Source organism: Leptopilina boulardi, unplaced genomic scaffold (assembly GCF_019393585.1).
Source record: "Leptopilina boulardi isolate dan_hultmark-lab unplaced genomic scaffold, ZJU_Lbou_2.1 LbouV2_386, whole genome shotgun sequence".
NCBI lineage: Eukaryota > Metazoa > Arthropoda > Insecta > Hymenoptera > Figitidae > Leptopilina > Leptopilina boulardi.
The window spans coordinates 401256-545434 of record NW_026137958.1 but is presented as its reverse complement, the minus strand read 5'-3'; the positions used below and the strand labels follow the sequence as shown (position 1 = coordinate 545434).

At 26.8% G+C, this 144179-nt stretch overlaps 9 protein-coding genes and 3 long non-coding RNA genes across 31 annotated transcripts; 6 read left to right on the top strand and 6 right to left on the bottom strand.

Annotated features, from left to right (window-relative positions):
• Positions 1 to 755: 755 nt before the first annotated feature.
• LOC127288474 (uncharacterized) lies at positions 756 to 52820 on the bottom strand. Its single transcript, XR_007844049.1, has 6 exons — positions 52728 to 52820; positions 52439 to 52515; positions 51664 to 51880; positions 51236 to 51404; positions 27065 to 27148; positions 756 to 806 (listed from the first exon to the last, which is right to left on the bottom strand). It is a non-coding gene; the product is annotated as an uncharacterized LOC127288474 (long non-coding RNA).
• A 302-nt stretch (positions 52821 to 53122) lies between these two features.
• Positions 53123 to 55351, top strand: LOC127288399 (uncharacterized). The gene is made up of 3 exons (XR_007844036.1): positions 53123 to 53341; positions 53503 to 53820; positions 54012 to 55351. It is a non-coding gene; the product is annotated as an uncharacterized LOC127288399 (long non-coding RNA).
• Positions 55352 to 56461: 1110 nt separating this feature from the next.
• LOC127288475 (biogenesis of lysosome-related organelles complex 1 subunit 1) lies at positions 56462 to 57529 on the bottom strand. The gene is made up of 4 exons (XM_051315951.1): positions 57390 to 57529; positions 57210 to 57282; positions 56810 to 57027; positions 56462 to 56634 (listed from the first exon to the last, which is right to left on the bottom strand). The coding sequence occupies exons 1-4, from the start codon at positions 57448 to 57450 to the stop codon at positions 56603 to 56605; spliced, it is 384 nt and encodes a 127-aa protein (XP_051171908.1). The 5' UTR covers positions 57451 to 57529; the 3' UTR covers positions 56462 to 56602.
• A 480-nt stretch (positions 57530 to 58009) lies between these two features.
• On the bottom strand, positions 58010 to 63561 carry LOC127288451 (transformer-2 protein homolog beta-like). 3 transcript variants are annotated; one of them, XM_051315915.1, is made up of 6 exons: positions 63407 to 63561; positions 61987 to 62291; positions 61749 to 61914; positions 61142 to 61356; positions 59972 to 60066; positions 58010 to 58708 (listed from the first exon to the last, which is right to left on the bottom strand). In XM_051315915.1, exons 1-6 carry the CDS (start codon positions 63419 to 63421, stop codon positions 58683 to 58685), a joined length of 822 nt encoding a protein of 273 aa, XP_051171872.1. In that variant the 5' UTR covers positions 63422 to 63561; the 3' UTR covers positions 58010 to 58682. The 3 variants fall into 3 exon arrangements, with proteins under 3 accessions (XP_051171872.1, XP_051171870.1, XP_051171871.1); XM_051315913.1 differs by having other exon boundaries at positions 61749 to 62291; XM_051315914.1 differs by lacking the exon at positions 58010 to 58708 and adding an exon at positions 58745 to 59415 and having other exon boundaries at positions 61749 to 62291.
• Positions 63562 to 63886: 325 nt separating this feature from the next.
• Positions 63887 to 74101, top strand: LOC127288449 (interferon-inducible double-stranded RNA-dependent protein kinase activator A homolog). 8 transcript variants are annotated; one of them, XM_051315904.1, is made up of 9 exons: positions 63888 to 64077; positions 64803 to 64849; positions 65075 to 65393; positions 65629 to 65767; positions 65841 to 66141; positions 66546 to 66695; positions 66856 to 66967; positions 68479 to 68655; positions 70283 to 74101. In XM_051315904.1, the coding sequence occupies exons 2-8, from the start codon at positions 64844 to 64846 to the stop codon at positions 68613 to 68615; spliced, it is 1164 nt and encodes a 387-aa protein (XP_051171861.1). In that variant the 5' UTR covers positions 63888 to 64077; positions 64803 to 64843; the 3' UTR covers positions 68616 to 68655; positions 70283 to 74101. The 8 variants fall into 8 exon arrangements, with proteins under 8 accessions (XP_051171867.1, XP_051171868.1, XP_051171866.1 ...); XM_051315908.1 differs by having other exon boundaries at positions 65647 to 65767; positions 68479 to 74101; XM_051315907.1 differs by having other exon boundaries at positions 65632 to 65767; positions 68479 to 74101.
• On the bottom strand, positions 66962 to 68234 carry LOC127288450 (5-formyltetrahydrofolate cyclo-ligase). The gene is made up of 3 exons (XM_051315912.1): positions 68042 to 68234; positions 67525 to 67780; positions 66962 to 67359 (listed from the first exon to the last, which is right to left on the bottom strand). Exons 1-3 carry the CDS (start codon positions 68147 to 68149, stop codon positions 67139 to 67141), a joined length of 585 nt encoding a protein of 194 aa, XP_051171869.1. The 5' UTR covers positions 68150 to 68234; the 3' UTR covers positions 66962 to 67138.
• A 4817-nt stretch (positions 74102 to 78918) lies between the features above and the next one.
• Positions 78919 to 92499, top strand: LOC127288448 (sortilin-related receptor). 3 transcript variants are annotated; one of them, XM_051315901.1, is made up of 9 exons: positions 78919 to 79100; positions 79415 to 79550; positions 88465 to 88627; positions 89093 to 89224; positions 89738 to 90007; positions 90284 to 90502; positions 90734 to 91150; positions 91237 to 91491; positions 91986 to 92499. In XM_051315901.1, the coding sequence occupies exons 2-9, from the start codon at positions 79491 to 79493 to the stop codon at positions 92003 to 92005; spliced, it is 1536 nt and encodes a 511-aa protein (XP_051171858.1). In that variant the 5' UTR covers positions 78919 to 79100; positions 79415 to 79490; the 3' UTR covers positions 92006 to 92499. The 3 variants fall into 3 exon arrangements, with proteins under 3 accessions (XP_051171858.1, XP_051171857.1, XP_051171859.1); XM_051315900.1 differs by having other exon boundaries at positions 78919 to 79550; XM_051315902.1 differs by lacking the exons at positions 78919 to 79100; positions 79415 to 79550 and adding an exon at positions 88064 to 88204 and having other exon boundaries at positions 91986 to 92424.
• Positions 92500 to 94300: 1801 nt separating this feature from the next.
• On the top strand, positions 94301 to 99041 carry LOC127288465 (uncharacterized). Of its 2 annotated transcripts, none has more exons than XM_051315938.1 (5): positions 94301 to 94466; positions 95110 to 95532; positions 95603 to 95885; positions 96123 to 96684; positions 97040 to 99041. In XM_051315938.1, the coding sequence occupies exons 2-5, from the start codon at positions 95370 to 95372 to the stop codon at positions 98048 to 98050; spliced, it is 2019 nt and encodes a 672-aa protein (XP_051171895.1). In that variant the 5' UTR covers positions 94301 to 94466; positions 95110 to 95369; the 3' UTR covers positions 98051 to 99041. The 2 variants fall into 2 exon arrangements, with proteins under 2 accessions (XP_051171895.1, XP_051171896.1); XM_051315939.1 differs by having other exon boundaries at positions 94324 to 94466; positions 95130 to 95532.
• Positions 99042 to 99321: 280 nt separating this feature from the next.
• Positions 99322 to 106323, top strand: LOC127288466 (uncharacterized). 4 transcript variants are annotated; one of them, XM_051315942.1, is made up of 4 exons: positions 99322 to 99941; positions 104115 to 104397; positions 104535 to 105075; positions 105212 to 106323. In XM_051315942.1, exons 1-4 carry the CDS (start codon positions 99803 to 99805, stop codon positions 106220 to 106222), a joined length of 1974 nt encoding a protein of 657 aa, XP_051171899.1. In that variant the 5' UTR covers positions 99322 to 99802; the 3' UTR covers positions 106223 to 106323. The 4 variants fall into 4 exon arrangements, with proteins under 4 accessions (XP_051171899.1, XP_051171900.1, XP_051171897.1 ...); XM_051315943.1 differs by having other exon boundaries at positions 99326 to 100001; positions 104090 to 104397; XM_051315940.1 differs by lacking the exons at positions 104115 to 104397; positions 104535 to 105075; positions 105212 to 106323 and adding exons at positions 100037 to 100319; positions 100457 to 100997; positions 101365 to 102646 and having other exon boundaries at positions 99408 to 99941.
• LOC127288463 (uncharacterized) lies at positions 106310 to 111867 on the bottom strand. 2 transcript variants are annotated; one of them, XM_051315935.1, is made up of 11 exons: positions 111735 to 111867; positions 111327 to 111648; positions 111038 to 111207; positions 110723 to 110940; positions 110302 to 110656; positions 110001 to 110207; positions 109798 to 109917; positions 109486 to 109719; positions 109256 to 109442; positions 109004 to 109191; positions 106310 to 108944 (listed from the first exon to the last, which is right to left on the bottom strand). In XM_051315935.1, the coding sequence occupies exons 1-11, from the start codon at positions 111751 to 111753 to the stop codon at positions 106738 to 106740; spliced, it is 4227 nt and encodes a 1408-aa protein (XP_051171892.1). In that variant the 5' UTR covers positions 111754 to 111867; the 3' UTR covers positions 106310 to 106737. The 2 variants fall into 2 exon arrangements, with proteins under 2 accessions (XP_051171892.1, XP_051171893.1); XM_051315936.1 differs by having other exon boundaries at positions 109256 to 109427.
• Positions 111868 to 112145: 278 nt separating this feature from the next.
• On the bottom strand, positions 112146 to 128542 carry LOC127288435 (solute carrier family 41 member 1-like). 4 transcript variants are annotated; one of them, XM_051315878.1, is made up of 9 exons: positions 128384 to 128542; positions 120852 to 120971; positions 120288 to 120554; positions 115714 to 115994; positions 115303 to 115627; positions 114423 to 114717; positions 114076 to 114281; positions 113823 to 113971; positions 112146 to 113552 (listed from the first exon to the last, which is right to left on the bottom strand). In XM_051315878.1, exons 3-9 carry the CDS (start codon positions 120409 to 120411, stop codon positions 113376 to 113378), a joined length of 1557 nt encoding a protein of 518 aa, XP_051171835.1. In that variant the 5' UTR covers positions 120412 to 120554; positions 120852 to 120971; positions 128384 to 128542; the 3' UTR covers positions 112146 to 113375. The 4 variants fall into 4 exon arrangements, with proteins under 4 accessions (XP_051171835.1, XP_051171836.1, XP_051171833.1 ...); XM_051315879.1 differs by having other exon boundaries at positions 120852 to 120962; positions 128384 to 128533; XM_051315876.1 differs by lacking the exon at positions 128384 to 128542 and adding an exon at positions 125807 to 126233.
• LOC127288438 (uncharacterized) lies at positions 116722 to 119070 on the top strand. The gene is made up of 3 exons (XR_007844042.1): positions 116722 to 117554; positions 117888 to 118104; positions 118362 to 119070. It is a non-coding gene; the product is annotated as an uncharacterized LOC127288438 (long non-coding RNA).
• Positions 128543 to 144179: the final 15637 nt, after the last annotated feature.

Here is a 144179-nt window from a genome sequence, read left to right as displayed (position 1 = left end):
TAATTGCCAGGGATGGGCCAATTACAAAGCTCTGTGCGACGAAAATTCAATTGGATTGCTTATTGCACAATGAAAGAAGAGATTCCTTACTGTTCTTATATATTCCAATATCCATAGAATAATTAACAAAAAAAGAAGAAGAAAAAAATTACCTTTTAAACAATTACCTAATTAATCTTTCCTTACGAATTAAATTGTTTAAGAAAGTGAAAATTTGTTAAGGCGAGAAAATTATTCTCTTGAGATAACAAAAGAAATACAACCAATATGGGAAACGAAAAAAATAAAAAAAAACTGAAATATAAATCCAACGAGAAAAATTAATATAGTAATAGTTTACTATTGTTACTATAACTCCTTCGAGTTATTAACATTGATAGAATTGAAAATATAATTACGTTGTACCTTTAGATCAACATGAGCCTAAGAGGCTGTTGTATGGTTGTTAGCATTTATACTTTATTGTGGGTGGTAACATATATATACAGTTGACGTCACAAGAGGTTTCCAGGATATTTCTGTTAATGTCGGCTTGCTTGAAACGTATTTTAATGAAACTATATCGCAATAGTACCCTCAGAAGTATAGTTCAAGTTATTGCCTCGAAGCTATCACCACAATCGAACTGATTTGCATATACCATTTCAGTTTTTTTTTTTGATACGCAATTAGAAAAATTCGATGTCACATTTTCCCAATAGTGAAAAATTTCTTATTTAGTTTTTAAAAAAATGAATATTTTACAAAATTCTTACCTTTTGATTCCTTTGACCTTTGTTGCTTCCTACTATTATAGCAAGAACATGCTGCAACAAAAAATTAGATATACGTTAATAAAACTATAACATTTATTTCAAATTATATTATTGATAACAAAAATAATTATTTTATTTACTATAAACACAATATTTGTAATGTAAAAAAATTTTATTCTGAAATGTTACACAAAAGGGACCTTAATGAAAAAAAATTTAGGTTATGTTTAGCAATAGTTTTAGGATTAAAATTTTAATTTCATTTTTAATAATGTAAAATCAAAATCAGTTTCTTATTGAATAATATTATTTACTCTGAGAATCATATAATATTTGCGAAGGTAAAAAAGAATAAAACTATATATATAAAAGAAGCTAGGACTTAATAAAAAGAAAAAGTTCGAAATGTAAATAATTTATAGAGTGACGTTATAGATGAAGGGATATCGTGTTTGAGATTGCAATAAGAAAAGCCAATGTTCGCATATATATGCGCAATATCGGGTGCGTTTCGCATGTGTCATAAATAGGCGGCGTGCACAACGCTCGCATACTGCGCTGAAACAATAACCATTGTGGTGGCTGGTTCTGTTTATAAATAAGCTTTTATAAGAGCAAGGTAAGGGGAATTTTCTCTCTCTCTCTCTTTCTCTCTGCCTCTCTATAAGACTTATATGCGCAGACCGCAAAAGATTTTTATCTAAAAGGTAAATCTGTGCTCGCAGGTGGTTTTATCAGGCCAAGGGTAAAACACCTCTTCTTCTCGGTGCGGATTTGCACTTTTAGATGCGAAACCCTTAAGATCAGGGATATTAGGCGCCATTCGCGTGCCTCAAATTAATTCTTTATCCAAGAAATCTTCAAGTGCAATTAAATTATAAACAATATATCTTCCGTTATCATAGTCTATCCCAGGTGAAACGATTCTACGAAAACTACTCCACGGAAATTCCGTACGGAATTCCGTAAAAATTATATACGGAATTCCGCAAAAATTTCCGCAAAATTTTTGAAAGAAGTTCTTTTTTAATTTTGCGAATTTTTTATAAGAATTACACACATAATCTCTATACAGAATTGCACAAAATTTTTTTTAGAATTTCACAACTGTACACTGAAAAAAATTTAGCCGAAATCCTCAAATACCTTTAGTTAACTAACTTGAAAGTAGTAAAAGTAACTACTTTTTTGGTTATTTTAACTATGTGCGTGTAGTCAATTTAACTATTTTTTATGGAGTTAAGAATTAGTAGTTAATTATACTTAACAAAAGTAGTTAAATCAACTTCAAAAATTAGAACAATTACAAAATCTCCTTGACCCAACTAAATTCTTAGTTCTTTTAACTACTTTTTAATAGTCCATACAACTTTTTAAATTCAGTTAAGGACCTATTGAACTATGCAGGGTAGTTAAAAAGTAGTCAAATCTACTAGTTTTTTTATTTAGTGTATTTTTTACTGATTTTTTTGTAATTTTAAAATAACTGCTGGTGGATACACTGAAAAAAATTAGTCGAGAAATTCAACTACCGTTAGTTAGTTGACTGAAAAATAGTAAATTTCTTTTGGAAAACGTTTTATTCACCTCTCAAATAAGTTCGACTATAGATATTACACTGTAAAAAATTTCTTGGGTAATTTTACCAAAAATCTTCTGGAAGCAAAAAAACCCATGAATTTTTAGGTAAGGTTTTAGGTTAGGTTTTTTTTTTTATAGGAAATACCCAATCATCTTGGTATTTTTACAAAACATATTTGGAAAAAAACCCAAGAATTTTTAGGTAAAAATACACAATCTTTTTGGTATTTTTACAAAATGTATTTGGAAAATATACCCAAGAATTTTTATGTATAAAAATACACAAACTGTTTAGTGTTTCTACCAAAATTATTTGGAAAATATGCATTAATTAATTGAAAAATTAACAATTAAAAAACTTTAGCAATAAAAAAATACAAGAGAACATTACTTAAACTAATAATAAAATTTTTTAAAAATATATATTTCATAAATGTTTATAAAAAAATATACGCATTCTTCGAAAAATTTCCTAAAGGTTTTGGGTAACAAATTTAAAAAAAAAAGTTTTCCAAATAGGGTAGTAATGCACAAGTTTGGAACAATTACAAAAATTTATGTGAAAATTGCATTACCTATAAGAATTTAAAAATTTCCTGAAAGATTACCAAAAAAATGTTTGAAATTATTAGAGTAATAACACATAAGTTTCGTAGAATTACCAAAATTTTGGAAAAAATTCTTTACCCAGTAAAATTGAAAAATTTCCTAAGAAATAACCAAAAAAAAATTTTGGAAATAATTTTAGGGTAATAATACACAATTTTTGTAGAATTTCCAAAACTTTTGGGAAAACTTTTTTACCAACAAAAATTGAAAAATTTCCTAAGTAATTACCTAAAGTTTTGGGAAATTTTCCAAATCATTGGGGTAAAAATGAACAAATTTGGTAAAGTTACAAAAATACTTGGGGAAAATTATATTTTACCTACAAAAATTGGTAATTCTACACAAGGAATAATAGGAAAATCTACCAAAATTTTTACAGTGTAATTAATCTATCATAAATTCTATATTATATCCACCAGGAACATCATCGTCGACTAGTTTTTGTTATAGTAGTAGCTGTTATTTTAAAATCACAAAAAAATCAGCAAAAAATAAAGTTGTGGAATTTTATTGAAAATTTTATGCAATTCTGTATCACAGAAAATTAAAAGGCATTAAAATAAGCTGCAACGCTTCTTATTTTAATCCAATTTTGCTTATTTTAATACCAAAATGGATTAAAATAAGCAAAATTGTATTAAAATAAGAAGCGTTGCAGCTTAGTTTAATGCTTTTTAATTTCCTGTGATGGAATTCTTCCAAAAAAAAAATTTGCAAAATTACAAAAGGAATACTTTCAAAATTTTGCGGAATTTCGTATGGAATTTCCGTGGAGTGATTTCCGTATAGAATCGTTTCACCTGGGTATGGGGAAAAATTAATCAATATTTCTTGAAAATCTTTTTATAAAATCGGAATGTGCTATGAAAGAGTGACGCGGATAATTGTGAATTATTGGAAGGGAATAAAAAAAGCATATACACCTTTGAGGAGCTCGTATGGCGATTAGGGCCAATGTCGTTTGCTTGGGGGAGAGAGAAAAAAAGATTCAAGTATTTCAGAGCTGAAGAAAAGTGAGTAACTACTGAGTTACACTTCGCAAGCCTTTTGTAAACCGACTCGGAGAAACCGGTAGTGTCAGTGTAATTTGAAACTGGTGCGATTTTCGCTCCTGACACCAAGTCACCGTGTCAGACACCTTGATATGCGCCGCTGGCAGAGCCTTGCTTCCTAATTTGGTGTGTAGACACCTCCAATAATTTTCTGTGTGCATCTTTTTCTCTCCACACATATACCTGTGATAACTCAGAAGGTGACAACTTGATGTTTTCAACTATACTTATAGCGTCTCAAAAATAAAAGTTGTTTTTAGAGAACACACACTTTTTGACATTTTTGCTTAAAATTATTTTTATTTTTAAACTTTCCAATTCTCTTTATTTATTTTTAATTTCTCTTTATATATTTAAATAAATATTTTCTCATAGGTTTTGTTGAATCTTTTTTTCTTGATATAGTTTAGGAAAAAGAAGATGTACTTGATGGCTCTCAAAGCAATGGACATAATTCTAAGAGTAATAAAGAACCTGATTTCGATTCCTGTCTACATAAATATTTCTTTTGTCAAAAAAGATGTATCGTATATCCCGTTGTCAAGTACTTACTGAGAATTTTTTTTTCTTTTAAAAAAAGAGGAAAAAAAAGTAGTACGTACTCAGTAGCCCACGCAGAATGCCATCCCACGTGAAAAACCCCCGAGAAGTGCAAAACGGAACTTGGAACTTGTATCCTCGAATACATTCGACTCAAGGCACAATGAAGGGCAAATAAATGGTCTACTTGCTTCATATTTCAGCGAAGATAGCCAATTCCGATAAAACTTACATCGCAAACTATTATGTTGGACTTTTTAATGATTTTCGGCTGGGAACTAAACAGATTTTCTCTTATTGGAAGGAATAAAAAAATCAATTCATTCTTTGAAATATTTGAAGAAAATAAATTTGATTACTTGTAATTATAATGTATTTCTATAAGGAAAAAATAATTGTTGGAATAAATGCGTGCGAGACGATATGAGAGACAAGTTTTTCGGGGAAAAAGACACGTGGGTTTTCAAGTAAGATCTCGGCACTTAATGGATCGTATTTATATTCTGATAGTTGTGGCACAGCCCTCGCATCCTGGTCCTTGGAATTACTCTCATCCTCGATTGTCCACGACGATGTCGAGTGTATTTCATATATATGTCGTGGGAGTTATATGCTATCCTTTCGCGGATATAATAAAGGACACATTTCATGAGTATATATTTATTTACTCTTTTCGACCTTGTTCGACAGTCTAAATGTTTCTATGATGCGTAGGATGTTATTGTTAATAATTTGAAAAACATAAAAATACCCACAATTGAAAATCTTCTCAGCTCCTTGTAAAATTTACTTATCATCTTCTATAATAGTTGATGATTCCCATGTTTTTAATTTTCAATTCTCTATGGTTTTCTATTGTTCTATCATTCTCAAAAAAAAGAAGAAAAGACGTGTTTCTTTTTTCACGAAAAATAGCACAGGAAATCGTATGAGCCTTTATAAAATTCCAATCGAGATTCTTGTCCTTGAAAATCAGCAAGGCTCAAAAACATATATATGCCATTGTCCAGAATCGAGTCGTGTGAACCGAATCTCAGAAAGCGTGGGAGAGAATGTGTCGTAAATGCATCTACTATGTCCGTAAGCATAATTCGAGTTCCAAGTACAAGGAATAAAAGTCGTCGTGACTGACGCACTTTACTGACTGTGAATTCGAGGTGAATGGCTGTCTACTGTATAGTCACTCGGTTTTTCTGACTCATTTTACGTCAATGAAAGTGACCACAAATATATATATACATATTGGCTGCAGAATTTATTACACATATTATTTAATATCCGGGAAAAAAAAAATCTAAGGGAAAAGTATTGATATTTTTTTTTAAAACAAAGAAAAAAATTTTTTTTTTTGAATACGATAAATGCAGCATGAAACACTGACAAATAAGTGTAAAGTAACATAAATAAATAACAAGAAAGGTGTATATGTATAATTACGAATGATGATGATAATGACTGAATATTACGAATCATCGTTATATGAGTCCAATTTGCAATTTCTTTTTTCCGTCACGGTTAATTAGCTAAGTACCTCGTGAAACATACCCCGAGGCAGAGAAAGTCATTCGGCAGTTGTTTCTGGCAATTTTGACCGAGATTGTGCACGCACCTTTCGTCAAGAAATCTGCAGCATCCATTGATACTGAGATGCATATAAATATTTTTAAATTTTCATAGATATTTTTATTTATGAAAAGTGTAATTGGCAAAAATTATTCCTATTAAAATAATTATATTTCTTGGAAGGATTTTCAGTTTATAAACCTTGTGTATAAAATAATTATACCGGTTTTTTTTTGTGAAAAAATAAAATAAACATTTGTAAATGTTCCACATCGCGTTCTATTATGACTTCCGTAATTTTGAAATAACAAATTAACCCTTTTTTGAAATGAGAAACACTTTTCAGATCATATTATCTCACTTCATGATTGTAACAAGGGGTGAGAAAGGGAGAAGGAAACACATTAGAGGTAATATATGGTACAAAACAGGAGAAGATATACCAAAGAGAAGGAGAAGAAGAAAAGGAAGAGATTTTTCAGAAAATAACAGGTCTGATTGCTATGGAAAATTAGTGGCTAGCTACAAACCTCTGGAAAGTTACTCCCCTTAACTTCGTTACTTCACATATAAAACTCGTTTCCTATATGCGACTGTGAGAAAAATTTCAGTTCAGTGCACCCACAACTTTTCATGAAATTTAATTCTTAATTTTATAAATCAGACCCACTCTAGAAAAAAAATAATTAACACCAATATATTAATACTTTAGGTGTTAATTAGATTACAGAGGCAATATATACACGGATCTAATAGAATTAATAAACCTTTCAGAATTTTCTCAGAAATATACATTAACTAATAGAGGAATGTGTTAATATAAATGAGAAATAGATATATAATTATAAATGAAAATAAAGAATTCAAGTGTGTGAAAATAAGCAATCAGAGATTGTGTCAAAGTAAAAGAAAATAGCGGATAAGAGAGCTAATCGTGAGGAACGTGACTCAGCCTTCTGTGACTTGGCATCATGTCATCATCCTATAGACCTAGAGAGAGGCTGGTCAGCAAAGGCACGCATTGACTCATGTGCGTGGGCACGTATAGAATGCGACGTACGAGTATGTAATGTTTTCTCGCGTGAACCACAATAATTATTATTCCACGTGTACTTGAGGATTTATGCAGCACGATTCCGATAACAATGTTGCAATCATTATCGATTGAAATAAAAAGAAAAAAAAGGGGGGTCAATTCGATTCATCAAAACTAAATAAAACATAAAGCATACCAAATAGAAATTAATATTTATCAACATTTAAATATATGGTAAATAAATATAGTCTAAAATTCTAATAGAATTCATTTTGAATTCATTTTTTTTCAATTCGAAACCAAAAAGGTTTTATAAAAAAAATTTTTAAATTTTCTAAAGCCAGCGAGAGTAATGCGTCTTGTTGTAAATTGACTCAATTTATCAGACACAGCAAAGAAAACGTTTCTCAGCTTATTATTCGCAATATATTAATAGCTGGATTTCAGGAGTATATATACAGATATTTATTACTGTTAGCGTGACAAATTGTATGTCGGGGTTAATATCGCACGAGAGGTACCGTTGTCGTGAACCCTAGAATCTAGATATATATACAATAAGCCTCGAGCGTCAGAAGAGTCATTTGATTGCAAAGCAGCTTACTACCGTATGTGGCAATACTGAATATATATACATATATATACCTGCTTCGAAAATAGAATCTGGAGTAATGAGACACGTCAGAGGCCAATCACTCGAAGGGTATTGAAAATTAATGATTAAAGCCACTTATTTCTGATTACTTTTCACACTTAGCCATATTACATTCAAGTTGAGAGGATTATTTATTATTTCACTCCTTTTTTTCCCCTTCTTTCGAATAATTTACTAACTTTCAATTTCTTAAAATAATTCTTATCCTAATCTGCATTAGGCTTTCGATTATAGATTAACAATGAATTAGGTTAAATAAAAATTAGACCAAATAAAAATAGGTCAAATAATTTCTAATGACAAATCAAATTTCGAAACTATCGCCTTTTTCCAGTAATTCAAATATTTGTTAAATTTTTTTTTTTGCAAAATTATGTAACATTAAGCGACATCTGACTCTGATATACAGAAGCGTATTCTACTCATCTCCGTGAAAGAAATACCTTCGGCTGAAGCGCAAGTAAAAGGCAAGTTGGTGTGCCTATTGTAAGGCGCTTCAAAGAATATATTCTCATATAATGCTTTCTATAAAATAATTTTTTTTAAATAATTGACATAATTCCTCTTCAATTTAAAGTTAGAAAATATTTTCTCTAAATTAATTTTATTTTCTCAAATTGTAAATAATAAAATATAAAAAATGGATAATAATAAAAATACAGTAATAAAATAAATATAATAAATTATAAACGCTGAGAATGACGTGGACTAGGAAAAAAAATAATAAAATCTAGCAGTTCGTTTATATGTGAATAGGTGAAGCTCGTGTACTTAAAACTGAAATCTTAACAACATCAAAAGTAGCATCAACTATGAGTATATATCCATTGGTCGTCGTTTATAGTTGTTACACAACTATGAAGGTAGCATCTTCCTCGAGTCTAACAAGCGGATCGTCGTTTAAGATCTTTTAGGATCATAAAGCCAACAAGTTGGATTTCCAACAATTTCTCGGTACTTTCTTGACCGGCACACCTGAACAGTATTTGCGGTTTATCCACTTTTACACACGTGTCATGAGGTCAAATTCGCTTTTTAATTATAAGTCGGCGCGCGAGACTGGAATTTCCACGTTGGGCGGTTATAAAACGAGTAATTTCATTTTTTTTTTTAAATATTTTAATGATCAATATTAATATATCCGTTATATTTCCAATTCTCATTGCGAGAAAAACAAATTTTTTTGTACAGAAAAAAAAAATTATTAAAAAAAAAATATTTAGTATAGAACCATATATTTATCATCGTATATCAAATAGGAATTTAAAGGGTATATTAGAGGTTAGCATACCTTCGTTTAAAATATATATATATTTTTTTTGGATGGCATTTTTACGATCTTAATTATTAAATCACTTTTTTTAATCAGGGTTAAAATAAATTTCTGAGAGCGCGCGGTTATAATCGAATGAAGTATATGAGGTACATTTTATGTCTTCCTAGTGATGTACGTGATGCCTCAGGGAAACATGAACCCCAGGGGACATTTTGCACATATCCAGATAATTTCGTGGAATTCAGAACACTACAATAAATCAGAATGATGTAGATGCGTGGATCCATGGGAACGTATACGGAGCAGACGCTATGATTTGTCATAGGTATATGTCTGCCACGATTAATTATCCGTTCAAGACCGCAGTAATTATCTTATGTTTAAGCCTAATTCGAAATGATTGAGATGATGATCATCATTATTTCATTTTGATCACCATAAAATGAATTTCAATTTTTCCTGACAATTATTTTATATATATACCCTGCAGGTAAACTTTATTCGAAAATTATGGATTTTTCTCATTTAGATTTTTTAAATTTAACGATAAAATATCAATGATTTATTAAAGAAAAAAAATTCCATTTCTAATGGACTATTCGTATAATTTAATTATGATTTGCAACGAATCACGGAAAATAAGTTGAATTATACATACTCATTACACAGATCAGTATCACAAATTCCCTGGTCTCTGAGTAGATAATAATCTAAAGTATTCGTATCACATCACCAATGTCACAATTATCTCTTTATGTAAATAGCAATTTTTGAAGATAAAATCCGTTTCCCCCCCATATGGAAACACATGTATTTTGATTGAACAAAAAAAATTCATAGTTAATTAGGAAAAGAGTTGGTTAATCCAACAGCGACTCATAACATGCCATTAATAAATTACAGGTGGTACTAATTTATTGATTATTACAGAATCTGTATCTCGATCATTATCGCATTGATTATTATCAGTTTCCTGTTTATAACCACGCGGTCTTGATTCAATTATAACACACATATGCCGCTCATTTTGATCTCTACTTTATTGTCATTCAATTTGCAATATTTTTTTTACTAGTATTTAAAAAATTCAATTTCAAAAAATGAAATTCTACAAACTATTTTTTATATTTTCCATCTTGGTTATATACGAAATACAAAGTATTTCTGGGATATTTTCGATGCTAGATTTTTTTGCCAATAGTTACAAGGACAGTCTCTCTCTCTCTAGAATAAGATCGTGAAGATTGTGAAAAGAAACTGTACGGTTAAACTTCAAAGCTATTTCGTTGAGATTCCAAGCAAGTCCAAAGAAAGGACTGCTCTATTTTACGAGCGGATAAATTATATATGATCCGGACAAATTGGCCTTCTTTGCAGCAATGGCAAAAAGAGCATTATGAAAAGATTAAATGGATATAAAGATTTCTACAATATAAAATTGTTATTTTTTTTTAAAAGAGTTGAATGTTTTTGTTGATGGTTTAGAGATTTAAACGAATATATATATATATATATGTATGCTGCTGTTTGATGTAACAGAATATTCACTCAAGTGAAAACATGTCAGCTGGCGTTCGCCAAGTATCAGGAGACAACGATGTGTATTGGATTGCTCGGGGTGTACAGAATTAACTTAGGACCCCCAGGTACCCACAATATCGGCTTTCACGCTACTGGTATACACTACTGCTACTTGATCTCTCAAAGTTTCACGAATACCGCCACCTGTCACCAGCACACGTTCTAATCGCTACACCTTCACTCGAGCAGCCAAGATTAACTTTGAACAAGTAGTTCGCAAGTAAACCAAAACCAAACTTGTAACACGTGTGTCCTGAAAAATCTCAGTTTTATCAAATTTCATTCTTCCTGTTTCCTCATATATATAAAATCAAAACTGACCGAAAAAATTTTTAATAATACAAATCCTTTTCAAGAGTTGCAGAGAGATTCATCTGAAGAATAATAATAATATAAGAAAAGGTGCTGAAGAAAGAAGAGGATTCCTTGACTACCGGTGATACTGCTACCGATACTAGTATAAAATGGGATCCAATTAAGAAGTCCCAGAGGGCCTATACAATCTATTTGCAAGAACTAACCACGCGCGTCCTGGTCATCATTATATGGCAGTGCAGCTCCAAAAATGTCACCTTGGAGAATTTCCTTTGCTTTAAAGGATGCTGCGGATCGTTAAAATGCCAAAGTCAAACACTGTCAAATTTACTCAGAACTTGCCGCCTTAAAATATCCTGAATTACTGTAAAACACAACCAAATACAAAACTCGAAAATCCTGTTTTTCAAATCAAGATGCATAATACTCAAAAAAAAAAAGATCTCTCTCGCGTCTAGTTTCCTTTTATCTCAATACGATCGAAACTTCTGTTTTCACCCATCATATCACAAAATCTTTCACTTTGTATATATTTGAAAATAATAATTTACAATAAAATATAATATTACAAAATATAACAAATAAAATATAATATATAAAAAATAATAAAATACATTATTTACCGGAGAATTTAAAATTTCTTCTGGAATAGAATTTTAAAAAGGTAAGATACATATTTTTGGGGGAAGAGTAAGAAAGAGAGAGCTATTAGGGGGATAATGAGTTTTCTGAGCTTAAACAATTCTAGCGCCACAGTAGTGGCCAACTCTTATCTAAAGTAGAAATCCTGTGGCCACTCCTATCTAAGATATCCTCGAGGCGTTGCTTGGTATCCCTATACAAGGACTCCTACCATGATCGTCCTACACGTCGTCTCAACAAATTAAGGGACCACTTTGGTGTTTGGCCTTCGGCGACGTAAGACACGACTGAATTCAATTTACATAAACCCTCGGAATAAGATAGGCAGATGCTTCCTTGCTACAAAACAGGGTGACAGCATCTTGAAAGTCTTCTAAGCTTCTTAAAGAGATTATCTTTCTTTTTTTCTTCAAATACTAAAAACACCATTAAAAAAAAAAAAAGCAAAACAAAACTACTTTGTGCTTTAAATTTTTATTTCAAGCTAAAAAATAACTGATTACACAGGCCAACACTGATTTTGGTGCGGCAAATGTCAGACCTGTTTTTGATATATGTAAACGAATTTAAAATGTTCAAAAATCGCGTTTTTGGCTAACTTTGAGTAACCTCTAGTACTGAAATAAAAGGTCGTAGAACCTTCCACTTGGGCTGAAATTGAGGCTTAATGTTTCAACTATTATCCCCAAAAATGACCTTTGTTGCACCATAATCTTAAAGTCATTTGTTATTATTTTTGATTCGCAAATATTAATTTTGTAAAAGTTTGAGCGCGTACCTCTAGCAAAGAAAAAAGGATCATAGAACCATTTATTTGAACTTAAGGGGACTTTCTGGTTTAGAATTTCAAAAAAATCGATTTTTTTTTTTTGCTTAAAAATGTTCCATAGTATCATAGAATTACTGTCCCAAAACGTTTTTTAAAAAATATGTACAAAAACAAAAGTTATAACAATATTTATGACGGTATGTATTTCAACAACAATCTACAGTTATCTTATTTACATATTTGGTGTTCCTCTTTTATTGATATTAGCTTAAAACTTGCTACTCGAGGGTTTTTGGGGTCGCTGATTACGAATTTGATGTCAGTTTTTGAAAATACAACATGGCGGATCCAATATGGCGGACGAAAAAATAAAAATTCAAGCGGATTTGCTTAAAACTTGTTACTCGGGGGTTTTTGGGGTAGCTGATTACGAATTTGATGTCAGTTTTTGAAAATACAAAATGGCGGATCTAATATGGCGGACAAAGATTAAGAAATTAATTAAATTTAGTTGAAAATGGTTACTTGTGGCCTTTTGAGATTGCTAGTTATGAATATAGGCACAAAACATTAACGTTCTAGGAACGTTTTAATTAATTAAAAAAGTTAATTTTTTATTTTGTAGTCCGCCATATTGGATCCGCCATTTTGAATTTTCAAAAACTGACATCAAATTCATTATCAGCGACCCCAAAAACCCCCGAGTAACAAGTTTTAAGAAATTCGGTTCAATTTTTATTTTTTCGTCCGCCATATTGGATCCGCCATTTTGAATTTTCAAAAACGGACATCAAATTCGTAATCAGCGACCCCAAAAACCCCCGAGTATCAAGTTTTAAGCAAATCCGGTTGAATTTTTATTTTTTTCGTCCGCCATATTGGATCCGCCATTTTGAATTTTCCAAAACGGACATCAAATTCGTAATCAGCGACCCTAAAAACAGCGGGATACGAAGTTCTGTTGTAATAAAAAGTTGTTTGATATTCATGACTCAATGAATTATGTTATGAAAACTTTGAACGCGTTTTTCTCGAAAACTCATTTTTCAAACTGGTACAGAGCTTTTCTCGAAATCTACCGAACCGATTTTGAAATCTCAAAAATTTTTCGATTCTTTATTTAAAAAACTGGGGCCTAAACCTCTAAAAACTCATATTTCTACCCCCTGTGTTTTTATATGGAGGTAAATTGACCCAAAAACACGGCGTTTTTGCGAGTTTTTGAGAAAAATGTACATAAAAAATAAAAAAACCTTTAAAAAAAATCGTTTTTGAGGTTTAGGCCCCAGAATAAATCCTTATGAAGAGATTCCCGTTTGGAACTTGAATTTATGTATTACAGGTTGCCCGGAAACTAACGTACCAAAAAAAAGGTATCTTTTGGAAGACGCCACCTACAGCTATGAAATTGAACTAAATACACTCAAACATATTTTTTAAATTTTCTCTACGCAATGTGCTACAATGTCCAAAAATAGTTTTTACAATTTCTTTAATACTGTTCTTACAATAAAAGTTTTAAAACCTTCCTTTTTTGTCAATTCTAAACCAGAAAGTCCCCTTAAAATAAAGTTTGAACTTTAGACTACAAGCCCTAAAAATTATATTATTCACTAATAACCTCAAAAATTGTTGGTAACCAGTATTTAACTACAGAACTTATTTGGTAATACTAATATTTGAATAACTCTATAGTCAATAAAACCACAGGTGAGTCAACCTTCTTGTTGAGCTTCAAACTTTTACAAAATTAATATTTTGGGAATCAAAAATGGATAACAAATGACTTTGAGGTTATGGTGCAAGATAGGTCATTTTTGGGGATAATATAGTTAAAACATTAAGCTTCAAAATAAGCCCAAGTGGAAGGTTCTACGACCTTTTGTTTCAGTGTTAGAGGTACTCAAAGTTAGTCAAAAACGCGATTTTTGAACATTTTAAATCCGTTTTTCTCAAAAACTAGAGCTGATAGGAAATTTTCCTTTAAGGATTCGTGTTCGGGATGAAAAAACCTATCAGAAACAGGTCTGACATTTGCCGCACCAAAAAAGTTTGCTAATTTTGTTGGCCTATGTTATTTATTAAATACGTTGTAGTTTTTTTTTTGGATTCTTCGGAAAAGTAAAAATTATTTTCATAAAAATTTTAAAACGCGCTTGTAAATATTCTTTTTATGTTTTTATTATTTAAACAAAAAGAAAGATATTTTTCTCTAATAAATTAAAATAATCACGAATAGAGAAATGAACTAATCAACAGACATATTCTCGTATCCGTGATTAGTTTTCTAATTAAAATAAATTACTTAGCTCTTATCATCCATTAAACACAATTTAAACCATATATATAACCTCCATAACATATTAATCTTCTCATAGGCTGACACCCCCTGATAAATATACACACATATCTCCACCTCTCTTATTTCCCATACACACAGAAATGTTTCAACCGATACACATTTATACGAATACTCCCGCACCAGGAGAGATTTCTAAAGAGCTTCGATATACTGAAATAACTTGGTTGAAACATGCAATTACAAGATATATATATATATACGGCCAAGTAGCGTTCCATGCAAACTACCGTCAAACAGAAGCGTGAGAACGTGGCAGTAGCAACACAAGTTTAACATGCAAAATGTGTTATACATGTATGTAACGAGAAGAGATTTGCAAGTCAGAAGTTGATGGTTCTTAAGGGGGTTGGAAATTGGAGGAGGGAGAGATGGAATTCACCTCTCTCTCTCTCTCTCTCTCTTTCTCTCGCATTCGAGAGAACCCGGTTCCTTGTTCTACCATGGAATTAGGGTTTTATCCGAGGACGGGACCAATGTAGGAATAAATTTTCTGCTATACGTTTCGCTCGACCAATTATCGGCTGTTTCACCAACAACGAATATAAAGAGAGCTGGAGCAAATCCCGCAGCTTCGGGGCACAGTGCAAAGTAAGCCATTCTCGCATTCATTGAGAGAGAGAGAGGGAGAGAAAGAGAGCATTTAAAAGAAGAACTTTCGAAAAACTCACAAGTGGTAACAGATACGACTTTTTCCACACCTCCACCCGCTCTCATTAACACCACAACCTTCATTATGTACCATATAGAAGCTACCTAATTGACGACAATGGCTCGATAACGCTCCTCGAAATCTCATTTATTTTTTTTATCCTCGTCTTCTTCTTTTTTTTTTTTTTTGCCTCAAACTTTTTTTCAGAGTCTGGACTCTCTGTTATAGATCAGAGGAGCCTGCACGTGTGTGCAAGATACTAATAATCACCTGGTCAAACGACTCGGGTCGCAAGCACACGGGTTCTAAAACCAGATCAGCATTTCTCGTTTGCGTTCTAAACTATCATCAATAACACTCGGAAACTGGTTCCATGGAATTTTAGTGAAATTTCGGATTTGTGTCGCTATACCAAAAAAAAAAACTATTTCCAAAGAGGAGAAATTTAGAATTATTATTAATAAAAAAAAATAAAAGTACTGCGAATACAATAGAAATAAAATTGATCCCCAAATAAAGAAATACAGAATCGATAATTTGAGTTATAATACGCGAATCACGATATGAAGATGTCTTGTTGAATTAAAGATTCGTCTGCAGGTGACGATCACCTTCTAATTTCCACTTTAAATTCACTTCACCACTCCTTGAAGGAAATCAAATTTTCGAAAGGAATTGAAGAAAGCTTTTACGTTTTGTAGCGAATCGAAATTTTTTTTAACATCTTAAACTAAAGAACAACTTTAAGAGATATAAACATAAATTCTAATTAAAATTAATTTTTTTCAATAATATTTTTTTGTAACTTAGAAAAATTAAATTTTCTAAACTTTCGAAACTAAAGAAAAATATGTAAATAATAATTTTACTCATCATCATTCATATATTTTCGTTTCGTGTAATTTTTTTTTTTTTAATTTATAACTTCAAATGTAAATTGACAGCCTTGGGAGATCTTTTGGTTTTTATCGCTTAAAAAAACCTTTTATTCAGTATCCGTTAATCTTCACAATTTTCGTAAATCACATTGATTTTTTTTTTAAAAAAACCGTTTCTGAGATAAACTCAATTAATTTAATTAAAAGATGTCTCTTGCTTATCATTATTTCAAAGGTATATATACCGACATGTTTAAAAAAAAATTTTGTCAGAAACAAATTGAATGACAATTTTTTAAATGAACAAATGTTACATATGCTTTTTAAAATGTTAGTGTTACGAAATTTTTATAAAACTCAAATAAATTGGAAAACAATTTTTTTCACAACACTACTGTAAATTTGAATTAAAAATAATTAATTTTTAGTAAAATCTGGGCTAATCTTTTGCTTTTGCAATTAGTAAAAGAAAATACCTAATTATTAGTAAAAAGTTACTAAGTTTTAGTGGAAAATAAAGACAAATTTGTCTGAATAAATTAGTTATCTATAAATAATTCTAATTTTAACAAATTAATGAATTAGTTACCGTTAATTGTTATAATATACCCTAAAAGTGACTTTAACTAACAATTAGTTATTTTTAAGTAATTCTAACTAATTAATGAATTAGTTAGCATTAGTTATTTTATCATAGCTCTCTAAATTTGAATTAGTAAAAATTTTAACGAATTTCTAACTTGAATTTGTAACTCACTTTTTGCTTTTGATTCAGTTACACTGAGAAAAAAAATTCAGTGTTTGTAACAAAATTGTTTGGTTAGGCAATTTTGGTTCTTGTAACCAAATTTTGGTTGGCTGAAACAAAGTCGTAGAGTTATCTCAACCAAACATTTGGTTAGGCCAACAAAATTATTTGGTTGAACATTTTTAAATTCCAATCATTTGGTTACGACAACAAAATAATTTGGTTAACACAACAAAATAGTTTGCTCTACTCTCTAAATCTGAATTAGTAAAAATATTTACTAATTTAAATTAGTGACTCACTTATTGCTTTAGAATTAATTAAATTTTACTAATTGTTAGTAAAAGTTACTAATAATTAGTAAAATTTCACTAATTTAGAAGCAAAAAGTGAGTCACTAATTCAAATTAGTAAACATTTTTACTAATTGACATTTAGAGAGTAAAATACCAAATGATCATTTGTTGTCCTAACCAAAATTGGGTTGCGACAACCAATTAATTTGATTCGCTCTCAGCTCATAGCTTAAGAGAACAGTTAGTTTAAATCTCTCACAAGGATGGGTAGTTCAGTGGTTAGAGCTCCCGACCTTCAGTTTTAAAACAGAGGTTCGATCCCAGGCGGAGATGAGATTTTTCAAAGTCCACAAATATTTCAATTGGATAAATATAAATTCAGTGTTAAATTGATAATAAATAAATAATGAAATAAATAAAAGAGATGAAAAGAAATAAGGTAGAATAATATTTTTAATTTTACAAAAAAAAACTGTTTGTTTGATCAACCAAACATTTTTGTTGACCTAACAAAAAAAATTTGGTTAAGCTAACCAAACATTTTTGTTATGCCAACAAAAAACACCCAACCAAATTTTTTAGTTGACTCAAACAAATAGTTTGGTTGCTTAAATACCAACAAAATTTTTTTGTTGGCCCAACCAAATTTTGGTTGCTCTGACTAAACATTTTTCTCAGTGTAAATTTTACAAATTCGATAGTGAATAATTTTTCTTTTACTATTATTTAGTTAAATTTTACTAATTCAAAAGCAAATAGTGAGTATCACTAATACAAATAAATTAAAATTTTTACTAATTCAGATTTAGAGAGTAAAAATGCATTTACCTATAATAATTAATTATTTTTAACTAATTCTAGAGAGTAAAAAAACATCTTCAAATTAAATAAAACTTGTGAATTTATTTTCGAAATACAAATATTTCTTTTACCAAAACTCAAAAAAAATATCATGAAAATCATCTCTTGAGATGAAAGGACAATGACCAGATATGAAAAAATTGCATCTTTAGAGAAATCTGATATCGCGAATAAAATCTTTTCAGTTTGCAAATCAAGATGAAATATTTAAAATCATAAAAATGTGTTAACCTATTCCAGTTCACCTTGAATCGAAATTTAATACATTGTAATTTCAAGGTTCTATTCAAAGAAATCAATTCTTTACCTGATCAACTCAAGACGATGAGAGAGACACCCCACTTGAAAAAGGCAATCTTTGTCTGTAGCTATCATTGGCAAATTTGCAAATCTAACCCAAATGGTGCGAAAATTATATAGCCATAAAAAACGTCTCAGTCTGCTCTAGAGAAAATTGCCTGGTGCTAAAACATTTCTATACGCGCATATAGATCTTAAGATGTGTTAAGTTGCGTGAAGCGCGCGTCGATTTGACCGATTAGCCCCCATTAGCGCCAGTACCTTCTTACCACTTAGACTGATTGTTCTCTCTCTCTCTCTCTCTCTCTTTTTTTTTTTTCCTCTCTGGACCCGGTGTGCGCGCGGCAAGTAGGTGTTTATAAAGAAACCTTGATTATATCGCGTGTGTAAGGAGACTGCCATTCACCAGGGCCCACTCTCTGGTACCGTAAATCAGGCACACAGTGCAACTCGAGCGCGCATTAATTGCCTGGTTTGCAAATCCGTGTTTGGGAAGAGGCGAACTTGTTTCACTGTTAAGTATGGCCATAGTGTGTGCGCAAAAATCGCCCTCTAATAATGAACCAGAGTCTCGATCTGTTGTAACGGGAGCGGAGGCGATAAATTACTGTCACGTTTCTGATTTAAGGCGCCCAATGCTGTTATATTTCATTATTAAGAACAATTAGGCCGACCACGACAAGTGGATATACACGGATTTATAAAGCGATGCTTCTCCTGTTAATGATGCCTGTTTTCGTACACTTTCCTTCTCTTATCTTATTATATCCACATTCATTCGAGACCGCAAGAACAAAAAAGTTAGCGCGAAAAAAAAAATTTATTTCAAACAATTTTACTTATTTATTTTAACAGATTCTTCATACAATAATCATAACATTTGAGATAAAAATTGGATCATCATCATGATTTCAAAAAACAGAAAAATGATCACAAATTAAATTAGATATATCATTAAAGAGACCACCCTAACGACACAAAAATAACCGCCCAATTTCAAAAGACATTAATCTCTCGTTAAAACGAAATCTGCTAACTGATTTTGGCAAGAGCTTGTTAATGACAAAAAAAAAGGGAGTAACATTTACACGTTCTTTTTACTATATGCTTCATTTTGTAAATCCTAATATCCTTGTGAAAAAGAAATCACTTTGCAGGAACATTCAAACCGTGGCATTATGTCCTTGAAAATGGTAGCATATGGTTATAATCTCATTAAGAGGACCACAATTTTGAAAATAAAATTAAAAATCCATTTAGCGTTCGACAAAAAAATTTGAAAAATGCTTTTTGGCATATATTATATATGTATTTGGAACAAAATATTGCAAAATTTCGTCATTATACAAATATTCTCGAAATGAAATCAAATGTTTTGGAAGAATCTTCACCATATAAGAGTCTGGAGTAATTCCCCTCTTATTTTCTTCTACAAAAATATATATATCAGGATATATCGGCTCTCGATCGCCTCGTATCCCATGGACCCAGCTTCAACTAACGATCCCATTCATTCTGGAAGGACACACACTCGCGAGGAAGCAAGTCCTATCAAAGCTTCGTATTTTCTGTTCGTTTCTGCAGGTACTAGGATCGTTTTTACAAAATCTATGGGCTACTACTATTCGATCTTCTCTCACTCTCTCTTTCGCCTAAATTTCTCAAATAGGCTAAAGTCTATATCTATCTCTCTCGTCTCTTCCATTGTTGGATCGCAAGACAATGTCCCAAAGACTAGAGGCGAACCGCTTTTCGTCGGATACAAAAATTTACATAGTTTTTGGCTTTGAAATTATGGTCACGTCGGGTGGGCCTTGCGAGAAAAAAAGAGAGAAAGAGAATGAAACTTTTCTCTGAACTGATTTTTAAGTCTAATGTATTCATAATTTGAATTTAATATTGTAAAAGGGTTATTCGACTTTAAAATTTCTATTAGGTTGCGGCCTTTCTTCGAGCGGTTTATATATTTTTTTTTTTTGAAAAAACTTAAAATATCGAAACTTTATTATTTTTGATAATCAAGTTTACTTATTGTAATTATAAAAAAAGAGCGGCAATTAAGATGAAAAAATAAGGACTTAAAGCGGTATTTTTGAAGTAATCATCAATATAATGATCGACCGTTATGCATTACTAATGCTTGGCCACTAAGTGCTCATATGTGTCCAAGTAAATGAAGTCTTCTCTCTCTCCAATTGAGAGAAGAGCATGATCTCGGCGGATGTTCAAAAGCAATTTATCGGGAGCTCGTTAAGAGAGGGGAGGTTAGAAAAAAAAAAAAAAAAATGACGAAAGGATGATTAATCTTGTTGTAATCGTTTCGCTGATTAGTGACTTGAGTGTTCTCGTGTGACTTTGCCCGAGGTAAACATTAACAAATTAACGCGCGTGTCAAGCGCGACATTTATTAATATATACAAATTTTTGCACACTTTTTTAATTACAATTTTCTAAAACAACATCTATAAACGAAATACCACGACCATGTATATCGATAAATAATACCTCCATAAAAATTTCGAAATCCTTTTTTTCTGAATGAAAAATAAAATTTTAAATTCCATATTAGATTCAAAAAAGAGGCTTCATTGAAAGAATGCCCTTTTGCACAAAAGGTATTTCTCATTCTGCAATTTTATATTCTTTTGAAAAATAAATCTTGCACCTGCGAATAAGATACAATAATGTACCTTCTTCATTTTATAAAACTGGTTTAAATAACCGGAGATGATAAACTTTAAGATATAGGAATTTGTGTCTTAATTAAGAAATTTTTCTTAATTTCATTTATAAATAATACGATTGTTCCACTATATATATATATATATGATGTTTACAATAATGAAGCTGCAAATGTGCGAGATATGTAATTTAATTTTAATCGGTTTAATCGAAGATAATATTGAACTTGTAAAAAGTTGCCTCGTTAGGTGCGAGATAGGAATTAAATATGAAAACTTGTTCAATGAAATAAAGTTATAAAATTCGAGTCGAGTAATTTAACCTTTGTATTACTTTTAAATTATACTTTAATACCAATTTCCGTTATTACAATTATTATTTTGTGATAATTCTTAATATTTCTGTTTGAATTTCAATTTTTTCTATACAAAACTAACCTATAAATATTTCGAAAAAGTGCAAAGAGATCAGAACTCAAAAAATTCTAATTTAGAAGCAAAAAATTATAAAAATCTACTTCTAAACTAAAATTTTGAAAATTACTCCAATTTTGGAAAAAAAAATTTAACCAAGTGTTACCAGAGAATATTATATAAAATTTTAATAAATTCAATGAAAGGGATATGTTAAAAAAATAAATTAAGGGGCTATTTACGCATGCGAACAAGCGTTATCGATAGCATTGCGAACTTGGTATACACGTTATAAAGCTGCGCGTAATAAGTCGATAATAACAGCTATGTCATCGATAAGTGGTCCACTAAACATCACTAAACGAGGTATACATAATTGTAAACTTCGCACTTCACTGCAAAGAAGACAACCTTTAAAGAGATATGAAAACCCTGTAATAAGTGTGAATTACAGTAACGAATTCTCTTTACTTTAAAACACGTACCGCTTTCAAAAAATATCTTACACACACATCTCTCATTAATTTCAACGATTTTCGCTAAATCGCTACTAAATTAACTCCACCCCATTCTATATCCCTTTAAACTCAGACGCACTCTTTTTTTCAACTTCTCGTTATTCATGTTCTCAAATACTGATTATGTCAGTAGTCCCTATATTTTGTGCTCAAGGAAAAAAATAAGCTTGTTAATATCTCATCTTAACATGAAAAGAATTCACCAGAATATATTTTAGTATTTGTGAAATTCAATTTTAACCAAATTTATTCTCATAAAAGTATAAATATTTTTTCAAAAAGAAAGTCACTTTATTTTTTAACAATTTGGATATAGCTAATTTTTAGCTAAAAAAAAATTTTATAAATTATTAATGATAAATTTTCTTTTTCAATTCTAGAAGAAAATAAATTAGTGTTAATGCGTAAGTATTTCTTTAATATCTTTTTAAAAAAAAACACAGACTACTGAATAAAAGAATAAGATATAAAAAAGAAGATGAGAAACAGGTTTCTAAACGCGATATTTTTTCGCGACTTTATTGACGGTTAAGTATACCAGTATTCTTTTATCTCTTTTTAATTATGAAATCATAAATAACCGTAAAATTATCAGAGTGTCTGCAATTCACCCCTCGTAAAAAAATGTTGTTGAGCTTGCAGAGAATGTCTTTAAGAGAAATTATTCGAAGCCTTTAGGGCTTGGTACTCATGTAATGTTCATCAGAGGCGCCGGCACAAGTTTAATCGTTGCCTTTTTAAAGATATATCTTCGGCACCTGCTCGTTTTAAACTCTCAGAACATTGTCATGTAATGAAACACGCATGTTATACTTCTTGTGCGCGCATCGATGATATCTAAGCAGATCGTGTATCACTTAACGGGGAGGAATTTACGACAAGTCTCTCTCTCTCTCTTCCTTTTTTTTTTTTAAATTTATTTCCTGTCATTTAAAGCTCTACCTTTCGAATACGCCCGTCCTTATTAGCAAAGATTACCAGGTATTACTTGCATATTTGGAGCTAAACGGCGCATCAAAGGGCTTTTCGTGTCCTGCATACGGAAACTCAGGTCCCCTTTAGGCGCGAATTTACGACCGATTGACGCTCGCTTGTCGGAATATTAAAAATGTGATATCAATGTATTTGCTTGGATCGGCAAATTAATTATAACTAAAATCCCTCAATTATTTATAACCACATTTGTTCTTATTAGGAATTTGGTTTTTTATTGAAGAAACTAGATTTTAAAGTGGAAATGTAACCATGGGTAAAATCATAAAAACCTTGGCAAAAATCTTAAAAATCATTGCTCATGTCCGTTTCCCATGGTACAATTTTCAATGGGAAATTTTTTTTTTTTAATTTTACGGATTTTTAACCATTGCTGAAATCTTGGAAACCTTGGAAAATTTTTTTTAATTTTACTGATTTTGTACCATTGCTAAAAACTTGCCAACCATGGGAAAATTAATTTTTTAAATTTACAGTTTTTGGACCATTGCTAAAATCTTGCCAACCGATGGGAAATAAAAAAAAAATTTTTTGATTTTGAACCATTGATAAAATCTTGCGAACCATGGAAAAATTATTTTTTTTTTAAATTTACTAATTTTGGACCATTGCTAAAATCTTGCGAACCATGGGAAAATTATTTTTCTTAATTTACGGATTTTTGACCATTGCTAAAATCTATTGAACCATGGGAAAATTTTTTTTTTAAATTTACGGTTTTTAAACCATTGCTAAAATCTTGAAAGCCATGGGAAAAAGTTTTTTAATTTTTTTGATTTTAAACCATTGCTAAAATCTTGCGAACCATGGAAAAATTATTTTTTTTTTAAATTTACTAATTTTGGACCATTGCTAAAATCTTGCGAACCATGGGAAAATTATTTTTCTTAATTTACGGATTTTTGACCATTGCTAAAATCTTTTGAACCATGGGAAAATTTTTTTTTTAAATTTACGGTTTTTAAACCATTGCTAAAATCTTGAAAACCATGGGAAAAAGTTTTTTAATTTTTTTGATTTTAAACCATTGCTAAAATCTTGCGAACCATTGGGAATTTTTTAAAATTAATTTTCCTTATTTCGCATGATCTTGCGAACCATGGGAAATTTTTTTTTCTATTTTACGGATTTTGGAGCATGATTAAAAACTTGGGAACCATTGGGAATTTTTAAAAATTAATTTTCCATATTTCGCATGATTTTTGCAATGGTCAAAAATCCGTAAATTAAACAAAATAATTTTCCCATGGTTCGCAAGTTTTTAGCCATGGTCCAAAATCCGTAAAATAAAAAAGAAATTTCCCATGGTTTCCAAGATTTTAGCAATGGCCCAAAATTAGTAAAATTAAAAAATTAATTTTCCCATGATTTCCAAAATTTAAGCTATGGTTAAAAATCCGTAAAATTAAAAAAAAATTTGCTATGGGAAATTGTACCATGGGAAACGGACATAAGCAATGATTTTTGAAATTTTTGCCAAGGTTTAAACCATGGATCTAATTGTTTTTTTCTTGGCAATCGATTTTGCCCATGGTTTTTATGATTTTACTCATAGTTTCATTTCCACGCCTGTCTCTAAATTTATGTCTCTAAAAATGAAAAACCTTTTTTGACTTAAAGATGGATCACATATATGATATCTGTCATCGATAATATCACCCATATTTTAGAAACATTTTTCGATAAAAATCTAGAAAAAAATTTTAGTAGGCGGGGGCCACTTAAAAAATTCCTAAATTTTACTACCCCCGTAATTAAGGCAGTATATTTACAAAAAAAAAAAAAAAACGGTGACAACGAACCCTAAAAATAAATTAAATTGTGCAATTAAATGTCAAAATATAAAAACGAAATTTAAACCAAAGGAAAAATCAGGTTTTACAACTTAAAAAAAATCAGTTATTCTGATCATATTCGACTGGACACGGATAATTTTTTTTTTTAATAATTTAAAAATACGAGCCACCTGTCATCGTGTGAATTTCTTAAAAATGAAGAACCTGTCTCGAGAGACAATGAATCTTTAACCTAAAGTAAAGCAGTATGAAAAGAGTCGCATTTTCAAGGTGTCGTCGTCGTCGTTTTGCTTTTATTTCCTAGCCGACATTCTTTTGTATGCTTCAGAAGGACAATGAGAGACCCTTGACTAAGAGCATTAGAAGGTGTGATGTAAGGTGCTATTATAAGTATTCTCTATATTCTATAGTTCGTACAGTCATGGAACAATGAACCACCTCTATTCGTGTGCCAAGAAGAAATACACCTTAAGGAAGGAAAAAAAAAACTTATCATTGAATTACTAAATCTTTCCACAATATAACCTTAAAAAAAAACTTTTAAACTCGTGTTCACTTTTAAATTTATTGCTTAATTAGTGTCCGTTTATTGAAATTTATCACGCATATACATTTAAAAAATATAATAACAACTTTCCTTCCTAACAAAGACAATATAACCGCATTTAATAATAAAGACCTTGTATTGACAACTTGAAAAATAAAGTAAATAAAATTTAAGAAAAAAAAAAAAAAATGGGTGACTGATAGATCTTGCAGCTGGCGGATGCTGTAGGGTTTACCAGAGAGAAGGTCACAATCGATGCAGTCACGCTATGATCGTAAAATATCGTACTTGCCTTTAACCGTGGTTTACGCTACATAGCAAACTCTTATAAAAAGATGTAATAACTACTTATTCAGAATCAAAAAAACAATAACAAATCTCCGTTCCTTCAATTACCAACATAATTCAAAAATGTCTAATTCTGAAAAAATTAATCATTCCAAAAATTAAGAATTTGTATTTATAGATATACAAAACTATAAAGGGCGCGGATGAATTAAAAATCTTTTTTTTTTCTAAAGAGAGTGTTGAATTAATTGCTAGTAGAAGTTATGAGCGGCAAACAGTATAATGACCATTGAAGTAATAGTATTGAGATGATTACGTTAAATCGCTGTAATTTAAAAAGACCGCATCGGCCTCGTTCATATAATTTCCTCGCCTTACAACAAGAATTAATGTTTTCGGCAAGATGAAAGGAAACTGCCAGGAGCGATGTCAAAGGACCAGTGTATGCTCTGCGATGAATACGATATCCGTAATTAAGCCTGTCTCTAATGACGCATTGGTTTCACCTGTACTATACCTAGCTGCACAAATAGGAAGATGAATTAACCCCAATGACTCGATGGATATATATTAGGTCCTATCAATAGCAATCGTGCAATTAATGACTAATTATATTATACGAGAATGAATCTTATTCGTCTTCTCTCATCGCATATCAAAATCTGAAATGGATATTCCTATACCAAAAAAGGATGATATTCATCACTAATATATACTATGTGTATTTATCTTCTTTTCCGATCTTAATTTCTTTAGTACAGTACATTAAAATCTTTTATATTTGATGAGAAAAAAAATTAGTTAACCATTCTCTCTGAGTCTGAATTAGTTAAAAATAACTAAAATCTTGGCTGATTTTTTGCTTCTGCAGTTAATAAAAAATAGCTAATTATATAAGTATAAAACGTCACTAATTATCAGTGGAAAAATAATTAATTTGACTAATTGAATTAGTTACCATTATTTTAACATATAACCTAAAATTTCGGGTTTTAAAATGTACTGCTGATTGGAACTACACTGAGAAAAAAAATTTAGTGTTTGCAACAAAATTGTTTGGTTAGGCAATTTTGGTTCTTGTAGCCAAATTTTGGTTGGCTGAAACAAAGTCATAGAGTTATCTCAACCAAACATTTGGTTAGGCCAACAAAATTATTTGGTTGAACATTTTTAAATTCCAACCAAAATTTGGTTTCGACAACAAAAAAATTTGATTAGGCTAACCAAACATTTTTGTTATGCCAACAAAAAACACTCAACCAAATTTTTTGGTTGACTTAAACAAATAGTTTGGTTGCTTAAATTAAATTAAATTAAATTAAATTTCGTTCTCGCAATTAAAAAAAGTTTTTCACTAACCGTAGGACAAAATGATAATTGATTCCAAGGATCTCTCTCACTCTCTCCAGGATTCATATTCCAGTGACCAGTACTTTGTATTTGCTGTAACAAAAAAAAAAATTTGTATTAAACCTAATGTACAAATAGAATTAAATATTGTAAACAATACACTAGCAAAAATAGAATTTAATCAAAAAAACATTTATCTGTATTTGATTTAATATTTTCTTGATCCAAAAAAAATTACAAGTTTGAAGTAAATTTTCTTTAATTAAGAAAATTAGTGAATCAATTATACAGAGAAGTACAGTTTTCTTAAATCAATTCTAGTTTTTTTACAATGTAAATATAAATAAATATACATAACACATTACTACAATAAACAAATAATAAATAACAATTACTTAATTTATAATTTATAATTATAATAATTTCTAATAATTTATAATTATAATTTATTAATATAATGTATTAAAATAATAATTTATGAATAATAATTATTGCATTGAATAGAAATTCAATTTCGATTCTTCAATAGCATTATCGTTAAATCGATCCTGTAAATCCAAATCTGTCGAATTCGCTTTTCTTCAAATTTTCCGTAAAAAAATATTTGTCTTCATTCTTTTGCGTGACTCACGATTGATAAGATATTCAATATATAAATAAATATATATACAAAGCAAAACAAGATGGTTTATTCAAAAAGTGATCGTAAGTCGCACGGATAGTATCGTTTTTATCGTCTTCGATCGTCTCTCCGTTTGAACATAGATGTCAACATTCGTGGGAGTATTTCGAGCACGAATTTGCAGGTTTATTGTACACTTCAAGTCCCTCCAGCTGCTTGTAATCCCTCGTTGAAAAAAAAAAAAAAAAATCTTTACCCTCTCTCTCTCTTATTCGCTCGTTTCAAATGGATTTTATCGCAGGACCATCTCCAAGATCTGGCATGCGATATTTTTAACAGGACCCAAGGGTCCTAGTATATGGACCTCATAGATTTTACCAGATAAGGTCTGTGGTGTTCGCGAGACCCACCAGGGGGCCCACGAGAAGCCATTGTGTCTATGTCCCCGCGTGTACAAGAAGATTTCTTCGTCCCTTTGATTCCCTTCAGCTCACTCTTTGTTTCCTTTTTTTTCTTCGATTCTCTTTTTATTTTCTGTCTTGGCCACCCCCCGAGCTTGAGAGAATAATCTTCTTCTTAATTTAGGCAAATAAGCACGTGTAGTCGCGTGTACAACTTCCTGCTATACACGCTGCGTGGCTACTTGACATGGGTGTCAGATCCTATGACCATAGGGTGTCTCTTGAGCCTGCTACTTTTTTTTTTTATTCTCCTTTATCATTCTCGCACATCTTTCGTACATAAATATCAAATGATGAAGCCCTCTTCTTCATGTACAGAAACAATTTTAATAATCAAAAAAAGAAAAAAACCTTTTCTGTATTTTATCTCGACCACAGAGGGCTGAAAATATTATGCCAACTTTGAAAATGTCTATGTTACGCCTCTGCCTCTCAGAAAACCACACAAGTTTTAACAGCACCGGCATAAATTTTTTTTACGGCGCCAAAATCATTCTCTCTTTCGAACGTCCATCGCGCGGGCTGATCTCATATTTGGAGGAGGTGGGCGTGCAACGCCACTTCCGGCCACAATATTTTACGGGGCAATAAAAGGACCCCTTCGGTATATATATCCAAAGTGTGCAAGATTTAGATTTCCCGGATGGTGATTTTATTTAACTCATAAAACCCCTATATATACATATACGAGACTTGAATGTCATGTGATGGAATAGATTTTTATGACCACATGTCGAACGTGCCCGCAAAGACAACATTCAGTTTTAATTAGTTATCTCAAGGATATATGACGGGAAAGTCGCAAATCGTTTATATAGACCCTCATCTCTTCGTTCCGAATTCCAAAAGGTTCTCATCGTTATATAGAGGTACATTTTGTGTGTTCCTGTTTCTGGAAGTTTTCTTTTACGACATATAGCATTTTACGACTGATGTCATACACACGCAGTTGACCGCACTTCTCGTTCCTGCCATTAATTAGGAGATTCCACCAAAGGAACGATAATCGTGCGATACGCGCTTCAGAGGAAAGGTTTTGTTATATAGTAGGTATGGTCAATTGATTGCCGCAAAGTGCGCCTCGAACACGTGCAAGATTTTAACAGGCTCTTTTAACTCATTATTTATCCTTAATTATCGACATTATTTATTCTTTTTAATTACCATCTAAAGGCAAAAAAACATTATAATTATGAAAAAAACATAATAAAGGCTGAGATTCAACCGCCACGAAGGGAGAATTTTCAAAGTACACGGATCATTATACATAAATCTTTGCCTTGCGTATAATCATTATAGAGAAAAACATTGTTGTTAATTTTTTCTTTAAGCAATGAAATTAGGCAATCCATTTTAAATCACCTTTTCGATACACTGAAAAAATATTCTGTTTCGGCTATAAATATTATATTCTACAAAAAAGGGGCATTGATTCAAGAAAATTATATTTATACTAGTCCGTATTTGATCAACTAATTTTGATAATTCAATAAAAAAATTTACTTCAAATTAGTAAAAAAAATTTGGATCAAATATGGATTATTTCGATACTTTTTTTCAGTTTAGTTAAGCTAACCCTGCAGGGAAAAAAAAAACCCGGGATGAAAAATGTAGGTATTCCAAAAGTAAACTTGAGTCACATAGTATTCGAATAAGTATTCCTCCGTGCCAAAAGGTAGACTGTGGAATACTTTGAGAAAAGTTACTAAAGTAAACTGATGGTATACTAAGATCTACCACATAGAGAGGAGGGTATACCGTTCGTATACATTGGGATATTATATGAATTTTTCCAAATTATCTTGTAATGAACTTTAACTATAGAGTTCTAATGGTGTCTAATAGATGTCGCATTGTCATATAGACGAAAATTCTTCTTAATAAAAAATGTGAATAAAAATAAATAATATTAAATGATAATTAATTTATTCATTGAATATTTTTTGATACATAAACACCAAATATACACAAAATTTTTTTCTTAAATAACATAATTATACATAATATGTAATAACTTTGGTATACTTAGGAAACTAAAATGATCCATTTGAAGATTCAGCTTAGTTTACTAAGTGTATACAGTGGAACCTCGATTATCCGAACATCTATTATCCGAACCGAAAAACATTTTATCCGAACTTCTATTATCCGAACTATTTTTTGGTCTCCCGAATTTTAAATTTTATTTTCTCTATTTATTTTATCATTCATATTTTCGCGGGACATTTTGGCAAATTTATGCCAAAAAAATCTTAAAAATTTCCGAATTTTCTGAGTTTTTAATATACATATTATTAATTAATATATATTTACATATATTTATATACACGGAAAAAAAGAAAAAGTAATTTTTACTACTTTCATAGTAAAATTGGACCTGTCCGAAGTTTCTGCGCATCTCTGGCAACTTTTACTCAAAAAATAGTAAAATTTACTATTTTTGTAATAATTTTTACTATTTCTGGAGTAAATTTTACTATTTCTGGAGCAAATTTTACTATTTTTGGAGTAAAAGTTGCCATAGATGCGCAGAAACTTCGGACAGATCCCATTTTACTATGAAAGTAGTAAAAATTACTTTTTCTTTTTTTCCGTGTACTTATGTATATTTAAAAATATATGTATTAAGTTAAATAAATAGTTCAACTGTACATTTTTTTACTTTAATTATAAAAAGAAATTAAAATCTCTATTATCCGAATTTTCGATTATCCGAACCCAGCCTTGCCTAGATTAGTTCGGATAATCGAGGTTCCACTGTACTGTCATATCCATTTCGAATATTACGAAAGCCGTTCAGGTATACATTGGAGATTATGTATACAAGTTAGAATACTATTTGGTATACTCTATATATACTTTCAATACCGTTTGGAATACTATTTCGAATATTCCGATTACTGCGTATACTTATTCGAATACTATTCATTTTATCCCGGGAAGAAAAAGTAATTTTTACTACTTTCAGAGTAAAACGGAAACTGTCCAAAGTTTTTGCGCATCTCTGGCAACTTTTACTCCAAAAATAGTAAAATTGACTATTTCTAAGTAGTAAATTTTACTGTTTTCATAGTAATTTTTACTATTTCTAGAGTAAATTTTACTATTTTTGGAGTAAAAGTTGTCAGAGATGCGCATAAACTTCGGACAGTTGCCGTTTTAATCCGAAAGTAGTAAAAATTACGTTTTGATTATTCCTTTCAGGGAATCATTATTTTGTTTTGCTTTTTTTGGAGTTTATAAAATCTTAACGGAATTTTATTCAAACATTTTCAAAAATAGTATCAGCAAATTAATATTATTACGCAAAGACTATAATTTTTCATATATATAACAAAATTCAAGGCATGTAATTTTAAAGACAACAAAGAAAATCTAGGTATATATATATGTATATATATATATATAAGTATAAGTCGCGTGTCGAAGAAACGTTGAGCTTAATTCAGCGAGGCGGGTAAAATGCTTTTTTTCATTCCTGCAATGGTCTTGCTATATAGGAACGGAGAAGCAAACCGTAATTTCTGAACAGATTGAGCCGTCAACGATAGCGCAATATTTTACCGAGATGGCGACCGATAGCTACCCATCGGCGATGGAATACTAAACAGCTTAAGGCTGTATATATATATATATATACAGTCCCCTCTGTCGAAAAGTTTGCTCCGCGTGTAATATCGACGATCTTTGGGACCAATTTTTTGGATACCTCTTGACTTTTCGTTCTTCCGTATATACTTGGGTAATTCACCTCAAGATTTCCGATCTAAATGTGCGATGAGACAAAAAAAAAAAACACGATTCTCAAAATAATAAAAAAAATCTTCTTACATGGAAAAAACTGTGTTGACAAAATGTTCTCAAGAATATAAATTGTTCATTAAAATTATTTCTTTTGGGAAGAACGACAATAAAGTAGCCAGATATTACCTTCTTTTCTTATATAAAACTTTTGAGTCTCAAGATGAAATCAAATTTATTTACAGGACAGTTTGAATTGCTTGTAACACGTGGTTCTAAACATTTTTGATTTCACAATTTTTAGCCCACTGGAAAATATTTTCAACAATTTGAAAAAAATAATATACATACACAGAGAGAAAAATCAAGCGTTTGTAGTATGGGAGCCCTCTATGTTAATTTTTGTATGAACGTTCTTGCTTAAGATGCGTGCGGCTTTATACTACAGTTGCATAAAACTATACCGAAAAAGCATAACTTCTTACAATCGTAGTATGCTGATGTCCCATTCATTTAAAGGTAGAACTTTCATGCTACAAACGCTTTATTTTTTTCTCCATGTAAAATACTTGTAAAAATTTTTACTATGCTTCGATATGTTTAAGAAGGTTTTTAAAAATATTTTTCGAACACAAAACGCACTAATAGGGGAAAAAAATCTCGGTATTTTTTAAAAAGTGTTTCAACTAACGAGGGTAAAAGCACTTTTTTGTTGATAAAAGGAACACCTATGGTGTATGTCCGGGTGCAGAAAAGGCGGTAAACATAAAGATTCTAGCTTATCTAAAAGCTGCGATCTATATACATATCCCTATGGAAGAATTCAGATCATCATATGGATAGCATAAAACCCCATGTTTCATGTGCCAACCAGCGCTGAAAGTTGTCCATTGTGGTGCACATTGTCGATGATGGGGGAGAGTAAAATATTTGTAACCTGTTTTGACATTCTCTTTTTGGTCATTCTTTCCATCCTATATACCTCAATATTTGTCTCGATTTGTGAAGATTTGTAATCTGAACCTGTCAAATATATTTCAAACTCAAAAAAATGCAAATTTAAAATTTTCAACCACCTTTCGAAATTTTACATATAATATATATATAGTAGAAAAAAGAATTTCTTTAAAAAATTCATAAAATTCGAAAGAGAAAATTTATACCATATGAATACTAATCAATAAATGATGAAATGATATATTTCTAATCGAAAGTCGCCTTCGGTGAGAAAATAATAGGAAAGTTGGATCGTGTAATCGATAATGGAAGTATCATCGAACTGATTTTCTGATTCATTCGAGTGTGTCGAGATGTAATTTGATGTTGTTGACGATAAAGGTACAATAGCTTTCGTTCCCTTGCCTCGCAATAGAAAGATATATACTGAGATCAGATATATATCTCGATTTCTGCGGATAATGAGAGAATTGTCTGAAGACTAATTGCTAACTCGAATCCAGAAGTTGAATTCCAAAATTAAATTCCAGGAAATTGTTACTTCACATTAAATTTCTTTCCTTCAATTATACGTCTAATAATTCTCAAAGTGAAAGGATCTTGAAAAAAAAAAAAATATTAATATTACGTCAAGAAGAAGCAATTTTCATTCTCTAAAATGAAATCATCTCTGATTTTCCAAATCTCTAAATATATTGAAGAAATCTTTCGATCATTAAAAATCTAATTCCCTCTATATTTGAAGAACCATCTTTCTTCATAAAATAATAAATCTTATTATATAATATACGAAAAACATGTTCTAGATTTTACGAGAAAACAAAATATATTTTAAACGACTTTTAGTATCTTTTAAAAAAGAATACAATGGCTCATACAAAATAAAATTTATTATCCTCTACAGTTATATTTACACGCTCTCGGTAAAATAATTTTTACAATATACTCTCTCGAAAAGTATTTTCATTTGAATTATCGTAAAAACTATTTTATTCTGTCTCTATCGGAAATAAATTTCTTTTTTTTTTAAACAAAAATCTGGTAATAAAAAATTTTATTATATAAAAAAAATATTTTTTTAATATCTTTTCGGCTTGATTGTTACTCTTCGATATATGAAAAAAAAAACTGTTATTTACGGGTATAGCAATGCCTCAGCTTCCAGCACCTTGCGTTTTTTCCATCACCATCATAAATTTTGCGGCAAACGAGAGCTGAAATTTTAAATTCGAAGAGCTTCATTGACTGGTCGATACTGATCGAACTTTACGCCGTGCCAATTTTAACACTTTAGCCGTGAATATATGACATTAAGCTGAGGATTATAGTAGCGAATAAGAGGGCTTCAGAACAACTCGCGCTCTTTTGTTTGTAATTTATGCTAATCATCACTTGGACCCTTCATCGAGATGGCGACCCGCGAATTTTGAATTACTGGCCCTCTTGTGATGATTGTTAGATCTGATTTCACTTCAGCCATAAATAATGATACGTCGTTCCGTTTTGCCTTGAAACGCGGTAATTTTTTTTTTTTTACCCCATACCCTCTCCCACGTATTCCTACTTTATTATCATAACGTCTTTTAAAAAGTCTGTAAATATATACACACATGGATAATTCAATATTATTTTATTAATAACAATTTTTTTTCACAAATTCCTATATTTTTCCCTTCATTAATAAATTTTTATTTTTTTATTATTTAGAAAATTATACACAAGAATTAATAAAAATGAAGTGAAAAATTTATCTCTGTCATCAAATTTAGAAATCAGGCTAGCATATCGAATCGTGCAGTCATTGTCTCAATTGACTCAATGATGATTTTTGAATATATATTTTTGAAGGATCATGCGAGGGAAGATGGGGATGACGATCATCATTTGACTTTGATATAGAAAGTGAGTCTCATCCAGAGCAGGGTTCTCGTTAATGATCGAAGGCCGTGTGGACCGCAAAAAATAATGTATGAAATTCATAATGGCGAGCGGCTTCTTTCAAGCAGAACCATCGGATTGCCTTTTAGAATTGGTTTGAATATGAAATGAAATCTATTAGAAGCACCTTGAAAATCAACGGTATAGTGATTAAGCTTGCAAATTTTTAAAAATGCAAATATCAACATTCTTTTTCACATATTGCTCCTATAAATTCTTCCCCCATTCAATCTTTATTTTTAGCTCACGATTTTAAACCTTTTTTTTCATCCTTTTGGGATATATGATACTTTTTTTTGTAAACCTAGAGAAATCACACATGGGACTTTGAAATTCCCTACACAGAAAATCCACAAGGGATTGCGTATGAATAAGTCTCGCGCGTATACAAAACGAGAGAACCCTTTCACGGTGCCATCAATCAATAATGTTCTGATGTGTATTCTTTCTTTTACTTCTTTTTATTATTTTTTTTTTTTTTTATAGTACCAGCTTCTGTGTTATCGGATCTTCCCAGGGTGACTTTGCGCTAATAAACCGAGAAGGATATAACACGTGAAAAGAAATGGCGCGAAAATTTTAATGGCGACGCCTCGCTCGTTTATAGATACAATAAACGTCAACAAGAGTTGGTTGTGCCTACCATTACACCGGTTTTTTTTTTTTCCGACGAGTCATTTTCATTCGAATGGTTAATGCCCGTGCCGTTAATTTTGCATCTTTGTGACATCGTCATCTGTGTGTATATGCGTGCATTGAAATTTTCTTACTCGGTCCACCCTTTTTTTTTTAACCGAGATATATATATATATTAAAATGCGCGTTTCCTATCACAGAGTGAACTTTTTGATGCAGTATAGTGATATTCAGATTTTATTCAACTCGTGCCATCCGTCGCCAAATTGTAGAAAAAGGGTCGCCTTTGTGTAATATTAAAATTCATCAAGGCACAGGATAAAATTAAAATGCATGAGGCTGTATAAAAATTTACTCCCGTCATGCTGATTTTGTATTTTATGTAATTTTCAACACATTTTGATATCATTTATTGTGGTTTAATAAATATAATATTAAATATATAATAAATTTAAAATTAGAATTTTTTTTAGTTAAAATTAATGTAAAATCAAATTGGTCAAATTGTATTTGGATTCATTATCAAAATTTAATCTTCCAACAATAATCATGCGAGAATAAAAACATCGGAGTTTCATTAATCGGATAGAATAGATATAAATATGTAATTAACATGAGACTTCACGCTGAGAAGGTAATGACAATTCGAATACAAAAGAAGTAGTATTAAAAATTCAGTAATGATTCAGCCATATATTGTAAATTAAAAAAAAAGTAGATAAATTAGTGGAATACGAAATATTTTTTTTAGAACATATTAACAACCTTGAAATATATATATTTAATTCTTCTAAACTCTGATCATCAGATATATCAGAATATATCTCATTATTTATTTAAAATTTTAATAAAATATCATTTCATTTTGTCTAATGTCAATAAAATTTAATATATTTTACTTGAAGAAATATAAAGTAATCCTATTATGAGCCATTTTAAGGTTATATTTTGATGTAAACAAAATTTGTATGAATGAAAAAAAAATTTCTCAGAGGATTTTAATTGACAATGGATTATATAATGGTATATACATATTTTATTTGAAACGATAGGTGCAATGAATCGTTAAATCTTTCTAATGTTGTGACTTGACGGTGTGATTACTTATTTACATAAGAAAGCGAAATGATCCCTAAAAGGCAACCCGTCTAATATTATCCAAAGCGCGTACATTGTCATTTAAATCGTTAAGAGAAATTTTTCAAAGCTGATCAAGATTAGTGATCTCATAAATACTCTTTTCTATACCACAAATTTCAATTGTATATAATCACCATAGCAATACATAAAAATGAACCCGCATTGTTTTTATCGTAACAATAAATAAAATCAAATTTTAATCACTTAATAAACATTAGTCTAAATAAAAATTAGGTCTTAATAGGTCAAATTTTGTCAGTCAAGTAATATTTTGCATATACTATGTTTATGTGAAAACAAATGAAATTATTTTCAATTGCAGTTGTTTAACTGTTTATTTGTTAATTTTAATATTTTCCACTGAGCATTTTGAAATACGACGACCATTAAGGAAGAAATAAGCAAGACTATAAACCACAACACTAAAATGCAGAGTCTTAAATGTGCGCAATTCTACATAACAGCGAATAGGGGTATATTATTCTCTAAACCACTATAAAACCGCGATGGGGATGAAAACTTTACGGGATCAGAATCCAATCTGAATACTTAACCCGACGAGTAAAACGACCCCATAGGGGTATGTAAATTGAATGTCTTTTTACAAAACCCAGGTATAAGAGACGAGAGAGAGATATGCGACTTTAGAAGAAAAATCCAGGGAAGGTTTACAAAGGGTGTAAACTCTCGTTTATTTATTTTTTTTTATTCGCGATTCATTAGCCCACCTGCATCGTTTTTTTTAAAAAAAACTTTTTTCTCTACACCAGAGAAATACGCTAAATGCGTCGTAAAGTGTTTCCAACCCCTTTTTTTTCATTAACACCCACCGTAAGCTTCATCAAGCAAAAAAAAATTTAAAGACCGTAAGGAGAAAAAAATTGCAGGATCTTGTCGACGTAAAAAAAAAAGGCGAGACGTTATAAATGACTTTCCCTCTAATTCAATAGAAATTTTTTTACGAGCTTTACAAAAAAAAAAAAAAAAAAAAAAAAATAACAATGTAAAGCTAATTGCGTGTTCTAGGCAAAATGGAAATTAAGTCAAATTAGAGAAAATTAAACGATAGTAAAAAAAAGGAACGTAAAATTGTATATTTTATATATCTCTCCATTTATGTAAATGACAAAATATTAAAAGGTTGGGACAAAAGGCCAATTTGGAAATTTAGGTCCTTAAAAAGAAACTTTAACTATCAAAATTTTAAATCACTGGGTTTTACAAATCGCGACTAGCGCCTGACTAATTTTAGGTTCCTGGAACAAAATGATCTCTTGAAAGGACCTTTTTATTAATGCCGACTAATGACGATCAGTTCTCATTTTCATAATGCTAGGTACAACATTTTATTAAACGAATTTCGTAGAATTTTATACAAAGTCGAGTCATTTAATAACCACACTTTTTGTATATATATATTACTTTATTCATACTTTAGTTATGGAAATTGCATAAAGTTTACATCAAATAGATGCAAGCATATATCGCCTTAAAATCATGTAATTTTTCTAATAACTTGTTCAACATTCAATTTTCAAAAATATATGAATATTTTACCATTTTTTTTTATACATTACATAAATTCTAATCAAATCGATTAAAATTATAAAGAAACAAAATTTATTTCTCAGGAGATTTTGCACAAAAATTTAATTTAAAAAATCGATTTTTTAAATTCTTATAAATATTGCCAAAACCGAATTGTTATTTAAGCAAATTTAATATTTAGCAAAAAATGTAAAAAATTACCCAAAATTTAAGTTAAAAAAAAAAATTGGAATTCTGAGAGAGAGAGATCGAGAGAACATAAAAATAGAACTATATATACCAAAAGGATTTTTTGCCGAATAGAGGGGAAGAAAAGTTAAACTTGATACGAAAGATATTAATCTTACACGCGACCGAAGACTCGAAGAAAAAATGACCTCCCGTAGGCGTTTTAGGGATCCTACGAAACAGAAGTGCTTTGTTCTTTGCCATTTCGAATACAATTCTACGAGTGGTCGTAATAAACCGGACAAAGGAACCCTCTAACCGATATATTTTTTGCTAATTACCCGCAGAGGTTGAAAAACTTTTTTTTTTTTTTTTTTTTTAATACACAGAAATACAGATGGAGACACAATTGTACATATGTGTGTGTATATGTATGTGTGTTTTGTGAAATCAAAAATCAAAGCGGAAGAGAAACTTTTAAAGTCAGTAATAATTGGCTGACTTGTCAAACTTGACTTCTGTAAAGCCGCATGTCTACTATATATACCACACGATTCACGATAGTTCTAGACCTCCCGATTTTGTAAATTAGTTCCAATTTAGACTTGATTTGTACGAAACATGTCAATAAATTTATGAATTTCGGTTAGTTTGAAAGAGAATGAAAAAGTATCCTCGCATCTTCTCGATTGGAATTGAAGGGAAAATATTATCAATTCAATAAGGGCATTTATATAAAGGGACGCATGATTATGATCTAAAAATCATTAGTTAGAATTTTCATTTTATGGAATTTCATTTGTAATAATTATTTTTGTGCCAAATTTTTATTTGCTCGAATTTTCATTTAACTTAATAGACATATTTTAAAGAATTTTTATTGGGTAGAATTTCATTGCATAGAATTTTCTTTCAGATGAATTTTTATTTAACCGAAAAATCATTTAACAGAATTTCTAATTGATAGAACTTTCATTTGTCCAAAATTGCAAATGGCCGAATAAACAATCGATAGAAAGATTTCGGCGCGATTTTTAAAATCAACCAATCACAATTTTATGGATAATTTTTGATTAACAATCGAGCGTCGATTGTTTGTTCGGTCATTTGCAATTTCGGACAAATGAAAATTCTATTAATTAGAAATTCTGTTAAATTGATTTTTCGGTTAAGTAAAAATTCTGTAGTATGAAAAATCGGTTATATTGGAAATTATATCAAATAATAATTCGAACAAATGAAAATTCATCTAAAAGAAAATTCTATGCAATGAAATTCTACCCAATAAGAATTCTTTAAAATGCCTATTATGTTAAATGAAAATTTGAGCAAATAAAAATTCTGATAAATAAAAATTCGAACAAACAAAAATTCTGTGGAGTGAATTTTCGGTTATATTAAAGTTATGTAATATAGAAAATCGTTTTGATGAAAATTCAGCAAAATACTAATTAGAACACAAAAATTCGGCTCAAAAATAATTATGACAAATGAAATTCCATAAAATGAAAATTTTAACTAATGATTTTTAGAACACAATCATGCGTTCCTTAAAAAAAATGTTTTAAACAACCAAAAGTTTTCGATGCGTCAACAAAATTATGGTTATCTTAATTAGGGATAACTTTAGTTGACACAACCAAAACATATGTGTTTGACTCAATAAAATAGAAAAAAATGAAGGAATTTTATTGTTTTAACCAAAGTTTGAGACAAAATTTTTTTAACGCAACAAAACAATTTCAATTTGACCTCAAATTTTCTGTCCAATAGAAATTCTACAAGGGAATTTTTGTGTAAAAAAAACGTTCTAATGTAAATAATTTAAAAAACAATAATTTCCAAAAAAAAAAATTACAAAACATCTGCAATTTTCAAAAAAATTGCTAAATAAATTAAAGTCCCTTTCTGACGAGTTGTTCTTAAATCTCGGTATATGCCGCGTTTACCGGTTGTAAATCCGAAAGAAAGATCTTTTAAAAGACATAAGCGAAAAGGAAGGCGAATGCATTGGATGAAGAGTGGTTTAAAAGTGGTGGGATAGGAAAACCAGAAAGGAGAGGGTAAAAAAGCAAAAGGGCCCGTAAAAGGACCTGCCGAAGGGGGGAGGGGGTGGAAGAGAGCCTCCGGGTGCGGGTGTCATTGTTGATATATACAACGCGGTAAGTATACGATAAGTAGACCCCATAAATTCGACCAATCAGATGAGCCGCCTCAGAGAACGCGGTTCTATCCTTTGAAAAGGATTTACTTGCGTGTTAGTAATATACAGATCGGTTCATATTACCGCAGTCATATAAGACGTTTTGAAAATCTCGTTAAAGTTATGTTCCTCACGACCAATTTTCAAGTGATTTTTTTGTATTCTTTATATACAATTTGTATGAAATTTTTCATTCATGTCAACCTCGATGCCAACACATTGCAGCTAAATTATGGGAAATTTTCTTAAATACATACATGTATGAACGCCAAGGGGAAACAAATTTGCCAAATTTTTCTCCAACAAAACTTTTAATTTAACCAAATTTTGATTAAACGGAATTTATAATTCAAAAACAATACTTATAATTGAAAAATGAATTGGGATTTATAAACTAAATGTAGGCTTAAACATTGTTACTTTTTTTTTTCATCGCAGACAGTATATATTTTATTATATTAGGATATACAATTCTTAAGCTTAAGTTACTGGAATTCTTTGCCTTTTAAGGTGCTTCCCTCAGGCTTTTGTGGGCACCATGAGGGGCAAGAGCTTCCACACAGAGAACCATAGTGGTTGACGTGCGTAATTTCTGCACGTGCGAAAATGACGTCACACGACACGCAGCTGCCATATGCAGGCGGTTTTCTCTCTCTTTCTCTCTTAGAAGAAACCAAAGAAACAGAAAAAAAAGAATTTTTTTTTTTAAATGTATAGACTTTGGCACACAAGAGAGGCAGGCTGTCTCATATGTTACAGAGTGCGCTATGCACTTTAGGACATTTGATACCATAAGTGTGTATCGCGTGTGCTCAAGTTTATACAGTAACGATAAATATTGTTTTCACATTTTCTCACTACTTTTTTTAAAAGAAGAAAAAAATCTTTCATATCTACAATAAACTCTTTAATAATAAATAATTTCGGAAAATAACGTTTAAGCCGAGACAAATATTTATAATAATAAAATTAAAGATATGCCGCGATTGAGAATTTAATTACCTTCGCATCAATACTTGAATAATTCAGGTTATAAAAGATAAAATATCACCAACATTAATTTTTTTTAATAAGACAATTATGGATATAAATTAATTTAATAGTTGTGTACCAATTACATTAATTTCAACATTAAAATTGATTGTATAAAAATTATATATGCGAAATGAAAAAAAAAAAATATCCCAAATTTCAATAAGTTTCACTTAACTTTTTTTTAAACATTGCCATAAAATATATATATATAATTCTCATAAATATATAGTTGAGTTAATCGTTCAGGTGAGTTCTGTTTTAATGAGAGCCGTCGAACCATAAGATATCGCGAAAAAAATATGCAAAATAAGCGTGAATTGTTAATCTTGAAACGAAACATCCTAGTGATACTATATACACTCAGGCGTCAAGCTGATAATAATTCAGCATCGTTAAATTCTGCCGGCACATTAGTAATCCATAGAACTTTTAAAAGACCCTACGGCACCATAGTATCTCTTCTCATTAATTGCAATTAAGTAAATCCCCTTGGCCCCCAATGATCCATTATATCGCATTTATGCACTTTTCGCATGCCGATGAGAACCTAAACTTTTTTGCGTAATGTATTTTACGCATATGGTCAGCTACACGCGAACCGATACCGAGCCCACGCACCTCAATAATATTCCGTTCCTCAAGTCCTAACTGATAAGTTTTTATACTCTCATTTTAATTTTTTTTTTTTAATTTAAACATAAATTAGCTTCTTTATTCAATTTTTTTTAAAAAGACTAGTTTCCTGTATACCTATAGTAAATTATTTGTCATTTACTTTTTTCCGAAAAAAATAATAAAAAGAAAAATTTACGTTTTATAAAAAATTATATAATCGGGATTTTAATTTTATAATGAGAATAAATAAACACTAAAATTAATTTGATTGAATTTTCTAGAATTTCGTTACCTAAAATTTACTTTCAGTCGAATTTTTATTTCTTCGAATTATTAATTTAGAAATTTAACCGAATTTCTGCCAGAATTTTTAGTTAATCGAATTTTCATTTTACAGACTTTTTATTTCATCGAATTTGAATTTGACAGAATTATTATATTCACACTTGAATTTTCATTAGGCATTGTTATTAAAAAGAATTTTTATTTTACAGAAAATTTTACAAATAAAAATTCTGACAAACAAAAATTCGGCGTTTTAAAAATTCTGGAAAATTAAAATTCAAACAAATAAAAATTCGGTTAGAAAAAAATTTTCTCTAATATTTTTTCTGTACACTGAAAAAAAAATTTTATTTGATTAAAATACTAGATTACTTGAGTATTATGAAATAAATATTTATTTGAACCAAATATAATTTTTATTTGAACCAATAATTTCTGTATTTAAAACAAATACCATATTTAATTGATACAAATAATAATTATTTGATGCAAATAAATATTTATTTTATAATTCTCTCTAAATCTGAATTAGTAAAAATGTTCACTAATTTCAATAAGTAACTCACTTTTTGCTTCTCAATTAGTAAAATTTTACTAATTATTAGTAACTTTTAACTAATTCTAAAGCAAAAAGTAAGTCACTAATTTAAATTAGTAAACATTTTTAATAATTCAGATTTAGAGAGTAGTCAAGTAATCGACTATTTGAATAAAATTTTTTTCAGTGTAAAATAAAAATTCTAAGTAACAATTCTGTAATTGAAATTCGGTTAAATGGAATTTATGAAATTTAAATAATAATTGGAATAAAAATTCACCTGAAAGTAAATTCTATAATGAAATTCTGCCAATGGAAAATTTTATCTAATTAATTTTAGGGCTAATTCATGCGTCTCGTTTAAAAAAAAAATTCTTACTCGATAAATAACGATTAAAATTAAAAAAAAAAAATTTCTCCCAGCTGAGGCGAATATAGAATTCAAAGACAAGTAAAATATTTATTTTAAATTGAATGAGGTTAAAGTAATATTAATTGTAAATTGTGTTCTCGTTTCAGTTTTTGATGGTTTGAAGGTGCAGCTTCTCCTTCAAAGATATATTAACGTATTTAAGATGGTACACCCTTGGGCACGTTCACCGTTACACCTGCGTTGGGGCGCTGAGCGCTGACAATTACCTGACGATCGATGGATCGCCCCAGGTACGATTTGCGAATCGCGATATATACAACCACGCAAAATCCCGAACGCACTCTAATGTGTATATGTATATATTTATATATGTTGAACCCCCCATTGTCAAGTTGAGAAGAGAAAAGAGCCACGCCACGTATTATAAGGTAAATTGCTGGTAATCACCCACCATTTATTTGCAGGAGCACTCACGATTCACGTCAGTTGCCTGTTTTTATAGGGCAAAAATTTACAGGGTCCATGTGTGGCTTCAGGCTCAAAAAGCGCATGCTTTCAACATTGTCTTACAATTTTTGACAAGAAAAACGTCTCACGTGATTCATGCAAAATTTTACTTGGCACGCACAAATCGTGCCGCCATGTACCAACCGAATATATAATGAAATTCAATTTACGAACTACTTTTTCTATTAATCTTTCATATTTTTTTTTTTTATATTTTTTGAAAAAAAAATTCAATGGCTTCCCTCTTTATTATTTAATTTAAATCAGTAAAATAGCCACAAGTATACGCGATACTGAATCATTTAGTACACTGAAAAAAAAAATTCATTCATTCAAATACTCGTATCAAATAATTTTTATTTGAAGTAAATAAATTGTATTTGAACCAATAATTTCTGTAAATACTACACTGAAAAAAAATTTATTTGATTCAAATACTCGATTACTTGCAATTATTATTTAAGTCAATTAAATGGTATTTGTTTCAAATACAAAAATTATTGGTTCAAATACAATTTATTTAATTTAATTAAAAATTATTTGGTTCAAGTAAATATTTATTTGATAATACTCAAGTAATCGAGTATTTGAATCAAATAAATTTTTTTTTCAGTGTATTTAATTGATTCGAATAAAAATTATTTGGTTCAAGTATAAATATTTATTTAATAATAGCCAAGTAATCCAGTATTTGAATCAAATAAATTTTTTTAATATTTCCCTCAGTTTCATAGTTAAAATTTCACTAAACGAATCAATGAATTTTTATTATTTATAGTTTTAGACCAAAAATTTTTAGATTTTAAATATAGATCGAATAATTAAATATAAAATACGTTAATATATCTTTGGGAAAAAGAGGCTCAAATTTCAAAACCTATAAAAGAACACAATTAGAATATATGAATAGAATCCTTTAGTATCTGTTTTTCAATTTGTTTCAAAGATCATTATCGTTTAAATTTATCTCCGAACATAAAATTTTCAAATTCAAAAAAAAGTTTTCAAAAAGTAAATACTTCAACATAAAAACTAAGTTTATATGAATGATAATTAATTTTTCTTAGTTTAAAAAAAAAGTATATTATCACTTGAAATATAAATTAAAGTTAATAAATTATAATTCACTGTATTATAAACGTTTCTAAATATAAATAAAGGTATATATAAGAAATGAAAAATCGAAGTAACAAATTTATATGAATTATAGCCGGTTCAACTCGACCTTTTAAACATAAATATCATTAAATAAGTAGACATTGATAGATACATATTGTGAAAAGTGTTTGATTCTATTATTCAAAAAAACTTTATCCCTTATCAGTGTAAAAATAATAAATTTTTCCATGAATTTAATCCGCCTCATTCAGATTACGCGCGCATTTCATAGTGTGAAGTAATTGTGCCATAAATTGTAATAAAATTGCTTACAATTATGGACCAATCTCTAACTATCTCTCTCTTTCGCATAAGAACTTAAAATTATGAGTCAAGTTCTCTCGCAAAATATTAACTATATACGATTTAAGTATTTGCAATTAATTTTCTTTGACAATGCATTCATTAATTGAAATCAGATATAAAGTTTATTACTTTTCCCTCTCACGTTTAATAACATCACAAATTATTATATAACTATTTTTATAATGAAATATTAAAAAATTAAATATTAAAATAAAATAAATGGATGAAAATATAATTTTAAAAAAAATTCTATCAATCTAAAAAATGCTGTAACATTTTTTTTTTGCTTGTTTTTTATTTACTGAAGAATATAAAAGAATGTCTGGATGACTGTCTACCGTATAGAAATAACCCTTTTGAGGTGACACAAAAGGCGTGTTTCATACAAAGAAAGCGATATCGTGTATTTTGCTATGAAGACCGACTGCAAATTTGGTTGGGTTGAAACGATGGTGCCCACGCATCGATCAGGGACCTAACAGTGTCGAGTATTAACGATTATATATAAAAAAAAAGAGAGAGAAAAAAATAAAAAAAAAAACGTTACAAGGAAAAGGGGGAAAGAAAAAAGGGCCTAATAAAAAAGAAAGTTATTCTTAAAAGTAACATAAAAACAGCAAAGTGCCACACAAGCACCCACGTGGGTTCAAAAAATGTAAAAAGCAATTTTATCGTTTCTCATCTTAAATATAAAACACAAACAAATTTTTTATTACTGCACTCAAGGCAGAAATTTCTAGGAAAGAAAGAAATTTTTCAAGAGACAAATAAATTTCAATAAATTTAGAGAATTTGCTATAAAAAATTGGTTAAATAAAAATTCTGCTGAATAAAAATTGTAATTTGTAAATTCGGCTCAATATTTTAAAAAAAAAATTCTAATTCTAAATATATTTTACAACTACTTTAAATAAAATTAATTTAAATAAAATTAATTTATAAAATAACAAATTTTGTAAACTTTTAAGTTTCTTTTTACCCCGTACAGAAACTTTTTCAAGAATGGAAAAATTCGAAGCTAACATAAAAAAAGAATTCTCACCTTTTTTCATTATGTATATATTTGAATAAAGAAATTGGTAGAATGTATTTTCGAGGAGGAATGCTTCAAGTGCGACTCTTTTGGAATCACACTTGACCAAGAGGATTTTGAAGCGAGTCAAATCTTTAAGAAATAGTGAATGAATTGACACAACACAAAGTCTCACCAAGGTGCTCTCTTCACACAAGGTATAAAACTCATTGAAACTACGTTTCTTTACTTAGAATCGATGGATCTGGTCAAAATGCTTGAATGAAATTTTCTAGTGGATACTACAAGAGCTAGAATTTTTTTTTTTTTTTTTTTACTCTAGTGAATGAAAATCACACTTTTGCAGAATGAAAGAAATGCAAAGACGATTTTGTGGTGAGAAAAAAAAAATTAGACAAGGCCAGATGTTGCCAAATTTTTAACTACTATTTTGTTCAAATTTTCCCGGAAAATATGCTTCCAGTAACGTTTTCACGCTTTTTGAAGTATATATTTTTATTTTATGATGAATTATATATTAACAAATAATATTCTCAAATGATTAATGTATCGCGTTAATAGATGTCAAATAGTTTCAAATAGTTTATTTAAAAAGTAGCAAAATTAAACGCGAGCCAAATTGAGTATTTAATTGTTTGTTATAAAGAAATTAAAGATTAATATTATCAATAATAATTTAATTTATTAGAATATTATTACATATTAAATGATAATAATGAAAATTATATATGTTTACAGGCCTCGGATTATACGACTTTTTCCGACTTTTTTTCAAAAATACGACTTTTATCGACTTATTTTAATTAAATGCGACATTTTTTTTACATTTGAAAAAAAATGTAAATAAAATACATTTTTTTAGTATAAAATGTAGATCTTCTTCAGATCTTCTTCAATTCAATTATTTAACAAATTTTGAACTAAAATGATTCTTCACTAAATTAATTATTTTTAATAATTTTAATGAAATACATCACAAATTCAATTATATCAAAATTATTTTTCAATTAAAATTTTTATGAAATTTAACAATTGTTTATAATTTAAAAAAATATATATCACAATAAAATTGCATTATTTTTTAAAAATTTCAATTCAAAATAAACTAAAATTCAATTATTACCCGAAATTTTAATTCAAAATCAATTAAAATTCAATAAATATTAAAAATTTTCAATTTAAAATTTAATTATTTACCAAGTTTTCAATTTAAAATGAAATAAAATTCAATTATTTTCTAAAATTTCAATTGAAATTCAATTCAATTATTTTCTAAAATTTCAATCCAAAATCAAGTAAAATTCAATTACTTTCCAAAGTTGCAATTTAATATTAATAGAAATTCAATTATTTTCCAAAATTTCAATTCAAAATCAATTAAAATTCAATTATTTTGAAAAATTTTAATTGAAATTCAATTATTTTCCAAAATTTCAATCCACAATCAAGTAAAATTCAATTACTTTCCAAAGTTGCAATTTAATATTAATTGAAATTCAATTATTTTCCAAAATTTCAATTCAAAATCAATTAAAATTCAATTATTTTGAAAAATTTTAATTAAAATTCAATTATTTTCTAAAATTTCTATTCAAAATTAATTATCCAAATTTTCAATCAAAAATGAACTTCAATTAAATTATTATCCAAAATTTCAATTAAAATTCAATTATTTCCCAAAAATTTTCAATTTAAAATCAAATAAAATTTCATTATTCTCAAAAATTTGAATTCAAAATTAATTGAATTTTCAATAATTTGAACTTAAGAGCATCTAAAATTTAATTATTTCTAAAATTTTTCATCGAAAATTTTTTTTTTTGAAATTTAATAATTTCAATTATAACTCTAAGGAAATTCAATTATTTTTGACTATTTTAATAATATTCTTTGAAATTTCAACTATCTGAAACCATTTTTCAATTAAAAATGATTTTCAAATTATTGTATTTTGTCCGCATTTTCTAATAAATTTTTAGTGAAATCATCTAAAATTTTAATTACAAAACACTTAAAGTTTCAATTAATTTCAAAAATCTCAATTTTAAATCTTTGAAAATTCAATTAAATTCAAAAAATGTTTTACAAAAATTATTTGATAAATTATTTTTAGTTCTGTAAAATTTAATAATTGTTTGAAAATTAACAATATCTTTTGAAATTTAATTATTTCTATAAATTTCAACTTTAACCCTTCGAAAAGGATTATTAAAAAAAAAAATTTTTATTTAAAAATATGTAAAATATTTTTGTTAAAATAAAAAACAAATCCACTTTTTTTTTGAATATAAATCGACTAAAACGACTTTTTTTGTGTCTTTAAGTTGATTCGAGGCCTGTGTTTTTATAATTAATATTTAATAGGTATTCGTTGGCCCCTGGTACCATAAAAATTAATTTTTAAAAATTAATTTTTTTCAAATTACTATCTTCTACGAAATTTCCTGGCGCATCCTTTTTCTCATCATAAATTTTTTGTATTTGTATACAATTTTTGAATCAATATACAACTTTAAAAAAAAATTCGTTGGTAAACGTTGTGTACCTCAGCTTCGTGAATTGAATTTTCGAATTTGGAATTTTAAAGAAACTTATTTCGAAATTTGGAAACACAATTATACAACTTTGGCACAAATGAGAAAAAGAAGTGTCAAAATTTGTCACGTCATAAGATTACTATTCAAAAAAACACGTGAAATCAGAAAAGGCCAAGTTAGGACAGAAGGACAGACCAAGCATTTTATTATTATATAATAATTATTTACGTGAAAATTTGGAAAAAAAATAATTAACTTTTGAGAAATAACAGTAAGAGTTGATTTGTCCATTGTAAAACAAAAAAAGTAGAACAAACATAATTGTTTTTCTTTTTATAAAAAAAAAAGAGGAAAACCACTTAAAGCCTGCACTTGAAAATGGGGGCAATTTTTGTACAATATTTCTGCTTGTAAAAAACTGAAGATATAAACGAGGCTTGAGATATTCTTGAAAAAGTACCTTGCATCCGGTGCTCTCGACATTGAAAAGATGAATTCAATATATATATATATAGGCAATAAAAACACATCCAATGACTTTTATACTCATATAATATATATATAGTATTGGACCCAAAAAAAGGTATATAGCCGCAAAATAGTTGAGGCCAATTTCTAAATATCGAAGGGGACAATTACTTAGCCAATAATAATGGCCATCACAGTCAATTCTCACTGAACTACACGCATTGTATTTTTCAACTACCACTGTGCCTAAGGTGTTAGCCGAATCCCAACAAAATTGTACAACAAAGTGGATACGCTGGCAGATGTTCCATCTGTCAAAAATGAACTTTAAGCATCAATGGACCCGAAAAACGGAGGCTCATCCTTTCCAAAAATGATTTTCATTCATTTCTTTTTTTTTCACCTTAATCAGTGGTTCTCTTGACTTTTCAGCATCTTCAAGAACAAAATTATACTTGTAAAAAAAATTGTAAGAAAATATTTTTACGTGAAAGATAAATTGTTACAGGATTTGGAAAATTCCAAACAAAAATCATGGAAATTTTTTTTTATTTTATGTCCTTGTAAGAATCTTCTAAAACAAATTTTTTTTAAATACTAGTGTACTAAAAAAATTTTAAATTTTAAATAAAAATTGAAAAATAGACAAAATTTTGGTGACTATTGATATTGCAAAATTTAAAAAATTAAAATTAATTATTAAAAATTAAATATAAAAAAAAATTTGGAAATAGAATTTGAGAACCTCTATAGAAAATGCCAAAACCTTGTGGAAAAAAAATGAAAGCAATATAATGTGTCGTCCCAAGTCAAATGAATATAATAGAGTCAAAGTGAAAAAAAGGAAACGCCTTCCAACTCTCTCGAAATTCGAGTGCACTCAAGTTTAAATTTTCAGACAATTGTCAGGTAATATGTTCACTCTAAAATTGTCATTTATCGAAAATTTCTGATAATATAAGAATTAAACGATTTTCCAATTTTGTATGCAGTCACCGCCTCCACAAAACTAAAATAATAATAATCTATTTTCAAATATTTTAAAAATAATTATCGCACATTAAAAAGTCTGAAAAAATTATCATTATTAATAAATAATAATAAATTAATTTTTTTATAAATATAATTATTTATATATTAATAAATATCTCAAAAAATAATAATTCGACTTTTTGTATATTTTTAATAAAATAAAATTTCCTAAATGTTATACCTAAACGACATTCTTTAGAACAGAGAACTTTTTTACGGAAGTGCTTTAATATGTCGAATGAAGAAAGAAGTGATTCACCTCGAAAATTCGCGGGACTCAAGACAAAAGAAACTTTTCTCAAAAAGGGAATAGAAAAAAAAAGAAAGAAAGAAAGAAGGAGTTAAAACATGCAAACCTTTTCTGCGGTCGGGCAAAGATGTTTGGCATATTTGTCACATTCGAATAATTCTAAAGAGGTGCACCTGCCTGAGGTTTTGGCAAACACGAAATTTGTGGGGACCCCAAGAATGGATGTATCGGTAGCGAAAAGTGCGATAACTTTTATTCGTTTATTTGGGTTGCCTATATCTGTATCCCTAATCGACCCAATACAAAATGAAAAGGCGAACGAAATTCTCTGGAATTTTGCAAAGCAAAATTGTATCGCGATACGACTCTCGAAATTCAATAATATATTTTTTGTTGTATACACCCACACATAAATGATCGATTTAAATGTCGTTAACAAATATAATATCTTTATTTGATGACCTAATAAAATATTCATAATCTATTTTAATTAAAAACAGATTAAACTTTTGGTGAAAAAAAAGTTTAACTAAAATTTGTAATTATCACACAAAAAAAAATTACTTAAAACAAAAATGTTTTCCTTTAATGGAAAAAAAATTGTTAAATTTTGAATAATTAAAATTTACCTTAATTAAAAATTACCATTGGTTGATTTTTTTGAATATTCTGGAACACACTGACTCTAAATTTAAAAGTACAAACCCGCACTGACTCTAAACTTCAAAAAAAAAAAAATCTTGCTTTTTATTTCCCTATAAAAGTGGTGGTTTCTGCTCCTCGTTTTCTAAAATAGCACTGAAAAAAAACGAAACATGTATTAAATCAAAAGCTGTAAAAAATAATACAAATTTTTTGTAAAACTATTATAATTATAACAATTGATTATATAAATATCATGAATTATTATAATTATTATTTTACCATCATGTATTTATTATAATTATGTTTTATAATTAATATTAACAATAAACAATCATGAATTAAAAAATGACTAATTAATAATTATTAAAAATAGTAATTTATAAATTAATTATAATATTTTAATTATATTTACCAGAATAGCAGATTCGCTGCGTTCATTATGCGATCCTTTTTAAGCCATTTAGCCCCCGGAGATCCCTACTCTTAAATTACATTTCCATTGTGAAAAATGGAAATGTAATTTTGCGAATAGACCGGGTTTTAAGTAGCCTACAACTTTTTTTTTTTAACGTTGCAAAAGGATCACACTGTGCCATTTCTTTGTTCGGTGCAGCCATCAATGAAGAAAGCTGAAAAATAAAAAAAAAATTGTAAAAAAAAACAATGTTTTCTGTAAATATTTAAAAAATTGTTATATTTTTTTATAAATAAAATTTAATAATTTACACTATTAGCTATGATTATTTAAAAATATTAAATAATAATTTAACTTTGAAAAAATTAAAAATAAATTATTTATAAGACATATTCGAAAAAAAAAATTTCCCGTTAATGCTAAACTTTTCCTGTGAAGTTAGTATATATATTAATACAATGATTTTGTAGAAAATGCTCGATATTTAATAGAAACATCAACAAAATATTAGGGATGCATTATCTAAGTGGAAACTTTCATATTTTTAATTTATTTTACAACATAACCTTAAATTCCATGGCATTAATGTTGTAAATTTTATCATCCCTTTATATATTCTATCAAACGATGCATAAAATTGCTTAAAAAAGGCAAAGATCGATTTTTTTTTCAACAATTTGTAACCGTTATAAAAAATTTATAAATATACATACGAGATAAAAAAAAATTTGATTTAAATAAGATTTCTCGTATTATATTAATTATAACTTACCATTGCTGCCAATTATCTCCTGCCATGAGGATATATATATTCATCTATCCAGTATGACTACAAAACAGTAAACGAAGCTGAAAAAATAAAAATTTATTTATTTTGCAACAATAATGGAAACAAAATGGACGCCAATGTTGGCAAAAAGACAATTTTTGCGACCATTGACCTTTATACATATTTATCAGATATTAACCAATTTTTGTCAAAATTTTCATTAAAATCGAGTTACCCAACTCATATAACAATAAAAATACACAAAATTCTTAAATATAATAAAGAAATTTACCTTTTTTCGATGAAGAAATGAGGAAGACACTGGCAAACCGCCACTTTCAGGTACAGGCGCTGCAAGAATAATCGCAGCAGGGGAGCTATGCTCTGATTGGCTGAAAAATGAATCCAACGAATTTGATTGGAGGACATGTTTCTATCCGAATATTCCGTTAACAAAAATGTTAAACAGTTATTAAATAATAATTACATTATTAAAAGACAATTTTTACTTTTATATCGTATTATATTTTATTAAGGAAGACTTGAAGCACTTTATATTATAATTCAATCTATTAAATTTTATTCATTTCGATTATTTATTAAACTATTAATTGTTCATTTGACTAGTTGTGTCACATTACTTTTTACTTCCGGTTGCGCAAAAAGTAACGAATTTGTTTTGCGCAGACAGTTTATTTACCTTTGTAAAAGATTTAAGAATATTTTTGTCAACTGCTCATAGTAATTTACGTGATACTTTTTACATTTGTTTAAAATATATTGTTGGCAATTATTTGTTAAGGGTAAAAATACCAGAAGCCCTAATTTTTGTTTATATATCTATTACTGAAGGTTATAAAAATCAACAAACTAAGATAACCTCAAAATTCGTGTTTTTCTATTTTCGTGAGTTAATTAATTAAAAATTCAATTTAAGAAAATTTTAGAATGTTCTATACATTTTTTATTAAAACCAATTATAGTATTAGAGGAAATTAACCTTTTGGATATTGATTATGAATCTAAAAAAAGACTTGTTTTGCTTATAAGGTTGATTTTGTTTTCAGAAATTCACGGTGGACCCAAACGATGAAATAATAAACCATTCATCTTCCCTCTGATCCGGTATCACAAATAGGCAATTCGTATACAAATGTAATACTCAAGTGGCAACACTTCATAACAAAGCGATACGAAAACTGGCTCAAAAATCGAGCACCCCTATAAAGTTCCTTTCCCCAAAGAGTATACCCCATGACAATCATGGGACAAGGTGGCTCTTTGTAAGTTTCGATAACAAGTGTAACGGATTCAAGAATCATCGAGGGGTGAAAAATAACCACAATTTTTTTTTTTTTTTAAGAATGACAACGTCTTCTCCGTCTGTGAGTATGAATATGAACTCCAAAAAGATATATATATACTTTATAAAAAACAGTTTGTATAAATTTATATTTTATTTTATTAAATAATATAAATTAATTTTAATTCGTTTACTATTTTTATTTTTAAAATTAATTTCCTATTAATTAATGCTTTATTTAGTTCTCTATGGTAATAATTTTTTATTTCACAGAGGAATAAGCATTTTATTTATTTCAATGAAAAACAAAGGATTTTGATTGAAAAAGTTTATCAAAATTTTATATTTAAAACAAGTTTTAAGAAGAAAACGTTTTATCATCTTTTCAAAGGAATAAAAATGAAGATCATAAGTGGTCTTTAAAACTTGATGAATTTGGCAATTCAAATTTGACATTTGACACTTAATAATCATGAATCATTTTTGGGGAGACACCCATTTTTTGAGATTATGATCTAAGTAACTCTCAATGTTAAGAGGTCAGAAAAAGGATGATACCCCACTCGAAGAACTAGTTTCGTAACTGCGGTGATAATTTTACGAATGATGGACGAAATAAATATTCAAATTTAATATTAACCCCAGCTCAGTTGCAAAGGGGGTTCAACTGACTTTTTATGACAAGTGTAACGTACACATTTCAGTTTCATCATATATATATATATACACTGTCTCCTGGAGGTAATGAATTATTCCAAAAAAAGGAAGAATACTGGTTATGTATTTTTTTGAGTCTATCTCTTTTTTTTGTCACTTGATTCATTCTATACGGATTCGTTCAACTGCATAATTTGTATCTTTCACGAGTTAATTCTAATGTAAATAAAATTCACAAAAGATATGTCAGTCAGTCTATGTTCACATCTGTGACAAAATTGCAAAATTAATATGAATTTTTTGACACATCGTTGAGAAGAAAAAAATGAAAAGACTTTTTTTAGAAGTAAAACAATTACGAAGCAAATTCAAATTGGTTAATGGACTTCTTTGGAGAAAAAAAAATGAAATAATTCTGGAAATTTGTTTTTACAAAATTTGGAATTTAATGAAATTCGAGCTGAAGTTAATATTTAAATTAAATGCAATCTATTTTGAAAAATAATTTCAATTGTTTAAAAGCAATGAAAAATTGAGATAAAATTTCTTGGGAAAATATAGAAAATTATTACACAAATAAAACAGACTGTGCGGTAATTATTTTAAAAATTATTATTAGAATTTCTTGTCTTTTACGCAAAAATAATAGTGACATACCTTTTCGTGACACCTCATCTGTCATTATGAGCCAGCAAGCTCGTCTGAGTGTCATTAAGCTTCATTTACAATCCACACCTTATTATGCATAACTTATGAAAAAAAGCCGCTAACGATGCTGAGCCAGGGAATCGAAAAAAAACTACTTAACATCACATCCCCCTTGCAATCGCTCATGATTTCTCTCGTTTTTGCTCATCAATTTAAATCCGTTTTTTTCTCCCATGCTCTTCAACAATGCACATAAGATATTCTCTCAAGAGTTGCGAGAAGAAAAAAAACAAATATATTCTCCAACCCCTCCGCAAACAAAATTTTTATTATCATTGAAATTTTCTTGTCTGGAAAAAAAAATTTCTTACAAAAATTTCTGATTTAAACATAAATTCTTAGAATTAAAAAAAATATCATATTAACATAAGTTTTCAAAAAAGAAACAAATCAAATGAATTATATATTATAAAAATAAATAAATTTTATAAAAATCATAACTATAAAAAAATTCCTTCACTTTAAAAGCATAACATTTAATTAATAAATATTTTATTATTATATATAATATAAAATTTATCTTCCCTTACAAAGTTTGCCTGTAAAGGTAAAATCAAAGTCGATTAAATCTCGATTCTTATATATGAATTGTGCTCAAGAGCGATAATTCTAAAGTGTAACCATATCACTTTGTAAAATTTAAATTCGGTACACTTCCAAAAGATAGATTTGAATAGAGCAGAACTCATAAAAAAATCATAATACTCTTATAAATCAAATACAGGTCAAGATATCCTCGATGAAGGCTTCATACGAGTCATAAACCATCCCGTATGCGCGACGAATTTGTAATATTTTATGTGTGAGCGGTTAAACTAACAATCGCAAATCTTAAAGAATTAAGGGCTCATATATATGAAAGAAGAAAAAAAAGGGAGAAAATATTACTACATACTTTGTAGTGAAATATATATATATTTTTTTTTTAATGGCCAACTTTGTTCTCAAAAGGAACTGTTCGACAGTTATCCCTTCCTGTTTCATTTATGAAAGGAGATCTCTCATGAAAATATAAAAGATGGGACAAATTTTATGATACACATTTTGTTACCAAGTTATATAAGACTTTGTATCAAAGTCATTTAAAAAAAAGAGACGAGAACAGATGACATTCAAAATAAAAGACTTGACGATCGTTTCTAAAATGATTGCAGACAATTGTTAATAGGCACGTGTGTCGTTTGGATATTTTTTAAATTTCTATTTGATATTTATATAGTGGGACGTTTTTCAAATTTGCGTCTTAAACTTCGAATAGTTTTGAAATTTTTTAATATTTGAAAAATTCTAATAAAATATTTATATTCTACTTGTAAATTAATATAGTACATTTTGTAGGATAAAATAATTACAATAAATAAATTTTACATTAAATATAATTTATAGAAAGTTTACATATATTTTTCTTCTTAATTTTCAATATCGAAATAAATTATCACAGAATAACTTAATTAATTAAAATGCCTTTAGATATGACGAAAACAATTTCCTCTTGTATTTTAGACATTGCTCGCAGGAGTTTCTTGAGTAGCTGAAAAAAATTAATTTTAATATTATTAATCCTAAATAAAGAAAAATTATTTATTGATTTGATAACAAATTATTCCTTTTTTATTTAATAAAAAAATATAAAAGCATTTTTTGAAATACAATTATTAAATTTAGTTCTTAATGAGCTCTGAAATTACCGTAAAAAAAATGAATACCTTTATATGAATATTCTAATGCAGTTGCAATTGTTCGCATATCGCCTTCAATACTGCGAGCCCAATTTTCAACGTCTCCAATTTCTTTCAAAGCACTGGAAAAAGATTCCACAAGATTCAACCATGATTGAGTTTGTTTAGCAAAATTTGTAGCGCTAGTTTGTAGCTGCTTTGCCTCTGCATCTAGTTTTTTCTGATTTAAATATGCTTGTGCAACTCTAAAAATTATTTAATTTATAAATTAATAATTATTAGTATTTTATTCATTTCTCATAAATTAATTAAATTATTAATTATAACTATAATTCCTTTTTTATTATAATTAGTAATTTTTAAATAAATTAAGTATATAAGATAAAAAGAAACAAAAATCAATTAAATGGGAAAAAAATAAACTAACCCAACATTTAAATGATCGACCAATGCCTGAGTTAAATTGTTTGCAGCTTGGACAGCTTCTTTTCGTTTTTGTTCTATAAATAAAAATATAAAAGATAAATATTATCCATATTTTCTTATTTGTATCGTTTATAAATAATTATTTAAAAAATTAATCATTATTTCATGACATATTACTTACCCTGTCTTTCTTTTCTTGCTGCTTGCTTACTTTGATGCTCTTTCACTATTGACGATAACATTATATTTTATTTATATTAAAACTATTTGTTAATTAATTAAATATTTATACTTTAATTAACAATCTCCAATGTTGTTTTTTGACAGCTGATACCTAACCTAACTTCCAAATGTCATAGTGAATTAATCCAGTAGATGGCACTGGACTATATTCTGGCGGCAAATTTAAATATTTTTTACGAAAAAAAATAAACCTATTTGATTTTTATTCTATTATAATAATTAATATTAAATTTTTGAAACAAAAAATATTTTATTTAATATGCAATAAAAACTAAATAAACTTTTTTTATATTCTTTTTATTATTTATGTAATATGTTTTATAAAAATTACAAAGAAACTTCTCTTCAAATTGCTATAATTCTTTTTTATTCTTTTAAAAACTATTTTTTCTTTTCATAAATTATAATAAAATAAAGATAATAGTTATAAAAAAAAATTATATACTTACCATATTTTATTTTTAGCGACGAAACAAAGTCAGCAAATAAGAAATGATAATTTTCCACTTAAGACTAAAAGGTAATAGTGAATTTATAAAATTAAAATAAAAAATGCCATTATTTGCTATAACCAAATAAGAATTTATTGAAGATTTAGTAAAAACAGAGATAAATTCGATTGCAATTAAGAAGTTTCAATTACGCCATTATATCGAGATATGGAGGTAGGATGGTGGAGGGATGAGGTGAGGATAAGAAATTTATGGAACATTTTTATTTTCTTATTTTGCAGAAAGCTATTCAAATGCACCATTTTTGGCATATATATATATAAAAATTATATCGGAGAAAGAATATGATCATTATAAAATTTGCGAGCACCATTAAAAACTCACCCCTGTGTTTTTTTTTATTGAGAAAAAATTGAATTTAAAAAAAATTCGTTTCCGACGTATCTTGAAAATTTTTCATAAATGTTCGGTTCTGTTTCACCCCCAAAACCACTGACTTTTTTTTTTTTGTCCGTGTCAGGGGCTCGATGCCCAATAATTTTCTTACGATTTTTCTTGAGGTTTGTATAATTATTGCACTCGTAGTTCTTCAAGGCTTGAGACATTTTTTTTCAGCCGCAAAATGAATGGGATTGGGATCATATTCTTTGTCACAAGCGCGAAAAACCTTCGTTTCTTGAAATTCGAGCAAGAGAAACACATCTTGAGAAATCTTGTCTTCGATTTTTTCTTTGCAAAATTTTCATAATTTTCAGAGTGAAACTTCAAACTTCCCTCTATCATCCAATACCTCTTGATTCAAAACCTTATAAACAAACAAACATGTTAGAGAACGTACATCTTATTTCTGCAAGTTTCATTTGTTTATTTATCGCTTTAAATAATTTAATTTTTATTTATACTTATAATAATTTTTTGTTTTTGTTTTAATAATTCAATAATAATTGAGGTACCCCTGGGTTGTTGAAACAATCATTTACAAAAAAGAATTTGGTACCTTATTAAATTTAAATTGATTGGAATACAAATTGAAGCAAACTATCGTAGGAAGCAAGAGAAGACAAAAAGAAGCAATCATTTGTATTCCAACCTTTACATCGTGGTTTTCTTTACGATTACAATATCACAAGCCTTATTTTCATACTCGCAAGTTGTCAAATTTTATGAATGAACATAAGGCTTAAAACATCCATTCTAACCTTCCTATTTTTTTTAGTGCTAGGAAAAAATTCTTTTTTGTTCCCAATTTTTTTTTTTTTTTCTTTTCGTCAATTAATTCAAAAAATTACTTTTAATGAAAAAAGTAGTAAATATGATAAGTAAACACAAATACACTATATATGCACCATTATTAGGTAAGGTGAGAATAGCGACAATTTTAAATGTAGTTATTTTGAATGTTTTCGACCCTTAATACAGTTAGAGAAGAAAAAGGGTCATAGGGTCAAGTCACACAAATGGCTCCCACAACATCTGGCTTCTCGTACCACACTCGTGTCACTTAATACCGACCTGAAATTCATTAAGCAACAAAAACTATGATTGTTTGATCCAGGTTATGGGGTACACTTAGTAACTACCGCATATCTTGATGCTCCTGTCTCTCCCATTCTTGTTTATTCTCACATATATACTAGACGGTTATATTTTTTTTTCTTTTCTCAACGGCCCATTTTTTTCATGCTGACAGTTTACAAAAATACAATACAGTTTTTTCCGCAAAATTCACGTTAAATTAGATTATTAGCAATTTTTGAAAATAAAATACAATATTCAAAATATTTAATTTTCACAATCGATAGATAACTCAAGAGTTAATTTATAAATTCTAAATTTACCAATAATTGTGTTTTTTTAAAACTTTAGAGAATTTCTATAAAAAAATAGGAAAACAAATGTAGTTTGTTAAAAAATATATAATTATTTAATTATTATACTAAATTATGATTCAGTGTATAAAAAATGTTTGTATCTTATCTTGAATTTGTAAAAGATATTTTCGTTTCATATTTTTGCTTACTGTCTGCACGCTAGTATAAATTTTTAAATTCAAAACGTTCGGACTTACGTGGTGAATAAGAAGGAGTCCTTGACCTATCGTAACGAGAGCGTTTTCTATAATAAGGACTCGGAGAACGACGATAACTTCCCCTGTAACTATTTCTGCAACAATTAAAAAAAACAAACTATTTTTAGAAAAAATGCTTAGAAAATAATATAAAAGAACATGAACAAAAAGTAAAATGTGGTTCGGCCGAGACACTACACTAGTCTATTTTCATGTATTTTTTCACGCTGAATCCGAATCCGAAGTCAGAATTATCAGATTGGCTTTTATTTTTGAAATAAACTCAAAAAACTTCTCAGAAAGAAAAATAAAATCAAAAAGTTAAAAAAATTTTGAATGTCACTGCGATAGTGTAATTCCATGTATTTTTTGTCGCTGAATCCGAATCCAAAGTCAGAATTGTTAGATTCGCTCAAATTTTTAAGATAATTGCAAAAAAACTCAAGTAACAAAAAACTCAAAATACTCAAAATCAGTTTTTTGGAATTATCTTCAAAATTTGAGCCAATCTGCCAATTCTGACTTCGAATTCGGATTCAGCGTGAAAAAATACATGAAAATGCACTATCGTAGTATTTTGGCAAAAAAAAATTATCTGTGCCCCTAATTAAGAATTTTTATCAGTTTTTGGCGATTTTAGCTCAAAGAAATTTTTTTTTGACGAAACACTACGATAGTGCATTTTCATGTATTTTTTTACGCTGAATCCGAATTCGAAGTCAGAATTGCCAGATTGGCTCAAATTTTGAAGATAATTCCAAAAAACTGATTTTGAGTATTTTGAGTTTTTTTTGCAATTATCTTAAAAATTTGAGCGAATCTAACAATTCTGACTTTGGATTCGGATTCAGTGACAAAAAATACATGGAATTACACTATCGCAGTGACATTCAAAATTTTTTTAACTTTTTGATTTTATTTTTCTTTCTGAGCAGTTTTTTGAGTTTATATAAAAAATAAAAGCCAATCTGATAATTCTGACTTCGGATTCGGATTCAGCGTGAAAAAAAACATGGAAATAGACTAGTGTAGTGTCTCGGCCAAACAGCTTTTTATTTTTTGTGTGCCTGTGTAATAGAAAGCGAAATGTATAATAATTAAAATAATTACCAAAATAAATATAAATTTTTTTCTTTTTACAAAAAAAAGAAATATGAAATCACAACTTACTCTCTGCGTCGAGAACCAGAAAATTCGCGCTCATTAAGATGAGTAGGTTTTCCCATGTAGATTCCAGGTGTTGGTGTATGCGCCCTTTGAGTGATGGAAAAATCAACCCTTATACGTCGACCATCGATCTCCATTCCCGTACATTGTTCCTTGGCAACTTTAGCATCTTCAGGTGATTCGAAATACACGAAACTAAATCCTCTTGATCTTCGTGTCTACAATGGGGAAAAAAAGAAAACATTTTCATTAATTATCTTATAAGCTGTTAAATTTATTCGAAAAAAAAATAAAAGTTCAGCCTCACCAAAAGAAAACTTACAAATTTCTTCTTTTCTTAAAACAGCTAAAAATATTAATCACCTGGATAAATAATAATAATAATAAGAACAATTTTGTACAAATATTGCCAAAGGCCTTTAACATTATGCGTTATCTTCATATGCGGAACGTTCTAAATCTCTGGCTTTTAATATACCCCTTAGATTAAATTTAAATCCAAATGAAAAGGAAATAAAAAAAATTTCCATATAAACAGAAATGAACTAAGGGAAGCTTAATAATAAATTAGTGAATTTGAAAAATGAAAATCTTTTTTTTTTTATTTTACCTTTGCATCAATCACGACTATGACACGTTTCACTGGACCGTACTTGGAGAAGATGTGGTAGATCTGTTCCTCAGTGGTGCAAATGGACAGGCCAAAGACTCCCAGACAAGTGGATGGACATGGATTATCCCGGTTTCCAACGTGACGTCTTCTAGATGACATAGGACTGCGAGAGTGTGAACGATACATATTTCTGTCTTCGTCGCGTGAATAACGCGAGCGTGAGTAAGATCGAGACCTGCTGCGTGAGTAGCGTGCACTCCTGTATGGTGATCGGCTCCGGCTGCGACTCCGATGACCACCACCGCCGCCACCACCACCTCCTCCTGCACCACCTCCACCTCCACCGGCTCCATATTTGTTGGTCCTGTAGTTCTTTCGTCCTCGCGATGGTGTTCGGCTACGGGATCTCGAATACTCCTTGATTGGTCTGTGAGCTTCCTTCCTCTCGCGGGATTTCCTTGATCGTGAACGTGAACGTGAATCTCTTATGCCCTCGGCTGTGCGTGCTCTTCGCGGACTTGCGCTCCGACTTCCACTCCTCTAAAGTTTTTTTTTTTTTTATATATTTATTAATATCACATTAATTATAATCATACACAATTTTTAATCAAACATTCCAAGGGACTTTCAATTAAAGATGAAAAAAAAAATCTCGAGAGATAATAAATAAATAAATGTCAACAAAAATAAAAAAAAATTATTTACCTATACAATATAAAAAGAATTTGATTTTAGAAAATATAAACAATCCCGAGAGATAATTTCATTTTAAAAGAAAATCTCAGAGTTTCAAATTAAAATGTGTAATTAAAAAAACAACAAAAAAATAATTAGGGATTTAAAAAAAGCTTACGAAAATTCCATTCTTTCGAAATTTACTCTTGTTATCTTCTTGTTTAGATAAATCACTATAGAAACTCGAGTCTTGACGTAATCGATAGAACACCATTTTTTTTTTTTTTTTTATAGTAACACTTGGATTTATAAATTTTTTTTTTCTTGTAAAAAATTAGAAAAAAAAACCACAAACATCCAGGCTATTTAAAGCTATCGGTAAAATAAAATAAACAATTTACAAACAAGTATCTCACGTTTTATTTATAGTTTTAAAATTTATGTATGTAAATTGAAAAATTTTATGCAATACGTATAAAAAATGTACCCATAATTGTTGAAAAAAATTAAAAAAGAAACGAATCAAAAAGCTTACGACTGTAAAAATAAAAATTGAGACAGTTTGCTGACGAAAAGATAAACAGGAAGGGGCCATTGGGAGGGAAAAAACAATCAATACTTTCATATAGGAGGGGTAAAAAAAACAGTTTTCTAAAAGCAGTTTCATCAATAATTATAGAAAAAATATAATTGGTTAATAAAATACATTAAAACGTGTTGCCACGTTAATGTTTTTTATAGCTTAACAATTTGAAACAAAAAATTCAGTAATTTTATAAACTGTCATACAATTTAAAATGTTGACAATAATTAATAATTATTGTAAAATTCATGGCGTTTAAAGTGAAGGCATTTTTTTTTAGAATAAAAAATAGATTTGCAGGGGAAATTATAGTTTGGATCGATAGCGGTTGGGTTGATCGCATGCAAAAGTCAATCCACAAACTTAATATAGTATTATCAAAATTAATTCTACTCACCTCCATGTCGCTCATTTTGCAAAAACAATCAAATTCAAATTAATACTTTATAAAATATATTATTATAATTTAACTCGATAAGTATACCGAGAAATCAAGCGTCATTAAACTGTAATGGCGTACACTGGGAAGAAACTCGTCTCCCTCTTCCCCTTCCTCTATGATAATAGAAAACTTGTTACCAACCGTTGCTAAGTAACCGTTGGCAAGCCTTCCAGCGCCATCCACATTGGCGCGAAAGTTTTAAACTGTTTATAAAAATAAAAGAATAGTTTTATAAAAAACTTTATTATTTTACTTACTTAAATGAAATTTTAATTCATTTACTTTATATTACATTCTATAATTAATTATATTGTAATATTAATAATTAAATTAAATTGCAATTTCTCACTTTTATTTCAAACGTTCCTGTTTTTATTCATTTCCACTAAACTGCCGGAAATGAACCAGATAGATGCGTGAAATGAACACGTTTTGAAACTAGTTTGCGCAATTATCACATACGCCAAGCCGCTGCAAACGTAGTTGACGAACCATTTTTCTGTCGTCAAACGGATCAAGCTTTTTGTGAGATTTGGATCAATCACAAAAAGCGGGATTCGCTTTTCGCATAGGAATTGGCCTGCCACTGGAGCCAGCTGATTTGGAAAAAAATCGTCCGCAAAATTGTGAGTAAAAGTTGATGACTTTTTTTTCTACACACTTTGTTGCGGTCGATGTGCTCTCTCTAACACCGGTCTGTTGGGGCGTATCTATTTGCATTTTATAATTTTGTCTCCTTAATATTAATTAATAAACATATAGATTGTGATCTTTACTCTATATTATAATATATTTTGTTATTCTACAAGTATTATAGAACAACTATTTTCCATTTCAAAATCAATCAATGTTTTCTACAACAAAATATGGCCGCCGGCCGGTTCCTCTCAAAAGCTTATTCTCTCATGAATTAAAACAATTATTTTCTCTATTGTTCAACATTAATATGTTGTATCTAGAAAATTTGTAATTTAAATTTTCTTTTTTAATTCCCATGTTTTAGTGACAGTTGACTAAATTAAATTGTGTTTATTTACAAAAAAAAAAAAGTTGGTTGAAAACGTCATAAATATTTATCTTGGTTCATGACTCAATATAGTTTTGTCTTTATTCGTATTTCAAAATTTCTTTATGCAAATAGTGGAGATATATTTATTTATATAGCTTTATTGTTTAGCATTAAAATGGTGATAAAGTATGTGAAAAATATTTTTATTAGATCATTTTTTAAGTATTAAATCTTTCTTTTTATTGTTTCACCACGTGGAGTGTGTAAATATTATTGTTGTGTTTTTTTTACGATTAATTTAATGTCATCTGTGTTACAATTTCAGTGTGTTTTTTTTTAAAGGCAATTTGACTGTCCACTGACGTACGTTCTCGAAGAAGTCAATGGAGGTAAATATATACTGTTTTAATGTATTCATTTTTATGTCAGTGAATTATTTTTAAGATATTAAATTCCGTATGGGACTTTTTTATTTATTTTTAAAAGAATTGAATTTCTTTTTAATTTTTTTTTTTTAGTGTTTATTTCTATTTAGAAAATAAATTCTATATTTATTATTATTATGATAGTAGAATCTCGTTGAATGGAGTATTAATTAAATGTGAAATTTGCAGGAAAATACGATGGACGAAATGCGACATTCCCAACAAGTTGGGACCAATATGATTGGAGTGGTGCCTAATCATTCTGCTAATCCGGGAAGAACTCGAGGTAGAACTCGCGTGACAATGCACGCTCTGATGTCTGAAGCATTGCCATTGGATGAAGCAGCAAGATTAGAAATGAAAGCATTGCCCGGCAAAACACCTGTTTCAGTGCTTCAGGAATTATTGTCACGGAGAGGCACGACTCCCAAATATGAGCTGGTACAAATTGAAGGCGCAATTCATGAGCCTACGTTTCGCTATCGAGTTACCGTTGCTGATGTTGTTGGTTCGTATATATTATTAGTTTCTTTTATTTACATTTTCAATAATTTCGTAATTTTATATGGTGAGATAAACTTGAAAAGGGCCACCAATTTTTTTTTTTCTTACTTTTAGTTTAATTATTTTTAGAATGTGACGGTTGTAGTAATTTGAATTCCAAAATATTGTAACATATATGAATGTATAGTAAAATGTCTGAAAGGATAATATGAAAATTTATAAGATCTTTACGATTGAAGCAGATCCAATCGTTTCAGCAATGGGGACCGGCAGGTCCAAGAAGGAAGCAAAACATGCGGCTGCTAAAGCCGTTTTGGATAAATTGATCGGTGTGAACACTGAATCTCCTGATGCTCCTCTTCCAAATAGTATTCCAGAGTAAGTTGTTCTTAATTCTTGTTACAAATACAAAAAAAAAAATGGTAAAAAAATAAATTATCCGTTTTTTCAGTTCGCAGGGCTTGCAAGAAATGCAGGGTAATTATGGTGAAGAAAAAGTGATCAATAATCCAATTGGCTCACTGCAAGAGATGTGTATGTCTCGTCATTGGCCACCACCGAAATATTCAATGGAAGGTGAAGAGGGTTTGCCACACGAGAGACAATTCACTATTGTCTGTTCAATTTTAAAATATCGTCAAATTGGTCAAGGCAAGAGTAAGAAACTCGCTAAACGACAAGCAGCTCATAAAATGTGGCAAAATTTACGTGACTCTTCAGATCAAACTCAAACTGCACCGGACGAAGACGAGGTATTTTTCTATTATTATTATTTTTTAATAAAAAATACTTTCTACATCAATGCTTGCTTAAAATTTGAATGAAAGCAAAATTATTGTTTGTGTGAATGGTGATATAGAAGTGGAAGTGATTTTGCCTTTTTGCAAAAAAAAATTTTTTTTTAAACCTTCATTCCCTTATATCTATAACGGACAATTTTTCTTTCGTTTTTAACAAAGATTTTCGTCCTAAGACCCTTTCGTTTTTTTTTTGGTTTTTTTTTTTTGTTGAAAAAGAAAAATGCATGTTTGGATCATTTCCACTTCTTTATTTTTCTTTTATTATAATTTCTAAACAAATTTATTTTTCTAGTATCAACATTTTTATAAGTGTTTTAAACAAATTGGCTCTTATTCTGTCGAATTGTCCGTTATAGATTATTCAAAGAAATGCAAATTTGAGCGCTCGATATGCCGATTTGAAAGAAAGCAAAATCTCGACTTTGACAACCGCCCACAGTCACAAAGTCTCACTATTTCACAAGAATCTTAAATCTTCTACGGGTGTTAAACTGTTTGAGCTGCAGGTTTGTATTTTAACGAAAATGTTTTCTTTCAATTTTCATTGGATTCCTTTTTTTGTCCAATTGTAAAAAAAAACTACTAATAAACTTTTATCATTAGAATTTAAAAAAAAAAAATGATTAAATTTTATTACGGTTCAAAATATGATGACTGTTGTTACAGAATACATGCCTGAATGATGGGGATGTCAATTTGGTGCAGTTCTTACAGGAAATAGCTTCAGAACAACAATTTGAGGTGACTTACGTGGATATTGAAGAAAAATCAATCAGTGGTAAGTATTTTTATTTTTTCTCTGATAACAATTTTATTTTTAAAAAAACATTTTTTCCTTATTACATTAATTCGATCAATTATATAAAATTATTAAATATGGTATGAAAGTATAAAAATATATTTATATGAACGTAGTTCTAGAAATATCCAGTCTCTTCTGTTACTGGAATTAATTTGCAGTAAGAACTAAATCAACATTATAATCGGTTTCATTAGTAGGAATTTCCTCGCAAATCTGTTCATTAAAAGCCACTGCAATCAAATGTGGCTTTCGTTCTTGTATTTTCGTAATATTTCTTAAATAAACATCATAATATCCTCCACCGTGACCTAAACGTTTACCTTCACGACTAAATGCGACTCCGGGAATAATTATCAAATCTAACCCTCCTATAATATGAAATAAAATAAAACTGATGTAATTAAAATGTTCAATTTAAGTTAAATTATTTACTTAAAATGAATTTTAATTTAAAATTAAATCGAAATCAATTAGAAAAAATTAAATAATGATAAGAATAAAATAAAAATTAATCGTTCTAATATTTTGTTTACCAGTTTCAAGGGCATCTTCTCTTATGTCATTTTTATGAGGTTGTTTAATATTCCAACTTGTAAGGGGTAATTTTTCGTAATCACTCATTGAATGCAATTTAACCATTTGCATTTTTGAACCTCCATATCGGGGAACGAATACTTCTTTTTGTTTTTCAAAAAGATCTTTTAGTATTTGTTTTGTATCTATTTCATCATCGGTACTCAAAAAGAGAGAAACTCTTTTACCTTCATTATACTGAGGCAGAGAAGTCAACTAGATAAAATATACAAAACAAATTATTTATAATATTTTATTTATTCAACAAACAGGCATAAATAAAAAAAACAACATTAATTGCAAAAACAAAATTTTAAAATTGAAAGAATAAATATTTAAAATATTTTTTAAATATAATTTATTTAACGAATTTAAATAATTCTTATTATTGAAATATTTTGAGTCGATATGTTAGACTAACCTATAAAACATATTTCTATATTTTTAAATGAAAAAAATAAAGATGATAGTACATACTTTTTGAAAAACTTTTTCCCCTTGTATTATTTTTTCTTGTTTGTCAATGGTTTTTAAAATATTTTTTATTGACTCACGAAGATTTTTTTTTGCTAAAATTATTGCCATTATGAATGAAATCTCTCACACACGTCTTTATTTACTGCGCCGACTCGTTTATAAATGGTGACCGGTTTCGCAACAAAGACAGAATGATACCGAGGAAAAAGAGATACGATGCTTATATTATAACTGCTATGTACTTATAATTAATTCCTAATATTAAAAATTACTATTCAAATTCATAATATTTTTGTTTACATAATAAACTACTATTACGTTATTTTATTATCAAATTGAAGATTATATAAAACCTTCGTTGAACTTTATAAATTTTTTAAAAAACATTTATATCTTTCAAGAAGATTTGATTTAAATGGATTTCTTTTATTTCACAGGAAAATGTCAGTGTTTGGTACAGTTATCAACATTACCAGTGGCAGTGTGTTATGGCAGCGGTGTGACCAGTAAAGATGCACAAGCGAGTGCCGCTCAGAACGCTTTGGAATACTTGAAAATAATGACCAAGAAGTGAGCCAGCGCTTTGCTTCTGCCAATTGTCGTCACCACCAACAGTAAGACCAGCAACACGTTACTTTCAAAAAATCACAACAATTTAAATGATTCGAAATTTTATAGCGCCAGTAAATTACGTGGTGCAACAAAATCACAATTCCGTTCAATGGGTAATAACAATGGTTTTAAAAACAAAGATGCGAATAATTGCTCGATAACATCGCGTATTCGTGTTAATGGCACAGTAACCGAGAATCTAAAAACAAATAATAAACGCGAGAAAAATTCCATTTCAAATCATACCTTCGACAATCTTCGCGGAATAAATAACAATACGTCTGGTAATCCGTCCCAGGATCATGATTTCTCTATTTCCAAGGATTTCACATCGAAAAAAACCACTGAATCCAATTTAAAAACCCATCAGGAATACAATAAAACACGTAATTCAATTTCATCCCGATATCAACAATCAAATATTTCTTTTTCGAATCATCAAACACGTAACGATACAACATATGGTATTGGACGTAAAAATTTAGAGCAAAATATCACAAAAATGACGCCAATTAATTTTCCCCCATTACGTGCGCCACAAAGTATTGTAAATGTGCGTCATCCATTTGTCACTGAGGCACGAATAAAACATGAAATTTTAAATTCTAAAAAAAATTTAAAAGAAACGACTTATCCAAATTATGGAACTAGTATTCAAAATCTTAATAGTATAACGGCAAATATCTCGCCATATCCGCGTGCCGATTCTTTTCCACAATCAGTGACTAATGTTTTGTTTTCCGACACTGCTGCCCAATTTTCACAATCGCCCTCATTTAATACAACACAATATCAAACTTATGATCATACGGGAAATTTTACCACCACACCATTGACCATTAATCCAGTTATTCCTCAATTTTCAGCCGAAAATTCTATTACCTATCCACAATATGAAAATCAATTTGTCACACCTAATCATTATCCAACTGTTGGTCAAATTCAGGACTCTCCACTTTTTATTCAAAGTCTTCATAGTCCAATTGCAGTGACCGATCAGTACGCTGCGCCAAATTACGCCGGTGCCGTTAGAACTGAATTGATCCCACGATTGAGACGACCTCCTCGATATAATAAATAAAAAGAAAGAATTTTCATCAATTCGATGGAAATTGGGCAGATTATTTTTTTACAACGCGGACTTTATTTATTTATTTTTTTTTTTTTACACATACTAGAAATATTTCCAATTCGAGTTCCAGTGTATGCTTTTAATTTTTTTACTTTCCATGAAATTGGAAAATTAATTTTTCCAATATCTAAAGCATTTCTTGAAACCCGTTGATAGTTTCAAGAATTTTTTTGGAAAAATTATTATATACATGCGTATATATATATATATTTTATTAAATTTTTCATTGATTTCTCGATGATTATAAATTGTTTATAGATTTCTCAGTAAATATTACGAATTATTCGTATATCGATTTCTCGCTATTAATCATACTTAATGAATTCGAATAATAATTATTAAATTATAAGTACTTATAATTGTTTATTTATGATTATCAATTATAATTACTTGTAATTAATTAATTTATAATTTTCTCGAAAAAATTCATTAATTATATTCGATTCCCCTATTGTTGCTCTACATGAGAGATGCAGTGAAAATTATTTCAATTTCAGATCCATTTTGAAATAGATTTTACCTAATCTCGTATCTCACGACAAGTCGGAGCATCAAAGAGTCATCGATTTATTGACGAATTTTTACGAGACTATCAAATATTTTTTAATGTATTATAGTATTCTTCTTTTTCCACACACTGGTTTTGCTTTTGTTGAGAAGACATGGCAGGGCACTCGATAAAACAAAAAAAAAAAAAACAAAAAAAACTTAAAAAACATACAAAAAAATAGTAAAACAATATTTCTGAGTGCAGTGTCTTCAAGACTTTTTCCATTCAATAAATTGTACATAATTTACAAATGTACATTATCTCATCAAATTGTCAAAGAAAAAAAAAATGTTATATATATATCTCTCTGAAAATGGGAAATTACAACCTGTTTGCAAATGTGCAACTGGTCAAAATATACCTCGAAGAAAATAAAATTAGTCGATCGAGAAAAAAAAAATCGTTTTGTTAAAAAGAAACGTTTCGAAAAAAAATAATTTCGCGAAACAAAAAAGAAATCAACCAAAAATTTTTGAAGAAGCTCGCTAGAATACTCAATAAAGCTAGTGTTCTAAAAAAAAAAAAAAAAAAGAAACTTTGACAGATATGAATAGAGAGTATTTGACAATTACTCTTAACGAGGTATTACTGTTGAGGTATTATTACTCTTGAATAAAAATGGTAATTACAAGCTATACTTTGCATAGAATTAGTGGAGGTTTTCCAATAATTCAATAATACGTAGATTTATTGATATGTTTTTAATTTTTCTTTTCTTTTCTTTGACGGACAAATCGCGTAAATTTGGAAAATTTCTTTCCAAAAATGCATTGACGTTAAAGAAATATTGCTTCGCGATAACTATACTCGCGCTAGTTTATAATAAAAAAAAAATAAAAAAAAAAACAAATAATCTTAACCAGAGTTTCTCTCTGCTTACAAGTGGTGTATGTTTTTCCTTTAGTATAGTAGCTTATAAACTCATAAGCATCAAGTATAATATCCGTAAGGTTAATCGTTAAGGACTTCTCGTTAAATACTTTTCACAAATTTTTTAATTACTTGTGAATTGTAAACGACTCGTGTGCATTGAATTTCGAGTTGCCTATACGAATCTCAAAATAACGAATGAAACGCATTTTTGAAAAAAAGTAAAATAAATGAATCCCCCCCCCCAAACAAACAAGAAGCTCATCTTTTAAAAATTTTTAATTTTCAATCTGATTTTGATAAATTTTAAAATAATCCACAGAATCTCCTTTTTTCTCTGTGGCTTCACAAATATGACAAATAGGGCGGATTATTTGAATATCAAAATAATTTTAATATCTTCTTTCTGAGACACAGGATAAGTTACTCGTCACTCATGCTAACGTTCGACGAGAGTACACGAATCGCGCAAATAGAATTTGCGTTTTGAAACTAATAATGAATCGAAACTCTTGTCTTGTGTCAAAGTGACATACATGAAAAAAACATTTGAAAAAAAACAAAAATTAAAGAAAAATTTTGACAATTTTCTTTAATGTTCGTTTTTTGTTTTTTCGTACGTCTCTTCGACAATTTTGACAAATTTTGCAAAAAAAAAAAAAAAAATGATGAAAAGAAATGACCGATTTTTAAATGCAAAATAATAAATCCATAATGAGAAAACTCATTTCAAACCTCTCGATTCTAGTCGGAGCGTATTTTTTGATGCATGAGTTTGGAAAATAGGCATTATTTACATGCAAAGTATAGTGTGCAACGCAATCAAGTGTTTTCTAGAGTCAAAAAGGAAAAAAAAAGAACATTTTCTTCAAATTTTTTTCTTTTTTTTTTATTCACTATTTTTTTTTAGCCATTTAGTTTTTGTCTTTCTCGTCTCAATGAGATATCATTCTAGTTTTTCTTGAGTTAAAAATTAAATTTTACATTATTCGAATGTATTTAACAAAAAATAAATAAATAAAACTTCATTTTAATCAGATAAAACTAAAATGGCATCTCAAAAAATATTTTTGTTCTTTTTTTTTTTATCTTCAAATATACAGAATGTTTTCGGAAAGCTCCAACGTTTCAGGCTTACCTAGAACACTTTGCATATACTTACCATCAGAGGAAAAAAAAAAAATTTATCTAGAATAGTTGATAATTAGTGTATAGGAAAAAACGATTAATTTCGATTGCATTTTACAAAATGAAAAAAAAAAGATAATTTAAAAGCGAATTTTTGAAAGTAATGCAATCTTGCGTCTTGAATTTAATTTATAATAAAATCACGATTACGTAATTAAAAAATGTAAGAAAGATGAAAAAAAAGAGAATATTTCACGCAGTAGTGAAATAATTCCGTGATATATGACCGAAGAAATAGACGCAATTATTATAAATAATAAAAGAAAAACATTTTAAATGAAAAAAAAAAAAAAAAAAAAAATCATTTCAAATTTGTCAACAAAGTACAAAACTGTCATAATTTTATAAGTGATGATATATTGTGTGATCAGAAGACTTTCTCCACGTAATGTTTTTGATATTTTACGTTTTCTCGAACCCTTTGACAAATCAATTCATTTGCATTTAAAGAATTAATATTTGATAATATTTTACGTTTATAGAAGAAATTTTGTTTTATAATTTTTAAAGACACGAAAAAATAGCTAAACAAAAATGTTTTCTTTTTTTTTTTACGTTACAAATCATTGAATCTCTTCTGCTTTAAAATATTTTCAAAATAACTTTAAATTGAGAAATGATATTTAATGAAGACATTCATATAATAGCATTTATGAAAAACAATATTCGATGACGAATATAAAAAAACGATAGCTTTCGTCAATATTCATCAATACAACTGGTATATATATATAAATTGTAGTGGTGAAATTTTCTAAAAATTATTCAATTTGTCTAAAGATAAGTAAGAAAAAAAATTTACTGTAGGGTGAAACGTTAAATGACTGCGGAATTTTCTATATTTTAATTTATCGTTAATGAATTAATTATAATATCGATTTAATCTTAATTTATAATTTATGAAATTTAATGCGATATATTAAGAGAGAAATTTTTTTAATTGTAAATTCATTACAATTGTAATTAAAAATTAGAATTGTAATTGAAAATCAAATTGTAATTTGAAAATGTTGTGAATTTGTATTTAATATTTTTTATGAAATTTTCAATTGTTTACGATTTATGTGATTCTGTGCAACATTTATATATATCTATAGTATTAAAATTTCAAATTTTGTGAGAATATTTCATGTTTATGGAAATTTAAAAAAAAAAAAAAAATGAAAATCAACTCACAAAGAAAAAAAAAATATCACCCGGAAAGATTTTCTCAGACTTTAATTATATTATTAGCAACAGATCACTCAAAGGGATAAAGTAATGTGAGAATCCCATTGAATCTTTTGTATATGACATTTAAAATTTTTCAGGGTCACTTCCCGGTGTATGACCTTTGTCATATTTTTACATAGATTTTAAATTATTTTTTAATATTTTCTCAAGTCGAAAGTAAAACAATGACATTTTTTAAATGGAAAAATATGAAAAAAAAGAAATATATGACAATAGTATTCTTATTATTATAATTGTGATTTTTTTTTCACAGTAATTTATCTCTTTTGGTTATCAAAATAGTGTCCCAAAGTTCAAAATAATTTTTTTTTTTCCCTCCTTTTTTTGCGATATCGCGAACTAATAATTCAAATTAATTGTGATATGTTTGTCACGAAGACTTGATTTTCAAGTATGTGTATATAACTTTCGCAATTTTGTGAGAGTTCAGGATAACGCTCATATTTGTTATTGTCAATAAATTTTTTTGTTTATATACTTTTTATACTTATTTGTAAAATATAGTAGGAAAGTGTATAATTTTTTTTTGTCCAAAAAGAATCTAATTTAAAAAAAATAATTTGAAAAAAATCTTGTAAAGTAGTTAAAAATGATGTTTAAACATCATTAATGTCAAAAATAATTTTTTTTTTTAAAAAAAACTCATTTTTTTAATTAAAATAATTTTTGATTTTTGTAATTTGAGTTGAAATATACTCATGACATTGAGTCATTGACTATAATATTGTATAGTTACATTAAAATGTAAATTTGTATATTTTTTTTGAAGATACATAATTTTTTTTCTCAAATAATTTTTTTTTTTTTGTTCTTTAAGAATAATGATTTGCATATATGGATTTTGATTAATATTCAATAATAGCCCCATGAGGCAAATGAGCATTCGACACGGACATGGCATACAGATAACGACTTAATCGATGTCGACAACCCTTTCTTTACAGTTTGGGAATAATAATATATCTATAATCAATCAAGGTTGTTCTATGTATGATTGTGCGTGTAACTCTGTTAATAAACTGATGCTTATGAAAGAAGAATTTTTTTTCTTTCAAATTTCCCTTATTTTTTTGTTTTTTTGGGGGGGTTTAAAATTACACTTTTAAAGTGTAAAAATGTTTTTATTTTTAATTTAAATGGATTAATTTTTATTACAATTATTTGTCCACTATTTCTTTAAACAATTTTTTTTTGCTCGCAATATCAAAATTTTGTTACGAAAAGTTAGAATGCAGACTGTAAACTGGCTTCTGTAAATTGATCCTCCTTTTATTCTTTTTTTTATACTCTAGAACCTATAAAATGTTAAGAGAAGCATAAACCTATGTTTTCTTTCTTTCTTTGCATTCCTTCAATTCCAATACATATATATAAAAAAATACATATATACACATTCATTTTTTCCTCTTGGGAAAAATGAAGACATTTTTGTCAATATAAATTCGGAAATGAGCCTTGTGTATTAAGTATTATTTGAAATTTATTAATGCGTGACTTTTCTATAATTTTTTTTTATATTGTTTGTAAAAGTCGAGAGCAAAAAAAAAAAAAGGAAAAAATTGAAGAGTACGGAATTTGTGGTTTTATGAGGGAAAAACTCGTAACCCAGATTTGTTCATATTTTTTTTTTTATATTTGAAGCAATTTAAAGGTCCAGAAAAATGCGTTGTGGTGCATCGCGCGGTCAATTAATTATTATAGGCACGAACTCTGATGTCTGCGCCTATATATATATACTCGCACAAAACAATATATCGGCATTTCTTGAACCTTCCGAAGAATGAAGAACTTCCTCGAAACCCACTTATTTCAAATGATTACCTCTGAATTCATCACAAAAGCTCTCTCGTAAATTCTTTTCAAGTATTAGGAAAAATTTTCTCTGTTTATTTTTCTGCGTCTGCTATTCAAAAAAAAAAAAAAAAAAAAAAATTCCTTCCCCCCAAAAAAATGTTGCCAAAAAATTTACTTTTCGAAATTGTTTTCAGGAAACAGAAATTGAGCATTATTTTTGCTCTTCATGATCGATTTGATTTTTTGATAAAAATTTTGTCGACAAATTGCGTGTTTTTCTCGAGAGTAAATTTTTATCTTCTTTTTTTTCTTTATTTTCACTCATTCGTCATTTCACTTGATTCTTTTTGATGCTTTTCGCTTCATTTGCATTCCTTGGACGTCAATGCCACATCCTGTCAAGTAACGATCCAAGACGTTGTGAATGGATATATCAGCATGAAGTCTATCATTTTTTTTTTCGAAGCTATTTTCTCTTTCAACCCTCATAAAAGTTATTTGAAAAATAATTTCCAAACAATTTTTTGTTTTTTTTTGTAAAAAAAGTAGAGAAAATTTCAGAAATTTTTTAAATTCCTAACACCTTAGGGATATAATAATAATAATCATAATAATGAAGAGATCCTTTCGTGATTGCATGTCACAAACATGCGCTGCATTCTTTAGATTATTAAAATATGGTCTAATAGAGATGATCATCAAAATGCTCTAAACCGGTTCTTTCGACTAAAAAAAAAAAAAAAAAAATTATTATCGAAAAAAAATGTATTATATTGATTTCATAATTTTTAATTCACAGGGCTTTGAACTTAAAACCAGAGTAAAATCAAGGTCAATGAATCGCTTCTTATATGCTTTGAATTTATGTATAACAACGAGCTGACAATTTGAAATTTGTTTCAACTTGTTAGATTTCATTACCCTTTTTGAAAAAAAAAAAACAAAACTTGTATGGAATAGTATTTATTTGCACACATATTCTTGCAAACATAACATGTGTTTGGATAATTATGCAAGAATGTTGGTCAGACCGTTTTCTAATAAGTAGACTGGTCACGTAAAACTCAGAGGAATAATGTCATTGAGTCATGCCCCCCTTTTTTTTTTGATAATCATCATCATCACTTTTTTCTAATTTAATAGTAGTTACGCTTCATTTATATATTTTTTTTTTCAAAATAAAGTAGAAATAATTTTTCAGCATTTAAAAATTAATCGACTGACAATTTTTGGGATTGTTTGCACTGAAAAAAAAATTTTTATTTGTTTCAAATAATTTACTTGTCTGTTATCAAAATAAATATATTTATTTGATACCAAATAATTTTTATATGAATTAAATAAAGTTTATTTGAATTAAATAAATATATAATAATAAAATGCTTAGTCTGTCCTTCTGTCCTAACTTGAAGTTGGCCTTTTCTGATTTCACGTGTTTTTTTGAATTTAATTTAATTTAATTTGATTACTATCTTATGACGTGTCAAATTTTGACAATTCTTTTTCTCATTTTTGCCAAAGTTGTATAATTGTGTTTCCAAATTTCGGAATAAATTTCTTTAAAATTCCAAATTCGAAAATTCAATTCACGAAGCTAAAGTACATAACGTTTACCAACGAAATTTTTTTTAAAGTTGTATACTGATTCAAAAATTGTATACAAATACAAAAAATTTATGATGAGAAAAAAGATGCGCCAGGAAATTTCGTACAAGATAGTAATTTGAAAAAAATTTATTTTTAAAAATTAATTTTCAAGGTACCAGGGGCCAACGATTACCTATTACATATAAATTATAAAAACACAGGCCTCGCATCAACTTAAAGACACAAAAAGTCGTTTTAGTCGATTTATATTCCAAAAAAAAGTGGATTTGTTTTTTATTTTAACAAAAATATTTTACAGACTTTTAAATAAAAATTTTTTTTTTTTAAATAATAATCCTTTTCGAAGGGTTAAAGTTGACATTTTTAGAAATAATTAAATTTCAAAAGATATTGTTAATTTTCAAACAATTATTAAATTTTACAGAACTAAAAATAATTTATCAAACAATTTTTGGAAAACATTTTTTAAATTTAATTGAATTTTCAAAGATTTAAAATTGAGATTTTTGAAATTAATTGAAACATTAAGTGTTTTGTAATTAAAATTTTAGATGATTTCACTAAAAATTTATTAGATAATGCGGACAAAATACAATAATTTGAAAATCATTTTTAATTGAAAAATGGTTTCAGATAGTTAAATTTTCAAAGAATATTATTAAAATAGTTAAAAATAATTGAATTTCCTTAGAGTTATAATTGAAATTATTAAATTTCAAAAAAAAAAATTTCGATGGAAAATTTTAGAAATAATTAAATTTTAGATGCTTCTAAGTTCAAATTATTGAAAATTCAATTAATATTGAATTCAAATATTTGAGAATAATGAAATTTAATTTTGATTTTAAATTTGGAAAATAATTGAATTTCAGTTCATTTTGAATTGAAAATTTTGGGAAATAATTGAATTTTAATTGAAATTTTGGATAATAATTTAATTTATGTTCATTTTTGATTGAAAATTTGGATAATTAATTTAGAATAGAAATTTTAGAAAATAATTGAATTTTATTTCATTTTAAATTGAAAACTTGGTAAATAATTAAATTTTAAATTGAAAATTTTGGATAATTATTGGATTTTTAATTGATTTTGAATTAAAATTTCGGATAATAATTGAATTTTAGTTTATTTTGAATTGAAATTTTTAAAAAATAATTCAATTTTATTGTGATATTTTTTTTTAAATTATAAAAAATTGTTAAATTTCATAAAAATTTTAATTGAAAAATAATTTTCATATAATTGAATTTGTGATGTATTTCATTAAAATTATTAAAAATAATTAATTTAGTGAAGAATCATTTTAGTTCAAAATTTGTTAAATAATTGAATTGCAGAAGATCTGAAGAAGATCTATATTTTATACTAAAAAAATGTATTTTATTTAGATTTTTTTTCAAATGTGAAAAAAAATGTCGCATTTTATTAAAATAAGTCGATAAAAGTCGTATTTTTTAAAAAAGTCGGAAAAAGTCGTATAATCCGAGGCCTGTAAACATATTATAATTTTCATTATTATCATTTAATATCTAATAATATTCTAATAAAATTCAATATTATTGATAATATTAATCTTTAATTTCTTTATAACAAACAATTAAATATTCAATTTGGCGCGCTCGCGCGCGTTAAAGTTTGCTAGTTGTATAATAAAATAAATTTTGGAGCAAAAGTAATTTTTTTTTTTTTAGCAAATATAAAGTTATACTTTTTGAAAGAAGAAAAAAGGGTGGGACGTGATTTAATAAAAGGATTTTGACAAAATTGCGAGCTATAATGGAAACTATTGTGAAAAATTGTGAGGGCGGAAACGGAAGCTGAATGTAATTTATCCCCGCATGCAACTCGCGTTGCCCTTGAAAAGGGTGAGGAGAAGCAATACGGACATCCGAAGTATGAAGAAGTGGGAGCGGACCCAGAGTGCTTTTCTCGTCCTGAAGCTTCTTGGGGCCGGGGGCCGTTCAGTTATTGTTGCCACGTGCATGTACTTGGAACACGCGCATCGCGATCTTTTACATCGGCGTACATTCTATTCTATATTTTCAAAAAAAAAAAACGCGAATAATTTTGTAAATTTGCCATAAAAATTACCTAAAATTAATTTTAAAAAATTCTCTCCTAATCTTATATTCAACACTTTTTTTTAAAAAAAGTTTTCTTTAATTTTCAAAATTAAAATTATCAGACAATATATAAATAATAAATCCGACTGTAAATTAATTTTAAAAGATATTTTTTCAAAATTTTATTTATCAAAGAAGAAATTTTAATTTTTAAATATTTTTCAAATAAAATATTGTTTTCTATTTTTTTTTTAAGAAATAAAATAATAGTGCTTGTGTAATTTTTTTTTTAAATTAAAAAATTTTTTTATTTAACTTAGTATATATAATAACAAATCATAAACCGTTGAACGTGTGAATTTCTATATAACAAAAGACACTTCGTGCTTAAGAGCAATGAAGAAAAAAGGGAGAATAGAAGTTCTTTTTGGGATATGTACTCTGGCAGCTAGTCTGGTGAGTGAAAAGAATAGAGAGCCCTTTAATTTTAAAATGCTGTTCGTCTATTATATATATATAATAATCGTTTCTTTTTATCTCAGAAATATTTTTCAAAAAGGAATTTGAAAATATTTTTATATATTATTTAAGAAATTTAAATTTTTCTTTTTAAATTAATTTAAATATAAATAAAAAACAGTAATATAATGATAATAATATAATACAATATAATAATACAATATAATAATATATTGCAAAAATAATAATAATAATAATAATAATTGTAAAGAAAAAGTACTGTTACTATATTGAATAACGTATTTTATAGATTAATTGACTATCGAATTTTTTTTTTTTAATTCATTTATTTGTATTTATGTGATTTCACTGTAAATAATGAGTAAATATAAATTAAGTTTATCATATACTCAAATGGTTATAGAAGTACATATATATATATAAAATATATAGTATTCTTGAATGTAGCATTGAATTATAATCATTCTCATTTAGATTTTCTTTTCGGTCGATGCTCCGGATGACATTGCTTATTCTTTAAATTATCAATACACGAAAAACTATTTATCTTATTGAAAAATATAGTTCAAATCTCAGAAGAAAATATATCTAGTCAAATAAAAAAAAATTGTGACATTGAAAAAAAAAATAAAAGTTATTAAATATATAATAATTATTAAATAATTAAATTTTTATAATAAAATAATAAAAATTTATTGTATAAGAAAATTATTTAATTCTTAACGAAAATAAATATAGTTTCAGGTGTGAGGGAAAAAAATGGCAAATCTTATCGTTTGTTTAAACACCATACAATCATTTGTTTGTTTTTCTTCTTCTTCTTCTCTTTTTTCCGGACAAGAATTTAAAGGCAAAAAATTTTTTTTGAACGAAAATAGCTTTTTATTTTATTTCACTACAATCGTTATATAGCTTCAATTGATTATATTTCTAATCGTCTATATCGCTTCAATTAATATTTATTTTATTTTTTAAATTAATAATGTAAAAACAGTTAAAAAATAAGTATATTATTCTGTATATATAGATATAAACTATGTATAATGCTCTTAGGCAAAGTATTGTATTTCATCGTGCATGTAGTTCTTCATTTATGTACCTGTGGTTTTCTAAAGAGCAGTGTGTGGTTTAACGCTTGACTGTGGTGATTTAAGTACAGTACTTCAAAGTACAGAAACTCCTTTCTCTAGAAGAAAAAAAAAAACGAAAGAAACCAGAATCTTCTTTTTGCAAACAAAACCACCTAGTTTTCTCAGAAGACGTAAAATTCATATTAAAATTTTTCACATTATTACGAGAAGAACTTTCTTCAAATCGAGAATCATGTATATACAAGAAATTTTCAATTGAAGAAAGCTTCAATTTTAATGGCAAAATTTTCAATTCTCAAAATTGATGATAGCTTCAATTTTTAGTGGCAATTTTTTTTTTCAATTAATTCTCAAAATTGATGATAGCTTCAATTTTTAGTGGCAATTTTTTTTCAATTAATTCTCAAATTGATGATAGCTTCAATTTTTAGTGGCAATTTTTTTTCAATTAATTCTCAAATTGATGATAGCTTCAATTTTTAATGGCATTTTTTTTTAAATTAATTCTCAAATTGATGATAGCTTCAATTTTTAGTGGCAATTTTTTTTCAATTAATTCTCAAATTGATGATAGCTTCAATTTTTAGTGGCAATTTTTTTTCAATTAAATTGATGATAGCTTATCAATTTTTAGTTTTTTCTCATACACAATAAAGACATGTATTTTAAAACAGCATATATATAAGTTTTTAGCGGGGAATAAACTCATTTCTACACACCATCAGGAAAGAAAAGTAATTGAGATCCAAGAACCTAATGAGTTTGGCTAACGAGTGTAATTTACAATTAAATCTCTGTTCGCTAGATATCACACGACAGAAAAATTCGCGTGGGGAAAAATTACTTATCAAAATTATTTAATCAAAAAAATAATTCGAATAATCAAAAATTTTCACTTATTAAAATTTGCAAAAAAAATTAATTTTTCCTAACTGTAAATTAATTAATAAACTAAGTTTTAAACCATATATATATAATATACATAGCTTCAGTTAATACTAACTATATATATATATATCTTATAGTCCATTGTATACAGCTTCACTTAATATGGTAAAGTTTATAGTCCATTGTATAATAGCTTTAGTAAAATTTCAATAAAATTGAACATTAAAATTTATTTATTCAATTATTTTTATATTGTTTACATATTTAAAAAAAAAATTTAACACAGCTTAAAATAAATTTGAAAAAATTGAAATTTTTTAAATATTTTAAAATGAATTTTTACGACAGTAATAAATTTAGAAAAAAAACATCTACCCCGCTGCGAATTTTATATCGTGTAAAATGAAAATTTATATCACAAAAGTTTAATAATAATAATAATAATAATAATGGCTATATATATGATATATAAAGGATTAAAATTGAAACATATATGAACATTAAAAACATGGAAGTGAGTTTGCATAAAATTATAATGATAATTAAATTGAATGCTAATAGCTTCACGCATTGATTCATATAATTTCAACACTTTTTTTCTCCTTCTGTATATTATATGGTTTTTGATATCGAAAATTAATAATTATACATTATTTTACATATGCACGTGTTTTGTATAATATGACGCGAGAACATGCGTGATATATGTATATGTATACATACTCTTATTGTAACATAATATTGTGTGTATTATATATACCGGTTTGGATTCAGGGAGTAATTATATATATGTATATGTACCTTGGAGCTTCCGTAATACCTACACATTTATATATTGCGTACCTCCAACGCTGCTTTTAATTAGATCGTTCAACGACTCGATTCTTACAACCCTTCCTTATATACTTCCTTACCTTTTATATATATAAACTTTCAATCTATAATTCAAATCAAAATAAGATTCTTTCAAAAGATATTTAGAAAGCTTTAGTTTATTAATTATGTTAATTTAATAAAGTATTTTTATATTAGACTTGAACGCATATTTTTACATAATTATGTTTATTATTATATCAAAAATACTATAATTATTGCCACTGAAAAAATTATTTGATTCAAAATAATTTTACTATTTTCAAATAAATATATTTATTTCTAAATAAAATAATTTTACTATTTTTAAATGAATATATTTATTTATAAATAATTTCACTATTTTCAAATAAATATATATATTTCTATCAAATAATTTTTATTTAAATCAAATAAACTATTTTTATATTATAATACACTGAAAAAAAAAATTATTTGATTCAAATACTCGATTACTTGAGTATTATCAAATAAATATTTACTTGAACCAAATAATTTTTATTTAAATTAAATAAATTGTATTTGAACCAATAATTTCTGTATTTAAAACAAATACCGCATTTTATTGACTCAAATAATAATTATTTGATAAAAAAAAAAAAAATTATTTGATAATAGTCAAGTAATCGAGTATTTGAATCAAATACATTTTTTTTCAATGTATAAAAATAGTTTATTTCACCCAAAAAAAAATCTTCCACCTAAATCAGCGAAAGTTTTTGCTATTCTAGAGAAATATATCTCTATTCGAGGTGAAGAAATTTTTGCGTTTAGAAAAAAAAATTTTGTTGATTTAAAGAATTTCCTTTCTTTGACTTGTTTCGTTCCGCATTTAAAATAAAATTTTCTTTAATATAAAAACAGGGCTTTTGATTAAAAGAAAGTTTCTTTGAAATTTGTTCTTTAAAACAAATAAAAAAGTCAAAAAAATTTCTTTAAATCAAAAAAATCATTTTTCTCGGTGTATCAATAATTTTTGTACTTGAAACAAATAAAATCTGATTCAAATAAAAATTACTTGGTTCAAGGAAATTTTTTTCAGTATGTATAGTGTAATAATAACAAATGAGTCTTAATAATTGTAGTTTTATTAATAAGTAATAATACTAATAATAATAATAATTATTATTATTATTAGTATTACCTATTATTATTATTATTATTATTATTATTATTATTATTATTATTATTATTAGTAATAATAATAATTATTAATTATTATTATTATTACGCGATTATACAAGTTCAATTAGGGAAAAACGAATAAACAAATTAAATTTGTAAAAATTTAATACACTCACGTGAAAAAAGCAATATAACCATTGTTGCAAATAATAGTTTTGCTAGTTACACTCAATTATTTTTAATTGTTATAATGTGTATTTTTCATTTACTTGCAAACAACTTGTAAATTATTTTTAATTAGTTTATATTGGTGTGTAGCAAGTACTTCCGCTTCTAAGTGCATTATTGTTAAGTGAATAACTTTAAAAAAAAAAAAGAAAATAATAAAATTTCACAACATTGTTATCTAATCGTAATTGCCACCTTTTGTTATATATATATATATAAAACATAAGTTAATGGAAATGATGGAGAAGAATTTTTTTTTTAATTTTACATACAGGGTTGAATGTATACAAGGTTGTTAAATTTAAATTATCTCCTTTGGAGTAATTTAAAAATATTTTTTTTTTTTTGCATGTGCTTCCTTGTTATATATATATTGTATCATACTGTTTTATGCAGAAGAGCTGACCCTATTTCAAGAAAGGAGCATTATTAAAGGTTCTCGTTTCTCGATGTACCTTTATGCATGTCAAGGGGTCCAAAGTGAACAAATAAAATGCAGACTACAATGGAGGGGGCACGTATATATAACTACAACAGGGTTTAGAGGATGTGTATCATGTATATTGAGGCATTGATTTATATGTAGTTCCATTCAAGGATTCGCATTTTTCCCCTCTAAGAAAAAAAATTGCATTTTTTTTTTTGCATGAAAACAGTCTTATGTAGTTGAAATTTTTTTTATAATTGATACAGATAATAATTATTTGATACAAATAAATATTTATTCGATGCAAATAAATATTTATTCAATACTAATAAATATTTATTCGATGCAAATAAATATTTATTCAATACAAATAAATATTTATTTGATAATAGTCAACCAATTATTTGAATCAAATAAATTTGTTTCAGTGTTCATTTGAATATTATTAAATTGAACAATTATTATATATGCGATTATTTAGAAAATTATAATTATGTTATTATTATAAAAAATGCAATGCTGGTAGTCATTAAAATAATAAATAGAAGAATATAGTTTTTAATCGAAATGTTTATTATTATATGTACTTTAAAGAAAATTTATATTCCTCTAGTTATGGTCAATTATTTTAATTATATATAATATTTATAATGCATATTCTAATTCACTGGACAAGGGAATAACTATTGAAACACTTTCAACCCTCTGTCAATTTAAAACTACTCGAGCTTTGAAAAATGAATAATGCTTGCATGTCAGTAACTACCGCATATAATTATCATATATCTACTTAACAAAAAAAAATGGTCAAGTTCAACAAATTTATTTAAATTACATTCGATGACAAAAAAAAAGTAGAACTACATAGATATAACATGTGCAAATAAAAGGAGGACAAACTTTTTATCATCATTTTTTATTACTATATACGGCATATAGAAAAAGAAATTGATAAATGGAACAAATTTATCTTTCACAATGACCAATTTTTAAACAATTAGCTCATATAGAAAATATTGTAAAAGTGACATACATAAATTCAGTGTAATATAATTTTCCTAACTGTTTAATTTTTTTTCTTTTTTATAGTGCTTATGCGACATATTGCAAATAAGGACACGGAATAAAGATTTCAAAAGAGACAAATGTGTTCTACAATGAGATTTACTATTCCAAAGAATCTTTCAATTTGCATAAATGTGTAAAATTTTTCGCAAAAATTCATTTTTGCCAAAATTAACAATTTTAGTAATACCAGAAAAAAATTTATTTTATTGAAATAACTAGCAAAATTAAACGCGCGCCAAATTGAGTATTTAATTGTTTGTTATAAAGAAATTAAAGATTAATATTATCAATAATATCTTAATTTATTAGAATATTATTACATATTAAATGATAATAATGAAAATTATATATGTTTACAGGCCTCGGATTATACTTTTTCCGACTTTTTTCAAGAATACGACTTTTATCGACTTATTTTAATAAAATGCGACATTTTTTTTACATTTGAAAAAAAAAATGTAAATAAAATACATTTTTTTAGTATAAAATGTAGATCTTCTTCAGATCTTCTTCAATTCAATTATTTAACAAATTTTGAACTAAAATGATTCTTCACTAAATAATTAATTATTTTTAATAATTTTAATGAAATACATCACAAATTCAATTATATGAAAATTATTTTTCTATTACAATTTTTATGAAATTTAACAATTGTTTATAATTTAAAAAAAAAATATTACAATAAAATTGTATTATTTTTTAAAAATTTCAATTCAAAATAAACTAAAATTCAATTATTACCCGAAATTTTAATTCAAAATCAATTAAAAATCCAATAATTATCCAAAATTTTCAATTTAAATTTTAATTATTTACCAAGTTTTCAATTTAAAATGAAATAAAATTCAATTATTTTCTAAAATTTCTATTCAAAATTAATTATCCAAATTTTCAATCAAAAATGAACTTAAATTAAATTATTATCCAAAATTTCCAGTAAAATTCAATTATTTCCCAAAATTTTCAATTCAAAATGAACTGAAATTCAATTATTTTCCAAATTTAAAATCAAAATTAAATTTCATTATTCTCAAAAATTTGAATTCAAAATTAATTGAATTTTCAATAATTTGAATTTAAAAGCATCTAAAATTTAATTATTTCTAAAATTTTCCATCGAAAATTTTTTTTTTTTGAAATTTTATAATTTCAATTATAACTCTAAGGAAATTCAATTATTTTTAACTATTTTAATAATATTCTTTGAAATTTCAACTATCTGAAACCATTTTTCAATTAAAAATGATTTTCAAATTATTGTATTTTGTCCGCTTTTTCTAATAAATTTTTAGTGAAATTATCTAAAATTTTAATTAAAAATCACTTAAAGTTTCAATTAATTTCAAAAATCTCAATTTTAAATCTTTGAAAATTCAATTAAATTTAAAAAATGTTTTCCAAAAATTGTTTGATAAATTATTTTTAGTTCTGTAAAATTTAATAATTGTTTGAAAATTAACAATATCTTTTGAAATTTAATTATTTCTAAAAATTTAAACTTTAACCCTTCGAAAAGGATTATTATTAAAAAAAAAAATTTTTATTTAAAAATCTGTAAAATATTTTTGTTAAAATAAAAAACAAATCCACTTTTTTTTGGAATATAAATCGACTAAAACGACTTTTTTGTGTCTTTAAGTTGATTCGAGGCCTGTGTTTTTATTATTAATATTTAATAGGTATTCGTTGGCCCCTGGTACCTTAAAAATTAATTTTTAAAAATAAATTTTGTTCAAATTACTATCTTGTACGAAATTTCCTGGCGCATCTTTTTTCTCATCATAAATTTTTTCTATTTGTATACAATTTTTGAATTAATATACAACTTTAAAAAAAATTTCGTTGGTAAACGTTGTGTACTTCAGCTTCGTGAATTGAATTTTCGAATTTGGAATTTTAAAGAAATTATCAATTAATTATTATTAATATTATTATTATTTGAGAAAATTAAATGGTATTTATTTCAAATACAAAAATAATTGGTCCAAAAATTGAAATAAAAATAATAATTAAATATTTCTATTTTTAATAAATATATGGAAATAGTCCAAATATTTGAATAAAATAAATTTTTTTCATATAAACAAGTTATTTTTGTCATTGCAATTAATTTCTACTTAGATACATATTTTATATATATATAGGTATACATATATTGATAAACGGCTCAATTATCGACGTTTTACTTAAAAATATTGTACTCAAACTTGAAATACAAGTTTTTACATGAAAATACCATGTTAAAGAAAATATGAAGTAAAAGAAACAAAAGAAGAAAACTAATTGTGACGAAGTGAAGAAAGGATGAAGAGAAGAGTAGGATTCCATTCTTTTCTACTTTTTTACATTGTACATATAACCAGTTTGAAAATAAATTTCAAATACAATTTCTCAATAGAATGAAAAAAAAAATTTCCAATTGCCACAAGTGGAAGATAAGTAACAAGCTTACAAAAGTAGAGTATAATAACTTTCCATATATAAATCTTTATTTTAACCAAAATAGTAACGTTTATTTTTCAAATCCAAAAATAATAATAATTGCAGAAAAATTAAATTTTTTTAAAATTTTAGTTAATTTTCCTATAATGTTAATATCGATTATTGTCTATAAATAAATTTGTAAAAATGATAGATTTTATTCTCAAAATAATGAAGCTATGAATAATAATATAGACATCTTTTTTAAAATTAAAAAAAAAAAAAAAAGGAAATGACAAATTCATTGCATTCAACACATATAATATATGTATTCGAAGTAAATCGGATTAGTTTTCTGGTAAAACTTGTATGTATATATAAACTTTGTAAAAATCCTTTTCCTTTAGGCTGAATGTTCCTATATACTGCGGGATCACATTGTTTGCAGATCGTGGGAAACCGGGAAGCGATTAGTTACGAAGAAAGACCACCACATAGTCGTAAATGTGAGTGCGAATGCAATTTCAAGACATAGGAGCATCGACAATCTGAGGATTATAAAAAAAAAAGAAAAAAAAATTTGCTAAATTTTTCTACATGACCAAATTTTACAGAAAAAAAAAATTGGAAATGAATATATTATTATTATTATATTATTAATATTATTATTTCTATTATTATTTTTATTATTATTATTATTATTATTAATTAAATATGTAAATATTTTTAAACGATTGATAGAACAATGAATTTTTTTTTCTTACAGATAATAGCGGCTGCCTCACCAACAGAGAAAACATTCTTATTAGGAGAAGAATGTAGCAGAGATCGAGAGTGTGAAGGCAGCATCATGAAAAGTCGATGTTACTTGGGCTATTGTCGATGTCTACCCTTTTTTGCTGAATATAATAGCACCCACTGCTTAGAATGTAAGCTTGAGTTAATGGATATTAAAAGCAAAAAAAAAAAAAAAAAACCGTCAGAAATAAAATGACAAAAAATTTTTAATTTATTATACAATTCTTTTCTTTGTTAACGAAAGTAAAAATAATTTTAAAATTTTTATAATTTATTAATTTAATAGAAGTAAATTTTTTATTTTATTAAATATTCTTAGAGTTTGAAAATTACTTTTTCGTTAACGAAAGTGAAAATAATGAGATTTTATAATTTGTTAATTTAATAGAAGTAAATTATTTATTTTTATTTGTTAAAAATATTCTCTGTATAATTTATAGCTTGAAAATGTGAATATTATGAAACTATCTTCAATTACATTTCTTATTCTTTTATCTGTATATAAAATATGAATTTTCCTTTTAAAATAATAAACAAGAGACTTTGTTTTCTGTTATTTATCGGAAAAAAAAAAATTTTTTTTTTCTTTATTACAGCGAATCTTCTTGAACAGAAATGCCTTATTAAAGAGCAGTGCTCATTAAAGGTAGCCAACAGCTCTTGTCTCGCTGGCGTATGCAGGTGTGAAGATGGATTTTTACAGTTTCGAAAACATACTTGTTTAGGACGTAAGTTTTTGTTTTGTTTTATTTGAAACCCAATAATTGTAAATTTTTCTGCAAAATATGGCAAATTTACAAAAAAAATTAAATATTGAAAAATAAAGAAAGTAAACTAAATTAACATTTTTATTTATATATAATGAATTTTATAGTTTAGTTACTGTTTCTAATCTTTTTAAATTATGTTCATTATAATGTGTATAGAAAAATAATTTCTTGAAAATATAGTAATATAAATTCTTGCGGTCAAAGCTACATTGACCATAAAATCAAAAATGATTTCTGTGGTGTTGTCAAATTGCCAATTTAGAAATCGATATTTACTGGTTACGGCAATTTTGTGGTTTTCAAAGTATGTGAAAAATGTTTTTTTTTTTTAATATTTTTTTCGACATAAAAATTAATACAATTTTGTAATTTTATAGTGAAATGAAATAAAAATATACTTTTTGAAATTAAAAAAAAGCCCCTCTGAATATATTTGAGAATTTGTAAATAATTTTTTTTTTTTAATTTCAGCTGCACAATTGGGACAGGTTTGTTATAGCAATGATCATTGTCGATTATGGGACAGCGACACTCATTGTGATTTTTTGATTCCAAATTTATTTGGTCGATGTGAATGTACATCGCCAATGCGTCGTGATAATAATGTTTGTCGTCCCGATCGTTTGGTGAGACCGGCATTTGATTTGCAACAGCAATCTGTCCTACAGAAACCAAATGACGAAGTGACACAGCAAAATTATCCCTATAATGATGAATTCAACAATCAGGAAGTGGAAACTGGTGAGATGTTGCTTTTTTTTAAAAAAAGAAAGAAAATTGATAAATAATTTTCAAGTATTGAAGAAAAAAAAATTGAATTTCTAAAGAAAGTAAATTGAAGTTAAACGTAATTTTACAAAAAAAAAATATTGATACGAATACATGTCTAAAAATTATTTATTCAAATAAATTATTATTTATTAATTTTTAATAATACTCGAATTTTATTTATTTGATAATTAATTAATTTTCATATTTTATTTAGAATATGTGATGAATATATTATTTTTTTTACAGGTGTTCAAATATCGTGGTTGAAAAATGCAAGTTTACTGCTTTCAACTTCTCCAACAACAGATTCGGGGCCTCTTTTAATTGTTACAAGACCATCTCAAAATCATTTGAAACCAATTCACAATCGTAATAATGATTTGCCTGAAGAAAATGATTCTGTTGTTGTCGATGCAATGATAACCGAACTCATTCAGATTACTTCTTCTCCAGCCACTGTTTCAGGTACCTAGATATTCCTAAATAATTATTTGTTAAACATTACCAATTTCTATAGCTTCAATTATTATTTTGCAATTAATTTTACCTTCAGTAAATGGTATTTTCAATCAATAAAACTAATTATTCGAATCTAAAGATACTACGATTTTTTCCTCAAAAATAATGATTATTTATAGAATAATTTAAACTCTATTTATGGTATTCGTAAATGATTTTGATTAAAAAAATTTTCAGTTCCAATGAAGACAGAACGACATGAGGGCGGAAATATCATCAGTCTTGGTTTGCCATGTACAGCGAACATTGAATGTCAAATGTCAGATTCTAATTCACGATGCATTAATGGTGTATGTGATTGTAAGTCGTACGGAAAAGGAAACGCAACTTGTAGTGCACAAAAAAATGGTTGCGCGCCTGGTACTTTTCAATGTCGAAGTACCGGAACCTGTATCAGTTGGTTTTTTCTATGCGATGGTAAACAACACTGTTCAGATGGTTCAGATGAGGCATGCTCCACGATTGCACAATGTCCAATTCAAGCGTTTCGTTGCCACAGAAGTGGTACATGCATTTCCAGAGCTGGACTATGCAATGGTCATCGCGATTGTCCCAATGGTGAAGATGAGGAAAACTGTCGCAATAATCGAAGAAGTAATTTTTTAATTCATTTAAAATAAATAAATAAATTTAATTTTTGTATTTATTTATAAAAAAAAAAATTAATTTATATTTTCTAGGATGCCCAGAAGGAGCATTTCGATGCAATAATGGACAATGTTTGCCAGCTTATGAATTTTGCAATTCAGTTATTTCGTGCCGAGATGGAAGTGATGAACCACACAGTACTTGTCAAACAAATAATAAAGGTCGAGTATCATCCAAATTCTGTCCTTTCAAATGTAAAAACGGAAGATGTAGATCTGATGCAATTACATGCAGCGGTAGAGATGGTTGCGGTGATAATTCTGATGAACTTCATTGTTCCGTATGCAGTGAGTATTAAAAAAAATTAACTAACAATTTATTATTATTATTTTAATAATAATAAATAACTATTAATAATTAAAATCCAGGTTACAATAATAAATAATTAAATTTTAATCTTGATTTTATCACCTTTAACTCCTAAATTACTTTTTCACATCGTAATCCATTTTTTTTTTTTTACTGAATAATTATATAATTCTTGTAAATTTAATTAGATTGAAAACAATGACGCTAAGAGTTTTTCATAATAAAGGGAATAAAGTTAACTGACATTTTATATACAATAAATATTATATATATATATACCTATACGTATATAATGAGGCTGAGTGTATTATAACAATATTATCAGTGGCAACAGAAGGTGGGCGTGCGATCTTTTCTCATGGGCATTAAATCATATCACTGAACATAATAAGATAAAAAACATATTATATATATATATATATATACTCAACATTACACAGGAAGTTAATTGTCGACTTTGAAATCATTACAGGATGTGCTGATGTGCCTTAATTGTCCAACTTAAGGAACCAGTTCCTTTTAACAACTTGCCGTGAAGCAAACTTTATTGTCATCAATGCGAAGATAAATTGAACAGAAAAAAAGACTTTTTATTTTTATCTATAAAAATAGATATTTGCAAGATTTGAATAAGAATGAGTTACAGAAAATAATTTTTATTTAGAACGTTTGATTTTTGCACACTGAGAAACAAAATATAAAAAAAATTTGTTAAAAAAAATCATGGTTGCTACAAATAGCCAAAGAACAAATTAAAATTTTTTTTTTTTTGAAAATGAGACATATTTTTTTGGCTGTTTCTATTTCGCCCGTCGCGGGCGAACTAATTCATTTCTGTTATTTCGCCCGTCGAAATGAATGTGTTTTAGAAAACGGGCAAAATAAGAAAAATAGATTATTTCGCCCGTTCAAGATAAAATCGAGTATCTGGAAGACGGGCGAGTATATTATTTCGTCCGTTAAGTATAGACAGCTGTTTTTTAGATAATGAGAAAAAATAATTTTACTTTTTTTAAATGTAACAAATAAGATGGATAGAAAAAAGACGTCTGAGTATAGGTCTAATATTATTTATTTATATCTTTTGGAGTATTTGGTTTAATAAAATAGAAGAAATTTAAATAAAAAAAAAAATTCTTAAAAATTCTTTAAATTCTTAAAATTCTTAAAAAATTTTATTAATTAAAGTTTTGAGAATATTTGTAACATAAAATTTGTTTGTAATTATTAACTTGAAGATTTTTCAAGTATGTATTTATTTTACACGTTTTTGAGACGTGACTTAATTAATAATTATTATTCTTTAAAGTCACGTCTCAAAAACGTGTAAAATAAATACATATTTGAAAAATCTTCAAGTTAATAATTACAAACAAATTTTATGTTACAAATATTCTCAAAACTTTAATTAATAAAATTTTTTGAAAAAAAATAGAAAATAATTAAGTATTAATTTTAAGAATTTAAAGAATTTTTAAGAACTTTTTTTTTATTTAAATTTCTTCTATTTTATTAAACCAAATACTCCAAAAGATATAAATAAATAATATTAGACCTATACTCAGACGTCTTTTTTCTATCCATCTTATTTGTTATATTTAAAAAAAGTAAAATTATTTTTTCTCATTATCTAAAAAACAGCTGTCTATACTTAACGGACGAAATAATATACTCGCCCGTCTTCCAGATACTCGATTTTATCTTGAACGGGCGAAATAATCTATTTTTCTTATTTTGCCCGTTTTCTAAAACACATTCATTTCGACGGGCGAAATAGCCAGTTCACACAGTCGTATCTATTTCGCCCGCGACGGGCGAAATAACAGAAATGAATTAGTTCACCCGCGACGGGCGAAATAGCCACTCCGTATTTTTTTAAGACTGAGTAAAATGTAGTTATTTTTTTTGGATAAATGATAGTTTGTAGAGGTAGTGTATTTATTTTTGTGTATGTGTAAATTGTAAGCCATTTTATTTTAGTTTACAATCTTTATATTCGGCGGGCATTAAGCAATTTTCGTAATATTACTATTTTTTTTTACTATTTCTACATTATAATTTTAATTGAGGTTTTTCAAGTTTACTGCAATTATTAATATTACGTATAATTATTATTATTCAATGTAATATTGTTTTTTTATAGGGGAAACTGGGTCAAAATAACTTTTCTTATTTACCCCACGGCTGAGGTAAAGTGGATTTTCCAAAATATCTTTTCAATTTACATATTCGAAACAAAAAGAGAATTTTTTAAACCTGCTTTTATAAAATTAGTAAATTATAATAATTTTTAAATGAAGAGATCTTTAATTAAAAAACCCTTTGCCTCGACCAACCGTTTTACCCCAAATTGTATATCTTATAATAAGAAATTATAATATAAGTCTTTTACATTAAAATAGATCTCCTAAGCTTAATAACAAACAAATTAATATTATTTCATATTTTACGATATAGGCATATTATAAAATAATATATAATTTATATTAATAATTCTTTCGACGAAATTAATTATTGTAATTTTAATTTGGTTTACATGATATGCGAGTTTCAGTCCAATAATATCTAATACTAATAATTTTTAATATAATTCTTTATTAAAAATTCGTACCACAGTTTCTTAAATAATTGTGAACATTTAGTTTGTAAAAAAAAAAGAAAATTAAAAATATAAGTATGAGATATAATCTTTTCACGCCAAGAGTAATTATCAAAACCCCTATTATTGAAAACTACCCTTCGTCTTTAAATGACAAGCGTAATACACCCTGCTATATACATGCAATTGTCGGGAGAAGTTAGTCTTGCGCAATTCAAAAATTGTTGGCTCAGTCGGAAATCGTTCTGCCTAAAGAGAGCACGCAAAGCGACAAGTATTTCATATTCCGCTTTTCTTTTACATATTTTACAGTCAAATTACAATAATATTTATCTGGATATCATAATTTATTAGGTAATTATTTAATTATATGAAATTCTTAATACTTCAAAATCATATAAATTTATATTATTTTCTGTAATTATTTTCACTGTATATGTAATATTTCAAACTTTATAATATATTCTGCCGCTTTATTGATGTTTTTTTAAAGAGTTTTATATAAAATTTAAATTAATGACAATTTTTATTTTGAAAGAAAAAATTATTTCTACATTATTTTTTGTTTACTTTTTCACACCTAGAATGAAAAATATATTTTTCTCAGAGCTTTTTCAAAAGGAGTTTATATTTAATTTAAGTTTAATAATAGTTTGATTGGGTCAAAATAATATTTTCGTGACTGACCTAGAGAACGTCTATAAGCTTCATAAATTTTGTGTTATACTCTAATCTATAGTTCATTACAGATGATATTTTGCTATAGAAAAAAATATATTTATAGCACATTAATATCAATTTTTAAATAAATAATAAAACATTTTTTTAATATAGAAAAATATTATTTATTAAGAAATTTCAATTTTTGTTATTTTCTTAATAATTATTTTAATAATATAATGTTTATAATAATAATCGAAATCTTTTTTTAATTTTTTAATTAATATTTTATTGTTAGGAATTTTTGTTTTAATTTTAAAACTTGTACAATTTTCAGTGTATTTTATATTCACGCAGGATTTTACGAAAAAATAATGTCAAAATAGGAAATTCCTAATTGAAAAACAAAACACACATGGAAATAAAAAAGAAGAACATAAAAATGATTGTTTATAATGATAATCATAAGATATTACAAAACGAATATTTATGTAAAAAAGTATTTAGGCATTTAAAGAATATTACAAATGTTAGAAGAAAATTCGTGAAATTGATTGTCGATGTATGCCAATCTTGATCAGGTAATCTAGTGGAAAAATGATAAAATTGAAGTTAATCCGACTTAAAGAATTTTGTTGCCATGGACCCGGATTTGTACTACTAATTCTGCCATGTATTTTACTTTTGACATTGTATTTATTCACTGGAAATGAATTTGATAAAATACAGTATTACTCATATAAATCGTACAATGATGCAGGTAAATTATTATTATTATTATTTATATTTTGCTAATCAAAGAAATTTACATTTATTATTATTTTTTTCAGTTACTGTCGATGGGTTTTTGGTTTGGAATTCAAAATGTCATATGCCCTCAAAAAGTCTTCTCGATCCGTCCATAGTGAAATTTGTAAAAAAGGAGAAATTTCAAACTTGCACAAAATCACCACTTTTAACATCGATTATTCAGGACAAGAATGGTGATAATATTTTAATGTTAAATCTTAATGAAACTAAACATCTTAAAAGTATCTTTTGCTGTTGGGCTCCGATTAATAGACCAATTCCGAAGAAACCAAATCCTCAAAAAAATTTTGATTCATCTATTACGTAAGTAACAACAATTATATAGAAAATACAAAGGAAATTTAATTAATTAAAATGTTTTTTTTAATAATAATTTATTTAATTTTAATACTTTATTTATTTTAATTATATTTAATTTAATAATAGTTCAAAAAGTTAAAAATTGGTATAAAATTTTTAAAAATTAATAATTAATAAAATTGTTAAACAAATGTAATTGAATGTATTTTTTAATTCTAATTTTCTATAATGTTAATACAGAATACAAAATTGTGTCGATTTCAATATCTCAGTCATCATACCAAAGGAAGTTGATACTCTGATGGTTTCCTGTAAAGATAAAAAAGAAATTAGTGTTAAAGCAAAGGGAAAATTAAAAAATACAAAACACCCTGTAACAATTTATCAAAATGTCCATTCAGTCATTAATGTGGATAAAGTTTCTGATCGTTTTAATATTTCATCTGACAATAACAATAATATGACGAGTCGCCATCAGAGAAAATTAAGTGTCTTATTATTGGGTATTGATAATGTTTCACGATTAAATCTCGAGAGAAATTTGCCAAAGACAACAAATTATCTTCATGAAAAAGGATGGTTAATAATGAAGGGCTATGATAAAATGGGTGAAAATACATTTCCAAATTTAATGGCAATTTTAACTGGTCAACAACAAACTGATTCTTATGACAAATGTAAGCCGACAAATCCATTTGGCCTTGATCATTGTCCAATGTTATGGTATAATTTTAGAAATGCTGGGTATGTCACAGCTTACGCTGAAGATGAAGCTAAAATTAGTACTTTCAACTATTTAAAGGTCAGTTGAACAAATTATAATTAATTTTCTGTTTACTTTTCTATTTAACAATTAGACTCAAAAAATATTGTTATATACTTTTGTTTCTTCCGATTAGATAAATTCTTTTAAAGTTTCATTTTAATAAAATCTTCTCTATTACTATTTTTTTATACTATTTTAATTTATTTTGTATCTTCTTTCCTAATATAATTCGATTCCATATACTTTCTTCTTTTAAATTTATATTTTACATTATTTTCTTATATATGTATGTTTATCTTTTTTATATATTATAAAATTTTTTCTTGAAAGGAATAAAAAATTGAAATTAAAGAAAATGAGGATAAATAAAAGAGTAATTATAATTTTTCAGGTTGGTTTTGTGGATCCTCCAACTGACTATTATCTCAGACCTTATATACTGGCAACGGAAAAATTGCTAAAGTCTCGTCGAAGATTTGCAAATTATTATTGCACTGGTCCAGAAGTGGCGGCCGAAAGAATTCTCAATTCTGCCGTTGATTTTGCAACAAAATTCCAAGGTGTTCCATATTTTGGTTTTTTTTGGACAAATTCAGTGAGTCACGATTCAATTAATGGCCTATCATCAATGGATACACATATCCTCTCAAGATTAGAATATCTTGAACATGAAGGAATAATGAATGATACAATGATCATTTTTTTAAGTGATCATGGAATGAGAATTGGCGATATTAGAATGACATTTATGGGATGGTACGAGGAGAGATTACCATTTTTTTACGTTTGGCTTCCACAATGGTTTCGCGATGAAAATCCTGAAGTCTATGATTCATTGACAATTAATCAAAATCGATTGACATCACCATTTGATCTTTATGAAACATTACGTGATATTGTAATAAGAGGTGGTGGCGAAGCTGGACCAAGTACCGGATGTCCTAAATGTCGATCACTTTTCAAGACAGTTCCTGTTGAACGGGGATGTGAAGATGCTGGTGTACCACCACATTGGTGTGTTTGTTCAGCTTTTGAAAAGGACAATGCCTCTAGTCAAATTGTCGTTCGAGGTGCACATAAAATACTCGATCATATTGAAAATATTGTCAAAAATTATAAGACAAAAAAGGGCAAACGTTTATGTGCAAAATTTAAATTGAAAAAAATTCATCGAATTCATAAAGTTATAGATTTAAATAATAGTAATTCTACTTCCAGTACAGAATATTTTTATATGATTCAGGTAACACCTGGTGATGCAAAATTTGAGGCGACAATACATTATTACGGGTCTGATAATTATAATGTTACTGAAGAACAAATAAGCAGAATAAATTCATATGGACCTGGTTCAAAGTGCCTCGATCATGGCCAAAAGAGGTACTGTCACTGTATCAAGTGAATAAAATTTTAATTATACTTAGAAAATAAAATTCTGGATGCAATTATCGTCTCTAGACTGTCCTAAATACGCAGAGGATTCTTATTCATTCCATTTGCATCTCTTTATAGTGAAGAATCTGTTATTCTATAAATTTTTAATTACTCTTTATTTTAAATTTTAATAATTAAAATTATTAGTATTTTTGTAAGAATATATGTTAACTGTTTTTCACTTGTTAGGCCATTCACATGAGAGTAATTTTTTATATAAATGATATTATTGACGTGAATTCAAATTTTTTTATTTATTATTGCGTACTATATTATATATTGAAAATTATTAAAAATGACATATTTATAAATTATGCACTTTATTATAACTTTAATGTAATTTATTTTTATGTTATATTTTAATGAAGTTATCATCTCTCAGGAAGTAAAATGAAATTTTGTTATAAATGAAGATAAAGAAAGAAATCGCATATAATGGGTTTTAATCTTATATTCATGTTTGTAATTTATATAATAAGAATAAGGTGCTACTAAATTAAATTTACTACAAATATTTAAATAATTTCAAATGGTTAATTAATTAATTAATTTAAATAGTTAAATAAATTCATAATGATATTAATTATAAAAATATAAGTTTTTACACCCTGAGAAATTTTTGAATTCAATTAAATATAGTTTAAAATATATTTTTTCTCTTGATTATAAAGTGTTTAGCGTTTTATATACAATTTAATAAAAATTTCACATATCATGTTATTGTTCATTGCAAAATATTATTAATAGCAAATACTTTTTATTCTTAAACCCGTTAAACTAAAAGTTTTCTTTTAAAATTTATTTATATTAATTGAAATTATAGTATGTGCGAAGATAAAATGAAGATATAAAAATGTACATATATGTAAAATAATGCTGTATAAATTTAAATTGTAAATTTTACTTGACAATTTTCTATAATATATCAAAAAAATATATATACAAATGTTTTTTAAAAACTTGTAGTATTCTCTTATTTTATATATGATAATTTATTCATTTTCACAAGCTTCTTTATATTTTCTACTTGAAGCACATTTTTTCTATTGTTGAATTTAATATTAAAAAAAAAATTTTTTTTGATAAAAAAATGTTCATAAATGGTGTTTTTTATCTTATAATAAGAAATAAATTTTGAAATTTTTATCATATAATCTTATCAAAATTTAAATAATCGTTATAAAATATTTAAATGTCAATGGAAAACAATTATATGGGAACATAATTAGATCTATGAACTATATACAAGAAAATATTATTATCTATTAGAATAATGTTAAAATTTTTTTTGACTAATGACAAACTAATGTCTTTCGAAAGTAGAGTTCCTTTTAGTCGTGAATAGTACTTCTCCCTAAAAGCATCTCTAAAACTGAACCTCTGGAAAGTAAAACTACACGTAAAATTTTGACCTCCATACTAATTTAATGGGAGTCAGAAGTTTATCTCCCAGTGGGCAAAAAATCATATTCGTTTTAAAAATGTTTTAAGAATGTTTTTAGAGCGTTTCATGTCTGCCAAATAATATTTTGAAACATTTTAAGAACAGAGGTGTTCAAAATTTCAATGTGCGGTAACAAAAAACTTTTAAGTGGATATAAAAAACTATTTGTTCACTATGAAAAAACAAAAACAAAATGAATTAACAACGAAAGTATATTGACGAATTAACAAAAAAAAAAAATTGTTTTGTTAAGGAAGAGTAGTTAACTAGTGTAAAATGATGATAAAAAAGTTCATCATGTTCAAAGAGAACAATAACTATAAAAGTCTTCTTCTGATGTTGTTTCTATTTATCATGTATTTTTTTATTTCGATAAGATTTAATTACACAATTTATGATAAATCTGATAAATATGGTAAACAAATTAAATTTACACATTAAAAAGAATACAATTATTTTAAGATTTTAAATTAGAGCCTAGTAAAAGAGAATGTATTTTTTTTACTTCAGTTATTCCCGATGAATATTTAATTTGGAATTCAAAATGTCATATGCAATCGAAAATTCCTTACGATAAGTCCATTTTGAAATTTATCAAAAAGGAAGTTTATGAAAATTGTTCGAATTTACCGCTGTTAACATCAATAATTCAAGACGAAAATGGACGAAATATATTAATTTTGAAGACAAACGAAAGTGAACATTTTAAAAATTTAAATTGTTGTTGGTCTCCAATTGTTAGACCCATTCCTAAAGAACCAAAATCAAAGGGTAAATTTGATTCAGTTATTACGTAAGTAAAAAATTTTTATTTAGAATTTAATGGATAATTTAAATTTTATTTCTCGCATATTAAAATAAAATCTATTTATAGATATAGAAAATAAATTTTTAATATATTAAAAGTCCATCTATTTTTTATATTTACAGAGTTGAAAATTGTATTCACTTTAATAATTCAGTTGTCGTACCAAATGAAGTGGATATTCTTATGGTGACTTGTAATGAAGAAAAATACAAAACCAAATTGAAAAACGAAAAACGGAATAACGTGCCAATTTACAAAAATGTGCATTCAATAATAAATGTTGAAAAAGTTTTAAATCATCTAAATAATTCTCAAAATGTAAATGTGTCAAAAGGAAGGAAAAGATTAAGTGTTCTTTTGTTGGGTATAGACAATGTGTCGAGATTAAATTTCAACAGAAATCTTCCTAAAACAGTAGACTATCTTGATGAGAAAGGTTGGCTATTAATGAAAGGCTACAATAAAATGGGTGAAAATACATTTCCAAATTTAATGGCAATTTTAACTGGTCAACAACAAACTGATTCTTATGACAAATGTAAGCCGACAATTCCATTTGGCCTTGATCATTGTCCAATGTTATGGTATAATTTTAGAAATGCTGGGTATGTCACAGCTTACGCTGAAGATGAAGCTAAAATTAGTACTTTCAACTATTTAAAGGTCAGTTGAACAAATTGTAATTAATTTTCTGTTTACATTTCTATTTAACAATTAGACTCAAAAAATATTGTCATATATTTTTGTTTCTTCCGATTCGATAAATTCTTTTAAAGTTTCAATTTTATAAAATCTTCTCTATTACTATTTTTTTTTACTATTTTAATTTATTTTGTATCTACTTTCCTAATATAATTCGATTCCATATAATTTCTTCTTACAAATTTATATTATCTTTCTTTTTTTACATTATTTTCTTATATATGTATGTTTATCTTTTTTATATATTATAAAATTTTTTCTTCAAAGGAATAAAAATTGAAATTGAAGAAAATGAGGATAAATAAAAAAAGTAATTATAATTTTTCAGGTTGGTTTTGTTGATCCTCCAACTGACTATTATCTCAGACCTTATATACTGGCAACGGAAAAGTTGCTAAAGTCTCGTCGAAGATTTGCAAATTATTATTGCACTGGTCCAGAAGTGGCGGCCGAAAGAATTCTCAATTCTGCCGTTGATTTTGCAACAAAATTCCAAGGTGTTCCATATTTTGGTTTTTTTTGGACAAATTCAGTGAGTCACGATACAATTAATGGCCTATCATCAATGGATACAAATATCCTCTCAAGATTAGAATATCTCGAACGTGAAGGAATAATGAATGATACAATGATCATTTTTTTAAGTGATCATGGAATGAGAATTGGCGATTTTAGAATGACATTTATGGGATGGTACGAGGAGAGATTACCATTTTTTTACATTTGGCTTCCACAATGGTTTCGTGATGAAAATCCTGAAGTCTATGATTCATTGACAATTAATCAAAATCGATTGACATCACCATTTGATCTTTATGAAACATTACGTGATATTGTAATAAGAGGTGGTGGCGATGCTGGACCAAGTACCGGATGTCCTAAATGTCGATCACTTTTCAAGACAGTTCCTTTTGAACGGGGATGTGAAGATGCTGGTGTACCACCACATTGGTGTGTTTGTTCAGCTTTTGAAAAGGACAATGCCTCTAGTCAAATTGTCGTTCGAGGTGCACATAAAATACTCGATCATATTGAAAATATTGTCAAAAATTATAAGACAAAAAAGGGCAAACGTTTGTGTGCAAAATTTAAATTGAAAAAAATTCATCGAATTCATAAAGTTGTAGATTTAAATAGTAGTAATTCTACTTCCAATGCAGAATATTTTTATATGATTCAGGTAACACCTGGTGATGCAAAATTTGAGGCGACAATACATTATTACGGGTCTGATAATTATAATGTTACTGATGAACAAATAAGCAGAATTGATTTATATGGACCTGGTTCAAAGTGCCTCGATCATGGCCAAAAGAGGTACTGTCACTGTATCAAGTGAATAAAATTTTAATTATACTTAGAAAATAAAATTCTGGATGCAATTATCGTCTCTAGACTGTCCTAAATACGCAGAGGATTCTTATTCATTTCATTTGCATCTCTTTATAGTGAAGAATTTGTTATTCTATAAATTTTTAATTACTCTTTATTTTAAATTTTAATAATTAAAATTATTAGTATTTTTGTAAGAATATATGTTAACTGTTTTTCACTTGTTAGGCCATTCACATGAAAGTAATTTTTTATATAAATGATATTATTGACGTGAATTCATATTTTTTCATTTATTATTGCGTACTATATTATATATTGAAAATTATTAAAAATGACATATTTATAAATTATGCAGTTTATTATAACATTAATTTATTTTATTTTTATGTTAAATAATAATTTATTACATTGTATACTAAATAAAAGTTTTTTACAAACTTTTCGCCTTCGTTAAACTAAAAATTTTACTTAAAAATTTGTTGGCGGGAAAATAAAAATTGAGGGCAATGATAATTAGTGGGAAATTAGTAAAATGAGGGAAATATTAGATGGACGAGGGCTAGAAATGACTGTATTTGTTATAAATTTAAAATTTAAATATCAAATATGTTAATATTTTAATTTATTTAAATAAATTTTACTTTGTTTTTGATTATAAATTAAATACTGGTGATTTTATTTAATTTTTGGCGAAACCTCGTGTCATTGAAATCTCTCTATTTCTTTGAATTAAAATTATCTCTGACAAATTCATTTATATTAATTAAAATATTATACTATGTGCGAAGATGAAATGAAGATATATGTAAAATAATGCTTCATAAATTTAAATTGTATACTTAGAATATGTAAATATTGACAATTTTCTATAATATAACAAACAAAAATATATAGAAATATTTTTTAAAAACTTGAAGTATTCTTATTTTATATATTAATTTATTCATTTTCACAAAAAAAGCAAATAATTCCTTAGATTATTAACACGTTCACAGGTTTCTTTAAATTTTTCACTTTGAAGCACTTTTTTCCAATTGCTGAATTTGATATTTAAAAAAAAAATTCGTAGAGGGTTTTTTCTTATCTTATAGTAAAAGATAAATTTTGATTTTCTAGTTATATAATTTTATAAAAACTCAAATAATCGTGATGAAATATAAATGTCAATATTAAAAAGTTATTGATACTTAAATGTATGTACCATATACAAAAAAAAATTATTATCTATAAGAATAATATTAAAATTTTTATATACTACAATGATAAATTGTCTTTTTTTTGTAAGTAAAGTTTCTTTTAGTCGTGAGCAATACTCTTTCCTGAAAGCATATCTAAAACTTATGAATTCATATCAAAGTGAAATTTAAATGTGTGGTAATCAAAAACTTTTAAGTGCATATAAAAAATTATGTTTTCACTATGAAAAAACAAAAACAAAATGAATTAACAACGAAAGTATATTGACGAATTAACAAAAAAAAAAATTGTTTTGTTAAGGAAGAGTAGTTAACTAGTGTAAAATGATGATAAAAAAGTTCATCATGTTCAAAAAGATAAATAACTATAAAAATCTTCTTCTGATGCTGTTTCTATTTATCATGTATTTTTTTATTTCGATAAGATTTAATTACACAATTTATGATAAATCTGATAAATATGGTAAACAAATTAAATTTACACATTAAAAATAATACAATTATTTTAAGATTTTAAATTAGAAAAAATGTATTTTTTTTACTTCAGTTATTCCCGATGGATATTTAATTTGGAATTCAAAATGTCATATGCAATCGAAAACTCCTTACGATAACTCCATTTTGAAATTTATTAAAAAGGAAGTTTATGAAAATTGTTCGAATTTACCGCTGTTAACATCAATAATTCAAGACGAAAATGGACGAAATATATTAATTTTGAAGACAAACGAAAGTGAACATTTTAAAAATTTAAATTGTTGTTGGTCTCCAATTGTTAGACCCATTCCTAAAGAACCAAAATCAAAGGGTAAATTTGATTCAGTTATTACGTAAGTAAAAAATTTTTATTTAGAATTTAATGGATAATTTAAATTTTATTTTTCGCATATTAAAATAAAATCTATTTATAAATATAGAAAATAAATTTTTAATATATTAAAAGTTCTCCTATTTTTTATATTTACAGAGTTGAAAATTGTATTCACTTTAATAATTCAGTTGTCGTACCAAATGAAGTGGATATTCTTATGGTGACTTGTAATGAAGAAAAATACAATACCAAATTGAAAAACCAAAAACGAAATAACGTGACAATTTACAAAAATGTGCATTCAATAATAAATGTTGAAAAAGTATTAAATCGTCTAAATAATTCACAAAATGTAAATGTGTCAAAAGGAAGGAAAAGATTAAGTGTTCTTTTGTTGGGTATAGACAATGTGTCGAGATTAAATTTCAACAGAAATCTTCCTAAAACAGTAGACTATCTTGATGAGAAAGGTTGGCTATTAATGAAAGGCTACAATAAAATGGGTGAAAATACATTTCCAAATTTAATGGCAATTTTAACTGGTCAAGGAGAAGAAGACGCATGTAAAAAATGTAATCCAACTGTTCCATTTGGTCTTGATAATTGTCCAATGTTGTGGTACAATTTTAAAAATGCTGGATATGTTACAGCTTATGCTGAAGATGAAGCTGATTGGTCTACTTTTAATTATTTAAAGGTTCTCTACAATATCGTTTATTGATTTTTAAAGTAGTTTATAATTTTACTAAAGAAATATTTTTATTATCATATTAGCTAATTATGATTTAGAATGATAAATACTTGAAGATATTATTAAATTTAAACATTTTCAGGTTGGTTTTGTGAATCCTCCAACAGATTATTATCTTAGACCTTATATAGTAGCAACTGAAAAATTACTTAAGACTCGTAGAAGATTTATCAATTATTATTGCACGGGTCCTGAATTAGCGGCAGAAAGAATTCTAAATTTTGCAGAAGATTTTGCCATTCGCTTCAAAGATCATTCATATTTTGGTTTTTTCTGGACCAATTCGATTACTCACAATTCATTAACAAGCTTATCGATATTGGATTCTCAGATTCATTCAAGATTGAAACACCTTGAACAAAAAGATGTGATGAATGATACAATAATTATTTTTCTAAGTGATCATGGTCTGAGATTTGGTGAATTTAGAAATACTTTTATGGGTTGGTATGAAGATAGACTGCCTTTTTTTTATATTTGGCTTCCTCAATGGTTTCGCGATGATAATCCTGAAGTTTATGAAGCATTGACAATTAATCAAAATCGATTAACATCACCATTTGATCTTTATGAAACATTACGTGATATTGTAATAAGAGGTGGTGGCAATGCTGGACCAAGTACCGGATGTCCTAAATGTCAATCACTATTCAAAGAAGTTCCCATGGAACGTGGATGTGAAGATGCGGGAATTTCAACACATTGGTGTGCCTGTTCAGTATTTGAAAAGAAAAGTGATAATTCTAATCAAATTTCTCTTCAAGGGGCGTATAAAGTAATTGATTATATTGAGAATATCGTTAAGAATTATAAAACCATAACTGCAGAACGTTTGTGTTCAAAATTTAAGTTGAAGAAAATTCTTCGATTTTTCGAAGTCCCTAATAAAAATACTAATTCAACTTCAAGTAGAGATTATTATTATATTCTTCAATTATCACCTGGTGATGTAAAATTTGAAGTGACAGTACATTATTTAGGATTTAATAATTACATTATTAATGATAAAGAAATTAGTAGGATAGATTCTTATAAAGAAAGTGCAAAATGCCTTAATTACGGCGAAAAGAAATTCTGTCACTGTATCAAGTGATTTAATAACATTTTAATTGCAGATTATGATTCTAGATGTAATATCCGAATTTTTCTTTTAATTATCATTATGAAAATAAAAGAATACTTTTTTAAAATAACTATATTGAATTTTTATTTAAATAATTTTTTTTACAATTTATAGTGAAACTTATATTTTATTTTCAAATAATTAATAACTGTAATGAAGTTAATATGTTTCCCTAATTTTATTAAAGATACAAGTAAATAAATCTTTTTAGTCATTTTTCTTCGTGTATAAAATCTGTCATTCATTGCTTTCAATACTGTTTTTTTTACTAATTTTTCTATTTTTAAAATTTCTACTATTATACAATTTTTACAAACTTACTATATTTTTCTGTGTTATCTAAACACAATTTTCTAAATAATTTAATTGAATTAATAAAATACTTTTATTCACAAGAATAGAATTTTTTCTATTTTTTTTTGTTTCTATTTATCTTTCTATTTTCTAAATTCTAAAATATTAAAATTGAATAATATTATATTCTTTTAGTAATTATTATCAACATCGGTTGTAGAACTAGAAAAGCGTTTTCTTTCAATTGTATAATAATTATTATCATCTCTCTTTGAAAAATGACTCGGTGTACCAAAATGTGTTGTAGCTCTCGATGAATTTCTTGTACAATTATTTATATCTTTCTCACGTCTTGCAATGAAAGAATCGAGTATTCTAATTCCCTCATAGAGACTCTCGAGATCGCATTTTGAACATTGATTATTAGCACAAGATTGAGCTAATGATAATGATCGTTCATTATGAATTTTTGGTGTATTAAATGGAGTATTATTTGGACTATTAGAATCATAGGTACTTGAATATTCAGATAATATTTCAAAATCATCATTTAATTTCTCATAGCTACTGCTTGCACTTAAAGCAGATAATTTTGTTGCATAACTATCATGCGAACAATTGGAAAATTTTCGAGAATAATTATTATTACGCATAAATGATTTGCCAATGGTGCTAGCGGGTGATGATGATGATGAAGGTGAGGAATAATTTCTAATCATTTTAGATGGAGATTTGTTGTTGGTAATTTTTGAATTGCCCAATAGTTTAATAATACCATGTTTGGTATTTGTTTCTGTTGATAAAAATGCTGATTCATTATTTGAAGAAATTAATGAAACAGTAGGTGAAGAAATGGGTTTATTGGATGTTACTGACGTTAATAGTGATGATTTTTCTGTTGGAAGTGAGGATTTTTTTATGGAAGATGAAGATGATATTTTTACAGGATAACTAGTGGATGCTTTTAATTTTGAAGCTGATGAATTTTTTTCTGTATTTTGAGAATCAATAGGTAAAGTAGAGGGTAATATTTTTTCTGCTGAAGTTGAAGTGGCTTTTATTAAGGCCGTTGATAAGGTATTTACTGATGGAATTGTAGAATCGTGTATTGGTGGATTTGAAGATGAAGCTTTTGTTGATAAAGAAGTTTTCACTAAAGATCTTGAAGAACCTTTTGCTGCTGAAGTTAAAGTATCTTTTGTTGATGTAACTGAAGCATCTTTTACTAATGAACTTGAATTTGGAAATGCTTTAACCAATGAAACTTTTGCTGAGGGTATTGAAGAAGTTTTTACCGTTGGAATTGGTGAAATCTTTTTTGAATAAGATACTGCGGTTGTTGATGAAGCTGACAGTGATTTTATAGAGTTAGTTGCTTCAATAGATGAAGAAGCAACAGCGCAAGAAGTTAATACACATTTCAATTTTTTTGAATGAGTTTCAACGGGAGTAGATGAAGTTTTCGGTGGGGAAATTACTTCAGATGGTGATGAAACAATTGTTGAACATTTTGGCAAATTTTTTCTTTCGCCACGAGTTGAAACTGTAAAGTTTGATGAAATTGAAGTGATATTTGCTGAAGGCGAAAATTTTCGAGTATTTGATACAGGATTTTTAAGAACAGCTGAATGATTTGTTGAAGCTTCAGACAGAGTATTTAGAGATGATTTAATTGAAGAAATCAAAGAAGTTTGAGCTGGGGAATTCAAAGAAGTTTTAATTGAAGACATTAAAGAAGTTTGAGGGGGGAAATTCAAAGAAGTTTTAATTGAAGAAATTAAAGAAGTTTGGGTTGGTGAAGAAATTTGAGATGATGGATTCAGAGAAGTTCGATTTGAAATTATATTAAGGGTTGATGAATTTATTCCTTCTGCTGATGATGAAGCAGTGACTATTGGAAGTACTTGCGAAGCTATTAAAGAAGAAGATGAAGAAATAGTTGTTGAATTAGGTAACGAATTTTCTGATGAAACTGGTGTTAATACTTTATTTTTGTCTCTTTTTTTCGATCTTGGTTTGGCAGTCTTTTTTAATTCTACCTCTGAAGGAGCTGACGATGAAGACGAAGTGGATGGACCCCTTTCAGGATCATCATCTCTACGAGAACATTTTTTTGTTTTCTTATCTTCTGGACCGTCCACGACGACATCTTTTGATCTTGCTTCGAATTCGGGATTGATGTTCATCGATGCATCTCTCCAGCTGCTCAACTGTGAAGTAGAGCTTTCAGTCTGGTTCTCAGGATAATTTTGAAGATACCCACCGAGCAATTCAGCATCAGTTGTTGATGACGACAATTCCGGTGTTGTTGGCTCGGAAATAGGTAACGATCTTGAATTCTCCGTTGTTGATTGTTCCAAAAGTGGTTCTCCATTAGAAGTGAAACCATCTGCTACACCTGGAAATCATCGGAGAATTATTTCTATTATTTAAAAAAAAAATCAAAATTTAACTTACATGATGAATCAGAAAGTGCAAAAAATTTCATTCTGCTTGCAATAGTTCCTGGTGGTGTTATATAAGGTGGTGGTGGACTTTCAGGAACAGTTTGTTGAACACTGCATTCATTAGTGAAAACACAATCACTTGTACTTGCTCCATCATCAGCTGGTATGTTACTAGATCCGTTAGCTTCATTATCATTTCTGTTGAAAAAAAATTAATCTTCATTCATTTATTTCTATCTAATTATCAATTTTTTAAACTTACAAGTAATTATCATTGCAATTTCTATTCAGACGACAACTGGAATTTGATTTTTTCTTTTTTCGTTTCTTATGTTCATTTTCTAAACTAAGTTTCACAACTTCCTCATAACCGGGTGGTGATTCATAATCAGGTGGATCATCAGTGACAGTTACTTCCTCAATTCTTGCACCATCTGGAATTTCAAAAACTGAATGTTGTGTGAATTATTTTACTTTATTAAAACAATATACCTAGTAATTCGCTGATTGTTTGCAAACGGGATTGAAGTTCACGTTGTTGTCTTGCTCTGGCACCCATTCGATAGAGTAATACAATTAGGGCTGAGATAAGTGTTATCAGACCCAAACTACTTGCTACAAAAACAAGAGTCGCTGTCTTCAAATCTGGATATTGATCAATTTTCGGAAAATAGTAGTTTGCCTTGTTCGTGTGCCATTTTCTGTCTTGTGGTGCAAGTTCCCAATCTGAAAATGGATTGAGTTCTTTTAATATAATTCAGAAGAAAAAGCAAAAGATTATGATTTAATAAAAATGAATGTCACCTTGAACACAAGTGGACGGTTCATCACTGTTATCCCCACAATGATCAAATCCATCACAGTTCAAATGACTTGGAATACATCTGTGATTTTGGCAGAGAAAATCTGATCCAGTGAAGCAATCTAAAATTCGCAAAATTAATTGAATTGTTATAAAGAAAAGGATTATTTAAAAAATTTATTTTATTCAACAGAATTATAAAGACCTGTATAACTGAAAGTTGTATACGCCATAGCAAGACGAGAAGTTGGACCAAATGTTCCTCGAAGACTGACGTGAAAACCACTAATTATTGGAGCGATATGCTCCTTTAATCTTCGTGGTTGTAATTTACTTGCAGGATGTCTCAAAATTTCCAAAGGTAATAAAGCTGAAGTTGGTCCTTGTTTAATTATAAGTTCAGTACTACCTGCTGAATATGCATAGAAAACAATAAATCATTATTGAGTAAAAAGAGAAAAAATTATGATTTTAAAAAAAATGAAGATTAATTAATAACGTTTTACCCATATCATCAAATGTGATGATCTTCAAATAAACGTGTGTTTTCATTTGAAGAAATGTCTTTGGCGGTCTGATTAGCCAAACACAATCGTAAATTTTAACACCTTCATCAACCATGTCCATCATTGTGATTGCACCTCCTAAATTTTCAACATATCCACCACAATCGGTGATTGGCTGAACTGATTTATCATAAAGATGACCAAGTACAAATGAATAGAAAGCCTTATATCCAAGACCTGTGCCTCCATTTGCATAAAATCGAATAAGAAGCGAAGGACCGGAACTCACGATAACTGGTGGACGAAATCTTACTCCACTGCTCACATCAAGTCGTTGTCCATTCCAATCGTAGAACTATGAAAAAGAGATTGCTTATTTTTGTTCTTATTATTTTAAAAAATTTTAAAAATTTTCATATACCTCTATTATGGAAACGGCGGCTAGCTGAAAATCACTAAAAAGAACTCGAACTCGACATGATGGGGCCTCAGTTGGACAGGTAATAACATACTCCATACCTAGATCTCGAGGATAACGAGATGGAAAGAAAGGCGATGTGAGAATTCCACCAATTGTATTATTTCGAGATTTTCCTATTCCTGACGAAATATCTGATCCCTTTAAATTTATTCTATTTCCTATAAAACAAAACAAAAATGACATTTTCGTTGCAAATTAAGGGAAAGAATAATTTAAAATAAAATTAAATTAAGTAAAAAAAATTTTAAAACATACTTTCAGACGTATATTCCAAGGTGAAGGCATGATTGTGCGATTGACTGTAGAGAAGTGTGATTGATAAGGTTCTAGTGTTTGACCGATAAGAAATAGGAGAATAAAATCCACAAAACGGCGTTCCAGACACGTCTTCATAAGGTGGTTCTGATATCCAGACATAGTCACATCTAAAGAAGAAAATAATTTATTATAAATTATGTTTTTGCATATTTCTCTAAATTTTTTTTCTTCAAAAAATAAAAATCATTAATTTAGTAATTAAGAAAATTAATGTAAATATTCAGACCTGCAAGAACTGTCGAGCATAAAACTTCCATCTCCGCAATTTTGAGAAAGACCAATACTCTTGAAAGTCAAGGTGATAACGCAGGAAGGACATGTCACAAGTTCCAAGCTACATTGATCGTGTGAACTGTTGGTTGTATAAATTCTCGAATCTTGAAGTCGAGGTGCATTTTTTATGAAAGAAACATTTTTTGCATAAAGTACTCCTTGTTCGCCAAGTTCCAAATAAAGTCTTCGTCCATTTTGAATTCCGCAAATGTCTTCATTGCGAACAATAGCTTCACTTATTGTAACACAGCTCCAGCATATAATCACTATAATTACTGAATAAATGATTTCATTGCAGATTAATAAATATTAATTTTTGTTTTTTTTTTAAAAAAGAAGAAAAATAAGAGGAATCACTTACCATAGCGACTGTGAAGCATAGTTACTGAAGAAACATGAGTGCAGCCAGTTTGTCGGCTGACCCGACATTGATCTTTATAATTTTGTTAGCGGTTCGACATCAGCGTTACGTAGCCTCTCGTGGTTTATACTTTAGGGCACATGTATGGTATCTTCTGACAATAAATGCCACTCCATTTATGACAATACTTAACTCTTTTATACACTTTTTCGATAATTTGCGTTTTACTCAAATATGACATCGTCATTTTATTATAATGGATAATTTTGTTTTTAATTTATTTTAATATAAGAAATTTTCTTTTTTTTTTTAATTATAAAATAATTTAAAAGATCTATTTTTGAAAAGTAAATCCAAAATTTATTTAAAATTAAGGAAATGAAACTTATGGAAAAAATAAAGAAAGAAGAATGAATTTTATAGAAAATATATTTTGAGCTAACTTTTCCTCTTACATTATTAATTTTATGCATTACATTAATTTCTGATGGAAAATATTGAAACATTTTTCAAAAGAATTTAATCAAGTTTGAATAATACTGACTTTTATGTATAAATTATTTTGCAGTTCTTATTTTTTGTATAAAATTGAATATTTCTTCAAATTAAATATTAATAAACAAATTTTTTTCCGTATTTAATTTGACATTTTAGAATTTCAATTTTAAAAATTTATAAACCTTTTTTAAATTGGATAATTTATAATATATTTATTTATTATGAATTTAATTTTTATGTATAAATAAGAACATCTGCACGGAAGTAAACAACATAATTATTTTTGTAACTAGTTCATTGAAATTCTTTAAATTTATTATAAAGTCCATGTCATTTATAGGCGCTGTTAAACTGATTAAGCATGTTTTAAAATAAACAGCGTAAAGATTAAAAGTGAAAAGTAGACAATGACAGGCAACTGTTAATTAAATCTCTCTCCGAGAGACTTGTTTTTTACATTTTTCACTTATATTATAATAAAGAATATGCAGATCAAATTTACATAACTAAAGACAAAGAAAGCTGTCGCCTGTTTTTCAGTAAACAAATACATATTCAGAACAACAGTAAATTCACTATCTCATTCTTATATAGCGTTTAAGACCTCGAGACTCGTTATTTTTTCATTATAAAAAAATTCTTTTTAAAAAATTGAAGAAAAGTATCTCGGATTAATCATCATTCTTTTTTTGTATTTTAATAAATTCAATTGTTTCACCAATCACTCATTTTTATAAATTCATTATTTTTCTTTTCTAAATTATTTTCTAAATTTACTTTTATAAATTTATTTTTATAAATTATTTTTATAAATTTATTGATTGTATAATTTCACTATCTAATTTTGCAAATTTATTAGTTTCGTGAATCTATTTTTTTTTTAAATAACAGATTATCAATGAGTTTCTCTTTTATTATTCAATTAATTTGTGATTTAAAATGAACTGGACTAGCTTTTTGGCACATAACGGAGAAAAATATTATTTTGGAGAATATTTTGAGAAATCTCACGACAGAAACATTTTTTTTTTTTTGTCACAGTGACAATCTACTTTGAATAAAATATAAAACTCAGTTTATATTTTATAGTTTTAAAAGAAAAACATTTCTTTTTTTGAGAAATTTTTTTCTTGTCTTTTATTTTCATCCCCCGTATTGTCTACCAATAGACATGAGGAAGTACATTGCTACTCCCAAGAAAATTGAGCCAGAAAGATCGCCCAAAGCTGTCAAATATGGTATCGCCGAATTATCTGGATCAATTTTAAACCTCCACATTGCGTGAACTATTATGTGTGCAACGTAAAGCAAAAGCATCACCTATTTTGATAAAAAAAAATAAAGATATTTGATATTCTCCTATTGTTGAATAATCTTTTTGTAAAAATCGAATAAAAAAAATATTTAAAATAACAGTTCATTTAATTTTTAATTTAAATTTTTAATTTTATTGCTATCTAAATGAAATCGATTGATATTTATTGATTTCATTCAAATATTGACATTTATTTGATAATAATTGATGATTGGAATTTTTAATTTTCAAATTCTAATATTTGTATAATTTAAGAAAAAGAAAAAATCTCTCACCTGCAGACAAGCAACCAGAAGATAAGATAGAGCAAAAGAAAAGTGAATTGTAGAGTGTCCATGTTTGAAATAATCAGCGGCGAAGATAAATACCAAATGACCGGGGATCGACATGGAAATGAGAATTCGTGCAGATTTTGCTGATGGCACTGAAATATAAAAATATTTGAAATATTAATATTCTTTATGTAGGGAAATTTTTCTTTTTCTTTTAATAAAATAATTTTAAATACAAAAATTTCGAAAGTATTACCTCCTTTAATAAGAGCCTTCCATGGAGAAACACATAATTTTGTGTGTGGAGGAATGATGCCCATTAGGGATGTCTGATGTAGCATTGTTGAGATTCTTGAGGCTTGAACTGAAACTAAATTTCCACCAATTCCATTGATAATCGGCTGGAATATTACGAATCCATTGAGAACATCTACCGCTTGGTCAAGAACAAGTCCACCGAGTCTAGAAATAAATTTAATTACTATAATTAATATTTATATATTTTATAATATATCTCAACGTTCAAAACAATTTTAATTTTGCATTTTACTACAGACTATTTTGCTATCTTTTTATTTTTTTTTTATTTTTTAATTTACCCACCCACTGATAAACAGAGCAGATATTACTGGAACCCATCCAGAAGTTAATACATTCCTCGTGTATTTATTGTGTAAAACAATGTAAATCCAAAATGGCAAAAGTACCAAATAGATAACAATAATTAGATATAAAATCCAAATTTCCGATTCAAGTTTAATGAAAAATGATGATGCAATGGCAGATAAAACACTTATGGAAACAACATCACCAATCGATGCTGCCAAAGGAGTTGCTAAATTGTCAGGATTCATTTTACATCGATGTGATAACATAATGACGGCAATCATGACAAAATCTGAAAATTAATTTATTCAATAAATATTAGAATATTAAACAAATTGTAAATAATATTTTTTAAAAAATAAAACTATGTAGATTTTTTTTTTTATTTATAAAACAAATAACGGAAGGAGACAAAAAATTAAATAACTATGACAATTGTTGAGTAATTAAATAAAAATTAAATAGATCGCAAAATTATTTACACGGAAAAAATATTTAATGCATAATTTTTTTTTTATTGAACGTCACAAGCGTAAAGATAAAAATCTTGATTCAAATTCGTCACAATTTCTTGCGAAATGTGCCCGACAAACAATAAACAACCTTCGTCGTTGGACGAGACAATCAAGATAATCGACACTTATTTTGTTTACATAATATTTTTTTTTTAATTTTTCTTTTTACAAATAGATAGTGTGTTTGATCGTGAGAGATTTTAAATTACTGCGCGCGTGTAAATTTATCAAAGTGTACTATCATTGGAAAAAAAAAGAGAAACGTAGATTATTCTTGTTTCTTTTTTTGAAAACTATATAAAGTTTGCAATATATTTAAAATAGAACATGAATATTAAAATATTGAAATTTAGTAAAATTACCTAAAATGAAGCAGGAACTTGTGGCTGTGCAAACACTAGAAGCGATCATTAGAAGTGAATGGTCCCATGAATATTTACCATCCATCGCAGCTGATACAGTAATTGCAAAAAGGGCCACTAATGTTGAAGCAACTATTGATTGAATTTGAACTAAAGCTAAATTTCCAATAATCATTTTTGCTATTTCTCTGTAGGAATTCATATTGCCTAAATTTGCCTGCGTACAAAGACGAGAGGCAAGGCACATATCTAAATTTCCTTTTAAACCCAATAGGGCAGGAACCAAAATGAATAATTGTGAAATTGTTTTAAATACTGGCCAATTCTGAAATTTATTAATTAATTATAATTTTCATAATTATTTTATAAAAATAATCTATAAATATAATTAATATCAATAAAATTACTAACTTGAACTTCGGCTAGAACAAGTCCAGCACCAATAGTTCCAATTCCAGCAATAAAAAAAGGAACAGAAACTTGTAAAGTAGTTTCGTACCATTTTTCATTTAAACTACTATGCTTTTTCTCGGGATTTCCATCTGGACCATTTGGATAATCAGGATCTGGTTCAGAGTTTGACACGGAAGCAATTGTCACTATTGAACATCCACTGGATAATGAACCACCTCCTGGACTTGCGGCACATTTTTCGTCTAATTCGTTTGCTGTTTTTTGAATTTTTAAACCAGCTGCAATGAAAAAAGGTATTTTAAAAATTTAATTATAATAATTATATAAATGTTTATTATCTATTTATTTATATATATATATAAATAACAAAAAGTATATTTCTTTTACAAAAATTTTTTTTTAATATTATTAATGGTTGAATTTAGAGAATGAATAAAATAGTTTTAAATAATATATCTTTTTAAAGATTATATAATTGATTAAAATTTGTGGTAGCAGTCAATTAAAAAAATATATAATTGCAACTATTTTCCATAAACAAAATAAACAAACTTTGAGGTTATATTGATTTCACAACGTGTAATGGAAATTAAATATAAAAATTAGCACCTCAAAATTTCCCCTACTGTTGTAAAATAAAATAAAAATATCATAAATATTAAAAACAACAGTTGTAAAATGTATTAAGAATATTAATTAAAAAGAATATATAAAAACTGAATAAATTATTTTCGAAAAAGCCGAATGTCAGCGCACAACATGTCTATTTTTGTATTTTTCGCGCATCCGGAAGTAAAAGTTACTGCTACGTAACTAGTCAAAATAGCAATATATTAAAGTGCAAATAATCATTTTAAATAAAATTTTCAAAGTATAACCAAAGTTTAATGTACTATTGTAGAATATATCTTATAAATAAAAAACTTGTGTAATAATTAAATGTAATTGTAAATTAATACGTGTTATTAATATAATTTTTTTTGAAAATTGCAAAGATAAATTGTCCACCAACCAAAGTGAGGCTTTCACATTCAGCCAATCAGAGAGAAGCTCGCTTGTTTCCTGCTGATTCCTGTTGAACAGGTTGCTGAAAGTGGCGGTTGATGTACAATTATCCTCGCTTTTTTATCAAAAAAGGTAACTTTATCTTTAAATATTAACTATTTTTTGTATTTTTATTGTTATCTGAGTGGGGGAAATAATATTTTCTGATAATTATGCCAAAAAATTGTCAGTACATGACTAAATGTGGATTTTTGGTCATTGCCCCCCCCTTCCTTCTATGTTCATTGCATGTGGTTGTTGTGCAAATGTAAAAGTTATGGTGAATTGTTATTAAGTTTTGTATTTTTTGTGAGTATTTCGTGATTTTCATCAGTGATAGTATTGTAGGTTATGATTTTTTGTGCAATAAATTGTTCTATCGTTAATGGGTAATTGAGAACAAAAGCATTGTCCGTCATTGATTTTTTAGGTTAACTTTGCAACAAAATTTTGATATTTGTCGCAATTTTATGTCCTATGTGGTTGATATTATATAAAATACATGTGTTTTCCCAAATTTTGAGACATTTTCAAGAACAAAAGGTAATGTCAAGGTAATTGACATTAAGCTCGAAATGTCGATGTTCGTCAGGCAATGCTTTGCTTTCATGCTTCGCAAAATTGTACAAAAACAAAAGTGATCATTATACTTTTCTAAAATGGCATCGAGCAGACAAATTTAATAAAAAATAATGTTTATTTTCTCAGCTTCCTCGTTTTCTGTTTGGTGGATATTCTGGATAGATGAAATAATTTCGTCAGTCCTCAATTGCAGGGGATAATTGGCAGTTATGGTAAGTTATAATTATTTATATAATAAAAATATACTCATAAAAAGGAAGTAAATGCAATTTTAGGAAATTTAATTGTAAAATGAAATTATCATAAATTTGTCTTAAATGTTTTAATTTTATAAATATATTTTTTAACAATGTTTAAATTGTATTGGTAATACTATTATTTATAGGTTATATTTTTTTATCATTTTTTTAGATTCAAAATTGCAAAATTTTTGTCTTATTTGTTTATTTATAAAAAATAATAATAATGAATTATTTATAAAAAATGAAATCATCATTGTCACAATTTTAAATACATAAATTATGATAAATAATTTTCTATTTCAGCTTTCTCCATTGATGTTTAATCCAAACGAGAAAATGGCACAATGATCTTTTTTGCAATGCGAATAAATAAGTTGTAGGTTATTTAAAACTCGGTCTATTCGAAGAATTACTTTTCAAATTTTCACAATGGTTTGAAAAGTAATCTAAGAGTAGGGATCTCCGGGGATTAAATGGCTTAAAAAAAGGATCTCATAGACATAGCGAATTCGCTATTATGGTAAATATAATGAAAATATTATAATTATTTATGTAATACAGGTTGATTATTTTAATATTTATTAATTAAAGAAATTTGTTTGCATTTAATAATAAAAAATAATAAATATTGTAAAAGTAATTCTAAAAATAATTGTAAACAATAATTAAAATAATTGATGATGGAAAGATAAACTCATAAATATGTAAACGTTTTTGAAAATCTCTCATTTAAAGTCTTAATATAGTTTTTAATTTAATATTTATTTCTTTTTTCAGTGCCATTTGAGAGAAAACGGGAGTAAAAATCCCACTTTATAGAAGCTTATAAAAAATTGTTATGTTTCGAGTCAGTGCGGATTTTGTATAACTTAAATTTAAAATCAGTGTTTATTTAAATATAAAATGATAACAAAAATTGTTGTTTTGAATCAGTGCGTGTTTGTATAATTTAAATTAATTAAAATCAGTGTGTGGACGTGAGTGTTAATATATAAAATAATAAAAAAATTCTTTTATTTCGAGTCAGTGCGCGTTTGTATAACTTAAATTTAATTAAAATCAGTGTGTGTGTGTGTTAATATATAAAAGAATAAAATAATTATTTTATTTCGAGTCAGTGCGCGTTTGTATAACTTAAATTTAATTAAAAAATCAGTGCGTGTGTGTGTTCAAATATAAAAAGATAAATAAAAATTTTATGTTTCGAGTCAGTGCGCGTTTATATAACTTAAATTTAAAAACAGTGTGTTTGTGTGATAAAATATTCGGAACGATTCAAATAGTATGGAGAACTGGAAAAAGTGGAGGAACTAGAGAAGCAGTTCACCCAGCATCCCTTCAAAATTTTATACCAGCAATAATATTTGTAAGTCCCTCCTGTTCTCCAAAGTATTGTGGCGGAAACAGGTTGTAATAATTTGGAAAATTTTCATAGTGATCGCTAATTAAATTGATTGATATTTTTAATTAAAAATTAACTAATCGATTTAATTATCAGGTGGATCTCACTTGTTTATATATATTTTTTTTAGAACTAGGTATACTCTTTCCTTGGTACGTGAAAATTAGAAGATTTTATATAAGACAAATATTACAATTTTTAAGATTATAAAAATATTTGCTTAACATTTTTTTTTTTTAATAATTTAACTTAATCATTATCGTGTTATGTTATCTATTTTAAAACCAAGGAAAGATTTTAGCTAAATTAATTATATTAAAATTGAGAAATTTATTAATAACAAATTTTTTCATTTTATTTCTTTCATTAAATTTACTATTTGCTCTAATTTATTAAAATAATTTTTTCATTAAGATAAATAATTTTGATCATTGTTTATAATTAAGAATAGGATGTTTATTAATCTTTTTCTTACAGATTTTCTAAAGGTATTTTAACTGCTGTGTTTTTTTTTTTTTTTTATTAAAAGTCAACTATTTTTTTAAAATTATTTTTATTTAATAGTTGGCTTTTGATAGCATAATATATCCACTGTCATTATGAAAATTTTCCCTCATTTTCCACATCAAAAATTTTTTAAACTATATAGAAAATTCGCATTTGTTTTGTTGGAAATTTTGATAAATATGAACAAATTTTCCTGGTTCTGTTTTTTTATTATTTTTTTTTAATAGTTCGTTCTTAGTTGTGCAATTTTTATCACGATAAAAAACTTATAAGTTTTTGTTATAATATTATAATAATTTTACATTGACAAAATACATAATTAGAGGGGAGACTGTTTACTAAAATATTATTCGAAAATATGAATTATTGATAAATTAAATAAAAATGTATTTTCAAGTTGTTAGAAATATTAATATTGACAACTTGATTATATAAAATTCAAAGACTTAATGTTTTATTGCTTTGGAGGCTTAAACTATAATAGGATATATTATTAGATTCTAAGACATTAAAGAATCACGTGTTTCATTGAGAAGTATAATTTAGTGACATTTTTTTTAAACATAAAACTATCTGCATTGGATAATAAATAATTTTTATCAGGCCATTTACTCAAAACAAAAAAAAAAAAAAAAAAAAAAACCTTTAACAATAATTTAAAATTGTTAATTAACTTTTTCGCGCTATTGCTAAATATGTTTTATTGTGCTTTGTGCATGAAATAAACAAAAAAACAATTTGGAATCAAATAAGTATTTTTTTTACACTAATTGTAAAATTTTAAATTTACATACCCGCGACCTTCTGAACAATGGCATTATCTGCTCTTATATTATCATTCGTAATGTTTATCTTCATATTTCCTTCAGTGTTGAGTCCTGTGAATGTTGTGTTAGAATTTTCTTTTTCAGACGTCATTTCTATAGGGAATAGATTTTTGATCTCGTGTGCTTCCGCAATTATTTCATTTGCTTCTTTCACTTTAATTTGACCACCTTATTCCAATTTTGTCACGCTAAGTAATGTAGGATCGTTCTCCAAGTCGAGAGAAACGACTATGTCTGAATAAAAGAAATTTATTTTTTATTATTCATATACAATCTCTTTAAATAAACAATGTTTCAAATTAAGCACGTTTTTCTGAATTAAAATTAAAATATTTCAAAAATTTCTTTTGACGATTTAAAAAAAAAGAAATAATTTGTCATTAAATATGATAAGAAATGTGGAATTGTTTTATTCTCTTCGAAATAATATACAGAAGTTCCTGATTTATGTACGGAAATGATTCTTGATAAGAAATTTATTTGATTTATTAAATTTAAAATCTTTTTCTTTCGAATTTTGTTTATAATTACCTTATTTTCTGCAGAGGGAAGGTTCGATGATACGACCTCTGCAGAAAAATTCTTGCAGGATCGATCTGTGGTAGTTTATGTTCCGATCTTCCCAATTCCGTCAGCCTTAATCTGTAAGAACTAATGAAATTAAAATTAAAAAGTAATTACATTGATAAGCGTTAATTTCTCTGATATATTTATAACGTTAATTATATATGTTATTTTTATTTTTGAACTTATAAAACAATTGTTTTCATTATATTGTTTTAAAAAATAATTATTGTTTTAATTTTTTTTCAATGAAAATTTTATCATTTATTTTTACAAGAATTACTTTGTCATCTATCTTTAGCAATATTGGCTATAATTTTCTGATTAATTGTTATCAATTATGTATCTATCCGTGACAATAGACCCGTTTTGATACAAGGACTTAAAAAATTGACCGTGCGTGATTTGATATATTAGTCGATAAATTCACATTATATAATCACTATAGATTAAATTATTATAAAGTTATACAGAAACACTTTTTTCTCTTATAATGATAGAAGATCAATTTATTATTCGTGATCAATTTAAGTTGATTAACTAATTAATTAAAAAAAAAAAATAAATAATTTCTAAATTTTTCATAAAACTTTATTCGATTTAATTAGTTGGAAAATATTTTATTTTTTCTCCCATGAAAATTTATTATTAATAATATATTTATTTATTTATTTCTGAGCGATTCCAAAAAACAGTTTTTTAATGATCTTATTTGAATCTCATTTTAATTTTAAAATTGTTTTTATTATTTTTAATTATTAGTTCTCATATTTCTATTTATTTATTTATTTGTTTATAATTTATTCTTATTAAAATGAAATAAGGAAATAAGTGCTTTTAATTTTTGTTGGCTATATCATTATTTATGAAATAAATTGAAGGTCGTTAAAAGTAAAACAATTTTTTAATTAAGTATATACTATCAGTTTTCTTTAAAGATTCTTGACTTTGACTCATATTATTAAAATTTAACAAAAATTTCATTTTCTTTACATTATTACCAACTGTTTCATTGCACGCGTTTGAATCAAAAAAAAAAAAAATAACTGTTAATTGCATGCATAAATTGAAGTCTCGCGCGGTTTAACAATATTACATATCGATTTATATTACTGACAAATGTTTTATCAATTTTTTATTTTTTTGATTAAATCAGAGGTCAAATAATGTTACGATTATAATTAATCTGTCATGTACTATCAATAAATATTCCAAACGAATTATCTGTTGCAAAAAGCATTCTTTGCTTTCTTTTAATTTCTATTCTTAGTTGTTGACCTTAAGTATCGCGTGAATGGAAAGGTTTTCCACTTTTCCTTAACAGTTAATTATTATTTTTTAACATTAGTTTTATAAATTTATTTATTGAGTTAGTTAAGTAGATATTATTATTCATTGATTAATTAATTATTAATTTAATATTATTTTATACTAAATATTAAATATTATTTAATTTAGTTAGTTATTTAAATTAATTTAATCGTGTGTTTAGTTTAGTTTTTTTAATGTTTATTTTTTAATAAAACTATATAACAAATAGTTAAGGATAAAAGTAGTAAAACGGAAGTTGATACAGTTGAACAAAAATTGATAAGAAAATAAATTACAATGAAGGTCAAGAATAAGCGTAAAATTATAATTATACATAGAACATATGCATAGAATTGAGTATTAAAAACTTTTACCTTTTTTTTAAACTGCCCTAAAATTTTTCATTTTACATTTACTTTTATTTTTATTAATTTTGTTAATTTAGTTTTATATCATTTGATACGGAAAATTAAATTTTACAATTTTGTTATTTAATTATAAATAAAAATTTGAATAAAAATAAATTAATGAAAATTAATAAAAATCGAAATAAATATCAATAAAGAAATTAAATAAATAAATAAATTCTAATAATAAAATAAATAATAAGTAAACAATTAAAACGAATTGTTATCGATTATTTGTTCTTTTACATTAACGGAAAATTGGATTTTCTTGCTCCAATTACCTACATGCGTTTATTCGTGTCATCAATTGAATGAGGTCAAATTCTTTGCGATAACTTTGATATAATAGTTAATATATTGTATATGTACCGAATGCTTATCTAGCTTAATTACTGAATTATAATTAAAATTTAAAAATACTATACATATACACCCTAAAAAAAGTAATCTTGATTCTAGCGAATTCCTCTTAATTTGATGCATATTTTCCTCTTATATATTGTATCAAAAGTAATAGTCTTCACTTGAGAGGATTTTCCTCTCGCATATAATTTGACAATTATGGTTATAAACAGATAAAGAAAAGCTATTATCCTGCACTAAATTAAATATCTTTAATTAAACATTATATATAATTAATGATTTATAGTTAATTACTTACATTAATTAATAGATTTGTTTATTTATTTAACTTTAATTCAATGTTTTTGAAATCAGAACCTCAAAAAAATTGTTTTGTTTTATTAATAGTCACCAAAGAATAAAAATATTCTACATTCAAGTGGAATACTTTTGTTTTAAGAGGAAAAATTGAGAGGATATTAGAAGAGGATTTTTCCTCTAAATATGAGATTACTTTTTTTAGGGTGTAGAAGGGTGTGTAAAACGGATTTGATATTTTATCATTCTAATTAAAGTATTAATTTTAAAATTAAAAAATGTAACTATATTTTTAACATCTTTATATAAAAAAAAGGTTTTCTAAGAAATAATCCATCACGGATGTTATTCTTTCGATATAATATTAGCGTTCGACTAAAGTTATATATATATATATATATGCGTACTTCCAATTGTCATCAAAGCAATAATAATTGACGTAAGACAATTCTAACAAAAGACAGTCATTACGAAAGTATTTAATTTTATAAATTGGAAGTAGTTTAAAATTGTAAAAACGTTAGTTTAGTTGTAGTTGCATTTTTATAAAATGAGGAACCAATTGCTAAACTATAGTTAATTAGACGCATTTCATTATATTAATCACTTTGATGATCAATATGGCATTTTGAGGCATTAACGAAGTTATGAAATAATTATAGTTAAGTTTTTCGCAACTTGCGAATCAAGTCAATTTATCTTCATAATTTCGACATGACAATATTTCGCTTTTCTATTCTCTTTTTTTTTTATCTTGTTCATTATATCAAACTAGAAAAAATATACATAACTATTTCGATTTTTATTGTTATATAAGCATACATGACTTTGCAAATTACGTTGAACATACATAAATACAAATAAAAGATAAAAGTAATTTTTTATGAAAAATTTTTGAAAATTAAAAACAATTGATCACATTCACTCACTTACAGGGTTACGTTTACTATTTTTTTTTTAAAATTCAATGCTGCATTTACGACGCAAATTCATTGTTAAGGAAAATAATAATATTTCAAGAAACTTAAGTTTTACTAATAAATTTTTACTTTATATTTAACTGCAGTTTTTTTTATATAAGTTAATTTTTGCAATCTTTTATTTTTCAAATAAAAGTAATCAAGATTCTAATTTCATCATTTCATCAGTTTACTTAAAGCCAATAAATTGTATACAATGAAAAAAAATTTATTTGATTCAATTATTTTTTCACTATTATCAAAGAAATATTTACTTAAACCAAATAATTTTTATTTAAATCAATTAAACTGTATTTTAAGCAATAATTTCTGTATTTGAAACAAATACAATTTAATTGACTGAAATAATAATTATTTGATACAAATAAATATTTTTTTTGATAATAGTCAAGTAAACGATTATTTGAATCAAATGATTTTTTTCAGTGTAACGACTAAATAAAAATCTAACGACTAAATGGAACCCTTAAAACGTAAAAATACTGACTGATTTTTATTATTTATTTTATTCTACATTTTACATTTATTTAAAATTATATTATATTAATATTTAATTTATTTACAAAGGAAATAGTTTATTTAAATATGCATATATTTGTTTTGTAAATAAATGCATATATGAGAGATAAACATTTTCCATTAAAATACATTTAAAAACACTATCTCCTTTCATTATATCGTTAATGCCTTAAAATTATTATTGAATTCCTTAGTTTTATTGCCGTTAAATGAAAAATGAACTAAAAATAAAATCCGAAAATTTGTGATTTTGTACAGATTATTGATAATATTAAAAGAAAAAAAAATTAAATACAAAGATTTTGATATTTTTTTAAATATTTTTCTTATTTTATAAATTGCGTAAAGAAATCTATTTTTGAATTTTATAATGTTAATAGCAGGAAGCAAGTTCGAAATGAAAAGAAAAAAAAAGTTGTTTTCTGATAATGAATTGTTCTTCTCTATATAATTGTCAATTTAATATTCATAATTCCGTGGAGGAAATTCATTTTTTTTTAATTGTATTCAGAAATTGTACGGACTACTTTAAATTCAGCACGACGAGAAATGAGCAGACATTCGCTTTAAAGTTCTTTCCCTCTGATTGATTACGTTTCATGCAGTTCTTCTTTTCCTCATTTACATTTAATTGATTCTGTTATTAGATATCAGTCATTGTACGCAGGTAGAAGCTTTTTTAATTTTCAAATTAATAATATTGGTTTAAATTCAGTTTTCCTTGGATTATTTTTGTTTCAATTTTTTTTTCTTTCAATTTCCAATATTCATTTCGTCATTAAAATTCATTACATTCACAATTTATTTAGTTATTTATATTTATTATACTTTGAAAAAAATTAAGTTAATGATCTTCAACTATGATAATTTTAACTATAATTATTATCTGTGTCAGAAAATTTCATAATCAGTTAATTATTTATGAAAAATTAACTTTATTTATTAAGAAATAAAAAAATAATTTTTTAATTTATGATTCGATAGTATCTGAAGAGTGGATGTTGATAAAAAAAAATTTCTTTCTTTATAAAAAATAATTACTCACGGCGAAGACACATTTTGATGAATTTGCGCCAGCGTGTCGATGCTTTGCCGGTAAATTCCGATTATTGAAATTGATAAAAACGAAGAAGAAGAAAGCGAAGATATAGAAATCTCTTTGGATCGAATCGCGGAATAGTTTTTTGTTTCCGTCAATTAAAACAGATCACTTTTTTTTTTTATTTTTCTATAACGAACCACAATTTATAAATTTGTGTTTATAAAAAAGCGTGACAAAGACTTTTTAAACGGTTATTAATGAACTTGACGAATGAAATTTTCTATCGTGAAGTAAATCTTTAAATATATATATGTTGAAATAAAAAAAAAAAAAAAAAAAACACGGGTGTCGGACTAATAATTTTTGTAAAAGTAGAACTGTTCCGCGCACGCGACTGCACTTGACTGATAAAAAAGAAACTCAAGAAATGAACGAAGTCGCTACTCTCTTTCCTTAGTATTTGTATGCATCAAGTTGATAGGTGATGACGTGACATGTGTTCAGTAGTGGAGGAAAACCTAACTGGTGATCCCCATGTCTGTGTTCTTATCTTCATTAAAATCAGCCAATCACAAATTGGCAATATATACATAAAATTATTTCAATAAAGTTGATAAAAAATTTTTTTTTTGATAAAGGAATTCCTTTAGTTTCACATCATCACATTTTACATGTATATAAATTATCAGAATGATAAGGACACTTTGTATCTTCACATCACTCTCAAGAGAAATACAAATATTTATGGTGGTTATCGAATTGTAAATTAAAAAATATCTTCATCTTTTTTGCGTCACAATATATATGTTTAGGAAAAGAAGAAAATAATGTATCACCTGATTTTCTTTTTGCAAAAAGAGTTTTCTGATTTATAACTTTTGATAAATATTTTTTCTGATTTTCTCCACAAATATAAAAAAAGAACAAAATTGTATTTTCAAAGAACATTTATGTTGCACTTTAATATTTCATTTCTAAAAACAGATATTTAATAGTTTCTTTTTATCACGTTTGTCTTTGAAAAAAATATGTCAATGAGATTATTTAACAATATTTTTAAAAAAAATATTTTTTTTAATATTCATTTTTTAAACTTTTTTTTTTTTATATACGTATAACTTTTCTATCATTGAAAAATAATCTTTGATTTTGTTTAATCTTAAATGAAATCGCGTCCAAGTTATTTGAAACTATTGTAGTTATTTATTTAGATAAAAATCATTAATTTCGTCGTTTTTTTTTTTTTTTGCACTGTCGGAGAACAATAATTTATTATTTGTACATGATAAAACATGTGTCATCAATAATTTGTACCAAGTCATAGATAAAAAAAAGTTTAAAAATACATCTTACGAATAAATGATTTTGTAACTTGAATTCGAATCATAATCATGAATTCGATTCCTCGTAATGATTTCAGGTATTACCCGCGTTTGCGATTATAATTTATTTTCGATCAATTTTAAATGCAAAATAATCAGTAACTAATTATAGTTAAATTAAAAATTGAAAAATATTATTAGCACTACCGAACGGTCGCGTAACTATTTGCCCCCAACGAAATTTTTTTTCCACACTCAGAAAAAAATTTGTTTGAAACAACTAAATTTTGTTTGAATCAATCAAAAGTTTATATGATTCAATAAAAATATTTTTCTTCAATCGAAAAATTTATTAAAATAAACTAAACGTTCGTTTGGATTAAATAAATATTTATTTGAATCAAACAGATTTTGTTTGAAATAAGCAAATTTAAAAAATTGTATATTTGGTTCAAAAAAAACTTTTTCCTGAGTGCAAGTAAACGACATATTTCCTAAAATTCATAGTTCCCAGTGGATTAAATTTTATATGGCCTTAAATTTATATTTAGCTGAATTTTATAAAAAAGAATTTACATTGTACCGAATTTTTATTTAATTTTACGTGTCATCTGACAAAAAAAAAACAAAAGATTTTTTAATTTGAATAAAATCCATCAAATTAGTTATTATTAACTTCTTCTACCAAAGTTCTGTTAAATACACTGAAAAAAAAATTTATTTCATTCAAATACTCGATTACTTGACTATTATCAAATAAATATTTATTTGTATAAAATAATTATTATTTGAGTCAATTAAATGGTATTTGTTTCAAGTACACAAATTATTGGTTCAAATACAATTTATTTAATTCAAATAAAAATTATTTCGTTCAAATAAATATTTATTTGATAATACTCAAGTAATCGAGTATTTGAATCAAATAAATTTTTTTTTCAGTGTAGAAATTTATTTTAAAAAAAAAAAACGATTTTAAATTGAAATTTTGTTAAATAAAAATTCAGAGCATTAAAAAATTTTGCTATAAAAAAAAGTTTGATTAAATAAAAATTTGACCTTATGAAATTCGAAACAATGGAAATGCAGATTCATGAGTTTTAGGGACTTGTGCGTCTCTAATATAATTATTTAAAAAAAAAAAATTGTTTGCTCTATCGAAAAATTGTAATTTGACGAAAAACTAAAAAATAAATTTGCTGAAATCACACTTTTACTCTTCTTGCGCGCAATCATCAGAAGAAAATCATATACAAACCTTTCATTGTGACAATCGACGTTCATGAAAACGAAGCACCAAATAATGCTAAAGTGATAATTTTTTTTTTTTTTCACTGATAATAATGATATTAAACCGATTGGTACTTAAAATTTTTTAATTCGATCGATCGTAATCGACTGTTTCTGTCGAGAGCTCTTAAGCTTCTGATCTTTTAAAGAATAGAAGTCCACCGGTCATACGTTTTTACCTATCTACTGAGGGGATTGCTCAGTTACTGTCACTGAATATAACATTCTTGATCAAGGATAATAATTTTATCTTCCAGAAATTGATTAAATTAAAATACAATATAGAAACAAAAAAAACCATTTCTTATTTTGGATTTTCTTTTTTTGGATTTTTGCTCCTGACTTTTGTTCTTTTTTACTTGAGAATCAAATATTAGAAAATATATTGAATTTGGAAAGAAAACATTTTTTTTTTAAATTATAAATGTAAAATACAATTAAACAAGATTTTATCTCATTATTTTCCATAATACTTGAGTATATGAAGTTGCATTATTAAGAAAAAAAATGTTTTCTTTTTACTAGATATGTCAGATTCTTTAGATAAATCAATTCTTTCAATGCGAGCTTTCGTTTCAATCAACATTTTTGAAATAACTTTCATTTTTTTAAAGAAATCTTAACCTACTACAAATGTTTACAATTGACTGTCAGATTATATGATAACGCCAAGCCTCATGCCGCATATATATATATATATATATATATATATATATATATATATAATATGCTTATTTTAACTTGCCATAGAAAATATATCAATAAATTTATAAATATATAAAATATAATTTCCCAATATTGCGTATATTGTTTGTATAGTATCTTCAATTACATACAAACCTAATTAAATTTCTGTATGGTTAATTATTTCTAATTTCTGTACCAGGAAAATGTGTATAGTACTTATTTTTATTTTCCGTCAGTTTGACTTTGATAAATTAACAATTCTTTTTGTTTCGCAAGTTCAAAAAGTTTTCGTCAATGGGAATCCCATTGTGTATTCGAAGACTATTATTTTTAGGTTTTTCCTCATTTTTTTCTTTATTAGAAATATAAAGAATTATTTAAATATTTATTTTTTGGGAAATTACATTATTGATTTTCTTTTTAATATCAACCATTTAAAAAAAAAAACTTTTCAGATTGTCGTTAAAATTTAAAAATTTCTTTCAAATTGATAAAAGCATAATAAATAAGTGCAAAAAAAAAATAATAATAAATATAATTATTGTTATTTGTAAATATACTTTAAGTGCGAACATTTTTATTATGTTTTTTAGAAAGAATTTTCAAATAAAATTGACAAATTTTGGAAATACAACTTGTTTTTTTAAAACATATATAGTATTTATCTAAGATTTATATAGATTTATTGCGATGTAGACTTTTTTTGTATTTTTTTTTCTCCGAAAACAAAATTTTTCCGTTATTAACAATTGAAATAATATTTTGAGTTTGTTACAACCTTTTTCATTACATATATGTTATATATTTATTTCAAAAATTCCATTTGAAAAATTCTCCATAGATGATTGTTTTTTTCTTCTTCTTTCTTTTGTTTTGAAAAAATTGTAAAAGATTCACATTTATTAGAGGATAATTAAGACCATTCACCTTCTTATTAATTAGTGTCACATTTTTAATTGATGATTAGATAAGAAAACTTTTACTATGAATATCATAATCTTATATAATTAACAGAGATAAAACTAGAAATTAGTATAAGGATCACATAATTGCTTTGGGTTTTTTTTTTTTCTTTTTGTTTTATGTGATAAAAATTGAATTAAGTAAACTGTCTTGTATGAAGAGGTTGTAACTTATTACAATATCTGCATAAAAATTGTTGTTTTATGATTTCAATGATAATAACGAGAATACGCATTAATTTATATAAAATATTGTTATTTGCAATCTAAAAATGTTTTATTAAAATTTTTATATTTAATAATTTAGAATGAATTACAATTAAAATATTATAAACTAAAATAGATTTATTTTTATATTTTTTATATGCTATTGGCCTATGCGCATATTTTATAGTAAAAAATTTTTTTTTTTTTTTTGTATTTTCGCAAAAAAGTTTATAACTTGACGTAATTTATAAAAATTAATGAATAATGGAAATCAAAGTTAATTGATGTCTATCTTAATCCTGATGATTGATGTCATTTATCAAAACATCTGTCGTTTCTCAAAAAAGATCAATTACATCGTGATTTACAAATACGTACTTGTTTATTTATAAAAATTTGTCCATTTGATAATAATATTTAATTTTTTTTTTTCATTAAAAAATAGAAATTTTAGAAAATAAAATTAAAAACTATTTCAAGTAACAATAATCATAGAAATAGAAAGTATAAATTAATTACATAATTAATTATATAATGTTTATTTTAGTTTAACTGATTACATATTTATTCTAATTAAAATTCTGCATCGCAATAAATTCTTAAATTGACAATAAACATTAGGCACTCATTTCAGAAAATTGTTGTGTAATTTATTTTTGAACTATAAGTATTAATTTTATTCTTTTAAGAGTAAACTATACTAAATTTAATAATAAATTGCAATTTCAATATTCTAAAGTTGGTGTATAAATTAATTAAAATTAATTAATTATTGAAATTATCCCATTAAGAAGCTGTGGTTTTAGGAAAAAGGAATCTTAAAGTTTGTGTTTCATTTTGTTATTGTTGGAACTAAAAGAAAATAGTATATAGGAGAAATGTTGCGTAGTGAAAAATTTACTGTTCTGCTTTACACGTAAATAATTAATACATATTAGCGAATCCGTGAGATGTTCACACATTTCCGGATTGTTCAAATAACTGAGAAATTCTATAGATTCTTAAAAGGAAACTAATGTATATTGTAAGAAATAATTTCTGGGGAATCGTGTTTTAATCATGTGACATTCTATGAGTTCTTCTTTTATCACTATTCTCCGTATTCTGATGAAGAAATCGAAAAGTGATACCAGGTACCAATCGTCTTGTCATTATCTTCAGTTATTACTAATTTTACGTAGTTCCTAATTGCGCTTAGAGTATAGGCTAGTTGGAAAGGCAAAAAAATAAAATTGTAGTTTATAAAATAAAATTCTCAAAATCGAAGTTAAAATTAAAAAATCAAAATTGAAGAATTAATATTATTTATAAACCTTTTAAAAAAATCTATTTTTCTTTTGAAAATGAAATTACTTTATTATTAGTATTATAACTATATTATTAGTATTTTCATATCATATCGATTTTTAAATTTAGATTAATATAAAGCAGACCTACTGACATCTGATACATGTAGATGCAAGCTTCAAGTAGAAGTGACCAATATCTGGTAAAATATATCAGATGATAAAATATATAAAAAATATTAAAAATTTTTTTATTTTCTTTATTATTTAATTTATTTTAAATAGAAAATAATTTTAAACTAATTACAATTTTCTGTTTAAAAGTCATGTAAACGAAATTAAAAAATTTTTAATTTAAATATTTCCCAAATAAACATTAAAAGTACTTTTTTAGTTATAAAGGAGATGTAAAAAAATATAAATATAATATTTTTTATTTTTTTTATTTTTTAGATTTTCCCGCGTACACCTTTTTAAGGCTTTTACGCTCTCTATACCCCATCAATATAAATATAATATTTACATTGTAAATTTTTTTCCAATAAATAAAATACAGAGAAATAAATAATATAAATATACATAATAAAATATTAAATAATAATAAAAAAGCCACTAAATAAAGAAAATATTAATTTGTTATGAAAATAATTTATTATTAATTATAACTAATTATTAAAATAATAATTAAATAATAATATAATAAAATAAAAAATAATAATAAATAAATTATTTATAATAATTAATAATAATTAAAAAGAAATTAAATTATGAAGATATTTATAATTTTATTATGAAACAAAACTTTAAATGTTAATTATACTTACCTTTTTAAGTTTTTAAAATCCTTCCGCCACTAAACAATACGTTAAAGAAAATGATTTGTTTTCAATTTATTAATGTGGTACCTTTAATTACTACAATAATGCTTGGAAGACAATATGCTTCTTTCTTTCTTATTATATGTAATAAGAAACAAATTTACATCACTGAATAATTTAAATGATAAAAGAACAAGCACTTATTTGTAGAATAGCATAAAGAGTATTAATATTATTTTTTTTTTTATTATAATATGTCAAATGAAGCACATAGTGTAAATAAAAGATGTTATAAAAATTATATAATTAAAAATAAAAGAATAGTTTATTAAAAGAAAAAAAAATAGGGATGAAGATGCAATAAATTTTTGAATGAAACACTTAAAGATAAGTATAGAGTATATTTTTGTGTTTCAGCTTTTGTTTATACTATATTCTAAAGAATAATAGATATATCGACGATCAGGAAATCCTTATTTTTTAACGCTTACAAAGTAATTTTGATTTTCAATTTTTGATTTACGTTTTCTCTTAAAAATAATTTGCAGCCTTGCATCCTTCGTTTTCTTTTTATTCTTTTTATCTCATACATATCATACAACATTTGAATTTCATTAATGGAGATTGTAATAAAATTTTAAATAGTTTTTTTTTTTATTGAATTATTATTTTTTTTTTATTTTTAATTCATATATTTATTTCGATTAGCGAAATTCAAATGTTTACAGCAGCATTAATAAAATCAACACACATTTTTGCAGGTATAAAATATTCATTTTGTATATAAATTTCTTATAGTTCACTTTTATTAATACTACGTCGCTTTTCATAGACGACATATCGATCACTTCACCTTTCTGAATAATCAGAAACATAATAATTAATATTAAATATATCCTAACGCCGGTTCAGTTAAAAGCTTTAATTAGGAACATTCGGTGTAATTTCCTAAAAAAAATGTCTCTTTTTTAATTAAAAAAAAAAAAAAAAATTTATAATAAATAATCAATAATTAAGATTTAAAATTTATCTTAAAAGTCTTAAGATTTTAAAATAAATACCTATGGGGTTCATTTTTGAACCCAGGTTTTATCAGTGTTTTGAAATTTATTTAACAATGTATTTTAAGACTTTTTTTAAAAATTTTTTTTTTTTTTTTCGTTTAGTACACAATGAAAAAGTTTTTTTTTTTTTTTCCTCATGTCAAAAATAATATAAATGTAAAAATGTCTTCTCTAAGTCTTTTATTTTAAAAATCAGTTTTTTTTTTTTGATTTTCGTTATTTGTTATTTACATTCGCATAATATTTCATTTTGCGGTTATACATATACACGATATTATAACCTAATTAATTCGTCTTTCATAAGAATAATTTTAATTGTATATTTCATTGTACTATGTCTTCACTTGTTTGTGAATAAATCGTAAAAGATTTCTTTTTCCTCCATTTTTCGCCCAACTCTCCCACCTTAAAAAACTGAATTTTTCTTTTTATCAGAAATCTTTTTTTTTTTATTAAAGATTTTTTTTTCAGAATGTACAAAAAGGCCCTTAAACTATATATATATGAAACATTTTATTATATTAAAAAAAAACAAAAATTGACAACAAACAATTTATTTGATGTCTTTTTTAAAGAGAAAATTTTATTTAGAAATTACGTCGGCTCCAAGCCTCTAATTTTGATTTTTGCTCTTATTAATTCACGCTCAGTAATACGCTTTTAATAGTACTATTATTAATTAAGCCTCACAATTGTCACAAAGTCAGTATTTTTTACATGTTTATTGTTATTTCTAATAATAATAATTTTTAATAATAATAATAATAATAATTATACTTTATACAATTTTTCAATTTAATCGTTTGTTAAATAGCACGTGAATAAAATTTTTTTAAATTAAAATTAGAACATTTTTGTAAAAAAAAATTTAATGTTAAACTTGTGAAAAAAATAAATAATGGAAATAAATTATTATTTAATTATTATTAAATTGCATTGTTAAAACGATTATCTTCCACGTATCTTTTATCATAGAAGATACTCGTTTTTTGCATTTATTTACTTTTTTCTATTAACACTTTTATTATTAAATTTGAAATTTTTTTTTCTTATTGTTCATATTAATTTTAAATATAAAACAGATTGTTGCATAAATATAAATGTTTAAAAAAAAAATTTTTTCTTTCTATAATGCAAATATTTAAAAAATTGAAAGCATTTTCAAAAATTGTTTGCAAACTTTTTTATGTACCTTAAAAAGTATAAAAGGAGATATTTATTTTTCTGAAAAGTTATATACACGCGTCTGTGGTATTGTAAAAAATATGGTATATATATATATATATATATAGTAAATTATTTTTGTCGAATCATGGAAACACGCGCGACAAAAAGGGTTGAAATGGCATTGAATTTCTTTTGGGTTTTTACAATTTTGTGCATTCACTGAGAATTTTGTCTTCTTTTGATTTCTCCCTCGAATTTCAACCCTAATTTTACGATTTTTCGTTACGTTTTTACAAACTCCAATTTTTTCCTTCATCTCGCGGGTCTCTCACTCTCTCTCTTTCATCCATCTGTCGCCAGCGTATATCGTTCCACGTCACTTACAATAGGTTTCGTCCAGCGCTTAAGCCAAACGCGCTCTGAGGGTCCAATTCTTATAAAGGATTTCCAAAATATTGTGTAAATCCGGTATATAAGGGTAACGGGGGATATATAGTAGTGGTAGTAGTGGGTTGAATCGAGCGGTTGCAGCTGAAAAATTTTTTGGGGTGAAATCAGTAGAAACGAAAAGCAAAAGGGGAAAGAGTCTTTCTCGCTTTTACCCCTCTCATTTCATCTCCTTCCTACCCTCCCCCCTCTTCTTCACGCAAACCAAGTTTTTCCACTTTGATCACCTCGCCACACAACCCTTGGTCATTTTAACCGATCCATCCTGATCCATCGAGAACTCGATATATATATATATATATATATATATATATATATATATATATATATATATATAAGAGTTGAAATGCTATATAAATAAAGGGTTAGACAACCAGGAATGGTTTCTATTTTCGGGATCTTTTCACACTGACACGCACAATAAATTTATTTTCACCCCTTTTTTTTTTTTTTTCTCTTTTTCATCTCCGAATTACATATTCGGGGGAATAAACGAGCGCACGCGCGCAAATAGTTTCCTGAAAAATACAAAAACTTTGTGATCCAATATGTTTCGCGGGTGTAAATAAAATAAAATAAAAAAATTTTGCCACGTGCATGGCCTTGGGGTAGTTTCTAAAAAACAAGGGGGGAGAATAAAAAAAAGTACAAACAAGCGAAACATTTGTTTTCGATAGTTTAGTTTAATTTTTACAAGGGGTTTGAAAATGAGGAAAACTGTCAATTATATCATTGATTATTTTTTTTCCATTAAAAAAAAGTAAATAATTATTTTTATTACTATAATTAGTAGAATAAATAAATTTTTAATCAGGGAATAATTTTTATTTTGAAAACATTTTTTTTTTCATTAAAAATTTATTTGTTCTATAAATAGGAGTAAAAAATTTCTTTACTTTTTTTTTATTATTATTATAATGTACAGGTTATGTTTATTTGGTATATAAAAATTATCCTAATGGAACTTTTTTTTTTTTTTCTCTACTTACTGTAGACAATTCTGATTATTATTGGTATGAAATAATTTAATAAAAATGACAAAATTATTAAATTATAAATGAAAAAAAAAAAAATTATCCCGACATTAATGTGAATTGCGTGATTTTCAAATTGAATTTATTTGTTTATCGTAAGCCATGACCTCTTTTTCGTAATTCTATCTTGCAACTCAATTTCCTATCCAATTTAATTTCCAATCGAATTTAATTCTTAATCTATATTCCAATCAATTTTTAATATAATCAATATTCAGTTTCGAGGAAGTTTCTACGAAGGCGATTTATTTATATTTATAGTCTTGCGATTTTTTTTTTTTTTTTTTTGGGAAATATAATAAATTTTAATGAAACAATAATAATTAAACTATTAACGTGAATAATTTATTTATTTCTCTCGGTTGTTTAAATCTTCCACAAGAAAGATTTCTTTGATTCCAAGAAATAAATTTCTTTGACAAATTTTTCTTTAAAGAAAATTTATTTGTTTCAAACAAATTATCTTTGATTCAAAAAAAAAATTATCTTCGTTTCAAAGAAATATTTTATTTAATTCAAATAAATGTTTCTTTGACTCTAAATCTAAATTAATAAAAATGTTTACTTTAGTGACTTACTGTTTGCTTTAGAATTAGTTAAATTTTACTAATTGTTAGTAAAAGTTTCTAATAATAAGTAAAATTTTACTAATTGAGAAGCAAAAAGTGAGTCACTAATTGAAATTACAAAACTTTTTTACTAAGTCAGATTTAGAGAGTTGACTCTATATATCAGTATTAGAATTTTTTTCGAAAGAAATTTTCTTTGAAATTAAGAATTTTTTTTTGTTTCAAAGAAAATTTTATTTTGAATGAAAGAAAACAATGTCAAAGAAATTGGTTTCGTTAAATCGAAGAAATTTTTTTCTTTGGGTGTACTGCAGTGAAAAATATTTATTTGATTCAAATAATCGGTTACTTGACTATTAGCAAATAAATATTTATTTGTATTTAATAATTTTTATATTTGAATCAATTAAATGGTATTTGTTTCAAATACAGAAACTATTGGTTTAAACACGATTTATTTGATTCGAATAAAAATAATTTAATACAAATAAATATTTATTTGATAATAATCCAGTAACCGGTTATTTGAATTAAATAAATTTTTTTTATATAGGAATCTAAATTTTTATCCAAACAAAAATTTTGTATTTCTTTTTAATTGTATTTGATATCTCGTAAAAAAAGAATTCATCCCTCCTGGTCTCTTATAATATTGATTTTATTAAGAAAAAAAAAATAAAAATAAAATAACAGTCGCGTAATCAAGGACAAAAGATGATGAGTACAAAAGGGACAGGCAATTTTTATATATCACGAGAATGAACGATTCAGAAAGGACGAACGAACGCGAAGTATTAGAGGAGAGTTTCTTTGGTCCAGCAAGAAAAATCGTGAAGGATGGTGATGGCTACAGCCGCAGTAAGAAAAAAGGGAGCGGTAAAATTATTACGAGAGGATGAAATTTCCAAGTTAGCCTGCGCGACGAGGGAGCGAGTGACCGGGGATCTAGGGGTTGAAGAGTATAAGACTGAAGAAAAAGTAGAGGGGTTGGGGAGAGGGGGGGGTATGAGTTGGGGTAGCTGAAACTCTGGAGGCTGGAAAAACTGAACCATGGGGGAGCAGAGGGTGGATTTGAGACGAGAGTATAAGAGAGGGAGCGGTCTTGATAATTGCAATCCACTTCCTTGTCGCGGACTATAAGCAATCTTGTGGCTGGGGTAACTGATGAGAAGGGGCAAAGAGGACCAGGAAAAAGAAAACTAAGGGGGACAGAAGGGGGTGGATGGGTGGGTATTCGGTTCGATACCTTCCTTCGGTTTTCTTCTAGAGTTAGCAACAACTCTCTCTCTCTCTCTCTCTCTTTTCACTTTTTCTTTTCTTTACTCTTTTTTGTATATTATATAAACTAAAATATCACGACGATTCTTTCGAAATTCTGTTTTTTTCCCCATTTTTAAGGAAAAATTTAATTTCTTAATTTGAAGAATTATCTTTTCACTTCTCGTTTTATAATGAGTTTTCCATAGAGCCCATCGACAAGTTTAATATTTGACGCTTCCTGAAGATAATGGTCGATAGCACGCAGGCAGGAATTTTAAGATTGAAATTCATATTGGATGACCTGAATGTTAGATCGGAGCTCAAAATCAATTAAGTTTTAGTGCAATAAAAAAAAAGGAATTTTTTTAGATTTAAATTTTTTTTTTAAAATTTCACTATAAAGTATATGCAAAAATTAGTTCTATTAAAAATTAAGTGAAAGTTGATTTTTTTCTCTCAATTTTATTTTGTGTATTTATATATATTTTTTTTTTAACTGATTTTTAAAAAAGATCATAATAATGTCTCTAGATTTTTCGCCATTAAGATGATTAATTTAAAAGCCTCTCGTCATAGCTTTAAAGTAACTTTTTTCTCATTGAAAACTTTTTGCACTTTATACTCGCGGAAAAGTTGAAATTAGAAAAGTTGCAATTCTTTTAAATTGGATTTGCGCAACTTTTCATGAGAACCATAACTGAAATTTATTTTTATGGGGATGTGGAGAGAAAAATCTTAATTAAAGTTTACACTTTGCAAAAAAAAAAAAAAAAAAAAAAATTTGTCAGTAAATTAAAAAATTTTTTTTTTAATGATCCTTTTAGGAGGTGAGAAAAGAATATATATACGAAAGTATATAAAGCGTAGAAAGAATTGGAGATTTTTTTTTGTCTCATTTTTGAAATTGAAAGTAATTTATGAAGAAAAGTTTTCGGTCCTGTCTCGTGGTTCAGTTCAATTTGGACGCTCATGGAAACCGCAAGATATTATTGATTTTTGTATGTACACACTGTGAAGTGTGGGTGGTCGGGTGTTTTTCCGTCTTTGTGTGTTTGGCGAGATAAAAGTGGGGATAGATAGCTGTGTCATTTACTCATTGGTCGTCGGCTCGAGAAGTTCAAGAGGAAAAGACGACGACTTTCCCAAACTCTCTTTCTTTTTCTCTCTCTCTCTCTTTATATATATATATATATAAGAAGAACTGAAATTTGTTCACACATCCTACTTGTCATGGATTATTTCATCCCCTTTGTCTTCTGTGTTTGCGTTCACGTAAAAAAATTCGCAAAAAAAAAATCCTAGAAAAATGACTTCATTTTTATTAAGAAGGAAAAAATACATTCCCAGGATTATTTTTTATATATTTTTATATAATAATAATTATTATTCTTGAGGATATAAAATATAATTTAAGAATTCAATTAAACAGGAACTAAGATTTAGATTTGGGATAATTTATTTATATTGCAAAGGATAAAGACAGTTTTCCAAAATGTTATCAATAGTTTAAAAATTTTATTATTATTATTAATTTTATTACTATTTTTTCGAATATAAAATTGAACCCATGGAAATATAAATATAAAAGAAGAAATAACAAAGTATACGCAAAGATGATTAATGAAGTCATCGAACTCGGGGGATGATTCATCTAAATCGTATATGTCAATAGAAAGAAATCGCGTGTATTATACTTTATTCACAGTATTTGTATGTTTGTTTTCATTTATATATTTATGCAACAGTACTGAATTAAAAAAAGTAATTTTCATTAACAATTCATGAAACAATGACAGACTATTTGTTTATTGCACCAGGAACATATATATATAACACAATCACAACACAATATAACCTGAAAATAAAAAAAGAAATGAGGAAAAAGAAAATGAACGAAAAAAAAAGTGAAATAAAAAGTGAATTTTTATTTAAAACGAAGGATCACACTAATATATTTATATAAAATAATATAAAAATTTCAAAAATTATAAAAATCATAATATATTAAAATAAGATTGGTCATGCTCACTTTAATTTGTTTGGTTGACTATATTTGTGACTACACATGATGACTAGCTTAAAATTTGAATCGTAAATTGTTTACAAAAAAATGACTAGCCGTATCTACTGTATCGCTAATTATTAAACATTAAATCATACAGCCATTCTACATACACGAATCATGCTCTTATTATATCTATATATATATTACAGAACTTTTTATTATATATATATTTATATATAAATTTTTCTCTTTTCTTTGCAAATTACCCTCTATATGGCGTATTTTTTAATCTCGTTATACGTATATAATTTATATACATTTTTGTCTGTGTATATATATATATCTCGTTTTTAATTTATTATTAAATAATAGGTTTTTTTGATCATGCGCTCAATTTATATTATCAAGGCAATATTTTTTATAGCTTCTGGTATAGATTTTAATACAAACGCCTTTTTAATTTTTGTTTTAGTCGCAATTTTTATTTTCGCGAAAACCATTGTTGTCAATAATTGTTAAAATTTTTTTTAAAACAATTTTTCCCCTCAATTTGTATTGTACTTGAATTATATTATTTCTCGCTTTTGAAAGACCAATTGGTTTGTGAGAAAGTTCGATCAAGTATAATTACATTCTTTTTTAGCATTCTTCTTTTAAATGTCCATTTACTGGATTTAAAGACTTTTCGGAGATTTTCACTCAGGAAAAACTTTATTTGATTCAACGCTCATTTTTCAATATTAATTAAAAAAAAAAAAAAAAAAAATTATCCAATTCGTTTAAAATAAAACTTATCCCTGAGTGTGTTGTAAATTTTACTAAACAGTTACATTTATTTGAAAAATATTAAAAATTCTAAGATTTATCATAAAATGTAATTGCTATTTATGTATAAAAAATGTTGTTATAAAAATTAGATTAAAAGAAAATAGAAAAACTCTCAGTTATTGGATTGTGCGCGGATTTAAAAAATTTCCTTACTGAAATGTAAAAATTATTATCATTTATATATATACAAAATAGGTATTTTTCTATTCTCCTTATTACTGATAATGGACAAAAAAATATTTTAATTTTAAAACATACGCTATTTATGAAAATAACTTTTTTCTAACATAAAAATGTATTTAAAAAAAAATGCTTGAAAATAATATTTGCAATTTTGGAATATATTTTCTGTACAATAAAATTCAAACAGGCCATTAATTAATGCAAAAAATTTTTCCTGTTGCGTTTGCATTTGTATATATTATTAAAACAAGACATTTTTATACTAGTGAAAAAAAAAACAATATTTCTGCTTGGTTATCATTTTCATAAAATGGTATGAGTAACAGTAAAATATGTATATCTGTCACACTAAATCCGAAACGGTATGGGAGCAATGCTCTCGGACCATTAATTTCGCAATGCACTCTCTCTCTCTCTCTCTTCTTCTGAGCGCATATAATATAACGGGCGCAATTAAAAAAAAGGACGTTTATCGTACATGCATTTTGCATGTCATTGTCCCTCTATAGGATTTAGGGTGAGAGAATGGACAAAAGGGCACGCGTCGCTAAACTTCGATTATTTTTCATCTTTCTCTTGATGTGTAACTTCTTTTATTTTTTCTTTTTTTTTCCCCCCCAGAGAAAAATTCGTGACTGGGTCCACCCAAGGTCACGGAGTTGACCTTAGCTGATCTTTGCATTTATGCAAAGACCAGATGCGAGTACTATATACGATGGACCATTCTAGTTGACCCATCTTTTTCGACTTTTAACAATGGTCCTGAAAATTTCCATTTTTTTTCCCCCAATATACTCAAATTCTCTAATTCACCCCCCCCCCCATTTTTATTTTTACCCTCTTGCCGATTCTCTCTATATCCCATCAAATATATGTATAGATTTTTGTCCATAGCTTTTTCCATTCTATGTATATTTTTATTATTTCTGTCTCACTTCTTTTTTGCTTTCTCTCTTTTTCTCTCATTGGTCCCGTAATGGCCGATTTTTCCTCCCCTATATATATATAGTATAGAATATATGCTAATGCTTTTAGACGTACGCATACTAATTTATACGAATTTTTGGAAACCGTCGACTCGAGGGGTTTGTCTGAATGATTCACAATAGACACGCTTAGGGATCAACGAATATTTATGGGGTTTAAGACAAAAAAAGAATACTTTCCATACGAACAGACTGGTATCGATACGCTTTCGAATGTATTTTTATAGTGACACTTACGTCCAAGGTTAATAGTTTTAAGGGTAGAATTTTTATCAACGATGCAGTTTTTGTCGGAAATCATTTTTCAATCACTGAGAAAATTGTTGAATCTAATAATCGGATTTTTAATATTCAGGGAGAAAAATGGAAAAACAAATAAATTAACTTTTACTATTTTAAAAGTAAAAACTGAAACTGTCCGCAGTTTCTGTCAATTTTTACTCCAGAAGTAATAAAATTTACTCCTGAAATAGTAAAAATTATACCAAAAATAGTAAATTTTACTATTTTTGGAGTAGAAAATTGTCCAGAAATGCGCAGAAACTGCGGACAGTTTCAGTTTTACTTTTAAAGTATAGTACCTACAATGAAAAAAGGGTTTGGTATTGACAACCAAACGTTTGGTTGGTATTTAAGCAACCAAAATTTTTTTTATTGAATCAACAAAATTTTAATTGTCTCAATCAAAATTTGTTCGACACAACCAAAATTAGAAAAAAGGATTTTTGTTGTCTTAACTAAAGTTTGATTGGGACAACCAAAATTTTGTTGATTCAGCCAAAAAAAATTTGGTTCCTTAAATACCAACCAAACGTTTGGTAGTCAATACCAAACCCTTTTTTTTCAGTGTAAAAATTACTTTATTAGTTTTCCCATAGTTTTCTCCGTGTAAAACTACATAATAAATCTGAAAGCAATTTTTTGTTTTCTCAACAATTTTTAATTGTTAGACGAACAAAAAAAATTTGTTGCTACAACAAATTTGTTAATTCTTTTCACATATACAGTAAAATGCAATTTCTATTATTTTTTTTATTTATTATTTCTCACGTGAAGTTTACAACGTTTATAATTACAGTGGAACCTCGATTATCCGAACTAATTTAGGCAAGGCCGGGTTCGGATAATCGAAAATTCGGATAATAGAGATTTTAATTTTTTTTATGATTAAAGTAAAAAAATGTACAGTTGAACTATATATTTAACTTAATACATATGTTTTTAAATATACATAAGTATATACATATATGTAAATATATATTAAAAGCTCAGAAAATTCGGAAATTTTTAAGAATTTTTTGGCATAAATTTGGTTATTTTGCTTTGAAAGATAGCGCATCTATTCGTTTTTTAGATGCCGAATCACGCATTCTTCTCAGAAATGAATGAATGATAAAATAAATAGAGAAAATAAAATTTAAAATTCGGGAGACCAAAAAATAGTTCGGATAATAGAAGTTCGGATAAAATGTTTTTCGGTTCGGATAATCGAGGTTCCACTGTAACTATTAAAAAAAAAATTTCATCCGCATAATAATAAAAATTGTCGCCTATACAAATTAATATTTTCTTTTAAATATTGTTATTCAAAAATGTTATAATAATATTTTTTATAAACAGAAAATTATAATAATTTGCATAGAAATTATTATTATTATTATTTTTTCTTCAAAATCGTTAATCATAAACATAAATTTTGTGTGATTAAAAAAATGACTTTGACAAAAAAAAAAGTTTTATTTCGCACAAAAGTAAAAAATTTCCGAAAAGTTTTGTACATTTTGTAATTTAAGGTCAATCAGGGGCGATCGCGATAGACACACGAAATAAACGTGATTCGACACTTTTGTGCACGAAGAAACAATTATATTTCGATTGTGATGTCGGGTCACGCGAGGATCTACTTCATTCTTAAATAGTGTCTGGGAAAGAGCGCCGTACAAAATAAAAAAAAAAAAAAATGACAAAAATTGAAATGCACAAGTAATAAAAAATTTAATGCTATAATTAAGATTAACGATAAAAAAAAAGTCCCCCCCCCGCAACCACTTTGTCATATGTTAGAGAACTAATTTTCATTATTAAGTTTGTATAAAATTTTTGTTTCAATAAAAACTTCTATTATTAGAGCTAATAATGTTGGCTTAGAATATAGAAAGACAAATGAGGTTGTGGTTAAGGATTTTCTTCCAAACATTGGTTAGAAAATAATTTGGGAGGGACTTATATATATATATATATATATATGATGAGGTGAAAGG

Bases quoted from the DNA above. Each gene is read 5' to 3' on its own strand.
- LOC127288475 (XM_051315951.1), bottom strand. From the start codon at position 57,450: ATGTTATCGTCAATAGTGAAAGAGCATCAAAGTAAGCAAGCAGCAAGA. The intron at 57,028-57,209 runs GTTAGTTTATTT...AATAATTTTTAG, and splicing joins GTCGATCATTTAAATGTTGG to AGTTGCACAAGCATATTTAA. The intron at 56,635-56,809 runs GTATTCATTTTT...AATTTTTTTCAG, and splicing joins ATTAGAATATTCATATAAAG to CTACTCAAGAAACTCCTGCG.
- LOC127288451 (XM_051315913.1), bottom strand. The intron at 60,067-61,141 runs GTAAGTTGTGAT...TAATTGTTGCAG, and splicing joins TCTGGTTCTCGACGCAGAGA to AAATAGTTACAGGGGAAGTT. The intron at 58,709-59,971 runs GTAAGTCCGAAC...TTTGTTTATAAG, and splicing joins GACTCCTTCTTATTCACCAC to GTTTTGAATCAAGAGGTATT.
- LOC127288449 (XM_051315904.1), top strand. The intron at 66,696-66,855 runs GTTTGTATTTTA...CTGTTGTTACAG, and splicing joins TTAAACTGTTTGAGCTGCAG to AATACATGCCTGAATGATGG. The intron at 66,968-68,478 runs GTAAGTATTTTT...TTTATTTCACAG, and splicing joins TGAAGAAAAATCAATCAGTG to GAAAATGTCAGTGTTTGGTA.
- LOC127288450 (XM_051315912.1), bottom strand. From the start codon at position 68,149: ATGGCAATAATTTTAGCAAAAAAAAATCTTCGTGAGTCAATAAAAAAT. The intron at 67,781-68,041 runs GTATGTACTATC...TATTTTATCTAG, and splicing joins GGGAAAAAGTTTTTCAAAAA to TTGACTTCTCTGCCTCAGTA. The intron at 67,360-67,524 runs GTAAACAAAATA...TTCATATTATAG, and splicing joins AGAAGATGCCCTTGAAACTG to GAGGGTTAGATTTGATAATT.
- LOC127288448 (XM_051315901.1), top strand. From the start codon at position 79,491: ATGAAGAAAAAAGGGAGAATAGAAGTTCTTTTTGGGATATGTACTCTG. The intron at 91,151-91,236 runs GTAATTTTTTAA...TATATTTTCTAG, and splicing joins CTGTCGCAATAATCGAAGAA to GATGCCCAGAAGGAGCATTT. The intron at 91,492-91,985 runs GTGAGTATTAAA...AAATCATTACAG, and splicing joins ACTTCATTGTTCCGTATGCA to GATGTGCTGATGTGCCTTAA.
- LOC127288465 (XM_051315938.1), top strand. From the start codon at position 95,370: ATGATAAAATTGAAGTTAATCCGACTTAAAGAATTTTGTTGCCATGGA. The intron at 95,886-96,122 runs GTAAGTAACAAC...ATGTTAATACAG, and splicing joins AATTTTGATTCATCTATTAC to AATACAAAATTGTGTCGATT. The intron at 96,685-97,039 runs GTCAGTTGAACA...ATAATTTTTCAG, and splicing joins GTACTTTCAACTATTTAAAG to GTTGGTTTTGTGGATCCTCC.
- LOC127288466 (XM_051315942.1), top strand. From the start codon at position 99,803: ATGATGATAAAAAAGTTCATCATGTTCAAAGAGAACAATAACTATAAA. The intron at 104,398-104,534 runs GTAAGTAAAAAA...TTATATTTACAG, and splicing joins AAATTTGATTCAGTTATTAC to AGTTGAAAATTGTATTCACT. The intron at 105,076-105,211 runs GTTCTCTACAAT...AAACATTTTCAG, and splicing joins CTACTTTTAATTATTTAAAG to GTTGGTTTTGTGAATCCTCC.
- LOC127288463 (XM_051315935.1), bottom strand. The intron at 111,208-111,326 runs GTCTGAATATTT...TTTCTTCTTTAG, and splicing joins ATGCTCGACAGTTCTTGCAG to ATGTGACTATGTCTGGATAT. The intron at 109,443-109,485 runs GTATATTGTTTT...CACAACATTCAG, and splicing joins AACAATCAGCGAATTACTAG to TTTTTGAAATTCCAGATGGT.
- LOC127288435 (XM_051315878.1), bottom strand. From the start codon at position 120,411: ATGACGTCTGAAAAAGAAAATTCTAACACAACATTCACAGGACTCAAC. The intron at 115,628-115,713 runs GTTAGTAATTTT...AATAAATTTCAG, and splicing joins TTGTTCTAGCCGAAGTTCAA to AATTGGCCAGTATTTAAAAC. The intron at 113,553-113,822 runs GTGAGAGATTTT...TTATCAAAATAG, and splicing joins TTCTGGTTGCTTGTCTGCAG to GTGATGCTTTTGCTTTACGT.